The 140,367-nt window shown below is 40.1% G+C and overlaps 3 protein-coding genes across 3 annotated transcripts; 1 reads left to right on the top strand and 2 right to left on the bottom strand.

The window, feature by feature from the left end:
• Positions 1-23,757: 23,757 nt before the first annotated feature.
• LOC311608030 (OX-2 membrane glycoprotein-like) lies at positions 23,758-46,168 on the bottom strand (the record flags this gene model as incomplete). The annotated part of the gene is made up of 3 exons (XM_084800324.1): positions 46,068-46,168; positions 25,519-25,857; positions 23,758-24,062 (listed from the first exon to the last, which is right to left on the bottom strand). The coding sequence occupies exons 1-3, from the start codon at positions 46,129-46,131 to the stop codon at positions 23,758-23,760; spliced, it is 708 nt and encodes a 235-aa protein (XP_084656450.1). The 5' UTR covers positions 46,132-46,168.
• A 16,906-nt stretch (positions 46,169-63,074) lies between these two features.
• LOC311608029 (OX-2 membrane glycoprotein-like) lies at positions 63,075-65,992 on the bottom strand (the record flags this gene model as incomplete). The annotated part of the gene is made up of 3 exons (XM_084800323.1): positions 63,075-63,411; positions 64,066-64,404; positions 65,929-65,992. The coding sequence occupies 3 exons, from the start codon at positions 65,990-65,992 to the stop codon at positions 63,107-63,109; spliced, it is 708 nt and encodes a 235-aa protein (XP_084656449.1). The 3' UTR covers positions 63,075-63,106.
• Positions 65,993-73,687: 7,695 nt separating this feature from the next.
• On the top strand, positions 73,688-134,991 carry SLC9C1 (solute carrier family 9 member C1). Its single transcript, XM_084802369.1, has 28 exons — positions 73,688-74,153; positions 76,889-77,152; positions 78,088-78,188; positions 80,367-80,495; positions 81,366-81,531; positions 84,541-84,666; positions 89,494-89,655; positions 92,529-92,628; positions 93,850-93,993; positions 95,012-95,186; positions 95,976-96,057; positions 97,612-97,778; positions 99,823-99,948; positions 104,563-104,660; positions 108,185-108,304; positions 111,067-111,262; positions 112,728-112,913; positions 114,100-114,249; positions 115,511-115,562; positions 116,988-117,136; positions 120,176-120,301; positions 121,457-121,555; positions 122,074-122,247; positions 126,609-126,740; positions 126,861-127,046; positions 128,876-129,002; positions 132,877-132,935; positions 134,703-134,991. The coding sequence occupies exons 2-28, from the start codon at positions 76,999-77,001 to the stop codon at positions 134,745-134,747; spliced, it is 3,531 nt and encodes a 1,176-aa protein (XP_084658495.1). The 5' UTR covers positions 73,688-74,153; positions 76,889-76,998; the 3' UTR covers positions 134,748-134,991.
• The last annotated feature ends 5,376 nt before the right edge of the window (positions 134,992-140,367 follow it).

Here is a 140,367-nt window from a genome sequence, read left to right as displayed (position 1 = left end):
CCTGCGTTTTACTTAGACAGTGATGAGAACCAAGGGGTAGGTTCACTGAGTCACCAGATGCCCTGCAATTTAGGGTTGTCACTGAAGAGAACCTTACAGGCCATTTCCATGGCAACCGCAACCATGTTGCTGTGTTCAAACATGGTGACCGAGAGCAGCTCCGGGAGGAGACTCCTTAAGTGTCACGGAGGCATGGCAGCAGACAGGCAGAGAGATCACATCTTCAGCCACGAGTACAAAGATGAGAGAGCAACCCGGACAGGGAGCAAGACCGTAAACTCTCACAGCCTGCTCCCAGTAACCTACTCCCTCCGTCAAGGCCACGCTTCTGAGTCTCTAACATTCCCCCAAACATTACCACCAATGAGTGACTAAGTTTAAATAACTGGATTACGGCAGACTTTTCTAATCACCAAACTGAGACAAGCTTAGCTAGATATCTTATACATTCTAGACCCACTTCCCAGAGAATGGTGCTGCCCACAATGGGCTGTGCCATCCTATATAAATTAACACTCAAGATAATACCGCTCATAGGCCATGGGCCGATGGGATCCAGTCAACCCCCCAATTGCAGTTCTCCCTGGTATTCAGTTGACCGGTAAACTTAGCTAGGATATCCATTCTTATAGCAAAATTTAAAGTATACAGCACAGAATTGTTCACTGCCGTAGACACTGTAGAGATACTCATCTTGCAAAATAGAAGTGTGTCTTCTTTAGTCGTAAATACATCCTGGTTTCTCCCCCAAGCCTCTGGCTAACTCCATTCTAGTGGACCTCTTCCTGTAATGGTTATAATTAGTTTTAGTCACTCCCAAGCTACGTAGCACAGCGTGGTATGTGGTGAAGAGTGGGTAAGCATGTGCCAACACAAATGTTCTGGGAAGGCCTTACAGTGAAATTAAAGCACAGGAGAAAATTGTGGAAGGTTTTCAAATTTGGAAGCTGTACCCATTACTCTTCTTATCACTGGGACGTAGCACGTGGTAAAGTGACCTAAGGAAGGAAGGAAGGAAGAAAGGAAGGAAGGAAGGAAGGTGTTTTGAACTCACAGCTCCAGGGTGTAGCCCATCACAAGTGAAGACAGTATAGCATCAGGTCCATGGGCCTCTGGTCACATCTACAGCCAGGAAGCAGGTAGAGGCAAATGTTGGTGCTGAGCTCACTTTGTCCTTCCTCAGTGTGGGGTCTAGTCCGTGGAATGGCTCTTCCCTGTTCAAGGTGGGCCTTCTGCTCTCAGGTTACCTGATGCAGAAAACCACCTCTTAACTATCAGGGAGGTATAACAAACAAACAAACAAAACAAAAAACAAAAACAAAAAAAAAAAAGAAAGAAAGAAAGAAAAGAAATCTTCAGCTGTAATCTGTCATGTAGGCAGAATCCAGTACTGAACACTTAATCCATGTTTTACTCAAAGAACCATCGATCAGAGAAGGCAACCTAAAGATCTGTCCTTCATCTCACACCTTCTTTAGCGAGATGCTGTGGTGCTAGAGCCCGCTCCAGCACACAGGGTAAACCGAGGCAGGGAATACCAGCTGATGGCTGGTGGTTTTCTCTACACTTACCTCTTAATCTTTCAGGCTGGTAGCCATGCTATTTACACTTTAACTCTTAAAGTTCAGGGCTGGTGGCCTTGCTATTTACATTTTAACTCTTGAGGAAAAGAGAGGTACCTGGGAAGACTCAGGGGCCGAAGCTCTATCATTTGAATTAATTAGGCCTTCAGTTTCCCTTCCACCAAAACAGCTCTCTAGCTGAGAACCTTTGTTGTTATTAAGGACAGGAGGTCTTAATCAGTTAAGTTGGGTGGTGAGTGATAAGAGGTTGTTAAAAGAAAAGCTTCAGTTCTTTCTGACATGACGGCTTAGCAGTGAACAGCGTCTTGCTGGAATCTAGAGACCTAATTAAGAAGGCCAATAAAACACCCAGAATGCTTATCACTTCCTAAACTTTGAAGCCTGCAACAACATGCACATTTGGCAGACCAAGCAAGCAGATTTTTACAAAACACACACACATACACACACACACTCGTACACACAATCAATAGAGAAAACAAGGCAGCTCCCAAAGCCACCATTCATCCACATACACATAAACATACAGATATAAATATATGCACATATATACATACATACATATCGACAGTATATACATATGACAATTAGATATATAAACAGAAAGACAGATTTTTTTTGGATGAAGCAGATGGCCCCAACAGTGTTTAATTCTGTCTTGGGTTTTTATACTATCTAACACAAAGGTTCTCTATGTATGGAAAAAATTACTTCATTCAAAATAGATACAATAGTTACATTAAAAGAGAGTTTACAGTGGGACTATTGATTCTAGGTTCTTTCATTAGAACTGCATATAACTAGATACTTTTGTTTATTGTAAGTTTAAAGCAGTGGTTTTATCTATATTTTATCTATATGTTCATTATGAGTTCAGGCAGAAGTTTTATATCTATCTTATTTCAAATGTACATTATGTATCCAAAGTAAGAGTTTTTAATGTCAAGATTTTTCCAAGAAACAGGTGTCTGTCTTGTATAGCTAACCATTTATTCTTTGTTTCTATATTCATATGCCTTTCTTATCAAGGTGCACACCTGGGCTGTATCCTTGCACTAAACCTAGAATGAGTGTGTTTCCTTGTTTACTAATTTGTTTCATCTTGTTTTCCCCCTTGGTGTAAATCAAGTGCTTGACATATGGAGGTTCACAGAGGTCCTAGCAGTTTTTGCTATACTGCAGAAAGGTTTTACAATTACTTAAATCAGGTAAGAAGTGCTTTAAAATCATTATCAGGGACTATGAAATCACCAATTGGTTTAAATAACACTATGTCATGAAGGTACATCTTCACAATAATCTGCAGGAAATCTGCCCAACAGAGTGAAGCAATAGACAGTGAGGGTCTCTGCTACGCCAGATACAGGAGACAAGCACGGAAAGGCAGTTACAGGAACAATAAGCAGTCTTGAGGCAAAATCCTTGAGCTTTGCCTAAGCCAGGGTTGCACCCACTGGTCAGCCATGCAAAAATGAATGGGTGGTCTCCAGGAAGCTCATTGCTTGCTTCTGCCTACCCATGAAGTGGTTCCCAGCAGTGTGGGGAAGGGAAACAGACCATCAGTCATTTTAGACTTTCCCCTCTGGTCAGGTGGTCAGTCTTGTCATAGGAATTTACATTGTGGTACTTTTTACTTTACCGATCTCTCTTTCTAACAGGGTCAATTCTACTGCCCATCTTCATCACGTCTGTGCAGCAGGAGGAGGGTTCACAAACACCAGGACTGGTCGTGCGTTCCTCTTGCTTCCTGGGTTACAGGTTAACTCAGAAGAAACAAACCATTAGTACTGAGCACTATGGATTCCTACAGAATAAACTACAAAAGTATTTTTATAGTAGAGATTCTATGGTACCCCATCCATCTTACTGTGAGTCAGATGAACTGTGAGCTGGATGGAAGTTTTGAGACATCCTGGGCTACAAGAAACCATATAGCCAAACAGAAAGAAAGAAAGAAAGAAAGAAAGAAAGAAAGAAAGAAAGAAAGAAACGAAGAAATTTGGGTCTATAGAGATGGCTCAGGGGTTAGGAACACTGGCTGCTTTCCGTAGGACCTGAGTTCAATTCCTAGTGCACACGTGGATGCCCACAACCTTCTCCAACTACAGATCCAAGGGAATAACGGCCTTTTTCTGGCACACTTAGTTACCTGGAACTCATGTGCACAAAGACATATATGCAGGCAAAACACCTGTACATATACAAGAAGTGGAAAACAAAACATACCTGTATATTTTGCTATGTTTCAGTGGTTACTAAGGAGTGGGGTTATTCAATGGACAGTCTAACTTCACATTTGTTATAATAAGGCTGCAACAGAGTCATCCAGTGTCTACCAATAAAAGGTCAAGAATCCAGTGGTCATTCAGTCCCTGAAGCTGGATATCTCAGCTGGACGACATCAGTACACATTAGAACCCTGTATCTTCCCCTCCAGCACACATTTGAATTCCAAGCATGCACCACTATGCCTGGCACTTTCATGTGGGTTCTGGGTATAGAACTCACATCTTCATGCTGGAAGGTAAGCAGTTTACTTAGAAGGTCATTTTCCCAGTCAGAAATCACCTTTTTTTGATCAATGAGACAGACAGAGAGAGAGAGAGAGAGAGAGAGAGAGAGAGAGAGAGAGAGAGAGAGAGAGAGAGAGAGAGAGAGAGAGAGAAGAAGAAGAAGAAGAAGAAGAAGAAGAAGAAGAAGAAGAAGAAGAAGAAGAAGAAGAAGAAGAAGAAGAAATTTCTTAAACACAATAATATGCTTAAACAGCCAGCATTTATCAAATGGTAGGCTTAAATGTTATGTTTAAATTCAGGAATCCTGCATTAGTATTATTTGTGAGAGGTGACCCTGTGCATGGAGAACTACCAGAATCAATCAAAAGACTTTGAATCTTGTCTTAGTTAGGGTTTCTATTGCTGTGGTGAAACACCACGACTAAAAGCAAGATGGAGAAGAAAGCATTTATTTGGCTTACACTTCCACATCATGGTTTATCATGAAATGAAGCCAGGACAGGAATTCAAGCAGGGTCAGAGTCTGGAGAAAGGAGCTGGTGCTGATGGGTACTAGCTAGCTTTTTGTGGCTTGATCAGGCTGCTTTCTTACTGAATGCAGGACCACCTTCCACAAAGGCTTGGGCCTAGCTACATCCATTGGTAACTAAGAAAATACCCTACAGCCTGCTTACACCCCAATCTTATTGACGTATTTTCTCAAATGAGGTTCCCTCCTCAGCAGTGACTCTAGCTGTGTCAAGTTGGCCTAAAACCAACCAGCTCAACTGACCCCTTGCCAACTTAGCCCACAAACACATCACTACTACACCACAACCCTTCCCTTCTTATTCACTCCCAAATTCTCACTATAAAAGACACAAATAACATTAAAAGTCCCATAGACTTCTCAAATTCCAACACATTAAAATTCAGTCCCGTTAAGGAAATCGAAAGAGTCTTAAAAACTGAAGTTGGTTTCAAAATGCAGTCTCTCAATTGCGTGTACCTGTAAAATAAAACAACAAATGAAATAATTTCTTATTTCAAGAGGAAAGAAACAGGGCACAGTCACAATGTGAACTAAGCAAAACCAAATTCCAATAGTATAAATAATTCAATGTCCAGCTTCTACAATTCACTCGTGATCTTCTTGCGGCCTTGGGTCACTCTTCCCGCTCTGCCCTCTTCAGCACACAGGGCTTGTTGGCTAGGCCCCTGTTGGCTCCCCTTCCCTACAGTTGCTGTCCTCATGTTTCTTGCGTCTCCAAAACTCAAAGGTCTTCTGCTGCAATTGGGCTGCACTTTCACCAATCGCTTCTCCTAAGTTCTCTTCCAGGTGGCAGGCCTCAACTTCGCTGCATGACCTCTCCAATTCTGCCCCTTCAAAGGCCTCTCCTGGCCTCTCTCACTGTGCCAAGCCTCGGCTACTCTCCATGATCCCTTCATGCCCTCAAAACAGTGCCACCTGTGTGACTCGCTCTTACACTACCAAATTCAACTGGAAACACCAGTACAACCATGGCCATTTCTGGAATACAACCTCTGTGTGCTGACTCACAAAAAAAACTTTCTTCCCTTCCTTCTTTCCTCCCTCCCTTCCTTCCATCTTTCTTTCTTGGTTTTCCTTTTTTTAATTATTAATTAAACATTTTAAATTTTTTATGTTCACATTTACATTATTACACATATACACAATAAACTACCTAAAACAAGAAGAACCATGACACACTCAGGAATTATATAACTGTTACATTCTTAGTGTTTTTGGCCATTTGTATTTGACAGCCTTGAAGAAAACAATCTTTCTTGATTTTTCAAGACAGGGTTTCTCTGTGTAGCCTTCGCTGTCCTGGACTCTCTCTCTCTGTAGACCAGGCTGGCCTCTAACTCAGAGAGATCCTCCTGCCTCTGCCTCTCCAAGTGCTGGAATTACAGCACTTGCAGATTTTTCTTTTCTTCTTTTTTTTAATTCTTTTCAAAAATTGTAATTTATTCACTATACATCCTGATTTTTCTTAATCATCACTAATTTCTCAGCTGCAGCAAACCAGCATCAATCACCAGCAAAGAAAAGACTTCACTTTAGTAGTTCCAGTATCATGTTAATCCCTGATTCTTCAGCCCCAGCTAACCATAAACACAGAATCTTAATTCAAAATAACTAATGGCCCCGAGAGAGCTTTTTAAAATGATCTCTGAAACTTCTCAAGCCATGCCTCCATCTTCTGCATTGCCCTCAACATTCGTATCTTCACCAAGCACTGAATGAACGCTCAATGGCTTTTCTTGCACAAAGTTCCAAAGTCCTTCCACAATCCTACCAAAACAATGTGGTCACATTGTCACAGAAATACCCTAAAATCCTGGCATAGACTTGTCTTAGGGTTTCTGATTCTTCAATGAAACACTAAACAGAAAGCAAGTTTGGGAAGAAAGCATTTATTTGGCATATACTTTGATTACTGTTTATCATCAAAGGAAGTCAGGATAGGAACTCAACAAGGCACAAACTTGTAGGCAGGAGCTGAGGCCATGGAAGGATCCTTGTTCTCTATGGTGTGCCCAACTTTCTTTCTCTCTCTTTTTCTTTCTTCCTTTCCTTCCTTCCTTCTTTCCTTCCTTTCTTTTTTTTTTCTTTTTGTTATTTTTGAGGCAAGGTTTCTTTGTGTATCTTTGGCTGTCCTAGACTTACTTTGTAGACCAGGATGGCCTTGAACTTATAGAGATCTGCCTGCCTCTGCCTCCCTGAGTGCTGGGGTTTCAGGTGTATGCCACTGCACCCAGCTATTCAACCTGCTTTCTTATAGAACCCAAGAACACTGGCTTGATTTTTATGGTCAATGGATCTAAGTACACATATCTCGAGAAGGCATACAGAATGGCTAATGGGCATGGGGGTGGGGAGCTAACACGACTCATCATCAGGGAAATGCAAACAAAACCCACCAGAGGACAGCAGCTTACCCCAGAAGAATATTATTAAAACACCAAACCAAAGCGATGTCCTTGTGTGGAGAAATGAATCTTCACAATCCGTGGATGAAATGAAAATTGATATGGCCATTATGGAAAACTGTGTGAAGGGTTCTCAAAGAGTTAAAACAAAATGATTCTATGTTCAAGCTATCCCATTGCTGGATACATATCTAAAAGGAAAGGAAATCTGTATGCTGAAACTGTTGTGGAGACGCCTGGACATCCATGCGCTCTGTCGCACTGTTCACAACAGATGGGAAATAAAGCAACTATCTGTCTAGAATTGATGAGCAGCGCAAAACAATCTGGTACACACACTTGCATGAGTATTATTTGGCCATAAAAAAGGAAATTCTGCCATTTGCAACAATATGGGTGGAACTTGCGATTCATGGGTGTCAAGTTAAAAAAAATACAGGTACATGATGATCTGGTGCAGATAAGGAATAAAAAAGCTATGTCATAGAGTAGAATGGTAGTTATTAGAGGCTGGGCTACTAGAGGGTAGGGTGGATGAGGAGAGGTTGGTCAGGACTAAGTTATAGTTAGACAGAAATAAGACTTTTGTGCTACTGCCCAGTAGGGTGATTATAGATAATGACAATGTGCTGTATATTTTTAAAACTAGGCAGAAAAGATTTGAAAAGTTTTGATCCTAAGGAAAGGATAAGTGTCTGAGCAATCAGATATGTTTAACCGGCTATCGGAATATACATGGCATTCCATAGTTATTATACATAATTATTGTGTGTCAGTTAAACCTAAATTTAATTTCAAAAAATTTTATAGACATTAATGTAAATAAAACCTCACTTGAATTTACCGCTTCCTTGAATAGAATTATGTGTTGAAAAAAGAAAATACTTGCCTTCACTTATTTCTAAAATGATAATCGGTGCTAGTCAGTGCATGATCAAATTTTTAAAACTTCTTAAAGATGTAGTGACACACACACACAAAGCTCCACATACTACCAATTATATCTCTGTCTGACAACGTAGTCTCCCTACATTCTCAGTCTCTGATGGTGATGGTGTGCACACCAGTGTTGATGGCGGGTTAAGCATCTGGGTTGATGATGGTTCAGGGATGTTCTCTGACCTAGAGATACCATAACACTGTTACAGAAATAAGCGGGACAGTGACCAAACCTTCCACTCTTGGCAGCACATTGTAAGAGCGGGATGTCAGTTATTGTTCCCCCCACCCCCGCCCAAAGTTGTGAAAGCAATAATTTATGATCCTTCTCCATAGGGATCATATCCTCTGTGTTCCAAAACTTATCATTTGCTCCACAAATGCCAAGTTTATACATGTGGATACTTGACTAACATACTCCCTGGGGTATAAAATAGACACTTTAGAAATGACAGTTTTAAAATGGAATTCTTAATTCTCCCTGCAAATGTTGTTCTTCCTCTGTTCTTTCACATATTTGTCCAAGTTTTCTTTAATACTAAACACTTACCTTGAGTAAGACAAGGCCTTCCTTTCACTCTTTCTCTACACCTGTCACTCAGGAAATCTTTCCATCCTGAATATAGCTTTAATCCCTCCTATCTCTTGACTCTAGGTACCTGTCATCCTGACTAGTGCAGCGGTCTCTTCAAATGCTCCTTCCTTCTTGTCTTCTAAGGCATCTCTTCCATATCCCACTGAGAGAGCATTCTAGACTATAGACCAGATTCTTAAGTTTCTTTGCCTTATACATTTCCTTGGGTCAAGATGGTGCAGAACAAAACCCCCAAAGGCTTTTAAATGTAAAGAATATATAATGACAGCAAAACAAATCACACATTAACAATTATGTCTATAGTTTTTACTGTCACTGCCTAGTAGTTTATTTCTGTTTATCTTCCCATCATGCATTGCTGTCTACCAGGGGGCTGGATCAATGGGTGGCCATTTTATTATATTAATGCTATAAATTAAGATCTCTGCTTCACCTTATGCCTCAGTTGGACCTATTTCAGGCTTCCAGTATCTACCTCTCTGTCTCTGTCTCTCTGTCTGTCTCTCTGTCTCTCTATCTCTCTCCCTCTCTCTGTGTCTCTCCCATTTATTACTCTATTCTTTGTGCTTTCTTCTTCTCAATAAAGAATCTTCAACTTGGGCTGGAGAGATAGCTCAGCAGTTAGAGAATTTGTTGCTTTTTCAGAGGATCCTGGTTCAGTTCCCAGCACCCACATGGAGGTTTCCTAACTGTCTGTAACTCCGGTTTTAACACTCTCTTCCTGCTTCCACAGGCACCAGACATACATGTAACATACAGAAACAGACAGGAAAAACACATATACATAAGATAAAAATAAACAATTTTTCTTTCTTAAAATAAAAAGTACACTCAATTCACCATACATATTAAGTACTTGTCAACAGTCTACACTTATACCATCCTATTTCTGAAACTGTGCAGCATTTGGAAACACACTTTTCTTTACTGCTCTCCTCAGGATGAATTTTCCATAACACCTATAATTTTAAAAAAATAATACTCCCAACCATCTCAGTTGAAGCTAGTTTCTCTGTCACATCATGTATCACATAGAGCTTACCCTTTCTTTTTGAAATTAATATAGAGACTGGCCCCAAATGAAATGAATAACAAAATGATGAATAAAATTGCAATTGTCTTCCAATTTGAACAAGGATTCCTGGTACCTGAAAAACACAAACCAGAACATATTTCTCTGGCTATATTGCACTGCCATCTTGACGCCTTTAATTTGTAAAGCATTTTCTGACTTGCTAAGCTTAACTGACATTCAGATTTACTCTATAAGATGCTTTCTCGTTGCCATGGAATGAAAAGTAAGATTCTAGATAGCAGTTTCTTCTTCCTTGGATATAATTAGGAAAGTGCAAGCCTTTCAGCAAGGCATAATGGCTTTACCTTTGACTGCACATATACAGTTCTATCTAGTTTTACTATTTTTTAATAAAATACTCCATAGCCATTGTAGATAAGTGGGGGAGATTGAACATGGAAAATTTTAATCTGAAATATAAAGTTTTCTGAAGGCAATTTCTACAAAGCAGAAAACTACAAATGAAATTTCACCAGAAGCAGGAATCCACATCCCTAATATTTAATATAAATATAATCAAGGAAGAACATTATTCTGAATTGAGAAATTACTTTGTATTAACAACTGAGTTTTAATAAATAATTAAAATTAGTCATAATTATTCAGCCAATATATTTATAGAAGAAACATATGGCATTCAATTAATAAAATCAATTTTTATGAGTTGGAAATATTGACCAGAAAAAGGAGCTGGTCAACGTCAGTTTCAAGAAACAAACATAACACGAGTACTTACCTCTAATTTTTTGAGGCTTCTTAAAAAATAGCATTAAAATAATAACTTTTAAAGAAAAACAGCAAGATTATTGACATGGCCTTCAGTGCCAAGAGCTTGTGAGGACACAGACTTAGAAAATGTGTAACCTGAGCAGAAGAAAGAGCTCCTAAGGCAAAGGAGGAAGACAATTGGTGAAAGAGAAAATGATAGAAGACTTTCAGGTTATTATTTCCAGATACAGCTGAAAAGAAAAACTTCCTTAAAATAAGTAATTAAGAAAAGCCTTTGAAAGAACAAAGGCTATGTGATTTTAGCACATAGACAGCCAGGCCTGGGTAGAACAGGGGCTCAGGACTCCCCACCCTTCGCTGCTGAATTATCATCTCCTACTGATACATCTAGGGAAAGTGGTCAACCTTGCCTGCAGTTGTGTCTCCCTCCACTGGTGACCCTACAGCCTCCAGTGGACATGGCCACCTATGGCCTGCATTAAACTGATGGAATCACTAGGAAAGAAAAAGAACCCATCATGAACCTGGGAGAGTGAGTAGTGGGGAGAAGAGGCTTGGGAGTGAGATGACAAGAATGGGATGGAGATAAGAAAAGGGAAGAGGACAGAAAGGAATGAGACTGCATCATACACATGTACGAAATGGCCAAATACACAACTTAATTCATAGAATGAGCAATGCTCATTTTAAGTTGAAAAGGGAACATTTAAATTAAAAACTTGATTCTCAAAAGAAGAAAAAAAAATTCCATGGGAAAAAAAAAAGTTGAAGAAAATGTTTATGCAATCTCCAAGATAATATGAAGAAAAGAAGGAATCGTGGATATTAAAGCAATGTAAAAGCTTTGATGATCAGTAGCAATCCAGTTGAAGACTCTATTTCATACAAGCATTTGTTACTCCAAATAATTTGTTCATATATCAAAGTGGCATATTTCCTGATAGGATAGTAACTAAAATCTGGGCTATGGAACAAAAGAATTTAGAGCATTTCCCTACAGTGTAAAAGATCCACTGTTGTCTTAAATCCCCCACTTAAGCAAAGAAGGAGAAGACTATTTTTTCTTGACATTAGAGAATAGTGAAGGCTGTTTTGCTTTTGCTGAATTCTTGTTAGTCACTATATGAGGCACCATATTTTGCCAAAGATTAAGAAGTTTCAGAGGAGAAGAATATTAGGAGGTGATTACTGTAATATTTTGGAAGAGAATGTGGCTGCTTTTGCCCCTGTCCTAAAAATCTACCTGAGACTGATTTGACGAGCTTTGGATTAATGGATTGGCAGAAGATATTTCTGTCATGAAGTTATTCGTTATTGTAGAAAATTTATTAATTCAGTAGGTTTTTAAAAAAAAAACCTGTCTAGGTCAGAAATAATTGAGACAGAGAGTTATTGATTTATTTAACAAGCTTAAGCACAGTAACTGGGCAGCTAGCTTTCCAAGGTAGTCTGGCTACGTCCCAGCCACATGGCCTGAGTTACTTGCAAAAACTGATCCTGTCTGGGCTGCATCTTCTCCATCAGGTCATGTCCTTTCTCTCTCTTCTTCCTCTTTTGTCTAGCCTCATGGTCCCTACCTGAGACTCCAAGCCTGGGAAACAAAGCCTTGCCTACCTTGTCTGTCCAGTTACAGGCTGTCCAGCCTTTTTATTAATTTGGGGGGGGGGAGCAAAGTTTATACAATGGTGTTCATTGTTCATGAGGATGCACTTGTCTGTGTAGCCAGATCTAATAACAACCATAACAACCATATTTTTAATCTTTTTATCTATTGGAGCTGATCTTGCCCTTAAAGGCCTGATCACCTCTTTGCATTCAGTGTTAGCATTTTCAAAAGGCAAAGATTCGATTAGTGCCTTCCTATCTAGTAGATCTGATATCTTTCTATCTACAGCTGAAGTCAATCTTTGGGAATTGTCAGTGAATGCTTCCTTTGGGCCCTGAATAACTTGAGGGAATAGTTCAAGTATTTTTCCTGTTTCTTCAACCTTGTCCCAGTCATTTAAGGCTGCCATACAAGACATAATGCCAAGGCTTTCTTCAGCATATGGCACTTGCATCTGTACCTCAGCATACTGACCTTCAGTTGGCAGCTGATCTTGAGAAATACTGATACCTATGGGCCTATTTCTCTGTGCTGTTTCCCTAGCTTCTTCTCTCTACCATAAAAGTCGCTGTAACTGTGGACCAGGTTCTAATATCGCTCTTGTCATATATTTCTAATCTTCGGAGATTTTTCTATTTTGTATTCCCCTCCCCCAAAAAATTAAGATTTAGTTTATGAATGGTGAATGCATTCCAAAATTAGTGACACTTTCCTGAAATGTTCTCAAATCCAGCACATCCACAGGGTGCGCCTCACGTTCTTCAGAAGCTTGTGGATGCTCAGCGTCTGCTGGTGTTTGTTGTACACTAACCAGTTAAACCAAGGTGTGTTTCTAACAACCTCGGGTTGGCTTTTGTCATTTTCATCCTTAGCATTTTCTCATACCTTAATTTATTTTTCATTATTTATTTATTAATTTTTAAAATTCCTCTTCCAAGGCCTGTGTCCGTTTTTCATGCCTCTCTTGTGATTGTATCTCTGCCATCTTAGCATTTTTCATTCTGTCTTTTTAGTTTCATTTTTTTTACTTTCCCCTCTAAAGCATGACTTCATATTTCATTTTTCTCCCTCTGCTGTTTCTTGAAAACCTCCTTCTTCGGGAAGGCATAGAAAACAAATATGATTACTACAGCAGGAATGAACAATGCCAACATGATAATAATCCTAACCAGGAATGTGTCTGTTTCAATTCAGGCACTTCTCTTTTGTTCCTACCTTTGAGTCATTTAAAAGAACATAAAGTTAAAACGCTCTATTACTGTGCTTTTTATTTTTAATGTGTCTAATTTCTTTTAAATTATCTATTTAAAAATATTTATATGTATCTGTGATGTTTTATATTCAGTCACTTTTCCTCTTGACATTAAAACACAATTTTATTTTATTTTATTTCATTTTATTTTTTTGAATTTTTGTTTTTTTGGTTTTTTTTTAATTAATTTATTCTTGTTACATCTCAATGGTTATCCCATCCCTTGTATCCTCCCATTCTTCCCTCCCTCCCATTTTCTCCTTACTCCCCTCCCCTATGACTGTGCCTGAGGGGTACTTCCTCCCCTTTTATATGCTCATAGGGTATCAAGTCTCTTCTTGGTAGCCTGCTATCCTTCCTCTGAGTGCCACCAGGTCTCCCCCTCCAGGGGACATTGTCAAATATGGGGCACCAGAGTATGTGTGAAAGTCATACCTCACTCTCCACTCAACTGTGGAGAATGTCCTGTCCATTGGCTAGATCTGGGTAAGGATTTGAAGTTTACAGCCTGTAGTGTCCCTCAGTAGAAGAATGGATAAACAAACTGTGGTACATTTACACTATGGAATACTACTCAGCTATTAAAAACAAGGAATTCCTGAAATTTGTGGACAAATGGATTGAGCTAGAAATGATCATAATGAGTGAGTTAACCCAGAAGCAGAAAGAGTCAATCTGCATACTAGCTCAAGGGGCATGTCCCATGAAAGTCTTCACTTACCAGGAAACTGGGACAGAGGAGAGGACATCCTATTGGGACTCTAGGTGAGAGAAGCATGGGAGACTAGCAAAGTAGAAAGATCCAGAGGGTCCTAGAAACCTACCAGAAGAACATTATGATAGGCGGATTTGGGCCCAGGGGTCCTGCTCAAACTATGGCACCAGCCAAAACACAATTTTAAACCCTTTTTACCCGGTTAGAAGTTTTGCCAGGCTGGATTTCCTTGGTGTGTTCTCTGTCTCCCTCTGTTGTTAAACTCAGAACATTGCAACGGTTGATTCCCTTCTGTCTTTCAGCTCACTTGGAAGAGGTGTCTCCATCTATGCATGTGTGTGTGTGTGTGTGTGTGTGTGTGTGTGTGTGTGTGTGTGCACGTGCTCGCATGTGTGTGTGTGCATGTGTGTGTGTTTTAATTTAATTAATTAATTTATTTTTTGTTTATTTTATTTTTATTAATTAAACATTTTTATTTTTTACATATACATTTATGGAATGAACTACCTATAGCAAGAAAAACCATGACACAATCAGGAATTATATAAATGTTACATTCTTAGTGTTTTGGCTATTTGTATTTGGCAGCCTTGAAGAAAACATCTTTCCTATCTTGGTGCTTCTAAAATTCTGAATGTAAATTAATCTCCATCATATCTTGTCATTATCAGCTTAAAACATCTAATTAGATCTAAAAACATCTTAACCCCTAAACAACTAAGCTTCATTGTAAAACTAAGCTCCCTGGTCTTCAACTTCATCAGAGACTTGAGAAGGAAGAAACTTGATTATCTGAATATGCTGGGAGTGCAGGTTAGTAGCTTTTCAAATGAGAAGATAACAGAGACCGTTTTCTATCTAAACCATAGCCTAAAACTCTCTATAACGTTGGAGTATCATCTTCAGCCTTCTGGCCCAATATATCTCATAGACATATTTGTGAGGCAGGAACTATTGAGGACTTGCTTACCCTGTCTTGGCAGAGTTTGGCCGTTGACTCTGCCTGCATCCAAGCTTGCTCTTTTTTAGGTAGAATTCTGTCTGTGGTAGAAACCAGGACATTTTGCCCAGTGGCTAGTTTGCCACATTTGAAGCCATCTCCATAAGGAGGTTCTTTGATGCTCATCATCCTCTTTGAGGTAGGCTGGGTGTTGTCAGGAGTTAACCTGTCTCATTGTCAGTGAATCTTTAAAGTAATAAAAAACATCTTTAAATGCCATATTCTGCATATCTCTGAGGTTTTTGAAGACCTTATCTAACTATCCTACCTCATCTTTCTATAGAATCATATCTATCTATTGAACCTAAGGTGTATATTCTTTTGATAAAAGTAGACTAGTAATTGACATGACCAGATTTGATCAACTAACAATTAACTCATATAACTTATTTGTCCTAAACAGCCTCCAATAGCACTTTCAAAATATTGGAAGTAAACCTTGTATTATAATTGAGCTATATGGGTGCAATACTTCATATTGGAATAGAAATATATATATGTATATATATATGTATATGTGTATGTATATGTGTGTGTGTGTGTGCACGCAGACATATAGACATATATATAAAATGTGTGTGAAGAATAATCTTACATTTGAATTCTATACCACTGTATCTACACTTAAACTTATTTTGCATCTATATACAAAATTCTATACCAGTGAATTAAAAATAATCTTTTAAGTGACAATTTAGGTATTAAGTTGTTTGTAGCTGGAATTTGCCTGCAGAGTTTGACTAGGAGCTGAGTCTCTGTGAACACCTGCGCCCCCGCCTGGTGAACTACCGATTGTGCCCTTGGGAAGTTTTTTCCCAAGTGAGAAAGCTCACAAGATCTGGGAACAGACTCATTCTTAAAAGACCAAGCCTGATCCTAATAGCATGAGCTGGAGCCTCTCTGCTGGCTGGACTATGGACCACGTGTGTTTGCTAACACACCATGTATAGTTGCAGTATCCTTGCTGCTAATTTTCATGGGAACTGCATCTGGCTGCACACTTCCCTATTTCTCTGTTAGCCCTAGCAGGACTTCCTGGGAAGTCGTAACTGTGGCAGGGCTGGGGGTGGGGTGGTTGTGGGGAGCAGGCGGGGGCTATGTATGTTAGGGGATCCCGGGTTCTGCCCGGAGCCTGTTGTAGCCCGGGCCATCAGTGTTTTCCTTAGCCGAGCTGCTCTGAAAAGTTACTGTGTTCCTGCTAGCTCACCACCTGCAAACATCGCAATTTCAAAGGCACTGCCTTCCTTTCTAGGCCTGTTTTCTTAAAAAGACAGAGTTTTGAGGCTGTTCTGTTCCTGGGGAGTGCTATTCCTTTTATTTATGACAATAAAGCCAAACTTTAGTCTAGGAACGGCATTTCTACCACTTGTCAAGAGGAAGATAATGGATAGGAGCTCCACAAGAAGACCAACAGAGCCAACTAACCACGGCCCAGAGGGGCTTGTGGAGACTGAAGGAGCAACCAAGAACCATGCGTGGCGTCTTTAATCCCAGCACTCGGGAGGCAGAGGCAGGAGGATCGCTGTGAGTTCGAGGCCAATCTGGTCTACAAAGCAAGTCCAGGACAGCCAAGATAACATAGAGGAAATCCTGTCTCAAAAAGCCAAAGAAGAGGGAGGAGGAGGAGGAGGAGGAAGGAAGGAAGGAAGGAAGGAAGGAAGGAAGGAAGGAAGGAAGGAAGGAAGAAGAAGAAGAAGAAGAAGAAGAAGAAGAAGAAGAAGAAGAAGAAGAAGAAAGAGAAGAACCATGCTTGGACTGGACCTAGGCTCCCTCTACAATGTAGCAGATGGGCAGCTCAGGCTTTATGTGGGTCCCCTAGTAATGGGAGCAGGGGCTGTCTCTGACATAGACTCTGTTGCCTGCTTTTTGATCACTTCCCCCTGGCGGGATTGCCTTGCCAGGCCACAGGGGAAGAGGACATGTTCAGTCTTGATACAACTTGCTTGATGAGCTGGGATGCGTTAGGTGTGGGGGGGGGGGCGCTCTTCTTTTCCGAGGAATAAGGGAGTGGGTGAGGGAAGAGGTAGGGAAGGTGGGACTGGGAGGGAAGGGGAGAGGTAGCTAAGACAAGGCTGTATAAGTGAATAAATAATTAACAAAAAGAGGAAGAGATAGAAGATGGTTAATAATTAAGCCCCTCATTCCACAGAGTATCTAAGAGTCTGATGAAGAATGAAAGCAAGGGTCTTCTATTGCTGCAAATAGAGGCTCAAAGCACACTAATGGGGAATGTGGTAACAAAAATTTGTAGACAAGCCCATAGCTTGTTGGGTGGTGTGAAATTGTATAACAAAGGCTACTTTGATTCCAAGAGACCTAATTAATTTGGACCCAAGCTTTATTTTATGAATGTTAAGAAAATCTGAATAAATTATTGTTTAAGCTCTTTTTAAAAAATATCAAAGATTTACAAAATCATAACGAGTATAGAGGGTCTAGATCTAGTAAAAGGAAGCATCCAGGTGACAAGGTTGGCGATGAGAAACAGATTTCACCTAACACAAATATCAATTTAAAATTCAAAGTTAAAACGGAGCTGTTGAAAGCTGAGCAGAAATGTCAACATCAAGTTGAACAATAAAAACTGAAGGCAAATATTTGCCAGGGCAAAGAACTGTGGTGTCTCTCTCAGGCTTAGATCTCCATAGTTACACACCAGGAGAGAAGACCTAAGCAGAAAGAGCACTGGTTTCTCTAAGACTGGGGCATATTTTAAACTATTTCTATTCTTTTCATTTTTTCCCAGTGGTACAGATCAAACCCAGAGACTTGCCCATGACGAGCATGCACTGTACCTTATTCTTATGTATTTCTAGATGGTGTAAGGAAATGATGCCTACCATAAACACTTAGACACAGCAAAAGCAAATGTCCTTTGGAGGAAGATATTATAAGAACCATTATTCACTACAAAAGTTCCTATGTAGTTTCACTCATATGACACATACATATGAGACATATGATAGTTTCTTAGCTTGTTTAATGTGGGGAATGAGGATTTGATAGTTAGCTAAAGGTATGGAGTACCACACTGAGATACTCATCGGTCATACCTACTACTATGGAGAGTATAGTCAGTTTTGAAAGCAGAATAACAAGTATTAGCAGGATGCAGACAAAAAACAGACCTTCATGGCTGCTGGGAACTTAAAATAGTTTGTCCACTGGCATCTCTTGAAACCACTGAAGATTTAATTTACCAAATAACCCACAAATCCACTTATGGATATATTATTACCAGGACACTGGAAATATATGTGTATGTAAAACCTTGTGCACAAATACTCAAGAGGGATTTTCACAGCAGTCAAAAAATCCAAATGCCTGTCAACTGAAGCATAGATAAATGAAGTGTGGTATATATGGACTGTAGAATATTTTTTATTCATATAAAAATTGAAGTATTTATACATGTCACCACATGGTTGAACCTTAAAGACTCTGATACATGAAATAAATCACACACAAATAGCAGCATACACTAATATTGCATTTATACAATAGATAAATTCATCAGCATAAAAATCTAAGTTAATGGCTACCAGGAGCATTAGCAGGGCACTCATTTCCAGTTACTGAAGGTTTTGCTACTGCTAGATGAGGTTTGGTTTCTTCAGAGTAGTAGAAGTGTTTTCTAAATAGACATCAGTGATTTTGCAAAGTACATAGAAAATACCAACAAACTTTAAATCATATACTTTAATAGGGTAAGTTCTATTTAAATAAAAAAAAAGTTCCAAGGGGGAGAAAAAGACTGTGGAGGAATGCCTTGAGTGGATGTAGCAGTTGTCAATAAAGTGATGTTTAGCCAATCAGCTGGCCAGAAGGACAGGAAGTGGGTGGTGGAGCTTCCATGGGAGGTAGGAAGAGCCTGGAGAGGGTTGACAGTTGGAGTGAACAGTTGACAGAGGGAGTTGATGGAGAGAAGCTGGCCAAGGACCATTAGATTGTCAAGTGCTTGGGATATAGTAGGTTATGAAAACATAGGATTAGATTAGTTTAGTTTTAGTTTACTAGTACATTAGTAGAAGTTTAGATTCTGTCCAGTGTAGTGCTTGCAGCTTTGAATTATATTTCAGTCTCATTGTGTCAGTTATTGGCATCCTAGGCCATACAGATAACAATTAACTGCAACAAAGACGATGTGTCTTTTAGACTCACCAAGATAGGAAAATGTTTTCTTCAAGGTTGCCAAATACAAAAAGCCAAAACACTATGAAAGCAGCATGAATATAATTCCTGATTGTTCTGTGGTTCTTCTTGCTGTATGTAGTTTATTTTATATGTGTGTAATAATATAAATGTATACATAAAAAGGTAGTAAATTTTAAAAAAGAAAGAAAGAAAACTCATAAAGATATTCTATGATGGATTTACTGATGATTGTAATTTTAAAAGTGTATTAAAAAGTTATTGACTTCTATACTTCAGGTGAGTTTGTTGCACATTGTATAAGTGACATGGAAATAAAGCTGTTACCAAATTTGTATGCTCATTTATGTCTATAATAGTCATGGCAAGTTCTTGCGCACAACAGCCAGCATAAACCATGAAGTTAAGAGAGTGAAACACTACATCTGAAGACCCTTATAGGGAAGTAACAAAGACAGGTGCCCACAGAAAGGTAACTAGTAGAGTCTCTGATAAAAGTAAATGTAATGATTTTAATGTTAGATAGGTAATAAAATTCATTGTAGTGTTTCAGACATGGGGAAGACTATGAGAAGATTGGATATCGGTCATCTTTGAAGAGATAGGAGTCATTGTTCCTCCAAAGGTAATGAAAAATTGTTACCTTCAGATTGAAGATATTTAGAAAGGATGGATCAGTGGAACAGGACTGTCATTCAAACCACTTGAGAGGTTGGGGTAGGAAGACTGAAAGTTGAAATCTACTCTGGGCTACAGAGCGAGTAGAGAGAGTTTAAGGACAACCTGGACAACTCAATAAGATAAGAAAGAAAGAAGGAAAAAAAGAAAGAAAGAAAAGAAAAGAAAAAAGAAAGAAAGAAAGAGAAAGGGAGGGAGGGAGAAAGAGAGAGGAAGAGAGAGTCAAAGAGGGGGAGGGAGGGAGGGAAAGAAGGAGAGAGAGAGAGAGAGAGAGAGAGAGAGAGAGAGAGAGAGAGAGAGAGAGACAGATAGACAGACAGACAGACAGACAGACAGACAGACAGACAGACTCTGGGTCTATGTCCATCTCAGTTCTTGAGCATTCACAAGGCTTCTGGCTTCAGTGCTCACTCCTCTTTCCCTGAATAAAGAAGTTTAGCAAACCCTAAGATCCCAAGTGAAATGGATCTAAGTGAGACACTAGACCTCATAGTGCTGGAATTGGTGAAGGACACACAAAGGCAACTAAGACAGGGCAATGAAGGAGGGAGACAAATTAGAATAAGGTATAAACACACACACACACACACACACACACACACACACACACACACAGGAGTGCTCTAGTGAAGTCTAGTTCTCTGTATGGTAACTTAAAATTTAACATAAGAAAGAGGAAATTTAATCACCAATGCAACAATATCAAGATGGGCTCAAGGTCACCAAGGCTGTTGGCACTACGAAGTGGGTTTCAGAAGTTCTGATGGGACTCTGGACTTCTCCTTAGAACAAATAAAGTTATTTTCCAACTTTAAAAAAAAGGTGCAACCTTCAAGACATGCTTAGGTCATGGTGGAAGTCCCCTGTGAGTAGCTTGAGATTATTGTAATGGGAATGAGTTATTGCGATAGCATCACTGACACAGGGGATTTTCAACTTCCTCTTGTTCTCATGGTGCACCCCGTCACGCAAGGTCTTCCAATCAGTGACCAGCACTGTATTACACTACAGTTACATTACATCCAAGGCCTCCAGACTTGGGTTTCCTATCCTTTTTTCTAGAACTTATGTCAATTAAATTTGTGTTGTTTATGATAGTCTTAGTTACTGTTCCATTGCTGTGAAGAGATGGCACGGTCACAGCAACTCTTAGAGAAGAAGTCATTTAACTGTGGCTTTCTGACAGTTTCAGAGGCTTAGTCCATTATCATCATGGTCGGGAGTATGGTACCAGACAGGCAGACATGATACTGGATGGGTTAAGTGTTTACATCCAAGTCCAAAAGCAGCAGGAAGGGAAAGCACCTGAGCCTGGCTTGAGCTCTTGGAACCCCAAAGCTCATCCAGAATCACTCACGTCTCCCAGAGTTGGAATTACAGAGAGGATGTTAGCTAACATGTAGATGTTAAGAATTCAGTTCCTTCTTCAGGAAGAATAGCCAGTGCTCTTAATCACTGAGCCATCTTTCCAGCCCTCCAGTAAGTATTTCAAAAATACTGAGTGTTCCCAGTCTTCAGGTAAACACAAATTAAAACTACATCGAGACACTACCTCACCCCAGTCAGAGGACTGTAAAGAAAAAATTGACAACAGATATTCAGGAGGATGTGGGAGAAAGAGGAATGTTCACTCGCTGCTATTAGTGGGGGTAAATTAATAAAATACTATGAAAATTGGTTTGGAAGCTTGGCAAGAAATGAAAAAGACAGTTTTCAAATGATCCAGCTGTGCACTCTAGCGATATTCCCTAAAGACTCCAGGTTCTGCCACTGATGCTCATTGCTGCCGTATTCACAGACTAGATGCCATCAATAGGTAAATGAATAATAAAATTGTGGTACATACAATGTCATATTACTCAGTTGTAAATAAAAAGTAAAATCAAAGCATGAGCATTAACCAAGGTGAAAACAAACTCAGATTGACAAACCTATAAGTGGATTCTAGCCACACCCCATCTCTCACTGTGTGTGTGTGTGTGTGTGTGTGTGTGTGTGTGTGTGTGTGTGTATGTGTGTGTAGGTGTGTGTGTGTGGTGTATTTGTACAAGAATAAGTGTGGGTAAAGTCTAAAAAACTTGGAAAGGAGACTGAAGGAGAGTAACAGTAATGAGGGAGAATCAGCAGTGTGGACACAAAGACACATATTTATGGAAGAGGAAAATAACCTGAGAATGAGTAAGCTCTAAGGAGTTTGGGAGAAATGGGATGAAGGAAAGTGATAAAATGTCATTTTGTTAAGAAAAATGTCATTACACTATCTAGCACATTGTGTACTAACTTAAGAATAAAAATTTAAAGCTAAAAGCCAAACTTACGAAAAGAACAGTATCTACCTAAAATGAGTGAAAGTGCTAAGAAAGACACTCAAGTGTTCTGTTGCGGGCACCGCTAAGACAGGCCAATGTGTGATGGAGAGATAGGAAAGATGGAGACAAATTTCATACCCTGTAGAGACTAATGGAACTGGAGACTCAACAGCAGTAAGAAACAGGCAGATAAGGAGGAGCCTGCACAACCACCTGAGGCCACCAAGGGCCATATCTAGGTCTGTGACCCTCTTGAAGCTGGGTTCTTCCGGTGGTGACCCGAGTTACCACTGAAGGGCAAGTGGATGACTGTGGTCTGGGCTGCCACTGGAGAGACCATGTGGATTATCTGAGGGTCATGTTGGCACATGGGGACATGCTGATCTGAGTGGGATGCACTGCTTTTATAATAACTGTGGGCTGTGTTGATGTCCTGAGGTATCTGAGTTACCACCAAAGGCTCTGCAGATATCCCTTGTCTGGACTGCCACCTGGGGCACTGTGCTGAGCTGGCCCTGCCCCTTGCCTGCAGAAGGGAGAGTTGGCCCCACCCCTCTTTGGTAACCACTCAGGAGAGCTGGCTCAACCTTTCCCTGGGCAGCATCAAAATTGGTTGATTAATACAATTATTTCTTATAATGTATCTTTAAATTGAAAAATATCTGCTCTCTGTCTCTGTCTCTCTCTGTCTCTTTCTCACGTGTGTGTGTGTGTGTGTGTGTGTGTGTGTGTGAATATTGTACTATGTAATTCAGAGATCAGCAAGAAGTGTTGTCCAACTTGTGTCTCTCCCAGTAATCCTTGATTACTCTACAATGGCTGGCCAAGAAACATCAGATATTTCTTTATTTTTCCTGACCAGCATTCGGATTACAAGCACACACACCACATCTGGCTTTTCATATGGGTTCTGGGGTTCAAACTTGGGTTTCCATGCTTTCATAGTAAGCATTTTATAGACTAAAGTATTTTCCCAGCACCAAATGTCCCCTTGATTTCAATGTCACTTTTACTTACTTTCTTTATTTTCTTTTCTTTTTTTTTTTTGTTAACCCTAATTTATTTTTACTCTTCAAGTGACATTACTTTTAACTGGCTACATTTGGATAATAAAAGCCATGGATTTTTAAACCACTTAGTAATTTGGTTTCATTTTTATTTTTTTCCTTTTTTTTCCTTTATTAATTTATTCTTGTTACATCTCAATGGTTATCCCATCCCTTGTATCCTCCCATTCTTCCCTCCCTCCCATTTTCCCCTTATTCCCCTCCCCTATGACTGTTCCTGAGGGGGATTACCTCCCCCTGTATATGTTCATAGGGTATCAAGTCTCTTCTTGGTAACCTGCTGTCCTTCCTCTGAGTGCCACCAGGTCTCCCCCTCCAGGGGACATGGTCAAAGGGGAGGCACTAGAGTATGTGAGAAAGAAATATCCCACTCTCCACTCTACTGTGGAAAATGTTCTGTCCATTGGCTAGATCTGGGTAGGGGTTTAAGGTTTACCACCTGTATTGTCCTTGGCTGCTCCAGCACACAACAAGAAAATTTGCTCAACCATGTTCATAGCAGCCTTATTCATAATAGCCAGAACATGGAAACAGCCTAAGTGTCCATTAGTAGAAGAATGGATAAAGAAACTGTGGTACATATACACTATGGAATACTACTCAGCTATTACTTACTTTCTTGATTTACTGGCAGAGGAACTATCTTTTCTTCATATCTTAGAGGGTGAGTCATAGACACAACCAGGTTCCGGAGACTCAAGGATCTCACAGTTTTCAAGGAGACGTTGTAGATTTTAGTGACACTCACTGTGGCATTGAGGTTCTTAACAAAGTACTCTTCTGTGGGCACTATGACTTGTGAAGGGTAAACAGAGATTCCAGGGGCAGGCTTTCCCATAGCTGAGCACTGAAGGTTATGGAGCTCTTCAGAGCCAGGAACAGATTGGAGTTCAGTTACTAAGTCAGACACAGCTGAGGCAGAGAAGAAGACAAAATTAATATAAAAACAAGTCATATCACATTTTCTGCTTTAAAGGATGACATTTCTCCAATTTTTAGGGCACCTAAATGATGAAAACATATCCCTATAGGATACCTCACCACACATGTTATAAAGCTTCCAATACCTTTTCTTCATTCACAGACTGTTGTCTCAACTTCCATTAACTTTTAATTATATTATACAATGCCAGAAATCCACACTTAGAGTGACATAAGAAACTCAGGTGTTCTCACTATTCCTGTGACCTTTTGCTTATTTGAAGACTTAGAAGAATTAGAACACCAATTCTCTTAGTGTTCACCTATCCTTGTTCTTGTCAGCTGTCTCTCTTTATTCATATCTTCTCGCATTAATAACAACATTCTGACACTCTTCTTGTGTTTTCTCCTCTTAATGGAAGCCAGTGCTACATAATATAAAGAAATGATGAGAAGAGGGAAAAGAATCTGCCTGAACATACAATCTCCTTTGGCTTCTGTAGAGGAATTTTAATTCAGAGCATGGCTGCTCTGGCAAGAGTTCATATCCAAATACCTTCTAGGTCTATGTGATCCTGCTGGAATACACACACACACACACACACACACACACACACACACACACACACACACTCACACACACTTTCACACACACTTTAATTTTAGGAGACAGAAGCAAGCAAGCAAGCAGGTCTCTGAGTTCAAGGTCAGTTTTGTATAGCTCAAATTTCAGCTAAAGAAAAGCTTAGGTCCAGGAATGGTGCATTCAGAAGACAGAGGCATTCAGATCTCTGAGTTCTGTTGAGGCAGTTTGGTTGAGGCAGTGAGCTAAGAGACAGAGCAGTGGAGTTGATCTCATGGCAGTTCAGTTCATGACATTTAGAGGCAGTTTTACCAGGATGGTTACAGAGACAGGTTGCAGAGAGAGAGAATAAGCTAGACACATGTGAAGACAGAATGGGCCAGAGAATGAGAAGTTGCCAGAATATTAGAACATAGTGCCAAATTAGCATGAGTCAGAACAGAGCAATTCAGTCAGAAGCTGAGAGAAGCCAGTTAAATTATTCAATCTGGAGAGGAGTTGGACCTAGAACAGCTTAGCTGAACAAGCCAACCAGAATTAAGAAAGAACTAAGAAGTGTAAGATTATTTAACACAACATCTCAGAGGCTAAAAACATTGTAGGCCTAGATATGATTGTATGCAGGCTAGAAATTGCCAGGTCTAGGCCTAGGTTAGCAGATGAAGGCAGTAGGCCTCTGAGCTAACAATTACTTCAAGAAAACAAAAGACATTTTTACAAGCCTCCATTATTTTTCTCCTGTCTAACTAACTTGGACACATCACCACCAGCTTCTCATTGTCTAACTTTGTTTATCTGGACAATGTTCTTAAAAGCTATATGTCTACCCCCGTTTTGGGCCCCTATATAGATAATATTATATACTTAAAATGTTAAGGCAGGTTTGTCCTCCATGGCTGCCTTGTGGAAAAGTGTTAAACAGACATTTGTAGCAGGCTTCATCTTCAAATGTCAGGCTTTGGATGGTTATGAAGGCGGCACTGGGTTCCAGGATCTTGCAGTGTAGCCTGTTTACATATGGTGGGAGGATCTTTTCTCCATATTTATGGCTGTAAGTACCAATATTTTGAGGCAAAGGGCCTTGGATTTTCTGCCAGGTGATTTGCTCAACATTTGCCAGACTTGTCAAGTTGCAGAAGATGGTCACGTTTCCTCCCAGGACAGCTGTCTCATAATTGTTATGTTTTATCCTCTGTGATGACTCTGAAAATGAGGTCCAGTGTTAAGTGACATATATGTTCATATTTCTGTAGAGTAGTGTATTAAGACTTATCTCTCTGCCTTATGGTTACCGGCTTAGTTACTTCTCAATGACAAATGAGACATGTGTAATGACTCACTCCAGATTGAGGGAGCAAGACCAACCTATGATACATACATAGTTGAGACTATGTCTCACTAAAAAGGAAAAATGCTGGAGATCCTATGAGCATTATCAATTGTCTGGAACATTTAAGGGCCTGCATTGATCCTCAAAAGTGAGAGAAAGAAAAAGAGAGAGAGGCAGAGAGACAAAGAGATAGATAGATAGATAGATAGATAGATAGATAGATAGATAGATACAGAGACAGAGACAGAGAGACAGAGAGAGACACAGAAAGATAGAGAAAGAGACACAGAGAGAGACGGAAACAGAGACAGAAAAAACAGAGAACTAAAGCATCTTCTTTAGCATTGAATATCTGGTTTCTAAAGTGATTTATGGCACATATTACCTAATAAGGATATTAAGGATAAAAGTTATTATCCTTATTAAAGATATTAAGGATACATTACTAAGGATATATTAAGGATAAAAGTTAAAAACTATAAATTAACTAACATAAAGAAATATATACAAAGATTAATTTATAATCATATAGAGGATTTATATATGACCAAATTATGTCATATTTCTAATGTATATATGTACATATGTATCCTGAAGCAGCCATTATTCCTGGATTTTTTTTAATGTACATAAGGTACTCAACTTGTTCATCAAGGAAATATGGGTCAAACTGAGGACTACATATGCACCAAGTATCTAAAATGAAAGGCAAACCACGTCAAGTGTGATTGGGAACGTGCAGAAACAATACACCTCACACATCCACTGCTAAAGGGAGTGTGAGTTCTGCTGGGCATGCAGTGGAAACTGTTGTGGTTCTCTCATCACTGAGCACAACGTTCTCTACAAGCAATGAGACCACTCATAAACCTAATCAAAGGGCTAGAAGATTAGCTGAAGGCTTTGTGTGTAGCTCAATGGGCCACAGAACATGGAAGGCAACGGTGCTTAGAGCAATGTAGAATATAATGCCTGGATCAAGGGGTTTCAGAATAGAATTTTAGGAAGTGGCCAAGAGACTGTTTGTGTGCCATTTTGGCAAAAATATGGCTTATATCCCCCCCTTATCCTAAAAATTTCTACTTTCCCACAGATATATAATGAGAAGGAGCAAACTGATCAAGGAAAAGTACAAAAATGTACATCTTGAGGAGAAAAGGAGCACCATGAAGTTTAATGAAGCTAAGTTCAGTGCTCAAGAGGATAAAAAAATTTAAAGATAAAGCCTGATGCTAAGTGCTAAAGGGAGTGGTAATCTCTTTTATTTAAATCCTTTCTATAATTTAGAAGCTTAGCTATTATGGGTCATGCTCTGAGATTACCAATACCTCATTGTTTTATGGTTCTTCTTGCTATATGCAGTTTATTTTATTCACACGTAATAATATCAATGTATATGTTTAAAAAGAAACATAATAAAACGTCAAAAAAAAAAGCTTAAGCAATGAAGGAAACCATTGACAACAAAAATCTGGTGGAAATATGTTTGAAAAGGGAGACCAAGTTCCAATCTCAGCCAGCAGCATAACTTGGTAGATTCGGCTGCATGGTTCTGGCTTTAGAGTCAAGAATACAAGAAAGGGTTATGGAATCTCCCTCTGCAGCTGAAGAAAGGTGTTGATGTGCCACATGTGTACCAGCATTGTCCCGCCAAGAAAATTTCCAGCTCACCTATGGAACCAGCCCAAGAAAGGGAAGAGTGTTTCAGTCAACAAAGCTGAAATGAGTTGTAGATCTGAAGAGAGCTTTAACATTAGACATGGAGATGTAGAAATTAGAGTTTGCCTGGCAGGTCTAGTATTTTCTCAATATGCTCTTTTTCCTCCCTTTTGGAATGACACTGTATAACCTGTAGCATTTTATACTGGAAGTTTGTGATCTGTTTTTTATTTTTATTTTAGAGGGGGTTACAGTTAATAGATTGTCATGAATCTCAGAAGAAACTTGGAACTTTTAAACAGCGTTGAGACCATAATAGAATATGGAGACTTTTGAAGTTAGAATGAATACTTATTTGCAGAATTAAATGGCTACAAGCCAATGGGTCCAAGGAGTGAAATGTGGTGGTTTGCATAAGAATGCATCCCATAGTTTTGTATATTTGAATGCTTGGTCCTCAGGGACTGGCACTACACTGCGAGAGGGACTGGGAGGTATGGCCTTGTTGGAGTAGGTGCCATCTATGTTGGGGGAAATGTGGTACTGGTGGGGGACATTGGGTTTCAAATGCTCAAGCCACGCCCAGTGGCTTCACTCCTCTCCCTGCTGCCTGTAGATCCAGATGGAGAACTCTCATCGCCCATGTCTGTCTGCATGCCACCATGCTCCCACCATGAGAGTAACGGACTAAACCTCTGAAACTGTAAGCAAGCCACAGATTATTGCCTTATTTTATGAGTTGCTGTGGTCATGGTGTCTCTTCACAGCAATAGAACACTGAGCAGAAAGTGAAAGGAAAGAAGTCTGAATGCTGCTGTTGAATCCTATCCATTTCCCCCTAGTGTCTGCTTTATTTAAATATGAGGTTAAAACCTCAACTACACAACTTGGTCCATCCTACTCACACTATGTCATAAGGTTTTCATTCATTCCATTTTCATGATCAAATGATAAGTAACTTTGTATCAAATATTTTTCAAAATAGATGCAGGGAATCTAAATTGTACAAAAGCACCACGAGGATCTCAAATGCATGAGGCACGTTCATTGTTTGGAGAAAGCCTGTGCTCACCACTCAGCTCTGTGCTCATGCTTTACTGGGTCTCACCTGCAGGATGGTGGTCTTCTGGCAATCTAGGACTTTCCTCACTTCAGCGTTTTTTCTCTATAATAGAGCTAATGTTACCTGCCTCACAGTTTCGGAAGACATGAGAACAATGAGGTGATCAGACAGTTATGAGTTACCACAAACATTTTAGTATCCACAGTTAGCTTGGTTCTTGCCTTCAGAGAAGGACTAAACAATGCACATGAAAACCTAAGCTAGTAACAACAAGAAAAAGTAAGAACCAACCTGTCCATTAGGGGTTCTGCAACAGTTTCTGTGCTGCTTTATTTATTCTGTACTCACCATTTATTCCCAAGTTCTCTTCTCCACTATTGTCAGAGCCATTTCATGACAGAAGTCTTCCTCATTATGCATTTTATTTATTGGTTTGTTTGGCTTTCTTATTTGCTACTACAGATTGAACCCACGACCTTCCTCATACTAAGCAGACGTTTTAACATTAAATTTCAGGCACTCTTTTCAGTTTACTGTATTTTTTATTTCTGCTCCTGAATTCATTTTTGAGAGATTTATTTTCTTAAATTATATTTGTGACATGGGGTATGTGTCCTATATGTCCTTGAGTGCATATACCACCAGGAGATAGAAGAGGTTTTTGGAGCCCATGGAAGTTTATTTATAGGTGTTTGCAAGTTTCCTGGTGTAGGTGCTTGCGATAGAACTTGGGTCCTCCTATAGAATGCTAACTCTTGCCTATCTGAGCCTCCCAAGACTCCTCACTCAAATTCTTTTTATTTATTTATTTATTTATTTTTGTATTTTTTGTACTTTTTTATTAATTTATTCTTGTTACATCTCAATGGTTATCCCATCCCTTGTATTCTCCAATTCTTCCCTCCTTCCCATTTTCCCCTTACTCCCCTTCCCTATGACTGTGACTGAGGGGGACTTCCTCCCCTTGTATATGCTCATAGGGTATCAGGTCTCTTCTTGGTAGCCACTATCCTGGAGAGTGCCACCAGGTCTCCCCATGCAGGGGACACGGTCAAATATGAGGCACCAGAGTACGTGTGAAAGTCATACCCCACTCTCTACTCAACTGTGAAGAATGTCCTGTCCATTGGCTAGATCTGGGTAGGGGTTTGAAGTTTACGGCCTGTATTGTCTTCAGCTGGTGCCATAGTTTGAGCGGGACCCCTGGGACCAAATCTGCCTATCATAATGTTCTTCTTGTAGGTTTCTAGGACCCTCTGAATCCTTCTACTTTGCTATTCTCCCATGCTTCTCTCATCTAGATTCCCAAAAGGATGTCCTCCCCTCTGTCCCAGTTTCCTGGTAAGTGAAGATTTTCGTGGGACATGCCCCTTGGGCTAGTATGCAGATACAAGTGAGTATATACCATTTGAGTTTTTCTACTTCTGGGATAACTCACTCATTATGATTATTTCTAGCTCAATCCATTTGTCCACAAATTTCGGGAATTCCTTGTTTTTAAAAGCTGAGTAGTATTTCACAGTGTAAATGTACCACAGTTTCTTTATCCATTCTTCTACTGAGGGACACTTAGGCTGTTTCCATGTTCTGGCTATTATGAATAAGGCTGCTATGAACATGGTTGAGCAAATGTTCTTGTTGTGTGCTGGAGCATCTTCTGGGTATATTCCAAGGAGTGGAATAGCTGGGTCTTGAGGAAGCCCTGTTCCCAGTTTTCTGAGATATTGCCAGATGGATTTCCAAAGTGGTTGTACTAGTCTGCATTCCCACCAACAATGAAGGAGTGTTCCTCTCTCGCCACATCCTCGACAGCATGTGGTGTCGCTAGAAATTTTGATCTTAGCCATTCTGATGGGTGTAAGATGGAATCTCAGAGTTCTTTTGATTTGCATTTCCCTGATGACTAAGGACATTGAGCATTTCTTTAAGTGTTTCTCAGCCTTTTGATATTCCTCTGTGGAGAATTTTCTGTTTAGTTCCAAGCCACATTTTTCAATTGGGTTATTTGGTTTGGTGGTGTTTAATTTCTTGAGTTCTTTATATATTTTGGATATTAGATCTTTGTCAGATGTAGGGTTGGTGAAGATCTTTTCCCTGTCTGTAGGCTGTCGCTTTGTTCTGTTGACAGTGTCTCTTGCCTTACAGAAGCTTCTCAGCCTCAAGAGGTCCCATTTATTAATTATTGACCTTAAGGCCTGGGCTGTTGGTGTTCTGTTCAGGAAGTTGTCTCCTGTGCCAATATGTTCCAGGCTCTTCCCCACTTTTTCTTCTAAGTCAGTTAGTGTCTCTGGTTTTATGTTGAGGTCTTTAATCCACTTGGATTTAAGTTTTGTGCAAGGTGACATATATGGGTCCAGCTGCGTTTTTTTACACATAGACATCCAGTTAGACCAGCACCATTTGTTGAAGATGCTATCCTTTTTCCATTGAATGGATTTGGCTTCTTTGTCAAAAATCAAGTGACCATATGTGTGTGGATTCATATCTGGGACTTCGATTCAATTCCACTGTTCGACCAGCCTGTTTCTGTGCCAGTACCATGCTGTTTTAATTACTATTGCTTTATAGTACAGTTTGAGATCAAGTATGGAGATTCCTCTGGATGATCTTTTATTGTACAAGATTGTTTTAGCTATTCTCGGTTTTTTGTTTTTCCATATGAAGTTCAGAATTGAACTTTCAATGTCTTTAAAAAATTGTGTAGGTATTTTGATAGGGATTACATTGAATCTGTAGATTGCTTTTGGTAAGATGGCCATTTTTACTATGTTAATTCTCCCGATCCATGAGCAAGGAAGATCATTCCATCTTCTCATGTCATCTTCTATCTCTTTCTTCAGAGTTTTGAAATTTTTTTCAAACAAGTCCTTCACTTGCTTAGTTAGAGTAACTCCTAAATATTTTATATTGCTTGTGGCTAATGTGAAGGGTGTGGTTTTCCTTATTTCTTCCTCTGCCAGCTTGTCATTTGTGTATAAGATGGCTACAGACTTTTTTGAGTTAATTTTGTATCCAGCCAATTTGCTGAAGGTGTTTATCAGCTGTAGTAGTTCTCTGGTGGAATTTTGAGGGTCACTTATATAGACTATCATATCATCTGCAAATAGGGATAATTTGACTTCCTCCTTTCCCATTTGGGTACCCTTGATCTCCTTTTGTTGTCTTATTGCTCTGGCTAGAACTTCGAGTACTATATTAAAGAGATATGGAGAGAGTGGGCAGCCTTGCCTTGTTCCTGATTTTAGAGGAATTTCCTTGAGTATCTCACCATTTACTTTGATTTTGGCTATTGGCTTGCTGTATATAGCCTTTATTATGTTGAGGAAAGTGCCTTGTATTCCCGATCTATGTTCCCTTTGAACCATGGAGCACTCCTGCTGCAGTGGTGTGGGGACCTCAATGTTCCTGGTTCAGAATTCTGTGCAATCCCTGAATTGTTTACTGGAGCTTCTAAACACGGTCCACACTGCTCGCTGCCATCTTGGATCCCCCCTCACTCACATTCTTAAAGAACACTAGTCATTACCTTAACCTGAAGAAAACAAATGGAGTAAATGTTGTTAATTCAATCATTCAGAATGAGCAGAAAATATTAAGACAATGTTTGTTGAATTTTTAAATTAGATCACCTTATAATGATAGAAAAAAAATCTATAAGGAAAACTATTTGTAGACACATCCTGGTAGGAAAGAGTTTTAAAAGTTAGTAATCTTTTCTAAGATTCTCTGAATGTGAATAGAAAAAAAAAAAGGAATGAGACTCTACTCACAATCATATATGTTCAGGCCTTAAGCCTGGTTCACTACTACTTTAACATAAAGTACCTGTATATGAGAGGAACCATATCTTTATGCCAGTAACCATAATATCAAATATTGTAAATTGTACTTTAACTCAAAGTTCCTTTCACTTCCTATGTTCCCACTATTCTTCCTACATTTCTGTCTTATGTAAACAGAAGTAAATGTAATCACTCTGATAAACTATTGATGGGTTTTGAAATACGACATTGAACCAGGAAATAATGCTATTCTCTGAAGAGTGCAATTGGCATTGGCTCCTCTGCATTGGAACCAGTAGTCAGCCTGTATTTCAAGAACATAGATATTCACACTACTCCTCCTCCATAATCAAATCATCCAGTCAGCCAACCCACCGTGCAAACAACAACAAATACAATCAAACCAAACAACCCAAAATCTCCTGCTCCCAAGTCAGCCAATCATGAGCAAAGCAATTCACAGGGTAGAACTAAAAAGTGGGTGAAAAGGGAAGAGCAGGGTGCGTCTGGAAAGAGTTTGAGGATGGGTGAATATGATCAAAAACCTTTGTGCAAAATTCCAAAATAACCATTAAAAAGTTTTAGGTGAAGTAAAAAAACCCATAAAATTATGGGAAAAATATTAAAAATTCTTAGCCCTGAGGGAAGTAAAAATTAAAACAATATTGAGATCTCTTCCATCTCACCTTAGTTGGAATAATAAGTAAAAACACCTGCTGGCAATTATTTAGAGAAAGGAGTATCTTTAGATACTGTTGGTGGACTGTAAACTAGGACATAAATAGTAGAATTCACCGCAGAAAGGATGCTAAGCGATTGTCCCACAGGAATACTTGTACATTTATGTTTATCATAGCATCATTAACAAAACAAACTTATTGAATCAGTTTAGGTACTCATCAATGGATAAGGAAAATGTGGAATATATATATATATATAAAAGACAGTGTTATTCATTTGTAAAGATTGACATTAAATTTCATGATTTCTATATCTGTGTGTGTTATATGTATGTATGCATACATTATAAAATGGAGTTTTAAGGCAGTGTCATAAACCATTAAAAATAATGTCATAATACAAAGAAAAAATTTATTTAACACACAGAGATATAGATATAGATGTAAATATTGATGTCAGTATAGATATAGATAGGTATCACTATTCTCAGTGTTAATGATTATATAATCAAAATACTGATCAAGCTGGAAGAATACTGAAGATGTTCTACATTCTGTAAGTGCAAACTATTCAGACTTAAGACTCCATGGAAATTAAATAAGCACACCTCTCCTAACGCAGTAAATGTCACTTTTATATTCAATAAATGGTAATATTATGGGTAAAAAAAATTCATGATTTCCTTGTTTTTAAAAGCTGAGTAGAATTCTGTTGTATAAATGTATCACTATTCCTTTATCTATTCTTTGCTTGAGGGACATGTATATTGTTTCCAGATTCTGCCTATTACGAATAAAGCTGCTATAAAAATATTTGAACAAATGACCTTGTTGTATGGTGGAACATCTTTCAGGTATATGCCCACAAGTGGTATATCTGGGTCTTGAGGTAGAAGTATTCTCAATTTTTGACAGAGTGCCAGATTGATTTCCAAAGTGGTTGTACAGGTTTGCACTCCCATCACCAATTAAGGAGTGTTCCTCTTACTCCACATACTCGCCAGCATGTGCTGTCACTTGAGTTTTTAATCTTAGCCATCCTGACCAGTGTAGGATGGAATTTCAGAATCATTTTGATTTGCATTTCTCTGATGACTAGGGATGTTGAGCATTTAATTGTTTCCCTGCCATTCAATATTCCTTTGTTGAAAATTTTCTGTTTAGTTCTGTACTCCATTTTTTAATTGGATTATTTGGATTGGTGGTGTTTAATTTCTTGAGTTCTTTATATATTTTGGATATTAGCCCTTTGTCAGGGTTGGTGAAGATCTTTTCCCAGTCTGTAGGCTGTAATTTTGTTCTGTTGAAGGTGTCTTTTTCCTTACAGAATTTTTCAGTTTCATGAGGACCTATTTATTTATTTATTTATTTATTTATTTATTTATTTATTTATTTTTGGTTTTTCAAGACAAGGTTTCTCTGTCCAGGCTGTCCTGGACTAACTTTATAGATCAGGCTGGCCTTGAACTCACAGTGATACATCTGCCTCTGCCTCCCAAGTGGTAGGATCACAGATGTGCTCTACCACTGCCTGGTGAGGACCCATTTATTGTTGGTCTTAGAGCCTGAGCTGTTGGTGTTCTGTTCAGAAAGTTGTCTCCTATGCCAATGAGTTCAAGGTTCTTCCCCATTTTTTCTTCTAACAGATTTAGTGAGTCTGGTTTTATGTTGCGGTCTAATGGATGGAACTAGAAACTGCTTGATTCAATAATCAGAATGAGCTAATTGGTGATGAAGCTATAATATACAAATGCTGGTTTACTGGAAGTGGCACAGGAGGGGCAGGGGAAGGGAGAGTGTGCACTGGTGGAGGGGGAGGGAAGGAGAGAGGGCAGGGAGGTGGGGAAAGGGCAAGGGCAATGAAGAGCAAAAGGGCAAAAGAGGGCTAGTGAACCCAAAATGTCTGGCTTATGTAGTGAGTCTCTGGAAAAGAGGAGCCCTGGCCCTAGGCACGCCCTACAGCAGGACCTAACAGATATGACCATCTGAGTGAAGCAACCCAGATCCAGAAAGACATGCATGGGATATACTCACTTACAAGTGGATATTAGCCACATAATACAAGATAACTACACTACAATATACAGATCTAAAGAATCTAAATAACAAGGAAGACCCTAGGGAGAATGCTTAATTCTCATTCAGAACAGCAAACAGAATAGACACTGCAAGCAGTTGAAGAGAAGAGCCAAGACTGGAGCCTACCATAGAGATCCTGTGAAAGACTCCACCCACCAGGGAATCCAAGCAAATGCTGATACTCAAAGCCAAACTTTGGGGTGGAGCTCAGGAAGTATTATGGAAGAGTTGGGGGATAAAAGGACCTCAAGGAGAAAGGAGCACCACAAGAAGACCAATGGAGCCAGCAAATCTGGGCGGAGGAAGGGAGTGCTACGGAGACTGATTCACCAAGCAAGAACCATGTATGGTGAGGACCTAAACCCTCTGCTCAGATGGAGTAGATAAGTATCACAGTCTCGTATGGGTCCCCTAACATGGAGAGGAGGAGCTACTTATGACATGGACTCTGGAGCCTACTGGTGGATCACTTCTGCCTGGTGGAGTGGCCTTGCCAGGCCACAGTGGAAGAGGATACAGACAGTCCTTTCTCAGGATTAGGAGAGGGGGATGAAAGAGGGAGGGAGGGAGGGATCAGGAGATGACAAGGGAGGGGGCTACAACTGGGATGTAAAGTGAACAAATAAAAAAATAAAATAAAATAAATCATTATAGAAAAAGAGAATGACATTAAAAATAAAGGTTCCCTATGTGCTTCCCTTTTCTGGCCTGAACCATGGAGGACTGCTAGTACCAGGGACAACCAGATGAGACCTCCTATGCCCCAATCCCCTGTTTACTGGGTTCCCCTCCCCCAGCAAGGCCAGCAGTGGTGAGTTACCTCTGAGCTCCATTTCGTGGCCCACAGCTCTACCCGTATTCCCAGAGACCTATGGCTTTCAAGGACTACCAGGTGAAACCTCTCACCCAATTCCCTGCCAGATGCATCCCCCAGGCAAAGCCAGCATCTGTGTTTCCAGTTTGTCCGCTGTGCACTCCATTCCCTGGCCCACAGCTCTACTTACATCCACAGGGGTTCTGCTGCCACCCAGAACAGCCAGATGGGACAATTGCATCCCTATCCTCTGCCTACTGGTACACCTAAAGCACTTTCAAAAGCAGTAAACTTCACCTGCTCCCCTGTGCTCCATTTTCTGGCCCACAACTCTGCCTGCATTAATGGAGGCCTGCCAACACCAGGGACAAGCAGATGGCTAAAGGCAAGTATACAAACTCAATTAACAAGAGCCAGGGCCATATGATACCACCAGAAACCAACTGTCTGTTACAGCAAACCCTGTATATCCTGCACAGCTGAAGCACAGAAAGATGGCCTTAAGTCCAATGTTAGGAATATGATAGATGACTTTAAAGAGGAGATGAATAGACTCCTTAAAGAAATTCAGGAAAATACAATAAACAAGTGAAGGAAATAACGAACCATTCAAAACCTGTAAATATAAACTGAAGAAAGAAAACAGAAACTGAGGGAATCCTGTAAATGGAAAACCTAGGTAAGAGAACAGAAACCAGAGACACAAGCTTTGCAAAAGAATGAAAGAGATGAAAGAGAGAGACTCAGGCATAGAAGCTACAATAAAAATCAATACATCTGTCAAAGAAAACATTAAATCTAAAAAGGTCTAAACACAAAACATCCAAGAAATCTGAGACACCATGAAAAAGACAAAATGTAAGAAGAATAGGAATGTAAGAAGGAGAGGACTCCTAGCTCCAAGCCTGAGGAAATGTGTTTTAAAAAGTTATAGAGGAAAATTTTCCTAACCCAAAGAAAGAGATGCCTATAAATGTACAAGAAACCTACAGAACACCAAAAAGATTGAACCAAAAAAGAAAATCTTCCCACCACATAATATTCAAAACCCTAAGTGTACAGAATGAAGAAAATATTAAAAGACACAAAGGGAAAAGGCCAAATAACTTACAAAGGCAGACCTATTAGAATTACACCAGACTTCTCAACAGAGATGTTAAAGGCCAGATTAGCCTGGGCAGATGTTTTGGAGTTTCTAAGAGACCACAGATGCCAGTGCAGACTACTATAGTCAGCAAAACTTTAATTACCATAGGTTGAGAAAACAAGATATTCCATGACAAAACCAAATTTAAACAATTTTTGCACAAATCCAGCCCTACAGAGGATACTAGAAAGAAAACTCCAATACAAGTAGGTTAATTACACCCATGAAAAGATGGAAAATAAATAATTTCACACTACCAAAACCAGAAGAAGGGAAACATACACACGCACACACACACACACACACACACACACACAGAAGCACACACAACCAACATAAAAACAACAGGACTTAACAATCATTAGTCACTAATATTTGCCAACATCAGTGGACACAATTATGCAATAAAAAGACATAGGCTAACAGAATGGAAGAGGACAGGATGCATCAGTATTCTGCATATTGCATGATACTGTATGATATGATGCATATTGTATTCTGCAGCATACAAGAAACACAGCTCAGCAACAAAGACACTATCTCAGAGTAAAGGCCTGAGAAAAGATTTTCCAAGCAAATGGACTCAAGAAACAAGCTGGAATAGCCGTTCAAAGATCTAATACAATAGACTTTTCAACCAAAATTAATCAAAATGGGGAATAACACTTAATTTTTATCAAAGAAAAATCCGGTGAGATGACATCTCAATTCTAAATATCTATGTCCCAAATGCAAGGGCACACACATTCGTAAAAGAAACATTACTAAATTGTACATTGAACCACACACATTAATAATGGGAGACTTCAATACCCACTCTCACCAATGGACAGGTCATCCAGACAAAACTAACCAGAGAAATAATAAAACTAACAGAAGATATTAATCAAATTGTTCTAACAGATGTTTATAGAACATTTCACTCAAACACAAAAGAATATACTTTCTTCTTAGCACTTCATGGAACCTTCTCCAAAACTGAGCATACATTGGTCATAAAGCAAGTCTCAACAGATATAAGAAAATTGAAATTACCTTCTGTACCTTATCAAATCGCCATGGATTAATATTGGATTTCAACAACAATAGGAACAACAGAGAGCTTACAAAGTCACGGAAACTGAACAACCCTCTACTCCATGACCACTGGATCAAGGAAGAAATAAAGATAATAAAAAGTTTCTAGAACTCAATGAAAATGAAGGGGCAGCATAGCCAAACTTGTGGGACACAATGACAGCAGTGGTAAGAGGAAACTTCATAACACTCAGTGCATCATAAGTAACTTGGAGAGGTTCCATACTAGCAAATTAAAAACACATCTGAAAGATCCAGAGAAAAAGCAACAAACACATACAGTAGGAATAGACAGCAGGAAATAATTAACTCAGAGTTGAAATAAATAAATTAGAAACAAAAAGAATAATACAAAGAAGCAGTGAAATCAGGAACTGGTTCTTTGACAAAATCAATAAGATAGCCAAACACTTATCCAAACTAATTAAATGGCAGAGTGGCCATATACAAATTACCAAAATCAGAAATGAAAAGGGGGACATAACAACAGACACCATGGAAATACAAAGAATTGTTAGATCTTACTACAAGAAACTATATGGCACAAAATTGGAAATTTTAAATGAAAAGGACTATTTTCTTGATAGATACCACTTACCAAAGTTAAATCATGATCAGATAAACAGTTTATTTGTTTTTCATTTTTCATTTTTATTTTTAGGTAAACAGTTTAATAAACCTAAAACCCTTAAGGAAATAGCAAGCATTAAAATATCCCAACCCAAAATAATTTAAATAAATAATACATAAATAGCCCAGACCATTTTAGAGCAGAATTCTATCAGACCTTCAAAGAAGAGCTAATGTGTAAGCTCCTCAAACTATTCCATGAAATAGAAATAGAAGGATCATTGTTTAACTCATTCTGTGAAACCACAGTCACCCTGAATCCTAAACCACAAAAATACTCAAAAAATAAAGAGAATTTCAGAACAATTTTCCTGATGAACATCGGTGTCAAAATACTCAATAAAATACTCACAAACAGAATCCAAGAACACATAAAAATATCTTCCACCATGATCAAGAAGGTGTCATCTCAAGGATGCAGGGATGGTTCAATATACAAAAATACATTCAGTGTATTGCATAATATAAGCAAACAGAAATAAAAAGCCACATGATAATCTCATTACCTGCTGAAGACAGCTTTGACAAAATCCAATACCCATTTATGTTAAGTCTTGGAGTGATCAGGGATACAAGGCACATACCTAAACCCAATAGAGGTGAATAAACAGCAAGCTGATAGCCAACACCAAATTAAAATGAGAGAAACTTAAATCAGTTCCACTAAAATCAGGGACAAGACAAGGTGGTCGGCTCTCTGTGTCTATTCAATACACTACTTGAACATCTAGAGCAATAAGACAACTAAAGAGATCAAAGGGATACAAATTGCAATGGAAGAAGTCCAAATATAGCTATTGCCGATGGTATGATAGTATACATAGGTAACCCCCAACATTCTGCCAAAGAACTCTTACAGCTTATAAACACCTCCAGCAAAGTGACTGGACAGAAAATTAACTAAAAAGATCAGTAGCTTTCCTTTATATAAATGATAAACAGGCTAAAGAAAAAATTAGGGAAACATCATGTTTCACAATAGCCACAAATACTATAAAATACCTTGGTATAACTCCAACTAAGCATGTGAATGACCTGTATGACAAGATAACTTCAAGTCTTTGAAGAAAGAAATTGAAGAAGATATCAGAAAATGGAAAGGTCTCCAATGATCTTGGATCAATAAGATTAACAGAGTAAAAATATCCATCTTACCAAAAGCAATCAACTGATTCAATGTAATTCCCATCAAAATTCTTTTTATTAAATATTTTACATATATATTTATATTATTACACACATACACAACAAATTATCTACAGCAAAGAGAACCACAAAACAACCAGGAATTATATAAATATTACATTCATAGTGTTTTGGCTCTTTGTATTTGGCAGCCTTGAATAAACATCCTTCCTATCTTGGTGCATTTAAAATTCTGATTGTAAACCAATATCTATCTTACCTCATCATTATCAACTGAAACCATGTATTTAGACCCAAAAACATATTAACCCTTAAACAACTAAACTTAATTGTAAAACTAAACCATCAGGTCTTAAACCCCATAAGCGACTTGAGAAAGAATAAAATCAATTACCTGAGTATACAGGGAAACAGACCTTGAAAGAACAACTCTCAACTCCATGTGGAAAAAAAAACCCGAGGATAGCTAAAATAATCCTGTATGATAATAGAACTTCTAGAGACATCACCATCTCTGTTTTCAAGCTGTACTACAGAGCAATAAAAACCACACGGGGTGGGCATAAAAACAGCCACATTGACGAAAGGAATGGAATTGAAGACCCAGAAATAAACTCCCACACCTATGGACACTTGATTTTTGACAAAGAAGCCAAAACTGTACAGTGGAACAACAACAACAAAAATAAAACCTTAAACACACGTACTAGTCTAGCTGGATATTTGCATGTAGAAAAAAATGCAACTAGACCCATACCCATCACCCTGCACAAAACTGAAATCTTAGTGGAGCAAACCCCTCAACACAAAACCAGATACACTATATCCGATAGAACAGAAAGAGGGATCCAGCCTTTAACTCATTGACACAGGAGATAACTTCCTGAACAGAACACCAACAGTTCAGACACTAAGGTCAACGGTTAATAAATGGGACCTCATGATACAGAAAGCTTCTATAGTCCCAGGACATTGTCAGAAGGACAAAACCTCAGCCTACAGAATAAGAAAACATATTCACCAACCCTAAATACATCAGAGTGTTTATATCCCAAGTATATAAAAAAATTCAAGAAGTTAGATAGAAAACACAAACCACCCAATTAAAAATGGGGTACAGATCTAAACAGAGACTTCTAGACAGAGAAATCTTGAACGGCCAAAAAGCACTTAAATAAATGTTCAATGTCCTTAGTCATCGGGGTTATGCAAATCAAAAACACTCTGAGATTCTGCCTTACACCTGTCAGAATGGCTAATATCAAAAACTCCATTGTCAGCACATACTGGCAAGGATGTGGGTAAAGGGGAATAGTCGTTGGTTGCTAGTGATAGTGCAAATTTGTACAACCATTTTCAAAATCAATCTGGCACTTTCTCAGAAAATTGAGACTAGATCTCCCTCAAGGCTCAGCTATACACTCCTGGGAATGTACCCAGAAGATGATTTACCACACCACAAGGATACTTGCTCAGCAATGTTCATAGCTTTATTTGTAATGGCCAGAAACTGGAAACCACCTAGATGTCCCTCAACTGAAGAATGGACAAAGAAAATGTGGTGCATTTTCACAATGGAATATTATTCATCTATTAAAAATTAGAGCATCATGAAACTTACAGGCAAATGGATGTAACTAGAAAATATCACTCCAAGAGAGGTAACCCAGACCCAGAAAGATACGCACGGTATGTATTCACTTACAAGTGGATATTAGTCATAAAGTATAGAATAACCATGCTAAAATCCACAGACTCAAAGAAAATAAATAACAAGTAGGGCCCAAGGGAGGATGCTTGGATTTCGCTGAGAAGAGGAAATAAAATAGACATCAGGGGTGGCTGGAGATAGGAAAAAAGGTGGGGAGAAAAATGTAGGGATCGTGTGTGGTGAGGATGGCAGGAGAGGGAACCGGAACCAGTGGGTGGCATGTCTAGGAAAAGCTAGTTGTCGAGTACAATGGAAACTCCCAGGAATCTATGAAGTTGACCCTAGCTAGGAAGCCTCACACTAGGGGATCCAGACCATGAAACGGTTACCTCCTGTAACCAGGCAAGACTTTCAGTGCCAGGAAGGAGATACCAACTCCACCACAAAACCTCCGATCCACAATTTTCTGTCCTATAAGAGGTGCAGAGATTAAAGAGGAAGCAGACGGTATGGGAATAGCCAAACGATTTCTGACCCAACTTGAGTCCCACACCACAAGAGAGAACCCACCCTGGATACCATTAATAGTATTCTGCTGTGCTTGCATGCAGGAGGCTCGCATAACTGTTATCTGAGTGGCTTCACCAAGAAGGTGATGCAAACAGATGGAGAGACCCAGAGTTAACCATCTTGTAGAAGAAGGGGAAGAAGGATTGCAAGAACCAGATGCATAGCTTGGTCCTCATGTGTGACTTCTAACAGTATGAGCAGGGGCTCTCTGACTCTCCTGCTGCCTATGGATTCGTTTTCTCTAACTGGGCTACCTGTGTTTCCTCAATGGAAGAAAACTTTTGTTCTGCAGCTTCTTGTTTCTTTGTTCATTTCTTCCCATAGGCACCAAAATATCTTCAGAATATAAAGCACTCTCCTACATGCCAAAAAAAAAAAAAAAGGCCTAGAGTTTGGAATCATTACAAAATATCTCGCCAAATATTTTCTTGAAGGAGTGTAATGTTTGGTTGGAATCTCAACTAGCTACAAATTAGAATATATGTATTCATCCTATAGCTTCTGTTTCTCTAGAGAACACTGACTAATATGAACAAGAATACAAAAATATAATACTTGATTCCACATTCTACTGCTAAATAATTTAAATTGAATTACTGTTTATATATTTTTGAAAAATACAGTTTATTATTATGTTTTACATAAAGGAAACTTTAAAGTTTTACATCCCTTTCATATAAATAAAAAAGGACTCTGTTTTCACCAGCCAATCAAATCAGAACTCATAAAACTGGCTCCTCCCAGGACAGCCTTATCATAATTGTTAAGCTTTATCATCTGTGAAGAGTGAAATAAGGGCCAGTGTGGAGATATATATTTCCATATTACAGTGGGGTACTCAAATAGCACCTGTCTCTCTGCCTAGTGATTACCATTTTATTTGCCTCTTCTGAACAATAGAAAGTGACACATCCCAGACTGAGGAAGGAGGACTGTGCATTCAAGACCAACCTACAGTATATAGTGAGACTCTGTCTCAATTAAAAAGAGTATGGCTGGAGATTCTATGTACATTATTGGTGGTAGAATGCTTGCCTTGCACATTCGAGGCCCTGCATTAGAACCTCAAAATAGAAGGGGGCAGAGAACTACAGTATAGTCTTCAACATTGAGTATTTAGTTTCTAAAATACTTTCCAGCACATATTACCTAATAAATAGTTACTAGAGGCAAAAATAAAAATTATTAATTAACCAAGATAAGGTAAACCATATATATATATATATATATATATATATATATATATATATATATATATGAACACACACATATACATGTATAGACATATCTGACCAAATTTGTATCCTCATCCTAATGTATATGTGTACATATGTACTAATGTATGTATTATTACATACATGGATAATTTATACGCTTAAAGTGTTCAACATGGTTGTCAAGGAATACAGGAATAAATCTAGCACTACGTATTCCCAAGATGTCTAAATGAAAGGCAAACAATATCAAATGTCATTGAAAATGTGCAGAAACAATATACCTCACATATACACTGCTGAAGGGAGTGTGAACTGTTGGGCGTGCAGTGTAAACCCTGGTGGCTCTCTTATGACTGAGCATAAACATTCTCCACGAGCAGAGAGATGGCTCATAACAAACCTAATTGAAGGGCATTCATATTTTCTTCAAAACTATGAATAAAGATGTTCATAGGAGCATTATTTGTCATGATCAAAACTGAATTGCAAATTACGAATATACTTCATGACACACTGTGGTGGCCCGAGCCACGCTCATGGATAGAAGGGCAGACCATTTGGATTAAGTAATATATTTTTTAAGGAGACATGAATTTGATATGGGGAAGCTAGGGTGGATTTGAGAGGAGCAGGAGTAGCAGCATGGGGTTAAATCTGATCAAAATACATTATATGAAATTCTCAAATACTTAATAAAATATTCTAATAAAATAGTAGATTCTAGTATTACACAAAGAAATTCATAACACATTGATTTTTTAAATAAATTACATTTCCTCTAAAAATGTGATTCAACCTATCAATAAATTAAGGAAACCAGAAACAAATGAATAGATGCTAAGAGGCCATCACATTTTTTTAAGTCAACAATGGATACAATAAGCCCATAGTGCGAGAAAACAGGCTATGGAGAGTGAAAGGAAAGAAGTTTAAATACTGCTGTGGAATTCTATCCATTTCCCCTAGTGTCTGCTATGTTTAAATACGAAGGTTAAAAACCCAGTCACACGGCTTGGTGCACCCTACTCATACTATGCCATAAGGTTTTCACTCATTTCATTTTCATGGTCAAATTACAAGTAACATTGTATCAAATATTTCTCAAAATAAATGCAGGGAGTCTAAACTGTACAAAAGCACCATGAGCATCTCAGATGCATGAGGCATGTTAGTTGTTCAGAGAAAGCCTGTGCTCACCACTCAGCTCCGTGCTCATGCTTTACCTGGGCTCACCTGTAGCACGGTGGTCTTCTGGCAATCTAGGACTTTACTCACTTCAGCGTTTTTTTTTTTTCTCTCTTTCTCTCTATAATAGACCTAATGTTACCTGCTTCATGGTGTTGAACACAAAGTCATCTGACAGCTATAAGACACCACAAACATTTTAGTTTTTATAAGCAGCTTGGTCCTCACCTTCAGGAAAGGATTGAGCAATACACACGAACACCCAAACTAGCAACAAGAAAGGCTGGGCAGCCAAGCTGACCATCGCTGAGTCCACAGCAGCTCTGTATTGCTCTGCCCCACATCATCATTTGCTCCCAGGTTCTCTTCCCCTTTATAGCGTAGGCTATTTCATGACAGAATCCTTGATGCTAAGGATTGAACCCCAGATCTCCCCCATACTAAGAAGCAGCTTTATCCTTGAATCTCAGCCTCTCTTCGCATTTTATCATTTTGTTGTTGTTTGTTTCATTCTGTCCTGATTTTTTTCAGAAGCATATCTTAAGTTTTAAAATTATTCTGGTGACATGGGGTATGTGTCCTTGAGTGCATGGACCCCAAGAGGTTATAAGAGGCTTTTGGATCCCCTGGAGCTGGATTTACAGGTGCTTGTGAGCCTCCTGATATAGGCACTTCGGACAGAACTTGTGTCCTTCAGCAGAGTACAATGTGCCCCTAACTCTCACCAGCTGAGCCACCTCTCTAGATTCTCACCAGAATTCTTAAAGAACACTAATTATTGCCTTAACCTGAAGCAAATTGGTGGGTCAAACGCTGTTAACCCAACCATTCACTATGAGCAGAAAACAATAAGACATTGTTGAATTCTTACATAAGGTCAGCTCACAATGACAGAGAAATCCACAAGGCAAATTATTTATAGGCTTGTCCGTTTAATAAAAAACCATAGGGACCAAGAAGAGGCTCAAAACAAGCCAATCTCAACGTTAAAAGGTATGTATGTGGTTGACTGTGAACACAGGGCATAATTCAGAGAAAAGAGATGCTGTGAAGAGGGCCTTTGTGCCTACTTAGCTGGTCTGCTACTTTTATGGCTACATACAGCAGATAGAGAGGAGGACATTTAATTTGAGCAAGTTGTACATGCTTCAAAAGCTGTGTGCTTCCTTCATTCTCACCATTCTCTCATTTTCTTTAGTCACTGTTTCAAAATGCTCACATTAAGTGATTTGCTAGCTGTGTGGTTAGGTAGGTGTATGATGAACACACAGGACCTAGTGTACGTTCCTCTTTATCTGCTGGGGCAAAAGTAAATGTCCTGTGACCGAGGATTTGTTTACCACTCACATCCAGGTAAACATCTGTAAAAGAAAATACACTTACCTGATTCCCGTGTGCAGAGAACAAGCATGAAGAAATGGAGAATGCAACAAAGTGAAGAGTCCATCGGCTCTCCTGATGAAAAGTCTGACTAACAGCCACAGTATCTTATTTTCTAGATGGATTTCCAAATGAGACGGACATTCACAGCCCTCCTCCAAAAGCTTATTCATTAACCAGAGCTATCATAAATGTCATCTCTGTCAGGGGATCAGGGGAGGAAGGCCCAGGCCACTGGAGGTGTTGCTATCCCTGGGCTGGTGGTCTTGAGGACTATAAGAGAGCAGGCAAAACAAGCCACTGGAAGCAATCAATATGAAGCACCCCTCTTCCAAGGCCTCTGCATCAGCTCCTGTCTCCAGGGTTCTGCCCTGTGGGAGTTCCTGCCCTCCTTGCTTTTGGTGATGTACTGTTACCTGGAACTATGGGAAAAATAAACCCTTTCCTCCCCAGGATGCTTTTGGTCCTAGCAGTTCATCTTAGGTATAGTAACCCTAACTAAAATACCCTTCTCCTCCTTTTTTAAAAATTTATTTTCAACCATGGCATGATGCCAAACACCTTTAAGCTCAGTATCCAGGACGCAGAAATAATCAGCTCTTTGTGAGCTGGAGGCCAGCCTTGAAACACACATAAAGAACTTCAGTTACTCACAATGATACCTTTAATGAATTTCAGAGAAAGGAGGAAAGGGGGGAAGGGGGACAGGGAAGGAGTTAGAGTGAGAAAATTTAAAAAAAAAAGTGCAGATACACTGCCCATTTGTGCAATTTTCAGAACAAAAATGTTCAAAAATTATTCTAAATTACACTCCATTCCAATATTTTTCAATTTCCTATCCTCTAGTTATTTTTCATAACCTTATGTTCCAGAGGAGATGTTGGGGTTCTATGATGTGATTCCAAGGTTCTTTTTATTGGGGTCAGAGAATTGAACAAGACACAGAAAAGCAACAGTAAATGTGTAGATTTATGAAATTACTAGAAAGTAGAGAGTACACACCCAGAGGGGAAAGGAGCCAAGACTAGGTAGAGTGGGGAGCTGAAGGTCAGGCTGCGTCTTATCTTGAGTGGCAGATGGGTTATTAACTTAAGTGCACGTATGCTTCATCATGAAATGGGAAATAGGGGTTATATATCAGTACTGTAAACATATTACATGATTAAAAGAAAGGTCTCCAACAAAGACAAATATTTGTTCATATGGCTGGGACATATGTGGTCCATGGTCCTATTGCGATATGTTTTTATTGAAGCAGAATCTAATGGAATAGTTTCTTTGCTCACTTTCTTACTTAGGGTCTCATGGCTGTGTAGAGACACCATAACCAAGGCAAGTCTTATATGAAAACATTTAATTGGGGTTGACTTACAGGTTTAGAGGGTTAGTCCGTTATTATCATGCTGGGAAGCATGGAAGTGGCCAGGCAGACATGGTGGCGGAGAAGGAGCTGAGAGTTCTATATCTTGATCCACAGACAGCAAGGAGAGTGTCCCACTGGCTGTTGCCATGGCTTGAACATAAGCCTGCCTCTACAGTGGCACATTTCATCCACTAGACCTATGGCAACAAGGTTACACCTTGTAATAGTGCCATTCCCCATGGGCCAAACACTCAAACACATGAGTCTACGGGGGAGGGGTAAAGATTTATTTATTATGTATATACTGTTTCTCCTGACTGTACACCTGCATGCCAGAAGGCACCACATCTCATAAATGGTTGGTTGTAAGCCACCATGAGGTTGCTGGGAATTGAACTCAGGACCTCTGAAAGAACAGTCGGTGTTCTTAACCTCTGAGCCATCTCTCCAGCCCCAACATACTTATTTCAATGACCCAAATTCTAACACCTCCGCTCCTATGGGAAGTTTGTGTTCAGACACATTCTGGCAGGAAATATTTTTTTAAATTATCCTTGTCTGAGATCTCAAGAAAGTGTCCAGGAAAAGCATGGATGAGGACCAACTCAAAAGTCATGAATTTCAGGCCCTGAGCTTGGTTGTTGCTACTTTAACATAAGCCTTGAGTGGAACTGTGTCCTTATGCTAGTGCCCCTCATGTCAAATGCTGAAGCCCTTCATCCTGAGCTGGAAAGTTTCCAAAACTCCAGGATGAGGAAAGTCTTTCCCTTTCCATATCCTCAAATTTCTTCCTGTATTTCTATCTTATCTATACAGAATCAAATATAATCTTCCAGATATGCTGTTGATGGGGAACTAGAAGCCAGAAGATAATGCTATTCTCTCAGGAATGCAGTTGGCCTTGGCATCCCTGTACTGCGATCAATAGTCTGCCTGCATTTTATAAACATGTATATTCATAATACTTTCCAGTCACTAGTCATAATCAATAATAGATGAACTTACCAGCAACATAAACATCACCAACAGTAACCAAACCAAACCACAACCTCAAATTTCAACATCAACCAACCAACCAGGAACAACAACAACAGAACACAAAACACAGGGAAGACAGCGCTGGGGTTGGGAGAAGGTTGATGATGTGGTGAAAATGATCAAAAACACATTGTACAAGATTCCAAAAGAATGAATAAAGCATTTTAAAATATTAAATACAAATAAACCTTAAAAAACAAGACTAAACACTCACATCAAGGAAGTCAATATTAAAACTACATTGGTATTAAACCTCACACCAGTTGCAATGGGAAGAAATAACAAATGCTGGAAATTATGCAGGGAAAGGGGAATCCTTAGATACTGTGGATGGACTGGACATCTGCAGTGGAACTCAGTAATTCTAACTTGATGTCCCACAGAGATACTTGCAAATCCATGCTTATCATAACATAATTTAAAAAAACCAATCCATAGAACCAGCCTAGGTGCCTATCAAAAGATGAATGGATAAGAAAGTGTGGATTATATACAAAACAGAGTGTCATTAATTCATAGAGAATGACATTAAGAATAAATAAAGGAAGAACCACTTTGGTCAAAGATGAATGAAGCCAGTCATCAACATACAAGCAAAATAAGTGAGCCTCAGAAAGACAAATGTCAAGCTTTTTCTCATATGTGTAACTTAGGTTCTTTACACACATGCAAACCATGTGTATATATCTCCTTAGATGCCATAAGATCAGGAGCCTGTAATATTGAGGTGAGTGATAAAAGGCTGAGAGGAGAACAGGGAAAGTGAGAGAGGCAGCAGGCTACTGGAGGTGAATATGGCCAAATTACATGACAATTAAAATTAGCTAGGACATCAATTCACAGAGCAAAGTTTGTTCACTGCTGTAGACATTGTAGGTCTATTCAACTTTAAAGGCAGATGGTGTTATCTTTAGTCATAAATACATCCTGGTTTCACCCAGAAGCCTTTGGCCAACTCCATTCTAGTGGACCTCTTCCTGTAATGATCGTAATTAGTATTAGTCACTCCCAAGCTATGTAGCACAGCATGGTGTGCAGTTAAGAGTGGTTAAGTATGCTCCAACATTAGTATTCTGGGAAGGTCTTACAGTGAGATTAAAGCACAAGAGAAAATTGTGGAAGGCTTTTGAGTTTGGAAGCTGTACCCATTACTCTTCTCATCACTGTGACATGGTATATGATAAAGTGACAGAAGGAAGGAAGGTGTTATTTGAACTCACAGTTCTAGGGTATGGCCCATCACAGTGAAAACAATATAGCATCAGGACCATGGGCATCTGGTTACATCTACAGCCAGGAAGCAGACAGAGGCAAATGTTGGTGCTGAGCTCACTTTGTCCTTCCTCAGTGTGGGGTCTAGTCCGTGGAATGGTTCTTCCCTGTTCAAGGTGGGCCTTCTGCTCTCAGGTTACCTGATGCAGAAAACCACCTCTTAACTATAAGGGAGGTACAACTAATAAAAAAAAATCTTCATCTGTAATCAGGCCTACACTATCCACACATAGGTAAAATCCAGTGTTTAAGAACTTAATCCCTGTTTTATTTAGAGAACCTGCAATCAGAGAAGGCAATGGATTCACAACCTAAAGATCTGTCTTCCATCTCCTCTTATGCCAGATGGTGTGGGGAAGGGATACAGACAGCCAGGCATATGAAAGTTTAGACTTCCCCCTCTGCTCAGGTGGTCAGTCCTATCATAGGAATGTACATCCTGGTACTTGTTACTTTACCCATCTCTCTCTGTAACAGGCTCAGTTCTACTCTCTGTCTTCCTCATGTGTTCCTACAAAATAAACTACAAAATGCTTTTATAATAGAGACTCTACAGTCCCCCTATCAATCTCATCATGAGTCAGATGTACTGTGAGTTAGGTAGTCAGTTCTAGGACACCGTGAGCTATGAGAAGATATAGATATAGATATAGATATAGATATAGATATAGATATAGATATAGATATAGATATAGATATAGATATAGATAGATTAGATATAGATATATCCTGGGTATCAGGTTTTAAGTTCCACAGGAACTAGACTTGATTTCCAAAACATGCACACACCATGTGTGCGCACACACATGGATGCTCACAACCTTCTGTAACTCAATTTCTAAGTGGATAATGTCTTTGTCTGGAATCTGAGGAACCAGGCACTCATGGGACAGACACCCAGACAGCCCCCCCCCAAAAAAAAAGAAGGAAAGAAAGAAAAACCCACCCAAACATATAAAATAAAAATATAAGAAATGGAAAACACATATACACATATATTCTTTTATGTTTCAGTGGTTACTAAGGAGTGGGGCCAGCACTCAATGGGCAGTCTTACAACACATATGCTGTAATTAACCTGCGACAGAGCCATTTAGTGCCAGGAGCACTACTCAGCCAACAGTAACATTTGAAGAAGAAAACAACAACCAAAAAGAAAAAAAAACTTCCTCAAGCCATCTCTCCTCTTCCATTGTCAAGAGTGTGCTGAGATCCAATACCAGGTCCCAGCCTCTGCTTTCCACTGGAGGCAATGAGAGTTTATTTATGCACCTGCAGGTCCGGGAACAGGTTCTCTGTCTGCTCAAGCCTTGCCCATTGAGATACGGTCACTCACATTTCATCACCACTAGGTGGCACATGAAGCCCTGGATTTACAATAGATGGCACCACATCACTGGCCCTGGTAAAGCATGGCATTTCCAATTTTCTGCAAAAGCACCAGATTCATTTCCAAAGTGGTTGTACAAGTTTGCACTCTCACCAGCAATGCAGGAGTATTTCCATCTCTCCACATCCTCACCAGCATGTGCTGTCACTTGAACTTTTTGGTCTTAGCTATTCTGGTAGGTGCAGGATGGAAATTCAGAGTCTTTTCCTTGATAAGAAAGGACTTTAAGCATTTCTTTAGCTGTTTCATGGCCACTGGATGTTGAAAATTCTCCGTTTAGCTCTGTAGCCCATTTTTAAAATTGGATTATTTAGTTTGGTGGTATTTAACTTCCTGAGTTTATATATTATGGGTATTGGCCCTTTGTCATATGTAGGGTTGTGAAAGATCTTCTCCCAGTTTGTTGGCTGTCTTTTTGACATCCTGAAAGCATTCTTTGCCTTCCAGAAGCTTTTGAGTTTCATGATGTCCCATTTATTAATTGTTTATCTTAGCCCCTGAGCTATTGGTGTTCTGTTTATGAAGTTGTCTCGTGTACCAAGGAGTTCAAGGCTCTTCCCCACTTTTGGTCTAACAGATTTGGTGTGTTTGGTTTTATGTTGAGGTCTTTAATCCAATTGGACTTTAGTTTTATGCAGAACAAGAACATGTGCTTATCTATGTTCATAGCAGCTATATTAGTAGTAGCCAGAATCTGGGAACATCCCAGATGTCCCTCAATCAAAGAATGGATAAGGAAACTGTGACACATTTACACAATGAAATACTACTCAGCTATTAAAAACAAGGAACTCTTTAAATTTGCAAACAAATAGATGGAACTAAAAACTACCATCCTTTGTGAGGTAACCATGATCCAGAAAGACATACATGGTATATACTCATTTATAAGTGGACATTAGCCCAATATAGATGTCCTCTGAGAGTGCCTACTCAGTCAGGGATCCGAACAGATGCTGGGACTCACTGCTGGACTCTGGGCAGAGCCCTGAGGGTGGTATTGAAGAATGGGGGAATGGAAAGACCGAGAAGCTTCAGGAGCCCCACAAGGAGACCATCAAGGCCAGGCCAGTGGATCTCGACCCAGGGGAGCCTGCACAAACTGTTGCAGCAACCAAGGACAATGCATACAATAAACCTCTAGACCCCTTGTTCAGATCTAGCCAATGGACATCTCATCCTTCAGTTTGAGGGAGCATGGAATGCCTCTGGCATGAACTCTGGTGTCCCTTGCAGGTGAGGCCCAGAGGGGACACAGATGAAAGAGAAGCAGGCTATCCAGGTTAGGATATACCTGATGGGCTGTGGTCATATGGTGTCAGAGGTCTAGGGGAGAGGAGTAGGTTGGAAGAAAGAGGGAGGGTGGGAATGGGAAGATAAGTGTGGGGGATGATAATAAACAGGATGTAATCTGAATAAATTACAATCCATCTTTCAAACCATGGCATTTCCTTGGATGTTTTTCTCTGGTCCATATGCCAAGCAGCTCAAAAGCTGCTACCTTTGTGTGAGGCCTGAAACAGGAAAAGACTCTTCACCATGTCCAGTATGCTGTGCCTGGACCATATGTGCACATGGACCATATGATCCAGCAGCCTTGTTGATACTGGAGATGTAAGTGACTGATAAAGAAACTGTTTGGCTCCTTGGCTAACCCCTGTATTTGTTTTTTTTTTTTAATTAAAATTTTATTATAAAGAGCTTGCAAATAAAAGTCCAGGGCCCAGACATTTACACAAAAAGTATAGTAATGGTCATATGAACAAAATTCCACATCAGAAGTTAAATGGGGTTCATCTAACCCCTGTATTTGAATAACAGAAGAGAACACTGAGATTTTAGAAGGCTCTGCCATCATCTTCAGACAATTATTCTCATTTAAAAAGACAGTTCTTGGCTTGATACTTGACCTTTAGTGGAAACTGAATGTTTGACAATGGGACACCAAAATACTATGAGTCTTGGGCTGCCAGTCATGATCTTGTGTCATGACACATCAAGTAACACAAATGTCATGTACAGCAGCAATCTGTTATCTAATGGACATGGCATACATTCAATAGTGCCCAAGCAAGTCCTAAAGGCAAAAGCAAGGTACATGAAGAAGGTGCCCAAATGCCTAGATTCTGCTCCCATTACAACTCCATCTGCTGCCAAGCATGCACCTATACTCTCATGGGGTGCTCTCTTTGGCAGGTTGACTAAGAAAGTGATGACTAGGACCTGGTTTAGTCATGGTTCTGCACAATATGCATTCAATGCCCAGAATTTAACAGCCCCTTTTGGTCACAACCTTGGAAAAACTAGTGTAGGAAAATTTTCAGAGTCGGCAGAAATTCAGGCGGTACACATGGTCACAAATTTTGTTGAGAGGAGTAAATGGCCTGATGTGTGATTACTCACTGAAATAGGGGCTGTAACCAATGCATTGCTGATTGGTCAGGGATTGGAAAGAACATGACTGGGAAACTGGTGAGAAAGACATCTGGAAACAGATAGGTGGGTAGATCTCTACAAATGGACAGAGGGTGCTAAGATACTCGGGTCTCATGAGAATGTTCATCAAAAGGTGACTTCAGCAGACAAATTCAGTAATCAATCAGATAGGATGGTCTGTTCTGTGGACAGCCACCTTCTTTCCACAAGCACCCCTGTCACTGCCTAAAGGGTCACTGAACAAAGTTATCATGGTGGCAGAGATGAGGGCTATAAATAAGCTTGAGAACACAGACAGCCACTCACCAATGCTGACTTGGCTACAGCTTCTCATGAGTGCCAGGTCAGCCAACAGGAGTGACCAACACTGAGCCCGAGATTTGCACGATTCTTTGGAGTGACCAGCCAGTAACCTGTTGCCAGGTTGATGACATTGGAGCATTTCCTCCACAGAAAGGGTCATGCCTTGTCCCTACGGAAGTAAATACTTATCCTGGATATAGGTTTGGTTTCCTTGTGTATAATGTTTCTGCCAACACTACCATCCATATACTTAGAGAATGCCCTATCCACAGTCATGGTATTGCACATAGTATTGCCTCTAACCAAGAAACTCACATCACAACAAGAGAAGTGCTACCTGGGCCCGTGAACAAGGAATCCACTGGTTTACCATGCTGACAACCATCCTGAAGCAGCTATACTGATAAAAAATCATGGAGGCCCTCTGAAGGCACAGTTCCGTAGCAAATGGGTGGCAGCTACGTGGACTTCTGTGGAAGAGCTGTTCAGAAGGCAATATATGCTTTCAACCAGCATCCAATAAAATGTACAGTTTCTCCTGTGATTAGGACCCACAGGTGCATGAATCAAGGCATGGAAAAAGGAACAGTTCCATTCACTGTCACCTCTCATGATCCACTAGGAAAGTTTTTCCTTCCTGTTTCTGTGACCTTAGGTTCTGTTGGTTCAGAAGTTTTGGTTCCAGAGGGTGGAGTGCTCCTGCCAAGTGCCACAACAAACATTCCATTAAACTGGAACCTCATAAGTACTCTTAGCTACTTTGGCCTTCTGCTGCCCTTAAACTAGCAGGCTAAAAAGAAAAAAAAAAGATAACAATTTTAAGAGTGATTGATCCCAATTGCCATGGGTAAAGTATGTCTCAAGGGCATATTTTAGGGTGTCTCTTGGTGCCACCATGTCCTGGGACTAAAGGTGATGGGAAGCTGCAGCAGCCTAACGCAAGCAGGATGACATGGGGCACAGGCACAGGTATACGGTTATACGTCAGTCCTCCAGGAAAAGAGCCAAGACAATCTGAGGGTCGTGATGATGGCGAAGGAAATTAAAAACGAATCTAAGCCCTTCAAAAGAGCTGTGAGTAGAGGCTCTCACAAAGCAAAAAGAATCAAACAGACTCAGACAGCAGAAGACAGAGTCAGAAGCAAAATATTACACACATATATGTATATATTATATGTGTATATATGTGCATATCCATATGTACACATGTATATGTAAATGTGTATACATATATATTATATATGAGTGTGTTTAACTGCATGTCTGTCTATGTATCACGTAAATTCTTGTAGTGTATAGAAACCAGAAAAGGGCATTGGATCTCCTGGGACCTACACATGGTTGGGGGGCTCCATGTGGGTGCTGGGAATCAAACCTGAGTCTGCTGGAAGAGTACAAAGTGCTCTTAATTGCTGTGCCATCACTCCTGTGCCACAAAATTAATACTTTCAAATTTTCGAAGAATACTGAATTCAGTTTTGTGTGTTATGAAAGTTTTCATCTTAGTGTATTATTTTAAAGAATTTCTAAGTTAAAGGTATCATTTATACTGTTTACAGGTCACAAGTACACAATTTGATTTGTTGTAGAATAAAATATACTTATATGAACAGTTATTTCCCTGTTTTCTAATATCATTTTCTTTTCTTAGAATTTTAATGTATAACACAATTTTTAAATTTAAATATGGCTTGATCCTATTATTCCCTTCTTCCATTTTCTTCCAGATTTTCTCCCTATTCCTACACACCAAATTTTATATTTTTAAAGAAAGTACAAAATAAAAATCCCAATACAATGACTAAACTCCCCCAAACAAGAAAAAAAGAAAGAAAGAAAAGAAAACAGATTAAAAACCCCAACAGATTGTTATCAAATCAAACCATACCAAAAAAAATCTTTAAAGTCCATTAAAGTCTGGTCAGCTACTCTTGGACTTGAGGCCTGTACTAAAGTTGCTGATATACCTGCTTTCACTTGCTGTTGGAGAAAACTTCTTTTCCCTCTTCCAGCAGCTATAAATGACAGTGCAGTTGTTAACCTTTACCCTATTGTCTAGGTTTTCACTCATTCATTCTATCATTCATTCAATTTTTTAAACTGAAAAAATAAGACAAATTATCACCTTGGTAACCAAAGACAAACCAACAAAAGGAAACAAGGCCAAGAGAAGGCACAAGAAACAGAGACCAACAAATCTGTACCCTCAGGAATCTTGTGAATACACTAAACTGGAAATTATAATATTTGTGCAGAGGACGTGGGAAGGGATTTGATGGAGAATTGAGGCTGAGTGTTCCAAGATTTCTCAGTCTCTGCATAAGGACTATGAGCCTCTATATTTGCGCCCATCTTGCAGGAGAATGCTCCTTTGATGACGGCTGCACAAGACACTGGTCTATGAGAATACCAGAATATCATTAGGAGTCATTTTATCAATTCTACCCCTCCCACCTTTTTAAACTCCAATTCGTTTTGTTCTATCCTAGGACCCTGAGCTATCTAAACTTAGTTTCCTGGTCACCCAAGCAGTGACCAATGTGGGTTTCATCTCATGGAGTAAGCCTTAAGTCAATTCAGTTATTGGTTGGTTACTCACACTAGCTTTGTGCCAGCATTGCCATAGCATATCATGTAAGCAGTAGACCATTGCAAAAGGTTTGTGGCTAGGTTGGTATGTATATTTGTCTTTTGGTAGTGATCAGAATACCTTAAGGTATTAGCAGATAGGGTCTAAGGCTCCATAGTGGGGAATATCCTTGAATTCATTTGCACAGACAGTGGCCTGAACAGAACACAACAACCACAGGTGGTAAGCTCAACTATTTATAAATGAGACCTCACTAAACATTGAAGCTTCTTCACAACAAAGAACACTTTTATGTACACAAAATGACAGAACACAGAAGGGGAAAGGTTTTTGTTTTGTTTTGTTGTTTTTGTTTTTTGGGTTTTTTTTTTTTGTCTGACTACACTACCAGATAGAGGAGTAGCATCAAAAATATATAAGACTCTAGATATCAAAAAATAAATAACCCAATTAAAATGTTTATGTTCTCTATATAGAGAATGATTTTCTTTAATTTATACATTCACTTTACAAGTGGATTGTAGGCTACTCACTCCTATCCTTCCAGTCCCTCCCTTCTCCCCTCTTCTCCTGTACCCCTCCCCTTGTTGTCAGAAATGGGGAGCTCCCCACCAACCCACCACAGCACATCAAGTCTCAGGAGGCCAGGCAAGTCAGCCCCATTAGGGCAAAGTGATTGAAAGCATACAAGAAAGACCATGTCAGAGACAGAACCCACTCAATTTATTTGGGGACCCAAATGAAGATCAAACTATCCATTTGTTACATATGTGTAGGGGCCTAGGTCCAGCCCCTGCATGCACTTTGGTTGGTACTTCCATCACTTTAAGCCCCCATAGGTCTAGGTTAGTTGGCTCTGCTAATCTTCTTCTTGTATTCTTGTCCCCTCGGAGTCCTTTTATCCTTCCCCACCCAATATGCCCCCAACCCGCCCACCCCCCAAAACTGTTCTTCCACAGGACTCCATGAGCTCCACCTAAAGCTTGGTCGAGAGTCTCAGCTGCTGGATGGGGCCTCTCTGGGTGCAGGGAAGTATGGTTCCTGTCTGTAAACAGAGCAGAGTATCCTGATGGTGTCAGGGTTTGACTAACTCCCATGTCTCCCATGTCTCCTCCCCCTGTACATGCTCACAGGATATCAAGTCTCTTCTTGGTAGCCTGCTATCCTTCCTCTGGGTGCCACCAGGTCTCCCATGCAGGAGACGTGGTCAAATATCAGGCACCAGAGTTCCTGTGAAAGTCAGACCCCACTCTCCACTCAACAGTGGAGAATGTCCTGTCCATTGGCTAGATCTGGGTAGGGGTTTGAAGTTTACAGCCTATATTGTCCTTGGCTGGTGACATAGTTTGAGCAGGACCCCTGGGCCCAAACTTGCCTATCATAATGTTCTTCTTGTAGGTTTCTAGAACCCAGATAGTTCTGTGGTACCTATTGTTTTTGTCAAATCACATTATTTTATACCTTACCTTTTCTTTTGGAGACAAAAATAGAGAACAATATTGATGATACATGAAATGACAAACAAAATGATGAATATAATTGCTGTTGGCTTCCAAATTAAGCAATGACCTGAAAAACACAAACCAGAAATATTATTTCTTTGGCTACACTGCACTGCCGTCCTGGGGCCTTAATTTGTAAAGCTTTTCTTTGACTTTCTACAGCTTAATTGATAGTCAAATTTACTCTATAAGATGCTTTCTAATTGCTACTGAGCAAAAAGTAAGATTCTACATAGCAATTTCTTCTTCCTTGGATATAATTAGGAAAGTGCGTGTCTTTCAGCAAGGCATGGTGGCTTTACTTTTGACTGCACAGATACAGTTCTGTCTACTTTTTACTATTCATTTTCAATATGATACTACATAACCATTTTAGATAGGTGGAGTAGATTAAACATGGAGAATTTTACACTGGAATATAAATTCTTTTCTGTAGGCAATTTCAACAAAGCAGAAAACCACACACAGAAGTTCACCAGAATCAAGAATTCATGTCCCTAATATTTAACATATGACTAAGCAAGGCATAACTTTCTTCCAAACTGAGAAATTACTTATCATTGATGCCTGCATTTTAATAAATCATTAAAATTAACTATAATAACACAGGCAATAGATATACAAATTATATTTATTGTACTTAATTCATAGAATCAAGTTTTATGAGTTGGGACAATTGACCAGGAAAAGGAGCTCTCCAAGTTCAGTTTCAAGAAACAAACATAACACAAATACTAATTTCTAATGTTTCTTGAAAATCCTTAAAAACAGCTTCAATATAAAAATAGTTGAACGAAAAGCAGCAGAAGTATTGACCTGACCTTCAGTGCCAAGAGCTTGTAAGGAAGCAGACTTAGAAAACATGTAACATAAGCAGAAGAATAAGCCTCTAACGTGAAGGAGGAAGACAACTGGTGAAATAGAAAATGACAGAAGACTTTCAGGTTATTATTTCCAGATACAGCTGAAAAGAAAAAAACTTCCTTAAAGTAGTTAATGAAAGAGTCTTTGAAAGAACAAGCGTTTTAGCCCATTGGCAGATAGTCAAGCCTGGGTGGAACAGGAGTCACAATTTCCCACCACTCAATGCTGAACTACTGCCTGTTGACACATTCCTGGAAAGTGGGAAACCTTGCCATCAGTTGTGTCTCCATCCAGTGGTGACACCTAGTCTCCAGTGGATATTTCCAATGACGGCCCTGGTTAGAAGAAGTGGGTCATAGGGCAAACCCAAAAGTTAAAAGCCTAGGATAGTGAGTAGCTGGGAGACGAGGTGTGGGTGTGAAGTGATGAGTAGGAAGGACTTAAGAAAGAGAAGATGGTCTTCAACAGTGTCCGAGGTTGGCTGTCTTACACTGGGCTGAGTGCAGAGAGCCTTGTAGTTGAGTGGGAGGAAGGACAGAAGACCTGGAGGGAATAGAAGCTCCACAAGGAAATCAACACAGCCAACTAGCCTGGACACAGGGGGGTTGTGGAGACTGAAGTTTGAACCAAAGACCCTATATGGACAGGACCTAGGCCCCCTGCACATTGTACCCATTTGGCAGCTTTGTCTTCATGTGGGTCCCTTCCTAAGAGGATGAGGGGTTGTCTCGGACAGGACTCTCTTGCATGTTTTGATCATTTCCCCCATGTGGGGCTGCCTTGGAAGGCTACTGTGGAAGAGGATGCCCTCAGCCCTGACGTGACTTGATGTGCTGGGGTTGATAGCTGCTGGGGCTGTGCTCCCCATTTCTGAGGGTTAGGGTAGGGGAGATACAGGGAAGAGGGAGGGTGAGACCTGAAGGAGAGGAGGGAGGAGGCTATGGTTAGGATGTAAAATGAATAATCAATAAATTAACTTAAATTTTAAAAAGAAAGAAGAATAAGAATACATTATATATGTGTGTGAAATTGACAATGATGTAAGTTAACTAATAAAAATTAAAATGTTTTCATTTTAAATTGAAAACAGAAATTTATATTAAAAACTTGCTTCTCAAAAGAAAGGACATTCCATAAAAGAACTTAAAGAAATTGTTCATACAAACTCCCAGATAATCTGAAGAAAAGAAGCCGTGGATATCAGAATGAAGTAAAAATCTAACTTATCATGTAATAATGTACCTTTAATGAGAGGTTTATAAAACAAATCAATTGAAATAACATGAGAAAATTCTCAGTGAAATGAGAAGGCATTCAGAATTTACTGAGGGTTAGTGGTTTTTCTTGGTACCTGAGCTGATGTGACCAAATTATCGACAAGTTGCACATTTCTCACTAGCCCTCTGAGTTCATAGAATCCAAATGTCAATCATTATATCCTAATATTGGAATAAAGTAGAACAGGTCTCCTCAACCATGTTACATCATTGCAGCTTCTCACCTCCTATTCATTACAGACGTTTCATGAAAACTGTCAATAGACAGTAGTATGAACAAGATTGATAGCCCGAGGTTTTCTGCACACTGTGTCCCCAAGTGAGGGCCTAGAAAACTTGTTAGCCTGGACTGCTGCTCAACAGGAAAAGAAAAAATGCACAGAGCCTCCTATCCTTCTCTTTGACTTGCAATAAACTGCTTGTCTTGTCAATGTATACTTGGAAGGAAGAAACTATTTTACTTCATTGTTTTATGAAATTCATGTACTGTTATCTTTACCTCAAACACAATGCCACTAGTATTAGTTGGGTGGTCTATTTAATCTTCTAAGCCTTTTTCTCCCTTGGAGACTACTTTGGATCACTTACAGTAGATTCTGATAATGAAGCTCCTTATATGTCCAATGTTCATGCTTAACACTGAGTTTTGTCCCAGCACTCTTGTCCCCATAGCTTGGCATCTGAAGTTTAGCAAACACAAAGATCTCAAGCTCTTTGTATCCATATCTATCAGATTCTAAGAGAATGCCCAGGAAAAAGAGGTGGTGATGAAATCCTATAACACTTTTCACCTATTGACAATATTTGTGTTATAAAGGCCATGGCTTTAAGAAGGGCAATATTTCACTGGAATGGGTACCTGTTTTCTTTAGCATCTGAAGACTGACATATACACACTAATTTGAAACACATCCATAAATAAAGATCAAGGTATACAATGTAATAAGCTCTGGGCTATAAAGCTCAAATGAAAAGCTGGTGGTCTACAGACATCACAATGTTGATGAACGTCTGCACGCCTGAGTAGAAATCCAGTAATGCTTTATTTCATACAGGTATTTATAATTCCAGATAATCTGTTCGTCTATCAATGTGTAATGCTCATAGTGTGGTAATGATCAGATCTCTTTGCAATGCACCGACATTTTCTCTTGACATTAAATAATAGGCTGATTGGCTTGTTTCAGAACTCTCAGGGACTAAGGAGTGTACCTTGCCATAAATCAAAATAAAATGTTGGAAAGGAACTAACTAGAAAGAAAGCACAAATTTCTTTCCAATTTAGAAAGTGTATACTTTAGAATCTGAGAGAAGAACAGGTTAACACTTTGACTGTTGAAAAGTCAGAACAACCCTTTACTTTGTCAAAGTTTTGTGTGGTGATATCTTCAAATGTTATTTGGTTTTTATGCTATCTTTAATCTTATTAAGTATCCATAACTTAGTTAATAATTATTGAATATAATCAACATAATGATTCACTCAAGCATGTTAACAGATGCAGCATTGAAAACGGTGGGTGACCTCCACCGTTATTAATAACCATGAAGACAATGCCACTTATTGTGCTGAGAGTGTTGTTGGTTAGTCAAACAAGAAACAAACTGACAGAATAAGACTTGTGACACTGGAAACACATTAAAACTAGAGTGACAGCAATGGTTATGTTGGTAGAAACAAATTATCCTACTGATTGCGAGCTATGAAATGACTAAGGGAATTAATGTATTAATAATTATAATAAATTGAAAGAGAATAGTTGAGATATGACTTGTGGCTAGTCTTACTGTGCTTTGTTATGCCATATTGGACTGGTATTGCTGGAAAGCCTGCTCTTTTCTGAAGGTGAACAGAGTAAATCTAGGGGAAGGGTGAGGGACTGGAAGAAAGGGAGAACAGAGAAACTGTGGTTGGGATGTAATATGTCAGAGGGGAATACACACATGCGTACGTACATACATACATACATATTTAAAGAATAAAATAAATTTTACAAAATGAGGAAAATCCAGTGGCTGTCACTGAATTGATGAGAAGAATAAAACTACCTGATAGGAATTAAAAATTTATGGAAAGGTTAAAAAAAAAAGTCAGTATGTGAGAAAAAATAAAGGAAAGCCAAACAAACAAACAAACAAAACATACCCACGAATGACAAAATAACAACAAAACAAAAACAAACAAAATAGAAAAGCAAAAAATATCTGTAAATGAACCCTGTTGTAGCATGCAGGATTAAGGTGGAGACAGTTACCATTGTTTGTTTGTGGGGGTTTTTGGTTTGGTTTGGTTTTGCTTCGCTTTGTTTGGTTTTCTGAGACAAGATCTTGCGCTCTAGCTCCAGTTGTCCCTTGTTCTCGCTATGTAGACCAGGCTGGCCGCGAACTCACAGAGATTCGCGTGCCTCACCCCCCAAGTGATGGGATTAAAGATGTGTGCTACTGTGTCTGGCTTCATTGTTTGATTCTTTAATCATACATTATATTGTCTTATTCTAAAGAAATGGCTCACACACACACACACACACACACACACACACACACACACAAAAGCACAAACACACACGCTTTTCATGATAGATCTTTTAAAAGATACATCTCTCCTCTCTCTCATGTGTATATGTGTGCATATATAAGTACATGCTTGTGTGTATACATGTTTGTGAATGTGTGTGTGAATGCATGTGTATATAAATTTACATACCATGGAAGCCAGAAATTAACCAGAGGAGCTGTCCAACTGTGTTTTTTTTAAAGCACTGTTTTGTTTATCTTAGAGAGTTCCATTGGGGTCCAGGGTCACTCATTACTCTAGGCAGATTGTTCACTGAGCCCAGGGATTTGCCCGTCCTTGTCTGCTCAGCAATGCTATCACAAGCACACCCATCCACACCTAGACATTTGTGTGGATGCTGAGACTCAAACTTGCATTTCCCTGCTTCTGTGGCAAGCATTTTACACATAAGCCATATGTAGCATCAAGTGTCCCTTTGATTTCTCTGTCACTTTTACTTACTTTCTTGATTTACTGGCAGAGGAACTATCTTCTCTTCCCGTTTTAGAGGATGAGTCATGGACACAACCAGGTCCTGGAGACCCAAGGACTTCACAGTTTTCAAGGAGATGTTGTAGATTTTAGTGACAGTCACTGTGGCATTGAGGTTCTGAACAAAGTACTCTTCTGTGGGCACTATGACTTGTGAGGGGTAAACGGAGATGTTAGGGGCAGGCTTTCCCATAGCTGAGCACTGGAGGTTATGGAGATCTTCAGAGCCAGGAACTGATTGGAGTTCGGTTACTAAGTCAGATACAGCTGAGGCAGAGAAGGAGACAAATTTAATAGAAAAGCAAGTTATACCACATTCTCTGCCGTTAAAGGATGATATTTCTCCAATTTTCATATGACACCTAAATACTGAAAACATATCCGTATCAGGTACCTCGCAGCACATGTCATAAAACTTCCAATGTCTTTCCTCCATTCACTGAGTGCTGTCTCAACTTCCGTTAACTGTTAATTATATATACACATCCCAGCATTTCACATTTACAGTGACATAATAAGAAACCCTGGTGTTCCCACTAGTCCTGTGACATTTTTCTTATTCGTAGACTGGGAACATTAATTCCCCTAGTTTTCACCTTTCCCCAATCTTGTCTGCTCTCTCTTTCTTTGTCTCATATTTTCTCCTTGCTTTAATAACAACATTCTATCACTCTTCCTGGGCGTTCTCCACTTGATGGAAGCCAGTGCGGTATAACATAAAGAAATGATGTGAGGTGGGAGAAGGTCCTGCCTGAATGCACAATGTCCATTGGCCTCCATTCTTTCTCTCCTGTCTAAGTAATCTTGCCTCATCACCATTAGCTTCTCATTGTCTAACGTCCTTCCTCTGAATGACGTCCTTAAAGACTATAAATACATAATATCTATCCCCATTATGGGCCCCAACATAACATTATATACCTAAAATGGTAAGGCAGGTTTTTTCTCCATGACTGCCATGAGGAAAGCTGTTAAACAGACACTTGTAGCAGGCTTCATCTTCAAATGTCAAGTTTCGGATAGTTATGAAGGAGGCACTGGGTTGCAGGATCTTGCAGTGTAGCCTGTTTACATATGGTGGGAGGATCTTTTCTCCATATTTATGGCTGAAAGTACCAATATTTTGGGGTAAAGAGCCTTGGATTTTCTGCCAGGTGATTTGTTCAACATTTGCCAGACTTGTCAAGTTGCAGAAGATGGTCACGTTCCCTCCCAGGACAGCTGTCTCCTGGTTATTATGCTTTATCCTCTTCAATGACTCTGAAAATCAAACAGCTTTCCAAATGAGTGTAGTGAACCTAAGCTGTACAAAACAGAAGGAACATCTCAAACATGTGTGGCAGGTTTATTGTTGGGAGAGAATCATTGCTGTGCTTGTGTTTTACATGGGCTGATCTGTAGGATTCTGGTCTTCTAGTAATCTTACCTTACTGCAACTCAACATTTCATCTCCACAGCAGGTTTAACTGAGGTTACCTGCCCCACACTGTTGAATAAAATAAGAACATGAGGTCTTCTGACAGCTCAAATTTCACAAACATTTAAATTTCCATAAGCAGTTTGTTCCTTGTCTTCAGAGAAGGACTGAATAATACATATAAAAACCCAAACTAGTAAAAGGGGGAAAAGGTAACAACCAGTGTCCGCCAATGATTTCACAACAGTATCTGTACTGCTTTGCCCCTCAACATCATTTGCTCCCTGGTTTTTCTGTCTATAAGTTCAACTCTCTCTTGAGATAGAAATTCCTAATTGTGCATTTATTTATTTATTTATTTATTTATTTATTTATTTATTTATTTATTTTTCATACTTGTTGCTGGATTAAACCCAGGACCTACATCACACTAAGCAGAGGTTGTGTCTTTAAACCCCAGCCCCTCTTGAGTTTACTGTTGTTTTCATTTCCTCTCCTTGATTATTTTTTTTAAATATTCTAGGTTTTTAGTGATTGTTGTAGTGGGGGTATGTGTCCTTGAGTGCAGGTACCTACAGAGAATAGAAGAGGTCTTGGATCCCGGGGGCTGCATTGATGGGTGCTTATGAGACTCCTGATGGAGGTGCATAGAACAGACCAAACTAGGGTCCTCAAATAGAGTACTAGTTGCTCTTAACTCATAACTACTGAGCCACCTCTCTGGACTGCTCACTGCAATGCTTAAAGAGCATAGTTATTACCTCAACCGGAGGAAAGCTGATGGGTTAAATGCTGTAAATTCAGGCAGTCAGAATGAGCAGAAACTAATAAGCTGATATTCATTACATTCTTAAATTAGGTCAACTTGTAACGACAGACAAATCCATAAAGCAAATTATTTATAGGCTTGCCCAATAACAAAAATGTCTTAATGAGCAAGAAGAGCCTTCAAACAAGACATTCTCAACTTTAAACCATATGTACACTGCTTGACTGTGAGCACAGGCATAATTCAAAGAAACAGACAGATGTTGTAAAGAGATATTTTGCTTTATAGTTACATAAAACAGACATAGAGGAAAGTATCTGCTCCAGCAAGTTGTACATACCTCAGAAGCTGTCTGCCTGTCTTCATTCTTACCGTTCTCCTGTTTTATACAGCCATTCTTTCAAATATGTTCACCTTAAATGATTTGCTAGCTGTGTGATTATATATGTCTATGATTAACACACAGAACCAAGTGTACATCGCTCTGTACTACTTGGGTAAAAGTAGTACAAGAAGCAGTAGTAGTAGTAAGAGCAGCTTGGTACTTGTTTGCCATTGGCTTCCAGCTATACATTTGTAAAAGAACGTAAAGAGTTACCTGACTCCTGTGTGCAGAGAGGAAGCACGATGAGATGAAGAACGCAATGAAGTGAAAAGTCCATCGAATCTGGATGAAAGTTCTTTTCTTTGTTTGTTTTTCTTTTCTTTTCTTTTTTTACTAACAGTCACAATATCTTTCTTCCTAGCTGAACTTCCAAAGGAGCTGCAATTTCTTGGTTCTCTGTTTCCCTCCATAAAAAGATTATTCATTAACCACTCATATACTTTTTTTTTTACTTTATTACTTTACTCTTGTTACATCTCAATGGTTATCCCATCCCTTGTATCCTCCCATTCTTCCCTCCCTCCCATTTCCCCCTTATTCCCCTTCCCTATGACTGTTCCTGAGGGGAATTACTTCCCCCTGTATATGTTCATAGGGTATCAAGTCTCTTCTTGGTAACCTGCTGTCCTTCCTCTGAGTGCCACCAGGTCTCCCCCTCCAGGGGACATGGTCAAAGTTGAGGCACCAGAGTATGTGAGAAAGTAATATCCCACTCTCCACTCTACTGTGGAGAGTGTTCTGTCCATTGTCTAGATCTGGGTAGGGGTTTAAGGTTTACCGCCTGTATAGTCCTTGGCTGGTGCCTTAGTTTGAGAGGGACCCCTGTGCCCAAATCTGCCTATCATAATGTTCTACTTGTAGGCTTCAAGGACCCTCTGGATCCTTCTACTTTGCCATTCTCCCATGCCTCTCTCATCTAGAGTCCCACTAGAATGTCCTCTCCTCTGTCTCAGTTTCCTGGTAAGTGAAGGCTTTCGTGGGACATGCCCCTTGGGCTAATATGCAGATATAAGTGAGGATATACCATTTGAGTCTTTCTGCTTCTGGATTAACTCACTCGTTATGATCATTTCTAGCTCAATCCATTTGTCCACAAATTTCGGGAATTCCTTGTTTTTAATAGCTGAGTAGTATTCCATAGTGTATATGTACCACAGTTTCTTTATCCATTCTTCTACTGATGGGCACTTAGGCTGTTTCCAGGTTCTGGCTATTATGAATAAGGCTGCTATGAACATGGTTGAGCAAATTTTCTTGTTGTGTGCTGGAGCATCTTCTGGGTATATTCCAAGGAGTGGAATAGCTGGGTCTTGAGGAAGCCCTATTCCCATTTTTCTGAGATAACACCAGATAGATTTCCAAAGTGGTTGTACTAGTTTGCATTCCCACCAGCAATGAAGGAGTGTTCCTCTCTCCCCACATCCTCGCCAGCATGTGGTGTCGCTTGAATTTTTTATCTTAGCCATTCTGATGGGTGTAAGATGGAATCTCAGAGTTGTTTTGATTTGCATTTCCCTGATGATTAAGGAGGTTGAGCATTTCTTTAAGTGTTTCTCAGCCATTTGATATTCCTCTGTTGAGAATTCTCTGTTTAGTTCCAAGCCCCATTTCTCAATTGGGTTATTTGGTTTGGTGGTGTTTAATTTCTTGAGCTCTTTATATATTTTGGATATTAGACCTTTGTCAGATGTAGGGTTGGTGAAGATCTTTTCCCAGTTTGTAGGCTGTCGCTTTGTTCTCTTGACAGTGTCTCCTGCCTTACAGAAGCTTCTCAGCCTCATGAGGTCCCATTTATTAATTGTTGACATTTATGTCTGGGCTGTTGGTGTTCTGTTCAGGAAGTTGTCTCCTGTGCCAATATGTTCCAGGCTCTTCCCCACTTTTTCTTCTAAGTGAGTTAGTGTCTCTGGTTTTATGTTGAGGTCTTTAATCCACTTGGATTTGAGTTTTGTACAAGGTGACAAATATGGGTCCAGTTGCATTTTTTTTTACACAAAGACATTCAGTTAGACCAGCACCATTTGTTGAAGATGCTATCCCTTTTCCATCGAATGGAATTGGCTTCTTTGTCGAAAATCAAGTGACCATATGTGTGTGGATTCATATCTGGGACTTCAATTCGATTCCACTGATCAACCAGCCTGTTGCTGTTCCAGTACCATGCTGTTTTAATTACTATTGCTTTATAGTACAATTTGAGATCAGGTATAGAGACTCCTCCGGAGCACCTTTTATTGTACGAGATTGTTTTAGCTATTCTGGGTTTTTTGTTTTTCCATATGAAGTTCAGAATTGAACTTTCAATGTCTTTAAAAAATTGTGTAGGCATTTTGATAGGGATTGCATTGAATCTGTAGATTGCTTTTGGTAGGATGGCCATTTTTAGTATGTTAATTCTCCCGATCCATGAGCAAGGAAGATCATTCCATCTTCTCATGTCATCTTCAATCTCTTTCTTTAGAGTTTTGAAATTTTTTTCAAACAAGTCCTTCACTTGCTTAGTTAGAGTAACTCCTAAGTACTTTATATTGCTTGTGGCTAATGTGAAGGGTGTAGTTTTCCTAATTTCTTCCTCTGCAAGCTTGTCATTTGTGTATAGGAAGGCTACAGACTTTTTGGAGTTAATTTTGTATCCAGCCAATTTGCTGAAGGTGTTTATCAGCTGTAGGAGTTCTCTGGTGGAATTTTGAGGGTCACTTATGTAGACTATCATGTCATCTGCAAATAGGGATAATTTGACTTCTTCCTTTTCCATTTGAATACCCTTGATCTCCTTTTGTTGTCTTATTGCTCTGGCTAGAACTTCGAGTACTATATTAAAGAGATATGGAGAGAGTGGGCAGCCTTGCCTTGTTCCTGATTTTAGAGGAATTTCCTTGAGTATCTCACCATTTACTTTGATTTTGGCTATTGGTTTCCTATATATAGCCTTTATTATGTCGAGGAAAGTGCCTTGTATTCCCGATCTCTCTAAAACTTTAAACATGAATGGGTGTTGGATTTTATCAAATGCTTTCTCTGCGTCTAAAGAGATGATCATGTGGTTTTTTATTTTCAGTTTGTTAATGTGGTGGATTACATTGATGGATTTCCGTATATTAAACCATCCCTGCATGCCTGGAATGAAGCCTACTTGGTCATGATGAATGATGTCTTTGATGTGCTCTTGTATTCGTTTTGCAAGTATTTTATTTAGTATTTTTGCATCGATGTTCATCAGAGAAATTGGTCTGAAATTCTCTTTCTTTGTTGAGTCTTTGTTAGGTTTAGGTATCAATGAAACTATGGCCTCATAAAATGAATTTGGTAATGTTCCATCCCTTTCTATCTTTTGGAGTAGCTTGAAGAGTATCGGTATTAGCTCGCCCTTGAAGGTCTGGTAGAATTCTGCACTGAAACCATCTGGCCCTGGGCTCTCTTTGGTTGGGAGACTATCAACGATTACTTCAATTTCTGTAGGGGAAATGGGACTATTTAGCTTGTTTATCTGTTCTTCACTCAACTTTGGCAAGTGAAATTGATCAAGAAAATCGTCCATTTCCCTTAGATTTTCAAATTTTGTGGCATATATGCCTTCAAAGTAGGATCTTATGATTCTTTGTATTTCTTCAGTGTCTGTTGTTATGTCTCCCTTTTCATTTCTGATTTTGTTGATTTCAATACTGTCTCTCTGCCTTTTAGTTAGTTTGGCTAATGGTCTGTCTATCTTGTTGACTTTCTCAAAGAACCAGCTCTTGGTTTTGTTGATTTTTTGGACCGTTTTCTTAGTTTCTAATTTGTTAATTTCACCCCTGAGTTTGATTATTTCCAGATGTCTACTCCTTTTGGGTGTTTCTGCTTCTTTTTTTTCTAGGGCTTCCAGTTGTGTTGTTAAGGTGTTTATGTGCGATGCTTCCAATTTCTTTTTAAAGGCACTTAGTGCTATGAATTTTCCTCTTAGCACTGCTTTCAATGTATCCCACAAATTTGGGTATGCTGTTCCTTCATTTTCATTGAATTTCAGAAACTCCTTGATTTCTTTCTTTATTTCTTCCCTGATCCAGGTGTCATTTAGCAGAGAGTTGTTTAGTTTCCACATACGTGTAGGCTTTTTGTTATTTCTGTTGTTGTTGAATTGCAGCCTAAGCCCATGATGATCTGATAGGATACAAGGTATTATTTCAATCCTCTTGTATCTGTTGAGGCTTTCTTTGTGAACTACGATGTGATCAATTTTGGAGAAGGTTCCATGGGGTGCAGAGAAGAAGGTATATTCTTTCTTGTTTGGGTGAAAGGTTCTATAGATATTTGTTAGATCCATTTGACCCATGGCATTGGTTAATGATGTTATTTCTCGGCTTAGTTTCTGTTTCAATGACTTGTCCTTCAGAGAGAGTGGGGTGTTGAAGTCTCCCACAATTATTGTGTGGGGATCGATGTGTGGTCTAAGTCTTTTTAGCAGATCTTTTACAAATGTGGGTGCCCTTGTATTGGGGGCATAGATGTTCAGGATTGTGATGTCATCTTGATTGACTTTACCTTTGATGAGTATGAAGTGTCCATCCTCATCCCTTTTGATTAATCTTGGTTGAAAGTCTATTTTGTTCGATATTAAAATGGCTACGCCTGCTTGCTTCTTGTGACCATTTGCTTGGAATATTTTTTTCCAACCTTTTATCCTGAGGTAATGCCTATCATTATGGGTGAGATGTGTTTCTTGAATGCAGAAGAATGTTGGATCCTGTTTATGCACCCATTCAGTTAGTCTGTGTCTTTTTATTGGAGAAATGAGACCATTGATGTTGAGAGATATTAATGACCAGTTACTATTAAGAGTCTTAATTTTGATGTTGGTTCCAGTTGAGTGTTTGTGTAGTTGTGTTTTTGCCATGGTATAGTTATCTATTTCCTGAGTAGTTTTGGTTGTAGCTTGACCCTTTGGGATGGAGTTTTCCTTCTAGTACCTTCTGTAAAGCTGGATTTGTGGATAGGTACTGTTTGAATTTGGTTTTGTCATGGAATAGTTTGTTTTCTCCATCAATGTTTATTGATAGTTTTGCTGGGTAAAGTAGTCTGGCCTGGCATCTGTGGTCTCTTAGGGTTTGCAGGATCTCTGTCCAGGCCCTTCTGGCTTTGATGGTCTCTGCTGAGAAGTCGGGTGTGATTCTGATAGGTTTGCCATTAAATGTTATTTGGCCCTTTTCCCTTGCAGCTTTTAATATTTTTTCTTTGTTCTGTATGTTTTGTGTTTTGATTATTATGTGACGGGCAGTTTTTCTTTTCTGGTCAATTCTATTTGGTGTTCTGTATGCCTCTTGTATGTTTATAGGCATCTCTTTCTTTAGATTGGGGAATTTTTCTTCTATGATTTTGTTGAGAAGAGTTTCTGGGCCTTGGAGTCTGATATCTTCTCTTTCTTCAATGCCTATTATCCTCAGATTTCTTCTTTTCATGGTGTCCTTAATTTCTTGGATGTTTTGTGTCAGGAGTTTTCCAGATTTGGCATTTTCTTTAATGGTTGCTTCAAGATCTGTGATTGTATCTTCTAGACTTGAGATTCGTTCTTCCATCTCTTGGATTCTGTTAGAAAAGCTCAGCACTGTGTCATTCGCCTTCTTCTCTGAGGCCTCATGTTCTCGTTTTTCTTCTGTCTGTGTGTTTATCATTGAATCCATTTTCATCTTCATATCTTGAACAGATTTTTTAATTTCTTTCATCTGGTTGTTTACATTTTCCTGAAAATTTTCCAGTTCCACTCTATGTGCTTCTTTTATGTCTCGCACTTGCTTCGCTGCGTCTTCCTGCATCTGATTTCGAATTTTATTTGTTTCCTCCATTAACATCCTCATTACCCAGGATTTGAGGTCATTTTCTTGTGTTTCCGTTGTATTTGAGTTCTCTGGGTTGTTTTCTTTGGGATAGCTGGGAACTGGAGACGCCATGTTGTTCTGGGTTTTTTTGCGTATGCTTTTACGCTGTCCCTTAGACATCTTGCCGTCTCTGTTTTTGTTGGGTAACTTCCAGAGTTGGGTGGGGGGAGTCTGATGATAGATTCACTTGTTTTCTCACAATTTCCGTAGGCTGTAAGCCCTGATACTTCACTGGTGTGGATGTCAGGAGGTTAGCCCTGTCGTTTTGGGCTCTGACAGCCAGAGATCCTCAGCTCCCCTTTGCTGTGGGTCCTGCAATTGTTCTGGGTCTCTTAATGAGCGTTGGATCAGGCCAAGGTATCCACAGCCTTTTGGGTTCCCTGCCAAGTCCAGCCAGGGATACTGGGCCCGAACCACGCGTCGAGCTCAGCTAGTTTCTCAGGGCCTGAACCGTCTGCCAAAGCAGGCAAACTGCGACTGCGCTGAGCAAGCACCCAGGGTGGAATTGAGCTCTCCACCCAGCCTGCACCACAGCAGGAAAACTGCGACTGAGCTGAGCAAGCACCCAGGGTGGAATTGAGTTCTCCGCCCAGCCTGCACCACAGCAGGAAAACTGCGACTGAGTTGAGCAAGCACCTAGGGTGGAACTGAGCTCTCTGCCCAGCCTGCACCACAGCAGGAACACTGTGACTGCGCTGAGCAAGCACCCAGGGTGGAAGTGAGTGCCCGCCCAGTCTGTGTCACAGCAGGAAAACTGCGGGCCCGAGCTGAGCTGGAGCCTAGCCTGTGTCACAGCAGGGGAGCTGTGCCTCGGGCAAAATTGCTTGCTGAGCTGAGCCCGCTTCTCCACGGCACCGCCCACTGAGCAAACCCAGGACTCTGGGGCCCAACCGTTCGCTGAGTCCAGCCTGGGTCTCAAGGCACCATGCGACCCAAATCCCGTCCAGAGTCCCCTCTCCCGCAGCAACTCCCACCGTCCACCACACCAATCGCCTCCACTGGAAGGCTCCGAGCTGCAAACCTCAGCCACCGCCGCTAATGCCGCTGGAGCCGCTGGAGCCACTGGAGCCGCTGGAGCCGCCGGTGGCACCGCCGTCTCTGCCGCTGCTGCTCTGATACGAGAAAGTCCACGCTCCTCCTGTGTGCAGGGGCAAGCAGGTCCTCCGCACCCTGGTCCCTCCGAACCGCAGAGCACCTCTGCTGCCGTGGTGTGGGGACCCTGGTGTTCCTGGCTCAGAAATCTGCGCAATTCCCTGAATTGTTCACTGGAGCTTTCAAACACTGCTCACCGCCATCTTGGATCCTCCTCCACTCATCTACTTTTCTCTCTCTCTTTTTTAGTTACTTTTCCCACAAGGTCATGCTGCACATCTTTCAGTTCATTGACTCATTCTGAACACCTGTCTGAGTTCTATATAGCTTAATGGAGTCTTATTCATAAGGAGTGGCATTAAAATTAATAACTAACAAATGACATTGCTGGAAGATGGATGCAACCAGCCATCAACATGCAAGCAAAGTAAGCCAGCCTCAGAAAGACAAATGTCAAGTGTTCTACAAGCTCTGCACCTCTAGACTTATGAATACAAGCTAGAATGCAAACGTATAAAACTTGATTGCAAGTAAGGCTGGTAAATAATTTCAATGAACTAATCTTTATACATATTTCAAAAGATACATGAATATGTCACCTGAAACCACCTTCACGCTTGCTGCAGAGTGAATAAGAAGCTCGTTTCTGGTATGTCTAGATTACATTCTCTTATGTTCCCAGAACCAAGCTTCAAGCTCAGCAACCAAAATTCCTGCGTGCGTCCAAAGTATTTGCAATTGCACTCTATCCAGAAGACTTCCTCTTGCTTGAATTCAGAGAAAACACTGTCCATGGATTCATGGCCAGAAATTCACTATGCCACAGCTTAAATGTACATAATAATACAGTTTCTGGAGGTTTCTTTTCATGGCTCCTTATTGCTTTTTAAATAACCGCAGCTTTGTAGTTTTAAATGCCTTTAGTATATAAAAAAAAGATGCTATCTTTTATGAGCCAATCAAGTCGGAAGTTACAAGCCTACAGCCAATAGGCAGACAGTAGGGGCGGAGCTTGGAGCAAGTAACTGTCAGCAAGGTTGCAGTTGGTTTTGGACTGTTCCTGGAGTGAGAGGATGTTCCTGATGTCTACTTCTCACATTCTCTAGGACACATCCTGGCTCTAGATCGTGAGCCATCCTGTTGTTTCTCTTTCTGGAAGTTGGTCTTTCTCACTGATACATGGTCTCTGAACCTCTTTTCCTGGAGGATCAAAGGAAGCCACAGCTTTTAGCTTTCAAGTTGATTTCTGCCTGTCTCATTGCAACCAAAGACTCCCTAGTATCAACTGCCTCGTGGTGAATTTCTGCCTTGTGCCTCCTCCACTATAATTTTCATATCAGTTCTTTCAAAGCTACTTACGGCCACGTGGATAATGATTTCTCGTTGATGAGGTACCAAGACGTCATGCCCTAAAAGAAAGTGGGCTGTGAGGATGTGAATCAGGCCTGGTCATTATGAGTGTCCAGCAACACTGAGGAGTAGACCTCGCTGCTTAGGGTAAGTGAGTAGGAAGGCAGCTTAATGTCACTAAGTTCATTGAGCAGACACTGGATGACTGGGGGTTGGATCCACCCCCAGTCGTGAGGCATGAGCTCCACAGCTCTCTAATGGTAATGGCAAAAAAAGTCTTCAGGGACAAAGTAAGTGAATGTGACCTTCATGCTATAAGAAAGGGAATCTCTGAGCTTTGGCTCACTGGCTAGTAAGGGTAATCTACATGCCATTTTTGAAAGGACAGACATTAATATTTCCACTCACAACCAAAAACGAAGCATTTAATTGGTGAAATAATGTCTGAAAATATTTATGAAATTATTATTTTTTCAATAATGAGATTTAGATTCATAAAATTTATTAAAATGTATAAAGCCAATTTATTCTGAAGAAGTTTTAAATGCACTTTGAGTCTGGTTGGTCTCACTGCAACTTTTTTACACATATCTTTTTAAACATTAAATAATAGTAATATTAGTATTTATAAACTAATTTAAGATAAAGCTTTATCTTGGGAGACATCTGTTTAGTATATTTTAAGTCAAAGTTCCAAATTTGTTGCCTAAACATTTACCACACCATGAACACCACGTAAAAAAATTGTATTGAACTTAATCTCCAGTATCCCTGAATTTCAGAAATAATAATATTTTCAGTAATTATATAATTTTATGAAAGTAGTTTATTAGAATTGAATTTGTAGACACTAAGGTTTTAAAATGATTTTAGAAGTGAGAAAACAGTTTATGGGACCATGTGCTCCTATCTATAGTTAAGAACCAGACTCACGTCAGTTGTACCAGCTTCTACAGGCACGCAAGGAGAATCACCATGGAACCTGTTTGATTCCCAAGCCCCAGGATGCATGATGGACCAATTGCTTTCACTTCTGAGTGTAATGCCAGGATATATATTTTTTCAAGTGATTTGTATTGCTGTTGAGATGAAGGGTTTTTTTACTCAAGAGATATAGCTGAGTGCTTTTGCTCAGTTTCCAGATCAATTTCAAGCTCTCTCTCTCTGTCTCTCTGTCCCCCCCCCTTTCATATATTTGAGACAAGCTCTCATAAATCAGTCTTTGAGTTTGCTCTGTGACTAAGAATGATCTTGAACTTCCATCCCCTAAGTCCTGGGATTACAGGCATGTATCACCTTGGTTTGTTTCTGCTATGTTGAGGACTGAAGCCAAGGCTTTGTGCATACTAAGCAAGACTTGTAGCAACTCAGCCACATACTTAGCCTTATTATCTCAAGCTATTAATACGTTAAAAATACATTAAGAAAAGTATATATTCTTTAATGAAAATACATACACAACACACACACACACACACACACACACACACACACACACACACACACGTCACCAACTCTAGAATCTGGCCTGATCCTTATTTATAGTTAGGGCTCATCATTCTGGTAGCCTGACTGATGCGCTCTTAACTAGTGCAAGTTGTTCTATTATACACAAACAATCCCAAAGCACACCAAGATTATGGCCAGGTGTAGGGTCACATAACTTTTGCTCAGATCTAGGCGGGTAGAGGCAGGCAGGTATCTATGAATTTGGGATCAACTAGAGCTACACAGTGAGAGCCTGTCTCAAACATGAGTAAATAATTAATAAATTTAGTGATACAGATACAAGCTCCTCATGTGAGTCCTGTGAATCCATACGTCCCCACTCTCACTTAACAACAAGCTCTTTGCTGCTTTTTATAATCACCACAGTGTCATTTACTTAGCTTGTTCTCACCATTGATAAGATTTATTGAGATCGCCACTGACAGAACTGTCTCTTACTCACCCAATTTATAGGAAATCCTTATCCCATAGACCTTTTCAAAAATTACTCAAAGTGAAGATCTTATAGGAAGCTCTTTGTAGCATCATTTTAGGTGCGTCATGGTTCCACATGGTAAGTGATTATCCTAACTGCTACAAGTAGCAAAATCTGTTGACTAAAGATGTATTTCTGATTATAGATCTATTTGTCACAACACCTAACCAAAATCAGAACTTGGCTTTGAGAATGAAAACTGAGCAATCATTTCCCTTGGTCTGGGAGAGTCACAGTGATTGTTAAGTAGCTACATATTAAAGTCACCTGGGACATCTGCTCAGCATTCTGCACGTCGTTACAGCTTCCTAAGGGATTTCAGAAAATAATAAATGCTGTGTGGTTAGGAAATTAAGCAGAATTGAAAGCAAGTCAACAAGTTGGAGAAAACAGGCTTTCTAACTATAAAAGGAGGCTGGCCGACTTCTGTGTCAAGGGAGCTTGACCATGGAGTTTGGGCATGTGTGGTCCAGTTACTGCAAACATTGTAAATGTTTACCTGAGGTCAGCCTGGCATGAGGTATCTTTGCCTCACCCCACAAGATATAATTTCTTGAAGGAAGTTAAGGTATAATGTAAAACTATTTGACCTTGGGAGTGTCTCATTCCCAGAAATGACTAACCTACCCCAGCTTGTGGTCTCAATGGTGGGAGAAGGGTTCTGTGAAGAGGCCTCTTGGGTAGCTTCACAGGTGCAGGGAGGGCAATGACTGGGTAGCACTTGGGCCTGGGAAAGGGTACACTGCATCGCTGACTAGTTATGATCACCTGGGGTTCTGCATTTTAAGTCTCATTTCATTTGGAAGCACCACAGAAAGGAGGGGCATCCCGAGTGTTTATAGAGCATGAGTGAGGACTTGAGATAATTAGAGTGATATGTGATTTTCTTGTCTTTTAGAAAAGCCTTAGGAGGACACCAAGAAGGAAATTCCTATTCCCTTTGATCCCCTCTGAGTTTTGCAGAGAGGCAGGGTTAGAGGCAGACGGACTCTGCCGCGGACTTCCATCATGGTGATGGAAGAGAGTGCCGAGAATTTAACTGCAATCCAAACTGTCAAACTTACTAACGCATGGCTGAATCTTCTCAAAAGTGTGTTTCTGAGCACTCCTCGGGACCTTCCTGAAATCATCCTGATACTGTCCTTGATCTGTACTATTGGAGGTAAGCTAAGACATCCCCCTCCTCAGTCTAGTTTATGGATACATCTTGTAGGCAATATCATATAGAACTAAGGAACGTAACAGTAATAGGAAATTACAGCTTTGTACCTACATTTGTACATTTACTATAATATTTTCAACTGAAGGAATCAAACGATACACGGCCCCTGGGAGGAGATGTGTCGTCTGTGTCATTGGTGTCCTTCGCTTCTGTTAGGTTAAAACACGTACAGTGACTAGAAGGTCAGATTTAGCTCTCAATAACCAGTATAACTGAAGGAAATAGATGAATCAAAGGTCTGAATAGTAGGTTCCAGAAAGTCTATCTAAATGATAAAGCTATGAAAAAAGAAGAGGACCATAGAAACTGGAAATAGTGTTTTTCTTCACTTCCCTGGACCTGTTTACAGAGTATACTAAAAGAATTTTTAAAAGTAGTTGCCGTTCTACATTGTGGTGACAACTGTTCATAGAAACGGCAAATGGAGCACGCAAAGTTTCTAGTTAGTATGGGTTTTCTAGGGTATTTTTTTTCCTGTTGGGCAAATTATAGCTAGGTTCTCTTTGTTCCTAAGCCTGGAAGTTCCGTTAGAGCTAATTACACTTTTACTGCAGGGTGGCAAACTAAGTCAACACAGTTTATAGTTGGTGGTTATAAAACTATTGTGTAATCAACGGTTTCTAACAGAGACTTAACTAAAGTCTCTAAAAACATGCAATCCATCATGAAAGCCACAAGGGAGAAATCTGAAAAAAAAATTTAATGATTAATCTTTTCGTATCTTTAAGCATGAGGGAGGGTCTTGATCACTTGCAAACAGTAAATTAGTAGTAGATACAATTCTACTTTGTTTTGTATTTAGAAGTCATATAAGATATAACAGTAAAAATATGTACATATCATATTGCCTCTGAGTGACATGTATACTTTCACAGCATTTTTGAACATGCATCTGAAAGATTTCCCAATTCCTCTTCCTGTGATACTATTTTTAATTGGATGCTGTTTTGAAATTCTGAGCTTTGCATCTACCCGGGTATGTATAATAAATGAGTATCACCATTATATCTAATAATTGCATAAATTCAAAGAACATTGAATAAATTTTGGGTGAAAAAGACTCTGATCCCTTCACTCAAACAAGCAATGGGTGCTTGGAATGTAGAAAACTAACAAGACAGAAGGAACAGAGGCCACAGTCTGAAAGCACGTAGGTGGTCGGAAGTGAGTATGTGTACGGCTGCTCAGCATACAGCAGAAGTGAAAGCCTAGACAAGACCTCAGCCAGGAAGATGGGCACTTAGGGAAACTTGGAGCTGCCAGCATAGGACTCTGGGAGTAAAATGGTTCTGAAAGTGATCTAATAGTGTTGCCTCAGTTGAAAATGTTTTATAAGTTTCCTATAAGACATGCCAGTCTCTAAGTACATATAGGATAAGATAGAGCCAGAAGGATGAATTGGGCCTATTCCTTGAAATGGAGATGACAAAGACAAGCTACATTCAGATAAGGAAGTGACAACATTAGAAAGAGCTGAGATCCTAGAGATAGGAAAGCATACTTACTATAAGGAATGTAGACACATTGACTAGTGCTCTAAGCCAGGAACTTTTGTTAGAGGTTTTTCTTAAAAAGAGGCCTTAATATAAATGGCTTACATTATGCAGGCCCTACAATCTCTGTTCCTGCTCCTGAACTGTCATGGTAGCTCAAAAGCAGGTGTTCTCAACACATGAATGAAAGGGCACGTCTGTGTCTCACCCTTGATGTAGGAAATGAACAGTGAACCCAAGAGCTGTATTTAGCCAATGCCCACTTTAGCCAGTCATTTCCGTGGGTACGAGAACCGGTGTGAAGATGACAGACAGGTCATCTCTCTGTGCAAGAACCAAAACTGAATTGTTCACTTCTCTGATCATGATTTTGACTTAAGTACAATTTTAAGTACTTCCAAAAACTCCTCCAAGAGAAGAGGCCTTGTGTCAAGAACTGTGGCCCTGTCTAACACAGTACTCTAACTATTAGGTTAATTTATTCACCGTAGCCCTATCCCTCCTCACTTCTGAGTCCCAGCCTCACTCCCTCTCCTCCGCCCTCCTCTCCTATTCCTCAAAAAAAAAAGGGGGGGCGGGGAGCCCATCTTCCTATCTACCTCAGCTTACCAAGTCACACCAGGGCTGAGCTTGTTCCCCTGTGGCCTGGTGAGGCAGAGGGAAGTAATTGAAAAGCTGACAAGAGACTCCGTGTCTGATAGAGGCCCTGCTGCCCTCACTCCGTGACTCACATGAAGCCTGAGCTGCCCATCAGCTACATCTTTGTACGGGACCTAGGTCTACGCAAGGTCCTTGGTTGGTGCTTCAGTCTCAGCATGGCCCCTCTGGGCCCTGGTTAGTGGGGTCTGTTGGTCTTCTTGTGAAGCTCCTGTCACCTCCATGTTCTTTTCTCTTCCCCCCTTCCCCCACTTTTCCACAAGGCTTTCAACATCTAAGCCCAGTGTTTGGCTGTGAGTCTCACATCTGTTGCAATCCGCTGCTGGGTGGAGCCTCTCAGATGACAACTTTGATAGGCTCCTTCTGCGTGCATAGTAGAGCATCATTAATTGTGTCATGGGTGGTCTCTCTCCCATGGGGTGGGTCTTGGGTTGGGCCAGGCACTGGTTAGACCTTCCGTCAGGCAGAGCCACGGAGGCCAGGTGAAATGTGTGCAGGTGGCAGGCTGAGTGAATGCCCCTAATACAACCCGCCGCTGTCAGTGTGCATCAGGAGAGACACCACTAGTTCGCTCACTACTCACAAGAACTTTCTCATGTCTGTTCCAGCTCTCATCCTTTCAGAGACGAGGATCACATATGGCTCCGCCTAGCTTCTGGAACTTCATAGGGTCACTTATTCATCTATGGATTCTTATGTGTTAAAGCCCATTTACTTGAAATGCTTTCTCTTTTGTACCTGTCAATCCACTGTGTCAGTCAGCTTTCTCTATTGGCTCTTTGAAAAGGTCTCAGTGATGTAGATGAACTTTTCCTCTCCCAGATGTTGGCACCAGCCAACCAGGTGGAAAGCTCTGAACACTCAGCAGAGTAAAGACTTCAGGCCTCATGCGGCATGGTATCTTTCCAAAACTTTCTTCCTCTGCTGCTAGTGAAGAGCCCCTGGAATGTGTTCTCTGGTGACCATGGGGGAATCTATGTGAGTAATCAATTTTCTATTACTAGATCCAGGTATATGCAGAGACCATACAGTGGATGGATCCAGACATGTTTTTTGGTATATTTACACCCGTGATCATCTTCAATGTTGCGTTTGACATGGATCTGTATATGCTTCAGAAGTTACTATGGCAGGTAACAAGGCTGCTCCCATGTGACTTCCCATTCATGACCCGTGTTAATTATTTTCAGATTATACATTCTTCCCTAAATAGAAAATAAAGAAAAGAGCATAGGGTGTCAGAGTGGTAAATTCAGCTTTGTATCTAAGGGGGTCAGAACCATATATTGGCGACGTTCTTTCTAGCATACTCGAACTCAGGGTAAAACTGTGGAGAAAGAAAAAAACAATTCTGACAATTTTTACTGGCAGAACTTCATATGCAACTATCATTTTTAGCTCTGGGAATCTGTAAGAATGTGACTATGAAGTATGTTGTCTCAAGAAAGAAAGAACTGGATGAGAAACGTCCAGTTTTACAACCCTACCATCTAAAGCTACAGCTGTGGGGAACAGCAAAAGCACAGACTCGGGGAAGGAATTGTAAATCAACTCACAGTGGCTGCCATGGACCAGGGAAGCCAGGGCTCTATTAAGGAAAGACTTTGAGATAAAACCCACCTGAACACATACACGCAGCTGTGCACACACATCTTCCAATGCTACTAAAATAGTTTTATAAGTAGAAGGCTCCTGCCTAAACATCAGTAGAAGCAATACATTTTAACACATACCCAGGCACATGCAGGTTAGACAAATGACCAGAAGGCATGGGAGATGGAGGCACTAGCAACAGAACTCGGTACTGTGAACGTGGTATAGGTTAGCCCAGAAGAGCTCTGCTCAGCCACTTCCTGTATCTCTTTAGGTGGGAATTTGGGGATGTTGCTCTAGGAAATTGAGCTTGGTGGCCACACTGCTAGCCAGTTCTCTGTCAGGTCTTCTGGTTTTCAAAACAGAATGAAAAACCAATCTGATCTTTCTACCATTGAATGTCTTTGCAGATACTCGTAATTACAATTCCTGGATTTGTGATTAATTACATCTTAATACTTTGGTATCTGCAGTCTGTGAATAAATTATCTTTGAAGACTGTGCCCTGGCTTCTTTTTTCAGCTGTTCTTATAAGTTCAGATCCTATGCTGACTGCAGCCGCCATAAGAGACCTTGGTAAGTACCCCTTTCCTGTCTCTTTTCCCTTCCTATACTGAGGACATATTTTGTAGCTAACTGGTCTCGATGCTAATTTTCACCACATGCAGTGGTGTGGTAAGGGACTGGAAGAGATGAAGGACTGGCACACGTTCTGTAAGTGATGCTTAGGGGAGAAGGAAACGCCTAGGGGGAGGTCATCTTGCATCTAAAAAGAGCAGTTTCCCATTATGGAGTTGGGTCATTCAAGCAACTACCTTGCACTGACATTACTGTGTACACACTACAGTCCGTTTGGTGTTTTGCTCAATATTCATTATTCTTTGAAGACAGTCAATAGGATAGTGCCATTGAAAATGCCCTTCGTAGTCACTGTCACATTCACCAAAAGCCAGAAGAATAAAATACAATTAAATTACCCGACATAAAATTGTTTTGGTATATACTATTTTAGGATGGACAATTGTACATTTAGAAGTAAAATACTAAATTAAATTATTCAGAAAAGTAAAAATAATCCACAGTCTTGTACAGGAAAAAATAACCAGTTTTCCTCTTATTCACTTTTTAATAATGGACATTATTTGTAGTTTAGATAGAATATTAATATGGATTAATCTTCGGTACCCACACACATGTGCACACACTACTTTTTTCTATTTATTTTCAACTCTAGGGCCATGCAAATAGAACAGGGCAGCTCTTAGCAAGTAGAAATAGAATATGAGAGAAATGTCCAGTGTAAATATATGAAAAAAAGGAAAGCTTAGTCTTCAAGACAAGGAGATTCAGAAGGTAAAGAGAGAATGGATTTATTTTGCTGTATGAATGTTCTGCGCCAACTTTAATCTCTGAATCTTGTAACATAGTATTCCACTGAATTTTTATCTTTTTAAATTATGATAATCTATTGGTCGTATCCTGGAAGGCTGCTTCATAAATATAGGGCATCTTGCTGTTACTTTTGGAATTTTATTGTTCTTCTAAATTTGAGTCTTTCAGAACGTATTTGTAGAAAGTGTTTTTCTCTTAGTGGTATTTTCTTTTGCTTGGTCTCGAAAAGCAAGATTCTGCACCTGTGAGTACATGTGTGTCTGTGTGAAGCTGAGGCACAGGTGGGCACATGCCCATGGAGATCTGAGACAAACCTCAGAAATTATCATCCTGATCTCCTTTCACCTCATTTGAGATGGGGTCTCTCACTAACTGGAAGCTCACCCCCTTGGCTTTGCTGGTTTGTCAGGGAGCCAGGGAACTGGCTGTCTCTACCTTCCTGGTGCTAGGATGACAGGTGCATATGGCCAGTTTTGTCACATGGGTTCAGGTGATCTAGCTAAGGTCCTCATGCTTGCCCACCAGCAGTAAGCTGAGTGCACTGTGTCTCTGTCCTACAATATCCTAAAACTCAATAAATGTGTTCCTTTATGAGCTTCTTTGACTCATATACAATTGCATATGTGTATATATATACATAAAATATATAATATATAATTTAATATATGCTATATTATTTAAAAATTATGTATAACATAACATACAATGTATAATATAATATATAATATAATGATAGATAGTAGATGTATATAAATTATATATAATATATTAGCTATAAGTTATATATAATGTATTAGATACAAATAATATAATATAATATGATACAAATAATATAATATAATATAATATAATATAATATAATATAATATAATATATTAAAAAATTTGCCTAGGGAGTGCATGTCCACAGAAGGCATGAATATATTTGCGTTGTCTTATTTTTTCTTCCCTGTGTCCCAATTTGTTATTCATTTTCAGTCAATGTTTGCTAAACTAGTTGTATTTTATCAACTGGAATAATTACGCAATAGTAGGTTTTGCTTACTAATGAATGTCCCAGATATGGTGCCTTCAAGCAACAATTGTTTATTATTTCACATGGGTGTGACAGTTTTGAGAACATAAATCAAGCTTGATGGTCTTTTAAGAACATAAATCTAGCTTGATGGTCTTACCTAGTTTACCCGCTAATCTACAGTCAGCTGACAGTGAGCGTCTTGGCACCATGTGACACATTTTTCCTCACATATGCTTCCCACTTCCCTGCAGTAGCACAGTGAGGGGATCCTGCCATGATGGTTCTGGTGTCCAGGAGAAAGGAGGTCGAAGTCCCTGTGTCCGTCAATCTGGTAGCTACATAGACTGAATCCGTTGGTGTAGTGTGAAGAGTAATAGGCATGGCTACCAGGAGAGCAGGGAACTGGAGCATTAACACAATGGTGTTAGCCAAAGAGCACGGTGTCCAGGTCTTTCTTCTACCCACAAACTGACCATAGGTTTCCTATAAGGAATGATCCTGCGCACCAGCATTGACCTCCTATGGTTTTCAAATCCCACTAAATAGGCTCAGACATATAATCTAGTCAGTACAGGTATGTTTAATGGGAAAAAGGATGTAGAACTAGCAGGTAGATACTTAGGCTTAGAATCCCATGATAAGTGGAAGAAAATTAAGATGGAAATAGGCCATATCAGAATGTTCACTGTTCTTGGAATTTGAATGCTAAAGCCACTAAAAAGAATACATGAGAAAGTCAGTTTTTAATTATATGTAGACAGATACCTTGTTATTTTCATTCGATTCTGTAATATAAGATCTTGGCCTATAAATTTACTTTATTCTTCAGTCATCACTCATCTTAAATACATATGACTTATAAGACATTCACCTACATAGCCAAGTAATTAAATCATTTACATTAATTTATTTTGTGATATTGCTAATGCTTTGAGAGAAAGAACAAATTCTTAAGTTAATTTTATTACTTACATAAACATACTGGATTATAGTTAATTTAGTATTTGATTGTGATGGTAGAGACTTGGTGTTGGTAAATAAATTAACTTACTTGCTTTTTTTTTTTTAAAAAATGATAGTGGTTTAGTTGACACAAATGCATAGTGAAGAATGTCCTCTTCCATGCTCACACAATTCTATTCTTTAATATTGATGAGGTTTTCTATTCTTTGCTAGGTCTTTCTAGAAGCCTCACAAATTTAATTAATGGAGAGAGTTTATTGACCTCAGTTATATCTCTAATTATATATAATGGTGTTGTACACATCAGCTACAAGTCAAAACATGTGAATCATACCTTAGGTAAGGATACTTTTAACTTCTTAAAAGCTGAATTGTTTTCTTAAAATAGTCATGAATGTTGTAAATTATGCTTATGAAAGTATCAAGTGTTGACATGGTAACTTGATCTTCACCATTATTATGACTGAGCTGTGGGCTGAGGTGAAACTTCCCATGGGGCTATTCGTAAGAGCATCTTTCAACAGGCATGATCCAAATATCAATGTGGTGAGATTTGGTTGCTATTGCTGCTGTTATTTGGTTTTCTTCTGTGTACTTCCAACCCACAGGGGAAAAAAGAACAGCTTAGAAGGAAGCTAGTAGTTCCTCTAAAAAGGTGAGGCTGTTCCTTCTCCCTTAGCCTGACACAATCTCCTTAGAGTTCAGCAAAGGAGCAAAAGTGAGCTACTCATCCATCTACAGAGCTGGGAGCATACACATATATGCACATGTGTATATAAAATAAATAACAGATAAATATTATAATGGATTATTTTAATTATGCAGCTGTGAGATTATCAACCAAAAAAATCTAATGTTTTCCACACTCCCTAGCATCTTAGTGCTCATTTCTGGTCAAAATTTTTGCATCTTCCTCTGGAACATTGGTTTTAATGTGCAGTTACTGAATCAGTGGGTAGTGGCAGAAGGAGCTCCACAGGACTCTGTAGGCTTTGAGCTTTTTAAAAGCTACTTTATTTGGGGTTCTTTAATGCTTCTACCTTCATTATAGCCCACCTACCCTAGATGGTAAAGAAAGAAGGTTAACAGGGACAGGAGACATAGACCTATTTTAGACTCAGTTCCTTGCTGCAATTCCACTCTTCATAGTCAGGATTCCAGAAGAACTGCTCAACAGCAAACCAGAAATTCAGCAAAAGTGACCAAAACCACAGCAGCTGGATCCTGGAACTGCAAAACATTCTCCAGGAGCATCTCAGACGGCCAGGCGATGCAAAGTGATGCAAAAGTGACTGATCTTTGTTATTTGGACTATTTATACTTTTCCATAGTCCACACAGGATGTTTTGCAACTGGCAAAGATCATGCCTCCACATGAGGCAGTTCCCTTTCTAGCCCTCTCACAAGTCTGTTTCCAGTGGGCAAACATCACACACCCTCATACAAGTCTGCTTCGCTCCCACACTTGGGACCAAAACAAAAACATGTTTACATCTACTACAGGAATCCTTAAGGATTTCCGTGGTTAAAAATATTTTCCATGATAATACTAGAGGGTAGCTTTTGCAACGTGGTTGAGACAAGGTTTCTTTGTGTCTCCATGGCTGTCCTGGACTCATTTTGTAGACCAGGCTGGCCTTGAACTCACAGTCATCCGCCTGCCTCTGCCTCCTAAATGCTGGGATTAAAGGTGTATACCACCACACCTGTCTAGGTAGATGCTTTTTACTGTATTTTCACTTGGACATTATCCAGTGTCTGTTTACCTAGGCCATGGCAGCTTGGAAACTAATTAGTGAGCAAACATTCAAATATCTGAACCTCCTGGGGACCATTCCCACTCAAATCACCACATTCTACATTAGGATAATGCTGCAGAGGGTCTCAGAAACCAGGGAGTGGAACATTTTGAGTTATCAATATCTTGAGATCATTTTTCATTCCTTTATGCTCCACAAACCATCATCTCCTTCCTGATAATTTATTCATGTTATGTACATTGGTATTTTGCTTGCATCTATGTCTGTGTGAGGGTATCGGAGTTACAGACAGTTGTGAGCTGCCATGAGGGTGCTGAGAATTGAGGCCAGGTCTTCTAGAAGACCAGTCAGTGATTTTAACTATGAAGCCATTTCTCCAGGTCCCATCTTCTCCTTCTTTTCCAGTGGCAGGTGGTGCTGGACTCAGCTGCACACGGAGCCATTCACAGAATTCTGCCGTACTCTATCTCTTTGGAATATTCCTCTTTCTACTGGGCAGGTCTAAGATTCTTGCTTTCCTTTTAGCTGTGGCAATGAGGCCAGGTACGAAGGGCTCTAATCCACCTAGGCCATATTGCTGATGCCCTACCTACCAGCAATATTTGTAGTCAAGGATTCATAAAGGAACCTATTTTTCTTCATTTAGCCACACCAGAGCATCACGTCAGGATTCATTGCTCACATTTAGCCAGCACATGGGAGGTAGAGGCAGGAAGATCAGGCTTAGAAACCTTCACTACATATTGAGTTCAGTGCCAGCTGGGGTTATATGAAACTGTCTCAAAACAAATGAAGAAATGGGCAAGCAAAAAAAAAAAATCAACAATAAACAATAAAATAGTGGAAAAACTGTCTTTAGAACTTAAGAAATCAGAGAAACACAAAGAACTATATATAGAAATACATGATGAAGAACTGATTTTGGGAAAATATCACAAGTAAGACTGTCCAACAATAAAGAATGAATGAATTTGACAGGCCCACAAAATATGACTTGTCTTGGCAGAGAGCCAAAATGCCTTACAGAAACAATGTGTGCGGTTTGTGGTTGCAGAAGGTTGCAGTCCATCATAATGGGAAAACATAGTGGACTGATGTGATCTGCAGTGACAGGAGCTTGCTGCAAGCAATGAAGAAAGGGACGAGAGAACAGGACAGGAGCCGGAGTTACCTCAAGTGGCTTACTTCAGCCAATGAGACTCCGCCTCCAAAAGGCCTGCAGCACCCAGAACAGTGCCACAAATTATCTGAGCAAACTGTTTAAAATACGCCCACGTGGGACATTCGGTCTAAGTCATAACTGACTCAGAAGCATTTTTTTTAACCAATCCGAGCCATATTACATTAGACCTAGAATAATTGCTCCATGAGGCTAAGACTTCCTATATAATATTCCTTGACAATATTCCTTTATCTCCAAGATCTCACCATCTACCCAAATGTGGCCTCTAGTGTTAACATTAACGTAGATGTGTGTCACTGCATGCACACTGGTATGCATATCAATTACTGGTATGTAATTGTACTCTTTAACAAAAAATACACTAATCTCTCCTCTTACACTAACCCAGCCCACAACTTCCATAATCCTTCTCTCTACTTTTATGAGTTCAATTTTATTAGATTCTGAATGTGTGTATGTATAAATTTATGTAATAAGTATTATATAACATACATATATAATTGTGTGGTATTTTGATATTTGTCTTTCTGTGCCTGGCTTTTTTCACTAAGCGTAATAGCTTCCAAGTAAAACCATATTGGTGATGATGACAGGATTTTTTTCTTTTTAAAGGCTGGATATTATTCCTATATAGGTATATATCAAATGTTCTTTATCCACCCACCTACTGGTGGACATTAAGGTTTTCTCCATATCTTAGTAGTATATATTTCCAATTTTAAAAGATCAGAGATGGAGGCACAGCTCAGCGAGTAAAGGAACTTGATACACATCCTACTGATCTCAGTTTCATCCCTAAAAACCACAGAAGGGTGGGGAAGGAAAGAATTGACCTCACAAAGTTATCCTCTGACCTCCATATACATGCTACAGCATGTTTATATGCACATATACAGTGGTGAAGTTGAGGGTTATGGTGATGATGGCGATGGTGATGATGAAGTGACTTTAAAAAGCAGAGGAGTTTGTAGTAGTTTGAATGAGCATGGGCCCCATGGGTTTATATATTTGAATGCTTAGTCCCAGTCAGTGGGCAGGTTTGTTGTAGGAGGTGTGTCACTGGGAGTAGGCTTTGAGGTTTTAAACCCCATGCCAAGATCAATCTCTCTCTCTCTCTCTCTCTCTCTCTCTCTCTCTCTCTCTCTCTCTCTCTCTCTCTCTCTCTCTCTCTCTCTCCTCCCTGAGATGAGGCTGTAAGCTCTGAGCTACTGCTCCAGCCTGCCTGCCTGCCACCATACTCCCCTCCACGATGGCTATGAACTAGTTTCTGAAAGTGTAAGCTGTAAGCAGACCCCAATTAAATGATTTCTTTTATAAGTTGCCAAGGTCTCTTCACAGAAATAGAACAATGACTAAGACAGAGCTGAGCAAATATTTCTCTAAGGAAGACATACAGATGAACATTAGGCATATAAAAATAGCCATTAATGTCATCAATTTTTATGGAAATAACAAACCATACAGGCAATAAATCTTGTATGGAAGGTGTGATGGGAGAAAAGAGGAGAACATGATGTAATTTTAACCTCAAAAGTAAAAGAAATAATATAAATGATATTTATGAAAAATAAAGAAATACAGGGCTTGGGACTGGAGAGATGTCTCCATGGTTAAGAATACTGCCTGTTCTTCCAGAGGACCTAGGTTTTATCCCTAGTACTCACATGTTTTCTCACTACCATTTTTAACTCTAGTTTCAGGAGATCCAACACTCTCTTCTGACCTCCCGCTGCACCAGGATACACATGATGCATAGACTTATATGTAACTAAAACATATTTTGACTTAAAATAATAATTTCAAAACTTATTTCTTTTATTTTTGAGATTATATTATAATTATATCATTTCCTCTTTCTCCCTCCATACCCTCCATACAAGTAACATTACCCAGACTGTGCAAGTTATGCTTATCTACTTAGAAAAAAATTAAATAAAATACTTAACAAATGTCGGTAATCATGTGAAAACAAGGCACACCAGCGGTGGCTGGTGTAAATTAACCCAGCCATAGCAAAATGGTGTGAAGGGTTCTTAAGGAACTACAAAGAGGATGAACACATAGTCCAGTAAACTCAGTGTTTTGAAGGGGCATCTGTACTCTGGTGTTCATTACAACTGAGCTAATTTTAATAATGGCAAAAAGAAAAGTTGCTTAGAGCATCATTTAATATGAAACCAGGTGAGTCCTATTAACAGTTTTCATTTCTCTCTTTTCTTGTAGCCCGTCATATCATGACTACAGCCTGCTCGCATGTTATTGAAAGCTTCTTGTTTGGGATCCTAAGTACAAAGCTGATTCAGCTATGGATGTCTACCATTTTTGGTGATGATGTCAATCACATCACTCTCATCTTTTCAGTTCTATACCTCATCTTTTATATTTGTAAGTGGGAGGGTCTATGCTTTACATTAAATTAATAGAAGTGACAATTTTAAAAAAAACCCTCAGAAAACAGATAGCTATGAAATAGTTTGTGATTTTTCTCCCAAGCAGAATATTTTTATTCAAATAATACTATCAAAAACGTAAAAAATGTGAATACCTCTACACGGAGAACAATGTAGCCAGATATAGGAAGCAAATACTATTCTAAAACAAGAGGAATTTAACATAACCACAGTTGTAATCATAGTTCATTTTGTCTTTTCCAAAGAAATCATTATATAACCAATTGCACACAAAAATTAAGAGTATAAAAGCGAGTTAAATGCTTGTCTTGGTTTGATTTGGTTTGGTTTAGATCTGGCTTTTTGATACATGGTTTCTCTGTGAAGCCTTGGCTGTCCTTTGCACACTTTGTAGACAAGGCTGGCCTCAAACTGACAGAGATCCGCCTGCCTCTGCCTCTCTGAGTTCTCAGATTACAGGCATGCACCACTGTGCCTGGCATTACACGCTTGTCTTACATTATATAGAAAGAAACTTACTTACCAGACAGACTGTAAATCCTTTGCAGAGACTCTAAATCAGACTCTAAATCTAAATCATCTGTTCTCAATATTTCTAATGCTCCAACCCTTTAATACAGTTCCTCATGTTGTGGTGAGGCTCAAGTATAACTTTATTTCGCTGCTACTTAACTGTAATTTTGGTACTATTATGAATCATCATGTAAATACATAATGTGTAGGATGTCTGGTCTACAATCCCCCAAAAGGGTGTGACTCACAGGTTGAGAAACACTGCTCTAGACCCTCTGTATATGAAAATTCTGAAGATTTTAAATTGGCAAAAATTTATAAACTATCAAGGAAATTTATAAACTTAGGAATCCTGGGTCTACACAGAAAAATACAAATGCTACTGAAATCTACGGAATTTGAATAAGTTGCAACAGAGAAAAACTTCTGTCTAGAACTTCTAAAATAAGTAAGTGCTTTATGTGAATATTTATTAGACAAATATCAGAGCATTCAATAAGTCTATAGCAGTTAAAATGTAGCTTTTGAAACAACAACAACAAAAAATCCTACGTATATAAAATAGACAGAGTGGCCCAGAACTGAGCCAAATATGTATTGTGAGAAAATTAATTAAGAGTGGTAAATCCACAGTATTTCTTAACTTTAAAAATAAGTAGATTACTAGACTTCCTATGCTTTGCCTAATGTTGGGCTGTGAGTCTCAGCATCTGTTTCAAAGGGCTGCAGGGGAAAGCCTGTCAGAGGATAACGGATAGATTCCTGTCTGCAAGTATGCCAGAGTATTGTTAATCGTGTCAGAGGCTGGCTCACTCCTAAGGGTTGAGCCAGGCACTGACTGGACATTCCCTCAATCTCTGCTCTATTTTTATCCCTGCGCATCTTGCACATGTGGGATCAAAGGTGTTGTGAGTGGGGTGGAGCTCTCCTGCCTCCAATAGTTGTCCTGTTTCGTCAGAGAGTGGCCTCTTCAGCCTCCGTGACCCCTGCTTCCAGCTGTCTCAGCTAGTCACCCCCATATCCTCCCAAGATCCTACCCTGTTGTGGGTCTCCAGCTTGTCACAGAGGCTCAAGACAGACTGAGGCACCAACCAAGGGCCATGTACGGACTGGACCCAGGCCCCCTACACAGATGTAGCCGACGGGCAGCTAGGTCTTCGTGTAGGTCTCCTGGTGGGGAGAGTGAAGACTACCTCAGGCATGGACTGAGTTGCCTGCTTTTTTTATTACTTACCCCTGGTGGGACTGCCTCACCAGGCCACGGTGGAAGAAGATGTGGTCAGTCCTGGTGTGACTTGATATGCTGGGGGAAGGAGTCCCCTTTTCTGAGGAGTAAGGGAGGAGGGAGGGGGAAGAAGGAGGATGGAACTGAGAGAAAAAAAAAGGAGGGAGCCACAGTGTAAAGTGAATTAATTAATTAATTTAAAGCGTTCAGTGAATGTGTGTAGATGCTCGTGTCTGTGTCTTGGTTCTCATCCCTTGGTCTAAAGCTTACCAATTATTTCTTTATGAACAATTTTAATGTTCTGTCTAAAATAAATTACGTTTATTGCCCTTCTTCCTGTATTTTTCTTTGGGTTTTGGGTTTGAAGCAGGAGCTCACTGTGTAGATGTAGCTGACCTGGAACACGCTTTGCAGGGCAGGTTGGCTTTGGACTCACAGAGTTCCTCTTTCTCTGCCCCTGCCTCTGACTCCCAATTGCTGGGATTACATGTGGGCATCACCACACCTAGCTTCCCAAAAATTCTTTACAGTTAGACTTGCAGTCTTAGAAGTGGGATTATGAATCTTCTTGTGGTGTTGTACTACATAATTATCCATTTACAAGAATACTTTGACTTTTAAAAATACCCATTAACAGACTTGTATATTTCTCAGTTCTTCTATATGAAATGCACCAATAAAAAAGTATACAGGGGGAGATCTATATTGGGGCCTTTTTGTCCTCAGTTCCTTATTTCTACCGGAAATACAACTCTTGCATTTCCCAAATAAAAGGTGTATGAAGTGGTCCTTATAGAATTCACCAGGTCATTTTTTTTTGATTCACCCATCCAGAGTTCCTTTGAACAGAAGGTCTGTGGAGGATGCTCAGCTTTACTGTGATAGGAGAAGAGATTTTCAAACTGCCAATGATATGAAGTCAAGTTAATGCATGGATGTGTGCATCTCATATTTTACTACACAGTAGGGTGTAGATCTGTTGAAGGAAACTATGAGTATGTAGTGTTCTCTAGTGAAACTGAGCTGGGTAACTTCTCTATGAAGCCACGATATCCGATATTTTCACACCCAGTAGTTGATCCTTTTGTCGTTGTTCATTCTAAAACTAGGTGAGCTAGTTGGGATGTCTGGAATATTTACTCTGGCCATCATCGGACTTTTTCTAAATTCTACAAGTTTTAAACCAGGAGTTGAAGCATTTCTCCTCGAGTGAGTGGCTATTCCGTTTTCACTTTGTTTCAGTAAGCTAGAAGCTATGAAATTACAACTGTAGTTATAGCCAAATGGTTTGAGTAAGACACTGACATGTAAACCATCCCACTCATTTCTCTGTAATATCTATTGCTGCACAATTCTTGACAAAACAGGTCACCTAGTCTTGAGTTCCCCTTGGGTCTATTTCCCCCATGAATTCACATCACTTTTAGGGAAGATTTTGGCTGCCATATCTCTATGACTCTGGCCGGCATTACTCTACCACTATTCCTAGTGGTGCTGATAAGCAGAAACTCTGCTGACTTTCTGTTGCCAATCCTTCTCCCCTCCCCCCATGTACTGTCTACCATTCTACCTAAGCCACTCCCTCTCACAGACACATTAATAATTACTGTATAATCACAATGCCAGAAATCTATTCAAAATATAACGTGCACCAGGCTCTATTCTTAACTGTGGTAGCAATCTAAGAGCGGTGTGGTAAGCCCTACTGCTTACTTCAACAGCCCAATGGGGTCCACTCTACTGTTGAGAGAGACGGCAGCTCCAATTCCCATCTTCTTCTCTTTTCTTTTTCTTTTTTTTTTTCCCTTTATTCTCTCTGGTCTTCCCTTTCTCACAACCCTGCAACTCCTCTGCCAAATCCTTGACCCTGTCACCAGGGTCATCCATCTTATTAGAGACTCAGTTCTTCCTTTTCTAGACCATTGTAACAACTGTACAACCCTTTGACTCCATTACCAGGAACTGAGATGTTTTCATGGTAAACTTGTGGTTTTTGTTCCCTGACACTTCTGTACTAATTTCTACCATTTTCACCATGATCACTTAACATTTTAGTATCAAGAAGTAACTTTAGGACTTAAATTTTTACTATCAGTACTTGCAAGTTATGTGAACCATGGTGTCTGGATGTTCAGTTACTGTGTTGTTATGCTATGTGGCAATTAACTGCAACCTAAATATTTCTTTCAGACTCAGTGAAAAAAAGAATGTTACTAATTTACACAAATAAACTTATTTAAATTACTTTAGAATTACATATTTATTTGCATTAGCATTCTTTCCTTCACAGTTCTCTTTAATCCATATTGATTGTTCATAAATGCCTCATTTACTTTTATTTTATTGGTAATTGCATAATGTGTTATGTAGTTAAGCTTTATAATAAACATGTAAGTTAACTGTAACATTTCATTCCTCTCAAAAATGCAGATTCTGGAACTGTCTGTCCTTTATTGGTTTCCTTATGGTGTTCACTTTCATTGGACTGTTAATCCCTGCACAGACTTATTTATATATATCATTTTCTGATATATATTATTCATTAAACATCTACTTCACACTGATTGTTTTAAGGTAAGAATACCATGCAAATTTTGTTTGTAAAAAGTTTTTTTGAAGATTATTCTCTAAAATAACAAAATCATTTCATATGGCAGACGGAACACTTAGTTGTCTTAAACTTCTCAAGTGACCATTGGCAAAGTAACACCCGGGAGTTTTCTCAGAGTTTAAATGAATTTTAGAGCCATGCAAATGTTTTGCAAAATTTCCAAAAATAAAAAAAACTTCATAATCTACTAAGATTACTAAAATGCAGCTACTATTGTTATATGGAATATTTCATCTAGTATTTTTATCTTTGTACAAGGTTTCAGCAACTTTACCTAACAATAAAAATTGTATTTTGTAATTTTGCTCAATATTATGTTAACATTTCTTTGAATTCACGACCATAAATGGAAAGCACTCTTTAAGAAACTAGAATAAAACCCTCCTTGTAAATAGCCCCCCAATAATGTTGCAGTCCCCCTTTCCAGTCTTAAGAGACAGGAGAGCCTACATCAAAAGAAGATGAAATACACTGAGAAAATCGGCCATAACCAAAGTCTCACAGTTACCTGTCACTGGAATAGTTAACTTTCTACTTCTGTCTAGGATAATTAGCTTGTTGAGATCAACCCATTAGTTCTAAACATTTATCCCAAATTATCATAAAAAATGGTTTAGCAGTTGGGAATGACATGGAGAATGGAAAGGAACTGAGCAATGCGGACAAAGTGTGCAATGAAACTATGCAAAGAAAAAAAAAAGGAATGGCGCCTCCCCTCATTTTCTGTTTACCACTTCTTACTGTGGCCTTTACCTTACAGAATGTCTGTGGAAGCACTGTCCACTCATGATGTGAAGTTGTCTGACCACTCATCAGTGCAAGGAAGTAACCAGTCACTCTTTATGCGTGTGTGTCTCTCTAACACAGGTCTCCCTTGGAGCCATGACAACAGTGTATGAATGATGGCTCGTTGGAAATACAACACAATAAAACAGGCATTTATATCACAAAAATAACTTAAAAACTCATTCTGTCTTCCAGACTTTTGGTCTTTCTACTAATGAGCCCCTTCTTGTCTCGACTTGGTCACGGGTTCAGCTGGCGCTGGGCGTTCATCATGGTCTGGAGTGAGATGAAAGGGACACCGAACATAAACATGGCCCTCCTGTTTGCCTACTCGGACGATTCTCTTAGTACCGAGAGGGAAAAATCTCAAGTAAAGAAAGCTATGTTTTGTTGCTTTTTTTTTTTTTAATTTGGGTATTCAATGAAAGTGTTGTTCGGTGTTGATTTTGTAATGTGATCCTCATATGGCTTCCCTGGTGGAAGGAGTCTTGTTTTGTTTATTCTGAGAACGTTGTGAACTAATCTAGAGAGAGAGCCAAGAGACAGGACCCAAGCAAGGCTTTGAGCCAAGAGCCTGCAAGACTGGCAAGGAAAATCACATGACTTTCATCCGCCTACCAGCTCAGAGACCCCCAACCTCCTTCACAGGTCTAACAGGTTTCAGATGACGATGCAGTAAAAACTATAAGTCATTTTAAACAGCTGCTATTGCAAAACATGCATTTGGGTTTTTTAAAAATTTATTTATTATAGGATCGAGTCATTTCAGGAGATAATTGGCTAATAGTTGGCTCTATCTCCTTGTATCACTTTATAGGGCTACCCTTTAATACTGCTAGGAAGAAAAAAGCCATGTAAGTAGTGTTCCAACAATGTTTTAGAATGCATGTTTTATGGCATGTTAAGGCAAAATTATTTCATAAAGCTCTGTAGACCTCGAGGGAAGCCACAGTCCTGAAATGTTTTCTTTTCTTAAAGATGACTGAAGATGCATGTGTGCAGGAATATAGTGAGTCCTCAGGTCCCTTTTTTCTTTCCTGACATCTAATTTTTTTTAACTTACTACAATCATCTTTTGGCATCCTAGTCCAATTTATAATACAGAATATATTGCAACAAATTACCCTGATACTTATTTGATGTATTTTTTCAATTCTAGATATTATTTCATGGAGTTTCAGTATGCTTAATTACCCTGATTATCAATAGATTTATTTTGCCAACGGCAGTTACTAAACTAGGTAAGCCCTACTGTTTACTATGGTGAGAGAATAAAAAAATTATTCCAAATAGTCTAAGAAGCACTAACAAGAAAATATCCATCTAAATATAAGTCAGTGCTTTCTAATTGAAGAGGAAATTGAACCACTGTATAAAAATGTATAAATTATTCAGGCTAATAAACTTACTTTAAAAGATTTCTTTATCTTAACCTAGTATATTTAAACAGTAGTGTAAGCTCATTCAATTATCAATAAACTTTTTCATAAGAATGTTCTAGATACTGTACACAATTGTAAGAAGTATTACATTCTGGAGACAGGTAACGTCTCTGAGCTAGCAGAGTTTACATTGGAATAAGGGAAAAAACAAGCAGTAACAAGTCCAGTGAATTCATGAAATTCACAGATACACTAACATGAACAAACCATATAAAAAATAAAGTAGGGAAGAGGACAAGTGCTGCTTTCCCGAGGAAACTGGGGACTGTGTGTGTGTGTTCAAAGACAGAAAGGAGTAGAAGGATTTGAGCCTCAGACAACCAGGCAGGCAACTCATCTGACATGTGGTTTGCCCGTGTGTTTATGGAAGCTGAGTCCCAAGAACTCCACTGTGAATGCCTGAGAAATGAGGGAGCCAGTAGCATAAATTGTAACGCAAGCTCAAAAGAGAAAATCAGGTTGCGAACAGTAGTTTTTCCTCACCTATAAAAGTGGGAGGAAAGACTCACCCTGTATGTAAGTAAGTAAAAAAGTAAGTGAATAAAGAAAATAGAGTTATAAAATAAGATAAGCAGTAGATAAAGACTAGTGCATACAAAATGCTGAGTCATCTGCCCATAGCATATAGTAAGCATTCAATAAATATTCACTATTGCTCTTACAGTTGGATCTCAAAAGGAGTCTGCAAGTACAAAAACTTTGAAGTGCTAGCATTTTTACCATTAAAGAATTTATGTAGAGTCTTTAATGTTTAAACACACTAAGTGGTAGGGTTGAAAGATAGATCAATGGAAAAAGTGTGTGCTGCCTAAGTATGAAGGTGTGAATATGGATCTCTAGAACCCAGCCCCCCCCCAAAAAAAGCCAGACGTTACAGATGCACCTATAACGCTATCACAGGGATGCACAGACAGGCAGACCCCAGGAGCTCACCGACCAGACACTGTAGCCCAGACAGCAAGCTCCTGCTTCAGTGAGAGACCCTGCATCAAAAAATCAGAAGGAGTGACTGAAAAAAGCCCTATGAGCATATACACGGAGGAGGAGGCCCCCCTTAGTCACAGTCATAGGGGAGGGGAGTAAGGGGAAAATGGGAGGCAGGGAGGAATGGGAGGATACAAGGGATGGGATAACCATTGAGATGTAATATAAATAAATTAATAAAATATATTTTAAAAGAAGAAAAAGGCATCTCAACACGAACCTCTAGCCTCCACATACAACCACTCAGGACAAGTGTACTTGCACACACACACCACAAATGATTAATGTTTGTAGAGAACAAAAGGATAATTTAGAATTCATATCAAAATTATCTTTCTTTCGTTTGCAAAATGTGCTCTTTTCCCTAAGGTCTTCGTGATGTCACATCAACAAAGTATAAATCTGTTTATTATACATTCCAACACTTTCAAGAGCTAACCAAATCTACAGCCATGGCACTGAAATTTGACAAAGACCTTGCTAATGCTGACTGGAACATGGTTGAGAAGGCAATTGTACTTCAAAATCCATATGCGGTAGGCATACAATAGCTCCTTATTCCACTAGAATAAATGTGAATGCCATAAATATTGATCAAATCATAGGTATTAATTCAAATTTAGAATGTTAATAATTTTAATCCACGGAGAGGAATGTTGGTCACTCCTTATCTTCTGTAATAGTAAGGAGAACACCTTAACACTGTGGTTGTTGTGTGACAGAGTAGAAGTCACAACCCATCTGAGTACATAAGACATACATGTAAATTAAAAAGACAGAGTAGTAGTATTGGCACTGCCTCCAAAAATGTCCTCTTTTCCCAAGATTAGGAGTGAAAATGGGGGCTGGAAAGATGGCTCAGCTGTTAAAGGCTAGGCTCACAACCAAAAATAGGAGAGAGAATAGCCTTATGGTCACTTATTCATTCCTCATTCATTGAGGTGATTATGTTTGTTAATAACTATACAGTTTAGTGTATGTTTAGTTGCATTTTATATAGATGCAACTATATAGAGGCAAGGTCAGCATCAAAGGTTTATCTGTGAGTGAAATAGCCTTTTCTATATCTGAGATATACTTTAAAATGTCTCAGATCAGATTTAATCATTTTTAAACACTCAGGATATAAGCCTGGGCTACAAGAGAACCTGACACCAAAAAACAACAAAACAAAACAAAACAAAAACAAACAAACAAACAAACAAACAAACAAAAAACAGTAGTATTCACCATAGCCCCGAGTCATAGCTGCCATGAAGGAAGTGGTAAATATTCCTGGGTCTTCCCAAGGCTGTTCTTCTCTTCGCATGCCCTGGGCCATCTTGGTTTTCCTTGTGGTCTTCTCCACATCACATTATGTGAAGGAGGGCACATCTGAGGAGAGCAGATGTTTGGTCTCTGTGAAGTCGGATCCCAAATCCATTTCATATCCATAAGCTGTGCTTAAAGATATAACTAGGGACTCAGAACCCAGCTCTGCCCAGGAATCCAACTGAGATTTCTGCTTAGATAAAGAAAAGGTGTCTTCGGTTCCCCTGGTCTCAGATTAGGGCATTTTGCTGACCTGTCTGATTCAGGGCGATCTGGAACGCCATGGAGCTCCCCACTCCCACTCTGCAGAGTCCGACGCACATTGTGGCACCAGCCATTTTCCACTCCACTTCCCACCTGGTCACAAGGCGGTATCCAGGCCACTACTCTCATCACTTGATTAGTTTTAGAATTGGATGATCGAGTGTTGGCACTGTCGTCTTTACAGTGCAGTCCTAGGGTAATTACTATGCTATAGACAGGGCCTCAGCTTCACACTCTAGCTTTTGAATAATTGCTTTTGTGTTGAGTGGAGAACAGAACCTGGAGCCTTGCACTAGGCAAGCACTCTAAAACAAAGCTGCATCCCAAACTAACTCACACAGGCGGGCCATCTGTACACATCCTGTACCCCATGCAAGCCTGGAGAAGCAACCCTCTTGCCTTAGTCTCCCTCAGAAGATGGAATTATAGGCCTGCATTTGTGTCCCTTGATGTGTCTGTCATCTTGAGTGAATGATTTTTCTCTAAGGTTCAGTTTTCCTCACTGGCAAATTTTCCACATTTGCATGTCTTTAATAAAAGTCCTTTTTTTTTCTGCCATAAATGTTTCATTTAAGCCAGTAGTCATCACACTCTAAGGGCCTCAAATACAGTGATTGCTACCCATCGCTCCCAGTTCTGATACAGTGGGTGATGAGAGAACGCACATTTCCAACCGGCAATGCTGAGGCTGTCAGGGAACCACACAGAACCAGTAGCTCAAAGTGTGACTGTATGTGTGATAGCTTCTATAAATACATTATAATTCCACAGAGAGGGAAAAGTATAACTCCTTCCCCTACCACATGTCAATTTTTTTTTAATCTCCCATAGAACTGAGCAAATAGAACATTTGAGCAGGTAGGAGGAATTGGATGTTTTTATATATCTATCAGATTTTCTGTCATTAAAAAAAAGCTACTGTGAGATTGTAGATTGTTTTTTGCTCTAAACAATATATATATATATATATATATATATATAACTTCTTTTTGTTTGTTTTATTAGTTGAGCCAAGAAGAAACAACTGAGCATCAGAAGGTGAAATGTCCAGACTGCAATAAGGAAATAGATGAGACCCTCAACATTGAAGCCATGGAGCTGACCAACAGGCGTCTCCTGTCAGCACAGATAGTCAGTGCTCCTCTATGCCCCTTTAGAAATGCTGGGACCCCAACTGTACCGAACAGTTTTTCCCTTGCTCGATATGTTTGGTTACTTCCACCTACACAACTCAAAGAACACACGCTAGTACAAAGACTAGTACAAAGTACCAATGTTTGGGGGGAAATTCAGAGAGAGAGACAGAGAGAGACGGGGGGAGGGCGGCTAGAAAAAGGGAAGTGAAAGACAGAGTGAGGGAGTGAAGAAAAGGAAGGAAAATGGAAAGGAAGGAAGGAAAGAGAAGAGAAGGAAGGAAATCTCAAAAAAACTTTTAAAAGTGTTTATAGTTTTACAATTTCACAGATGCAGATGACAGCCTTCATCTGTGTTTAAAATAACTGGTTCCATGGTGCTACCGTCTCTGATTCCAATCCAATTATTTTTCAAAGATTTCCACCAAATATTTGAAATAAATACAGATAGAAGCGACTGTGCTTTCATCCAAATCTCAGTTAAAAATAGAGAAGCGCAGTGGTGCAGCCACATACAAGGTTCTGGGCAACCGCTTTTCACCTAGTTTCAGCTTTCTGCGCAGGTCAGGATCTTGAGCACACACTGTGACACAGCAACCCTGCTCATCCTCCTAGAAGGCAAGACAATCCATGCTTTTCAAAGGTTGCAGCCTTGCAGGATTCCAAGCCTTCTGCTCACTCATCCTGCTTGGGAAACGGGAAATCTGTAAGCTGAGAGTTTTCTCTCTTCCGCAGCAATCAGGGCAGACATGTTCTCTTAAGCTTCACTTCCTCAAGAACCTAAGTACTTTGAAGCACCAGAGCGAGTCCCATAGCGGATGAAGGACTTGGCTGCCAGGAGCTGATTCCCACCTGCAGACTTCACACTTGTCACACCAAATTAAGTGTTACCACCTGTAGGGCAAGACTGTCCTCGAACACTGTAATGTGAGCAGGAGGGAAAGGTTTTTGTCTTTGTTTTATTTCATTTTTTTAGCCAGCTATCCCATCTCTTTGAAATCTGCTGCTCCAGGAGCCCATGGTCCCTGAGGTAAATGGAGCATAGGCTGTCATCAGAGATCTTCCCTGGAGCTACCTCTGAGCAGCTTATAAAGTAGGGACAGGGATGTGCCCTGTCTTAACTATCAACCAGCAGAAAAGATGGATTAAATGGGGACAACAGGAAAGTGGGACAAGATAGAGAGCAGAGTAGAAAGGATTTGGAAATGGGACTGGTGCTCACCCAATACTAGATGGTTAGGCCAGCACCATGCTTGTCTTCTTTCAGCTGTGGTGACTGACTATTTCCTTTGATTGAGGAATCAGGAAAGGAGGTTGAAATTAGTCTCTAGTTCTGAAAGAGTGTGGGAGAATAGCAGAAACTGCATGCCGTCTATTACAGGGCTCAGGAAAGAGAAATCCCTTTTCCACTTTTTATGTGTAAGTCCCCAGATCGAAACATTTTAGTGCAATGGAAAAATCTTTAAAGTGGAGCTTGACTACCACATTGTGAAAACATCAGCCACTTATGCAAATGTAGAATCTAAATCTATCCGAATATGCCACACATGGTAGATGCTATCTTGAAATTGGGATGGCAGACTATGTTCAAACTGCTTCTTCAAATGCTCAGCTCAGCCTTCCCCATTACAGGAAGAGCGGCCATCCACTCCTCTCTTAAAGAAACAGCATCCTCAGACCATCTCCTGAAAGTCCATGCTGCAGCATCCACCTCAGTTTGCTTAATGTCTCCTTGGTGCACTTGCCCTGTTCACCCATATGCAGGCATGCTTTATTTTCTTCATTGCTCACTCATCTTTGCTATGCGGCTCAGCTTCTCCAAGTGTGCTTACCACACAATTTTTGTCATCAGTCTTCTGTCTCACAGCTACCACCACAATCTGTTTCCTGCCCTGTCCCTGTTGTCACACAACCTTCATGCATGTACACACCCACACACACACTCACACACTTTTCAAGAGTTCAAATACTGTATGCCATTTGATTTACTGATGTCTTTTATAGATTGTATAATTAAATTTTATTTTAAGAAAAAAATTATTAATAATTTTTCATGCTAATATATTGCTGTTTCTTTTTTCTCAGTCTTCCTATAATTTTATTCTTAGAGAAGAAAATAGCATATGAGACCCTATACCAAAAGTTGAGATCATAATTTCCAATCTTTAGTTTTATATTTTCCCTCATGATAATTTTTATTAGTTACTTTGTAAACAACTTCCTATAGGTATACCTTACTAAATACACAGTCTTCAAAACATTGATATTATATTTGCCACTGATATTTTCAACATTTCCAACCAAGAATATCTTTATATTTTACCTCCCAATGATTTAGTAGTTAAGTGTGCCCAAATTTTTTTTGACATTGCAAAATGATACCATCTACAGAATTCATACTTGAGTACCCTGCAATCAAGTTAATAAAATTACACACACACACAAACACACACACACACACACACACACACACACACACGCACACACCTCCTAATGTTCTAAGGAAGTCTACTAGTTTGTGGTAAATCACATTTATAGCCATCAGCAACAGCACATAGCTCAAGGCAGTGTTTGGAACAAGTTTGACATGACCTGGTAGCTCATGTTCCTAATGTACAAAACTCATTTGATCATTTCGTTTCTAAAGATTCTTCAGACTTAAAATAAAAGAGATGCATCCAGTTAGTGACATGTTCATATGAAAATGGAGTGAGACATGGTGATACATATTTATGAAATTAATTATAGCTTCTTTACCCACTTAAATGTTTGCAGACTTATTTTTATTTCATGGGAGTTCAGAATATTTTTGTGGCATGGCTTTACGTCACTTACATTTTTTATTGATTTCAAGAAAACACTGTATTCTCAAACTCCCAAAACAAATGCAAATGACTCTACTAAAAGTCTTGCTTTTGTTACTATTGTGTGTGACACAGACGTTGATCTGTCTACTCCTCAGTCTCCTCATGAGAGAGACAAGATGACTGCATGGAAGACAGTTCCTGTCATTTATCCCAATCTACACTTTTCTTTTTACAATCAGCAGCCCCTGTACTTTCTTGATTTCTTCCCACAAATGTCTGATTACTGCAGATACACCCCCTGATTTGTGATATTGTGCTTCTGTGCTGTGTTTTCTTCAAAAAGAAATCTCACGGGGTGGTAGCCAATCTCTCCCTTAGCCATCTTAGCACGTTGATTGCTGTGTGACCAATCTCCCTTCTGTACTCTCTAGTCTGAGGCTGACAGTAGGAGTGCCTGGCCTATCACAGTCTTCAAAGCTTTGTCACGGAGATCTCAGCCAGTTCTGGTTATTGGAAAGAGTATCTATCTTCTCAACTGTGGGACATTAGAAAAGGAGGTGTGGTGTAGGGACTGTGGCACATTGTAGTGGTGATGAGAAGCAAAGCTTCAGATTCAGATAAATCTGTGTCTCTAATATTATCTTGAAAAAGTTGCCTTTTGCATCTGTCAAAAGTAGATTGGACTAGACTTCTTACAAAGCAAAACATATGTTGGCTAATTAATTCAGCAAGAGCTGCTTTCTAAAATCAATTGTTTTCTATTATTTATTTGGTGAGAATGACCATTTAAATATTTAGATTTTTTTAAATCTCTAACCATTAATATTTTCTGTTCCATTAACATTTTCTAAGATTTAATGGTGTCCATATTATTTTAAACTTTCTCAGTTCTTTCCCCCCCACAAACTACTATTTTTAACTTTGAGAACAATACCTTAATTGTATACTTTATATGTACCTTAATGCTGTTTAAGGAAAAGACCGCTGCTGGGTTGAATCCCCATTGCCATGGACACATCTCTAATAGCGCTGAGGATTGAGTGCAGCCCCTGGGATGCTGGACAAGTCGCCCACCATGGAACTCCCTCCCCAGACCCAAGAGTAGCTTTTAAGCCCTCAACCTTCCAGTTAGTTGATTTCTCTTTCTAGGACCCTCCAAGAATAAAAGTGCTGTAATATTCGCCTATGGCTGTAAACAGAGTACCCACTGGAGACCCAGGAACCTTCCATTGCATTCTATGTCCCGGCTTAGAAATGTGTCTAAAACAGTGACTCCCAACCAGGACGGGCTCCCTTCTGTAGGGTACAGCACCCCAGTGGTGGCTCCCACAGCTTCAAACATAGTCCCCGGAGCTCGGGGAGTCACCAATAAACATAGTGAAAGGGCGTCTGTTTCGTCTAAAACAAAGGAGACGACAGAGTTGTCTTGTGAAATATTCGGGAACATGGAACTAAATCAAGATAAGCCAAGATCATTTTAATCCTTCAGGATTTCTAAACAACCTTATTAAATGAATTTCACCCATGGGACAGAGCTTTGCAACAACCTCAGAGGTATTTTCCAGAGAACTCTACCTTTTGGAGACCTGGTTGAAACCCAGCAGTTCCAGTTTCCAGTTGGTTTATTCTTCTATGCTGTGCTAGCACAGTGGCCCGGACTCTAGAAAGATTCTTTTTGCAAGTACTCTACGTCGTTTGGCGACTTTCGCTTCTTTTTCACGCATCATTTTTTTTTTCTATTAAGGAGGCAATGCATTATCACTGTGTCCACAGCAAGTAATAATTTTAATCTACACTTCTTTCAGGCAAGCTACCAACGGCAGTACAGGAATGAGATTCTATCCCAGACTGCAGTGCAAGTGTTGGTAGGAGCAGCCGGAAGCTTTGGAGAGAAGAAAGGAGAGTAAGTATGTTGTCAAGAGAGGCTTTCTACCCTAAGCCCCTCCGTGGGAGTGTCACAGTTGTGTGTTGTACCCCCACCCCCGTTCACCTGGTATCATTTGCACAAGCCATACGCTCCTCTCCATGTCCCAAACTTGAGTCCTTCGGGCTGCTGTATTTGGACAAACATTCCTTGAAGGAAATAATCTCTTTCTCCTTTCTGTTTCCCATATGCACAGCTCAACTGTAGCAAACTGTTTTTTCTTTTAGCCACTCTGAACACATGAATAGGGGTCAAGTATCTTTTAATCTCTGCAGGTGCATCTTCCCAAAGCACAAATGAACCCGACGTGTCCTCTGGTAGCAACTGGTGTATACTTGTGAGCTGGTATTGATTTCCTTGAATCCATCATCTAAGGAAAGCTGATGTGTTGGGGAGCACTCTCGGGTCACCCTCAGTAGGGAATGAAAGATCTATGACTGGAAATAGGAGAGCAGTTAGACAGTGTTTAACACTGTTGACACAGTTAGCACAGTGTCCACCCAAAGCTCAGACATACCTCCCAAATCTAGACCTTTCCTTAATGCTGAAGAAACTCAAATCCAGCTGAAATGACACCAAGGTCCAGAGCCTGCTTAGACCTATATTCCTGGCCCATCATCCCACAAACAAGCATGGCTTTGTGCCCTGAATCCTAAGTGTGATGTACCAATCCTGTGTCCACTCACATGCACTGGCCCACTCAGTAAAGAAGATGTGAGAAGAGAATCATGGTTTATCCAGAGCATCCAGCATACACAGCAGATGTCGATGTTCATTGTAGGTCAAGCACAGACTTCCCCCAGGAGCCAGTCTGTGCAAATCATTACAACACTTTATGTGTTAAGGTAGAAAGATAAAGCAGGTGTTTATTTGAGTTTTGGGTTTCTTAACATATATTTAAATATTTCCATGTACAATACAAGTGTCTCCATTTTTTTTCTCTAAATCTTTTAAAACGAGTTGGTGACCTCTGTAGAATTGAAGGAGCTGGGTAAAAATAACTTTTTAAAACAATGCAATGCCCTCTATAGAGAAGACAAATATACAGAGCACAGTGGAAGTTTTTAAATGACTGATTAATTGTCACTCTAAAAACCATTGTCATTGCATTGTCTGGGAGAGGCAATGTGAGAAAAGTAAAGCATTGGGGCTGGAGGAGGGTGGGGGAAGCCTTGATTTTTTTTAACCTTTAAATCAAGCACTAAGGCAAATCATGCCAAGAGGTCTGAGAGGGAATTGACAGAAGATGGAGTCAACAGTGGCCAAGAGGAAGGGGCATAAATGGACTGAGGGACAATGCAAGGGATTGTTAGGATCTGAAACAACTGCATTCCCACTTGTAGGATGCATATTTAGCATCAATATATTGCAGGCAATATTGAAATGGTAGCCCTGTGTCCCCACTGCCAGACCCTATTGACCACACTTGGTTTTGGGTACTTACTTCTTTGTTTGGCTACTACCTAGGAACTGACTTTGCCATTTCTTGATTGGAATCACCCAAGTAGCCCCACATATTGGAGTGTCCTGGAAAGGAAAACAAGTCTAAGTGTAGACGTTGCAGGGCCTTACAAAGGGTACCAGGACATTTCACTCTCTGTGTAACACCCTAAGAAACATTACTTTAAAGCACTTCTTTGAGTGCTCTGGTTATATTCATGATGCAGAGAAAGAAAGTAAAATGCAGAGAAATTAAGTAACTTGCTTGGAGTCAGTTGTCTAATAAATCACAGAGCTGGGATTCAAAGCCATATTGTTTCACTATGCCAGCAGAGAGACTGCACTCCTTCCCCAAGGCAGGTCTCAACAGTGAATGCGTTCACAGCAAAGGAGAGTCCAAGAGCCTGAATTACTTCCTAATTAGGGTTCTGGGATCGGATAATTTGGAGATATATAAGAAACTGTGGAATTGCCAGACCTTGTCTGAGATAATAATTCTTTCAACAGGGTTTCCTAATTCTCCAGAAGTGTATTCGTATGCCCCCTTTGTAGGCGGAGAGTGTGCTCTCACTCATATCTTCCTGACAGCAGTTACGGAAGTGGTTATTTGTGTATTTCATCACACAGGTCCACTGAATCCTTAAAGACTAGCCCTTCTTCACGGTTTACCCATAGCGCGTAACAAGCATAGTGTATCAGCTTCAGTAACTATTTATAATTTATAGGTCAATCAGGTTGTATAATCATCCAAGAATCTCCTTGGAATTACTTCATAATACTGAATTTTGGAGTATTAAATGGATTCATCATTTCCCATGATATCAGTATAGCTATAGCAAAAAAATTTACATAAATTTCAAAGTAAACCAAAATAATCAAGATGAAAGACAAAGCCAGCTTTTGCGCTTGGGTTTCCAGGACTCTTCCATTAAGACACACGACAAAGCAGAGCAGAGGGCCTAATGAGCTTTTTGGTAAAGATAATGAGAGTATGTGGTAAAGAGAAATTCTTTATAAAAATCAAGATGGCTGGCTAAGTAAGACCAAGTCAGCACTAAGAGATTTGAGCTACCTCAATGAAGAGAACTCTGTAAGCAGCTTCCAGTAAGTGCTGCCAAAACACACTTGAGTCCCCTGTGCACTGACCTCTCCAAGCTAACATGTTTACCTTTTTGTAGTCACTTAAACCCAGCTCCATGCCACAAAGGGAAACACGTGTGAGCTGGGTTAGATGCTTTATGTCCTGCTGAGCTATCCCAGCCTGACAAAGCTAATTCACCCCCATGAACTAGCATGTCAGTGAGATAGTTTCTTCATTGTCACAACAGACAATGGCATCTACAATGAAAAGCTAGATGCCCAGCAGTTGGAACATGGGTGACTGTTGAGACTGTAATTCCTAGTGATCTAAACTCTTTTTTTTTTTAAATAAACTGGCCTCACAACCTGACTCAGCAGATATGTACCTACAATTCATGACTTCTAGCTGTGCAATGAAATGTTCTGTTTAGTCATTCTTACATAAAATATTCCTCCCACATTCTGATGGTACTGCAATGGACTGATCTCAAAATATTCAACCACACTGTACTGGATGGTTTTGCTTATCAACTTAACACAAGCTAGAGTTCATCAGAGGGAAAGGGGAGCCCAAGTTGAGGAAATGCCCCCATGAGACTCAGCTGTGGGGCATTTTCTCAATTATTGATCAATGCGGGGAGGGCCCAGCCCATTGTGGGTGGTGCCATCCCTAGGCTGGTGGTCCTGGGTTCTATAAGAACATAGGCTGAGCAAGGCAGGGGAAGCAAGCTGGTAAGCAACACCTCTTCATGGCCTCTGCATCAGCTCCTGCCTCCAGGATCCAGGATCCTGCCATGTTTGAGTTCTTGTCCTGTCTTCTTTCAATAATGAGCAGCCATATGGAAGTGTAAACTGAATAAACCCTTTCCTCCCCAACTTGCTTTTTGGTTATGGTGTTTTGTTGCAGCAATAGAACGACACACATTTAATGATTCTCTCTCTCTCTCTCTCTCTCTCTCTCTCTCTCTCTCTCTCTCTCTCAGATATATGAGTCCTGAGAATATAAGGAATTATTCTGAAAGCAAAAAGCTCCTCTCCTTCCTCAGAAAACTACTTCTCAACTGGGTATATAATACTAAAAAAGATAAAGGAGTTCCATCAAAGTGAGTAATCCTGAAAGAGAAAATGTGATGCCAACTTTTGAAAATTAGTTTCTTTTACATTGTAATATAAAGAGTGTGTGGAATATTTTGAAGTAGTTTACAATTTCATTCCTTGCATCCATACAAAATTTACTCAAAAGAAGTTAAGATATGAGTGACATTTTACTTATATTTTGGAGCTTGGGGTGTTTGGTATTTTTGAGTGTTGTGTATGCAAGGCAAAGATTCTACTGCTGTGCTAAATCTTCAATTAACATTCTCCTTTTAATTAGCATGTTAATCATATCTAATAATGTTTTAATTGTGATTTATTCACATTGCATCTGGATTGTTTTATTGTGACATTTTCATACACATACATGTCCCTCCCAGTTGCACTCTTTTGTCACCCTCCAACTTTTCTTCCAAACTAGTAGTCTTCTACTCTTCTACTTTCTTGTCTCTGTGAGTGTACCTGTGTGTGTCCATGTGTATGTGTGTGCATGTGTATGTCCATTCATGCCTGTGTCTGTGCATGTGTGTATTAATGTATGTGTGTATATTAATGTGTGTGTGTGTGTGTGTGTGTGTGTGTGTGTGTGTGTGTGTGTGTGTCCCAAAATGAGTTTCCTTATGATTGTTGTCAAGGTAGGAACATGGAGGCAGAAAATGATTCTGAGGCCACGGAGGCATGCTGCTTACCAGCTTGCTAGCACAGCTTGTTCAGCCTGCTTTTTTATACATCGTATGACCACCTGCCCAGGAGTGGCACCACTCACAATGGACTGGGCTTTCCCACATCAGTCATCAATTATTGATCAAGAGAGTACCCTACAGACTTACCCATGGGCCAAATCTAGTGGGAATATTTTCTTAATGAACATCTCCTCTTCCCAAACGTCTCTAGTTGTGTCAAATTGTCAGACAACTAGCCAGCACAATTATTTGCTGGAGCCTCAGCGGGAATTTATTTACACTGACACCAGCTAGAGCTTGTTTACAGGAGCATTTGCACCTAACTTTTTTTTTAAGCAACAAAGTTTGAGAGAGATGGAGATTGATAGATCTGGATACCAGGACTGAGGTTTGTGATGGAGGGAAGACTTCAATTCGATCAGAGAAAGAACAGTTAGTCCTTTTAGGCCCATTATGCAAGAAGAGGGAGCAGCAAGGTGCTGTGCCCCAAAATGGCCCATGGTGTGTTAATGTCATCCAATGAGACTTAGAAATATTCCAGTTTCTTATAATTCTGTACAAAGCAGGTGTTTCTAAAGCTCCAATGGCTATTGCTGGATACGGGGCGTCTTGAAGAACCACAGGCCTAGATAATATGTTCTCCAATAGTTCTGTGTGCACCCCTTCTCCATCTGCGCTTTGTTATCTGGAAATGCCCGATTTAGAGAATGAGGAGGGGCAGCTTGGTTCTTGTGAGAAGAGAAAGGCGGGCGGGGGTTTGTGGCTGGAGTCTGAAATTTCATAGCAGCTAGTGCATCTGTGGTCTACTACCTACAGGTGGCTACAGCACCGAAGAAATGTTTCTCTCATTCTCACACACACACACACACACACACGAAAGATGTGACCCTGTACTCTAGACATTACAGCACGTCGTCAGTCCTAGTCTACTGCAGATAGGTCTAGATAAGGGCTCTTGTGCAATGACAGATGCCATGAGTTCAACAGTGCAATGGCTATGACAGGCCTGGAAGCCAATGCTCTTCACTAGTCTTCCCGCTGTCTTGGACTATTACAACTTTTTTTTTTTGCCCCTTCTTCTGTGATGTTCCCTGAGCCTCACAAGTGATGATATAGATACTCCCCCTCACTTTATTACTGGGCATTCAGTGGTCATTTATTGTCTGCACAAATGCAAAAGGGAAGCTTCTCTGAGCAAAGCTGACAGCAGCACTAGGCCATAGACATAAGCATGGCTCTTTAATAGGCTTGGGCAGGTGTATCACGTTCACAATCACACACACAATCACAGCCGACTGCCTCCCAAGCCACAGGCATTTGATCAGGCTTATAATACTACACATAAATTCCCTCATGTAGAGTGAGCAGCAAACCCAAACAGAAAGCAGCTGGTTGGCCCCATCATAGACTCATCATTGTTGCACTGGTGGGTTCATCTTCCTGGCCAGTCAGCATTGCTGCACTCAGTTTCCAGAGCTGAGCAAGACTAGTCATGATATCCTCCCCTCCCCCGCCGACCGCTGCCAGAATCTTCATGCCACCTTCTGAAACTGAGAGCTAGCTAGCATGAAAGAAGCTTCAAGCTCAGTTTCCACTTCACTGTTCTGTATCCTGTGGCTAGTTCATTTGGGTCAAACGATAGGGTCTTACCACTAGTCTTGGTAGGCAGCCAGCAGCAGTAGCTAGTGCCTGTATTTGTTCTGTTTGGTTTTTGTGTGGTTTTTGGGGCGGGGGTTGGTTTGGAGTGAGGGTGAAGGGGAACCCCAGGGACTTTCCTGAACAACGCCTTGTAGGAAGGTAGCCTGCCCTTGGCACTGAGATCTTAATTTAAAAATCTATGCCTTCTAAAAACAACTCTATCCTCCCACACAAGGTATGTCCATTGAAACTTTTTTTTAAATTAGCTTACCCACCATCAGATTTGTTTAAGGATATAGACACTTAGCTAGGAAGGCTACAGCCTAGAATTCAGCAGAGCTCTCTGGCTACAGTTACGTAAAACAGAACTAGTCAAAAAGAAAAAAAATTCATGTAATTCCTTCTTTTTTTTCAGATTAAAATGGAGTCTTCTCCTTTTATTTTTTCAGATACTTGTTTCTTTCTTCATGCCATAAAATAGTCTTTAAGGATGAATTTGAGTACACTGGATACCTTGCAATATTAATGAACATTTATCCATTGATAATCTGTTGGATACCCCGATTAAAAGATATCTATGAACAAGAAATAAAATCTGCTCACTACTATTTTCTTGCCTTTTATATTCTAGAATCTCTCCTTAAGGTAACGTAACATTTGTGCATATGAATGTATTGTAGGAGATAAGGAAATTTCCTGGCCCCACTTCAGCATTAGCTGGAGTATTCTAAGGGAAAGATTTGAAAATTCAATCTCTTCTCAAATCCCACAAACATAATTTTTAAAGGTAATGTTGAGAGCGACAATACAAAATAGAGATGCTTTATGCATTGACTCTGTATTTGCCAAAACAAAAATTTAAATGATGTAGGGTAAAGAGATGCAGAGTGAGTTTTAAACTGTATTGGTAATGACAATATTTTTTTCATACAATATTTTTTCATTTTATTCTTTACCTTCCCTGAACTCTTCCACAGATCCTGACCAGCTCCCTATCTACTCAATTTCATGTTCTCTCTCTCTCTCTCTCTCTCTCTCTCTCTCTCTCTCTCTCTCTCTCTCTCTCTCTCTCTCCCTCCCTCTCCCTCTCTCAAAAGAAAAGGTGAAAATCAAACAAACAAAAATTAATAACACAAAAAATACCAAAACAAACCCCACAGAGTCCGTTTTGTGTTCACTCTAAGGCAGGAATGTATGGTTTGAAAAAAAATAACAGACAAAAAGAATCTTTAAAATGTACATGTTTTGGCATGTGCTGTGTGTGATACCTTCTGTTCACTTTACAGTGTACTGAGTTAAAGCAATTGGTGCAATTGCCAAGGTAGTTTTGATAAAATATTTGTATTTGATTAAGTTTTCAAGATATTATAAATGACTTTTACTTTACATCATCACAGAACAAACTTGAGAAAATAAAAGACAGCCTTTCACCAAATTAATCTTTTAATCTTGAATTGATTTAATAAAATCTAGCCCATGTGAATTACATACACATAGAGACTTTGGGGTTCTTGTGGCACTGAGGGCTGTTTGAAATTACGGCATCCTGACACAGGATATTTTTGTATGACTTTGCCTTTCCTTCCAAGTTCTAGCCAGTGAACAACTCCAGTGACACTTGATAAATCTGTCTTTCCTCTACACCCATGCTGTATCATTAAGCCTACATGGTAGTCTTAACAGTTTTCCTTCTCTAAAGGATGCAGTCATGAGCATCCTCTGCTTGTTTGTGTGTGACAGTGGTATTCCTGGTGGTATTTATGACATACAGAGTCACAGGTAGATCAGGGAAAAGGCCTAACTAGTAATGTTTACGTTCTTGTTGCTGGTGCAGGGGTGGGGGTCCCTCATCTCTATGTAAGGGGCAGGCCACTGACAATTTGACAGTGCACACCCCAGTGACTATTTAGATAACATAAATTGGACTGTTTTTGCTGGCGGGGGCAGGAGGAGGTGCGGGGTGGACAGGAAAGGACTGGGAAGTGACTTGATAGGGGTGTAGGATGTGAAATCCCCCCTCCCCCCGCCAAAGAATCAATCAAAGCATTATGTTGGGAGGAAAAAGAAAAAGCAGAAATCATGACAATGCAATTTCTTTTTGTATCAACAGATGGCAGCAATGAGGAAAGAATTTTTTTCACACACCTGGCTCCTGTTTGAGCTTGGGATTACATTGATAGGCATCATAGATTTAATACTGATGGAAACAGACTCCATTACTAACAACTTTGACTTAAGGCAGACCGTGGTCTTCATGAACGTGGTTCGGCTCCTTCGTACACTGCGCATCTTGAAGGTGAAAAGCAAGTAAAGCTCCTGACTTGCGCTTCCTCTGCCAGGGAGTGTCAGCTTAAAATCACTGCAGCAGTGTCAGGAAAAATGTTTTTCTGGTGGGCTGGGGTTTAAGTCTGAGCTTTTAACCACTTTTAACAAATCAAGTTTTAAAATCTTATATTATGAATGCTGATAAATCAGTTTAGTTCAAGGAGCCACAGACACTCATCACAGCTTTCCCTTTTAAGACAGAGTGCTTGAAACCCCACCTTTATGTAACTGCTGCTGCATTCTCAGTCACACAGTTACCAAGGAGTTACAGCTGAAAATAATCCGAACTCATCACATGTAATATCAATAGGGACAAAGCTCACAGTATATATCCACACAAAACAAAAACAAAAATAATAAACAGTTCGTATTGTGTAAAGTCAGCATTATCAAAAATTACATGTCTACTAAATGTTGCCTTAACACATATGGTGGCAATTACATATTTCTTATATGATTACATAAATGACTGGAAAGCTGTTCTATAATACATCATATGAGGATGCATGGTTACATACACAGCACAGAATGTTTTTGTCTTTCTTATACATTCTTAGAAATGCTTTTGAAAATAAGACCTAAACCAACCAGGTCAACCATTAGTCTCTACTTTTGTAGTATTCTGCAGGACAGTAAATAATACTAGTACACAATTTAATCTAAGGATGGCAAGTCTGTGGTACTGCAAAGTCTATAGTTCATCCTTCCTAATGTGAAGTTTACAGAGTCTACTAAATAGCTAAGGAGCTGGTGATCTGCCCAAGAAGAGTTTGGAAATAGAGTCAGAAATTTCTGAATGCTTATATCAAATGGTAGAGCCTGTGAGTGTGAAGAGAAATTATATGTAATCTTTATTCCTATTCCTTTTGGAAGGGAAATGGCATAGGAATCTGTACATTCCCCTATCAAAGAGCAGGGTGGCTGTAAAATAGTAGCACGTTGGTTACTTTTATACCGCTTTGATAAAACGCCATGGCCAAGGTGGCTTGCAGAAGAAAGCATTTGAGTGGGCTGCATAGGGAAAAGAGTCTGTCACGGGAGGGAGCTACGGCAGCTGGAACAGAAGCTAACAAAGGAGGGAAAGCAACTGTCCAAAGTAGGCTACGCACCGGCAAGTGTTACACAGCCAACATCCGACAGTAGTTTCTCTATTTCAGCTCATAACGCCAAAGTTGCTGCAGATAATAGACAAAACGATGAGCCATCAGATATCCTTCCGGTATGCCATACTAAAAGGCTACGTCCAAGGGGAGATGGATGTGCTGAATATAATCGATCAGATTGCAAGTTCCAAGCAGGCTAAACAGGTGAGGGAACACCCAAACGTGAGAGAAACCTGTTTCCACTGCCCCATTGCCGACACACATCATGTCCTGAGTCTTTACACGTTGGTATAGTCTCTGGTTCCTGAGTTGCTGGTCCACTTCTATTACCATGTCACTTAAGTTCTTTAACCAGAAAGTCTGCACCATATTAGCACACTAGGAAGATCTTGGAAGGTGCCTTTGTTTCCATGCACCGTGCTCAACTCTCTCCCAGTTCAGGCTCCAGGTCAGTCAGGAAAATAGCGGGAAGTGAGGCGCAATGGCCACGGGCCTGCCCCAAGGCTCCTTCCATTTCTTTCCATTTTCTGGTTTTGAGCCAAATAAAAAGTAAAGAAAATAGATGCCAGTGGTCTAACAGACAGCTCTCATTATGCAGATGAGGGATAGGGCCAAGAGAGATTTGCTTGATGATGCCTACACGCCTGTGACTAGGAGGTGGCATAGACAGCTCTTAGACCTAGATTCTCGATTTTACTTTGTGTTCTTAATTTGAAGCAGATTAATGCTTGTACATACCTATAAGTTTGACCACTAGGTGGAATTCAGTATTTGTCTTCAATGCAGTTTGTAACACTTGAATGTCAAGCTTTATACGCCACAAGCATAGGAAAAATAATGTACACTAAACCCAGAGTAGAACACTAAAACAGTATTTCTCCTCCCTGCCACCTCCAATTGTAAGCCAGTTTCCCTAAGTTGATTTTGTTTTTGTTTTTGTTCTGCCATCTCTCATGACTAATACCTAGCAACGAGATTTGAGGGGGCAAAGGAGAAAGCCCAAAGGGCCTGGGTCTCTAACATATCAACATTTATTTTTTATGATTTCAATTCTCACTCTTTGTTTCAAATGTTCTATGCATTTGAACTTAAAAGCCACTCCTGCATCACCAACTTGAAAGCTCACTGCCTAAATTCTATTCTGACGCTTAAAACATTCTCCATCGTATGTAAGAATACCTATTTTTACTTTGTGTGCCTGAGTGTTTTGCATACATGTACGTCTGTGCACAGTGTAATGCCTGGTGCTCCTGGAGGCCGGAAGAGGGCACCGGATCCCTCTGAGAATTGAACCCAGGCCCTCTGCAAGAACAGCAAGTGCTCTTACCTGCTGAGCCATCTCACCACAATGTCCACCGTGCTTCTTAATAAAGTTATCAGATTAACTTAACAGTCAGTTACAAATGTGAAGCTCCTTTGTGATGGTTTGTTTTCCCAGTGAAGATAACGTCTTTTTGTTCTATAGATATTGTTAAGGCGGGTAATGAGGAATATGGAATATGCTATGAAAGAGCTCGGTAAGTACCTCTGCTCTAGTGTGCAACTTAACTATTATTTGTTATGACAACCTCAGAAAAGCAATGAATTTAAAACCAATAATCTGTGGGGAAGCATACTTCTTTTTCTTATAAACATTTATTTTTACTATATGCATATAAGTGTTTTGTGTGTGTGTGTGTATGTGTGTGTGTGTGTGTGTGTGTGTGTGTGTGCACCATATACATGCAGTTTCACAGGAGGGCAGAAGAGGTTTAGAATACCCTGGAACTGGAGTCAGATGGTTGTAATCCCCCTCATGGGTTCTTGGAGATGAACCTTGGTCTTCCTCAAGAGCTGCAAGTGTTCTTAATCCCTGAGCCATTTCTCCAACACCCAAATTTTAATTCTTAACAGTAAAATGGTAAATCTAAACAACCTTACATGGTGTGTTTCCTAGTGTATGTAATATTAAAATTTCACTAACATATAATAAATATATTAGTATAGTATTACCTCATCACAATTGCTCTCTGCCTGACACAATACAGGTTTCTAGTGTGTGTTTGGACAATTCAAAGCTTCTATTTCTGTAGCCTTATTAATTCCCTTTTCTTCCAAGCTAAATATAACTTGTGCCTTCTTGAGTGAGGCAAAGAATGTTGCCACAGAGATTCAGAATCTTGGGTAGAATCAGATAGAGTCCTGAGCATCTCTCTGAGGAGTGCAGAGGGCTCAATGACCACCTGGCAAGACCATCATTTCTGAGTCATGCCAAGCTGAACTTCTGATATAGGAAAAATCCATAGTGGAGAAATCACCCTGATAGTGTTGTGCTTGCATGTGAAAGCAGGGATTGCCAGGAAGTGGCAGGCCACAGAAGAACACCGAAAGCCTGAGAAATAAAGCATGAAAGAGCTGTGTGGACACAGAGCAGAGGAGTGGTCATGACCAAGGGAAAGCCCACATGTGTGGTGTGAGTGGGTGAGGTTTACACAGGCATGTAGGAATCCAGAGAAGAGAAGCAGAAAGGTACAGATGGTTGTATGTTCTAGATTTGCCAGTGGGGCATGAGAAAAATTACCCAGAAGGAGATGCTGTATGACTTAATCTGAAACCATTGCTGAACACATAGTGTATAGTCAAAACTCATGTTGTGAACTGAACAGGAAAGTGGATGCTTCCAGGGCCTGGGGATGGTGAGCCTGTGCAAGCATTAACTCAGGGTAGGGCTTTCCATCCTTTTCTCATGGGTTTTGCACAAGTGTGTGTGTTACCAGGAAAATGACAGAGTCCGGGCACTACTGATGAGGGATTGATGATAGCAGGCCTGCCAATGGGATACGTGCTTCTGTGACGAAAGTTGCACTTTGTGGACTTACGGGAGAATGGTTAGCTTCCTGTCCTCACAAAATACTTTAAGACAGTCTTCTTATTTTACCTGAAAATCTCACATTGTTCTTCAGGCTACTTAGAATATGATCATCCAGAAATTGCTGTCACTATGAAAACCAAGGAAGAGATTAATGTCATGCTCAATATGTCCAGAGAAATTGTCAAGACGTTCAGGTCCAAAGGAATTATACATAAGATGGAAGGAACTGAAATTAATAAGGTAAGAAAGCAGATTTTCGGAAGAAGCATGTAGTTTTAAGACTAAACCAACTGAAAAGAATGAGACCGGAGATAGTAAGGGTTTAAGCCCTTCTGTGCTCGGTGAGAGCAAAGCTTGGACGAACTGAGGCTGTCCTCATGGCAGTCACAAAGCTTTCAAAGAATGTACTCAAAGGAAAGGGAGCTCAAGTGCTTCACTATAAAAGTAAACAGAGAAAAAAATGACATAATGTAGGGCCAATTAAAAAAAAGCTATGTGTTTAGAAAAGAAAAGAGCACTCATACATAAAATAAATAAATTAAATCCTTTTTTTTAAAGGCAAATAGAAAACAAAACTCAAAATGACAAAAGTGAATCTCTTTGGGAGTTTCAGGAGAGACAGTGTAAGTAAAAAAGACTTTCAAGAAATTTACCTTAAATTTAGATTAAGCTCTCCTAAAAAGGGGGTGGGAGGGCAGAGATGAGTAGGACAGCTAAAACTAACACAATCAAACCACATGCTATTTTCAGAAAATGAGGAAAAATAGATACAACATTTTTTAATGTGCATCAAATTATTACATACTAAAAAAGTGACCTACGGTGTGAGAGGGAATATTTTCAATCTACACATTTAAGATATTGATACATAGAGAAATTTTCTAAAATGAATCAAACCTGATTTTTAAAGTAAGAATGGATCTGCAAAGGTATTCTTTTAAAGAGGCATCTAAATGGCCCAATAAGCCTACAGAAATTTGCCTAATATTGCTAGTACCCGGGGAAATGGAAATCAAAACAAAGGAGACAGCAAGTGGAAATGACATCACATTTCCAATAAGTAGGACAGCAGCACAAAATTCCCCAGGCAGCCAAAAACACCACATGGAGGTAAGCAAGCAGAGAAAATGGAATCCCTATGCACAGCCGGTGGGAACGTAAAGTGGCACGGCCTCTGTGGAAAACAACAGTGACGTTCTCACGGCACGTTAGTGTTGCCATTTTGACTAGCAGTTCCGGGCATACACTCAAAGGTCTAAGAGAGACCTCTGCATCTGTAGTCATAGAAACATGCATTATTCACAGTATCTGCCACAGGCAGAGACAGATGATTATACAATATGTGCCAAGGCATAGAACTAAATCTACTCAGTCTTAATAAAGAAAGAAATGCTGGCCATGGGTGGATAAACACGGAAGATCCTGTGCTGAGAAAAATGACTCAGTCACAGACACTGTACAGTTCACATAAATATTGCAAAATGAAGTTGTGGAGGCCAATAGTGGTGACATAACAACAAGACAAATGCTGTTCGTGTCACTACAGAGTGATTACAAATGGCTAAGAGAGTAAACTTACACTGTGTATATTTTAGCTAAGAAAAATTGGGAAACTAGATGCTAACTCTAGATGTTAAAACATGCTATAATAATGAAATAATGAGAAATTACAGTATAAATGGGGGAAATGGGTGAGTATAACATACTTGCATCCAGCAGCAAACCCAAATATGCACCGTAGTCTACTATCAAACTGATACTGAAAATCTGGAAGAAATGACTGATTACTCAACAAATAATTCAAAGTTTACATGAAAATAACTTTAAAATTGTAAAATCGCTATAATGTAATGTACATATCTATTATTCCTCTTGTGGAAAAACCTTGCTAAAGCACTCATTACAAAGCCTGTATCTGTTAATTAAAACATTACATAGATAATACCACATAAACTGTAAAACTTTACACACCAAATGTATTCAGTTACCTAGCAGACAAAGCATGCCATAGAAGAAAGCATTTGTAACCGAAGTCACCCACTAAGCAAAGGTAGAAAGAATTCCCAGGATGTGCCAGTGCTCTGTCACTTAGTAGCTTAGACCAGAAGAGAGACCAAATCTGAGTCCTCCACCTTCCTTCCTGCATCTTCCATCTGTCTGTGCTGTCTGTCCATAAGAAGGGACTTTGCTTTCTTATGTATCGACTGAACTGCACACAAAACACAGCATGAGAGACAGAGAGACAGAGAGGAGAGGGAGAGAGAGAGAGGGAGACGGAGAGGGAGAGGAAGAGGGAGAGGGAGAGGAGAGAGAGAGAGAGAGAGAGAGAGAGAGAGAGAGAGAGAGAGAGAGAGAGAGAGAGAGAGGGAGGGAGGGAGGGGGAGGGAGAGGGAGGAAGAGAGAGAGAGAGAGAGAGAGAGAGAGAGAGAGAGAGAGACAGAGAGAGAGAAAGAGAGAGAGAGACAGAGAGAGACAGAGAGAGAGATCTGGTTTGTGTCTCAGTCCCAATGATCTTAGTTCATGACCACTTGGCTCCACCGTCTCTAGGAGCAAAGCTTCATTCACTTCAACCTCGCTGTTGTATAACACCATGTCCTATGACTTTAGCACAGGTTTCTCTGCTGTTGGTTGACACTTGAATTGTATGAATCATGTTGCAAACACAGATAAATCCTAGAAACAATGTGGAACAACAAAATGCAGATGCAAATAGATGTCAACAAACAGTTTTGACTACATATTATTGGGGTTTTCGCTTCCAGAGGGATAAGAGTCTATCACGGCAGAGAAGCATGGCCGTCATCTGTGGGCACAGCAGTAGGAAGAAGCAGCAGAGAGGTCAAATCCTTAACCTCAGGCATAAAGCAGAGGAAGCAAATTGATTTGGGACAAGGCTAGAAACCCTCAAATCCCACCCCTAGTGACATACTTCCTCCAGCAGGACCACACCTCTTAAACCCTCCCCAAATAGTGTCACCAGCTGGGGATCAAGTGTTCAAACCCATGAGCTTGAAGAGGACAATCAAGTGTTCAAGTATCCGAGACTATCGAGCTCATTTCTCACTCAAAGCACCACAGTCCAGGCTAGGGAAGCATCACGTGGTGTGGCTTGGGTCTGCAGTGCCCTCCAGAGCAGAGAACTGACTCATGCAGTACAGTCAGAAGCTGCTCTTCTTCCTCTTCCTCCCCTCCTCTTCCTCCTTCCTCCCCTGTTTTCCTCCTCCCCATTCTGTGTACACGAGTTTGGCTCACCTTCTCCCTTAAATATTATGCTTCTAGTTAATCATGGCCAAGAAGATCGAGGTGCTTGATCTCCAGTCTGTTTCCCAGCCGTTCAGTGTGGATGAGTCCCCAAACTATATCCCATGGCTTCATAAAGATCCTGAGACCATGTGCTTTATTCAGGTAAAATTTCACCTCCCAATAATACCTCTAGTGCGCTGGCAAACAATCATTAAAACAGTAAGGATGTAACTGTGATCCTTGCTAGTTAAAATTCTGTAATTGCTCCCTTGCTATATATATAGGCTGCAATCAACACTTCTTTGAACACTACCCAAAGCCCTAGAACAAACTGCCTCCCGCCTACCTCTCCACCTTCAGCCTCTGTTTCCCACATGCCGTATGCCCTTTACTCTTCTATGTGGATTCTGTGTAACTTTCTGGAAATGTCCACTGCTCTGAGACCCTTTTTTCAATTTTTCCTTACTTATTGCACATCTGCAAACTACCAGAAGCAGTAAGAGATGTAGGCCCTTGGGCCAGTGTCTCACCAGAAGACCACTCTGTTGTTTTTAGAAACACATTACCATCCTTTCTAATATGTATGTATGCTGTACTATTAAGTATATTACATTGCAAGTCATTTTAAATCTTGGCCACCACTGTTTAGCTCATTCATTATTTTGTTTTGTTTTCTTTTTCTTTTTCTTTCTTTCCCCTTTGTTGTTATTGTTGTTTCTGAGAAAGAATATTGCTATGTATTCCAAGCTGGCTTCTGAGTGTCAATTATCCTTCCCCAGCTGCCCAAATGTCAGATTACAACCATGAGCCACCAAAGCCTGGCTCTGTTCATCTTTTGAATACCCACCCTATCATTCTGCATAATCTATAGCATATGTTCATTGAGGGCCCAGGGAATAAATAAATCAACAGGCTTAACTTGATGTAATGGTATTCTTTTCAGTGCTTGCTCAGTACCAAAAGATCAATTACACTTTTCCATAGCTACTCAGCATGGATTGTATGGATTGTTGTATACTTAGGTTTTTTTTTAGAATATCTCTGCATTTACCTGTAAAATTTCACCTAGACTAAACCTTTTCTGCCACTCCATTCTTATCTCTGGGTTATTTTCATTATCCATGCATGAGCATTGTATATGAAAATTATATTTGTGGCTCTCCACATCCCTCTGTGTGCTATTCATGCTTCCTAATTTCTCTCACAAGTTTGCAGCTGACGAAGTCTCTTAGAGCTTATTGACTATTTACTTTAAATGGATAAAAGTTCTATTAAAGTATAAATCAACATCCCAAATTACTTTTATTTTCTTTTTAGGAAAAAGCAAAAGTGGTAACATTCGACTGTGGAAATAACATATTTGAAGAAGGTGATGAGCCAGAGGGAATCTATGTAATCATTTCAGGCATGGTCAAGGTAAAGCAGAGGTGCTTAGGAATGTAAGTGTGAAGAGTCTAGTTATTATTTTTAAGAACAATTAAGCAAACTTAGGAGTTAACAACTTTCCATGCTAAGAACTGAAGAGACCCTTTCTTAGGAGAGCAATCAGCACTAAAATGATGCTTTCCAAGACCAGGCACAATGGCTAGCAACCGACCACCTCCCGCGCCACACCCATCAACAGATAAGAGGAAACTACACCAAGGACCACCTCTGAAGACGTAACTTTATCAGTCGTGACTCATCTTGTGTCTATATGAGCGGGAGATAGAGAATGGCCCTACCAAGAGAAGTTGGAAAGAGTCACCTGTTTCAGGACACTGTGTGTGAAAGCCACTGACAACTTACTAACCTCACTTCCAAGGGGAAAAACTTCCAAGTCGATTGCAGATACAGTGTAATTGTTAGACCTAAAGCAGGGGAATGGAAAAAGGTTTGGGTGACGTAAATTAACCGGCATATGCGTTTTTTCTCTCTCTCTGTTTTCTTAACAGCTTAAAAGGTCAAAGGCCCAGATGGAGATGGAAAGAGTACCTTCTGAGTCAGAGGTTAAAACACATCCACTGCTGTACACAGAATATTTGCTTAGCGGCGAAATAATAGGAGAGTTAAACTGCCTGACTAAAGAACGGATGCCATACTCTGCCATCTGCAAAACCGTCGTGGAGGTGCGAACACAGAGGCGCTGTTCTGCTCTTGTATCGCATTCAGCATCTGCTGTCAAACTCAGAGTGTTTTTAGTGCTTAGCATGCATCTAGGGGCCCGTGGCAATGTGTGTTTTTAAATGGAAAAGATAAAGGAACACACATTACTTATAAGTGCATAATACTTCACATAGTGCCCTAGTAAAATGGTTTCAAAAATTGAGCCTACTACAATGAGAGAAGGATTTAACCAGGAAACCTGGGACATATGAGCTGTTCCATAATGAAAATTGGGTAGGATATAGGAAGTATTAATGCCACATACTGACTGGCTAGAACTTCACTAAGATGTATACAGAGTTTAGGCTAATTCTTACTTGAGCAAAGACTGTGCGATGTTTTATTTGTAGTTCATCACAATGAAAATTGCTTTTATTAAATAAAAAGGACCATAAAAAGAAAGGGATATACCACAAATTATAAGATAGGGAAGCGCGGAAGTCAGCACTAGAACAGTAGGAAAGCTGATGAGAGGAGATAACTGCCCCCCACACACAAACACACATTCCAGAAATGACTGAGGACACAATCTTCAGTGTACCACCCCCCCAAAAAATAATGACTTTCACCTATGAAAGCACAGGGAAGATTTTTTTTTTAACCAGAAGCCCTTTAAACCTGTAGGTGAACCATTTTCTGGAAATGGTTTTCCAGGAATTACAAGAGACAAGTCAGAGGACCCCAGAGGTGATCATTTGCTCTTCCTGGAATGTGGAAGCTTCTGGAGGACAGATGGCCTGACCTTCTTAGCCAGTCGGTGGCATTAAAAGTGGGAATGCGAAGGAATGTTAGTAAAAAATGGACACAAGAGGTGTAACACACATGCGCACTTGCCATACGTTAAATAAACCAAGTATAAAGAGCTATACCGAGGACAGTTGGGGAAATTTTAATATGAATAAAATATCAATGCTTATATAGGCAGTTCTATGTGAAGACAACGGTGTTTTAAAAGTGTGAGTGGTTTTAGGAGTCTTCTAAGTCATTCTAAGAGTAAAAATGTTTAAAAGCATTCGCCATATATGTTATGGATAGATTAGGTAAGATTGGGAAGGGTGCCATAAAAGAAGGACTAGAATTTATGCACGGGCATGTGTTTCTTGAAGAAAAGATACGTTTATAAGTGGAAAAGAGGCTGCAAGTCCAAGGTGTGTGGCTGGGTAGCGTTGGTTATTTTACCTCTGGATTAAGCTCAAAGGGCTATATCTTTCTTTATATTCTGGCTTGGGTCAGGCAGAGCAGGGAGGGACAAGCATAGTGTTTGTGGGGTGTTTCAATTAAGTTGTATAAGGCGTGACATTTGAAAACGTTACAGAAAGGGTAGTTATCGGTCACAGGAGATGTAAATGTAATATGTGCCAAGAAGGAGCTCATAGCGGTATGTTCCCATGCACATGAAATCAGTATCATTTAGAGGCTGGCAATTCAGATGTGGATTTTATACAGCTACCTAGTCTCTCACAGAGCCTTGTAGGCCTCTTTAGATAGATTATTTTTAGGTAGGGCAATTATCTCTATTACATTTTTAAAAACCTCTTTAAGCAACAGCATAGTAAAATATGTAGAGCTAGTATTTGGAGTATCTAGAATGTGAGTAAAAACACTAGCAGGCATACCAAACCCACCACAACCAGGCACAAAACCTCACAAAATATATGGAATGATATTTTCCATTATGATAAGCAGACAGGTTCAAAACAAGTCTGAAAGCCCCAAGAAAACAAATTGAAAAGTTTGACCATGCACTAGTTAATTAACTGTCTGTCAATGTGGCACAGTCTAGAAGCTCCTGGGAAGACAGTCATAATTAGAAACGACCTATATCCGGTTGGCACGTGAGTGCATCTGTAAGGGATTGTACTGACTTCCAGTTGATGAACGACCTTGCCCACTCTGGGTGGCCCTATTCCCTAGACAGGGGGCTATAAACAGTCAAAGAGAAGAGAACTAGATAAGAGCAAGCAAGCAAGATGAATTTATTCTTTCTCTGCTTTCGACCATGAACATGATGTGACCAGTTGCTTAAGCTCCTGCCAAAATTATCCAAAATGATGGACTGTTACTTGGAATAGGAAGCCAAGTAAACCCTTTTTGTCCAGACTAGTTTTCTTTTTCAGAGTGTTTTATCCAGCAACAGAACAGAAAGTTAGGACATCCCTTAAATGGACCCTGAGTCCCTGTCTCACACGTTCTCCAGTCACTGTGCAGCAAGTAAAAGCCCTTACAGAAGATAGTGAGCCTGATGAGTTGTGCAATTTTATTCAATAAAATGGCTAAAATCATAGGCCAGCCAAAGTTCCAAAGCAAGATGAAGACCCTGTGAAGAAGGAGAGGGAGGAGGAGGAGGAGGAGGAGGAAGAGGAAGAGGAAGAGGAAGAAGAAGAAGAAGAAGAAGAAGAAGAAGAAGAAGAAGAAGAAGAAGAAGAAGAAGAAGAAGAAGAAATGCTGCCAAACATCAAGGACCTTTAAAGATCAATTGTCAGAAAGGAGATACTATTTTAAACTACTAGTATCCAGCTGAAGGACAAGAAATATTAGACCATGGAAGTAAAGACCAAACATAAAGTAGCCTACTGCAGCTCTGCCCCATCAACGCTGAGAGGGGGCCCTTGCCTCTCTAGATCTACTAAGCCAATGCTGACAGGTGTGGAGGCAGTTTTAAACTTTATGTACTGTAGTGGATATAAACATGTTTTTTGTTTTGATCCCAAGTGTGGGATGTGAAACAGGCTTGTGTAATGGTATGTGGTATACTTACTTTCATATTATTCTATTTTGGAACATAGACTTAACACTTTCAATTAGTTAGCCCAAGCAAACTATAAATGCCAGCCAGCACTGACTCTCAGTGATCAGACAATAAATGGCTCCTTGCAACAAATCTCAATGATTCAGGGGAATAGAGAGGAATCTGTAATCTATAGAATGTATCATCAGTAATCATGAATTTTTAAAAGTTTTTTTTTGAGATTATAATTTTACACATACAAAGAAACATTAAACAGTGATGGTGTGATGAAAATAGGGGGGAATGGTACACTGAGTAAAAAGTAACACTCTTATTGCCCAGAAGATGCCCTGGGCAGATGGGGCACTAAAGCAATGGGTACAAGTAGACTCAATGAACTCGAGGAAAACATGTAATTAAGGAGAAGCTGCTCTTAAACATAGAGGGGATTGGAAATATCAGCACAATATTAACATGAAAATGGTCAAATGGAAAGTTTAGGATTAAGTAGAGCAGATTGAAATACCAGGGGAAAAAAGGTGGGGTGGGGTGGGGGACAGAAATGATAGGAATTAAAACAACCTAAGTGTTCAGCACCTGATATACGGTTTGGACGAGCATATGGTCTGTGGACTGCTGCTCATCCTCGGAAAGGGATGATGGGCTAGAGAGTTGGAGCAGTGGTGCAGGCACTTGCCACCAAGCCTGATGACCTGAGTCCTATCCCTGAAACCCACTCAATGGAAAGAAAGACTCTACTGCAGGCAGCCCCTGATTTTCGTAGGCGTGCCATGGCACATGAATAAATTAATTCATTTCCCACATAAATGTCATTAACTAATGTAATTAAAACATTTTAATGAATAAGATTCTATTTTTGCAGCAAGGATGATCTTGAAAATGTGTGAATGTTACAAAGTAGGAACAGAGAGAAAAATAGGGCATGGTTTTTAGCTCCATGTGGACTGTCAAGCAACAGGCTTGTCTCAGAGAGCACAGAGGGGTTGTTACTAGAAGTGTATGATAAAGGCAAGAGAAGGAGAGAAGGCAGTGGTCCAGGGTACATTTCCATTCACTGGAAGAATATATTTTAGTGTTCTATTGCAGGACATGGTGAACACAGAAATAACAATATATATGTCAAAATATGTTAAAGGAATAGATTCGTAATGTCCTCAACACAAAACCTCATAAATTGATAATGTGTGGGATACGTTAATTAGCTTGATTTGTTTCTCATTAGCATACCTAGCTGTTATTTGCCGATAAAAAGAATAAAAATAAATATGTAAGATAGCAACCGGTATTTAGCTTGGTATAATTTCATGATGATCAATCACCAGACTACATCCAGAAATACATACAGCCATACACACAGTTAAAAAAAAAACTAAAAAGTTCTTTTTGGGTCATGAAGTTTCTGAAATTGTGTCTATGGCAAGATTACAAGTATAAGACAATACAGGCATTTTATGAGATTTCTGGACTGTTACATGCATCTTAATTCTTAGCTCAAATGTCACTGTATGGAGCTGACAGATATTTCTTCAGCCCTGGATATGAACAATTTATTCACTTTCTATCTTCCTTTTTCAGACATATTTTATTCCCATCAGCCACTTGTATGAAGGTTTTGAAAAAAAATGCCCTAACTTGAAACATAAAATGTGGCACAAAATCGGACTCGGCATTACTGCCCAAAAGATTCGGGAACATTTATCTTTCGAGGTAAGAGGGGGTCCTTCTGAATTCTTTCTACCTACTCGTCCCCAAGCTGACCTGCACAGAGATAGTGGTGGAAACTGACGGTGAGCTAATAACAGGCATGAAATTATGCTTCTCCTTAAGGACTGGAACTACAAGATGCAGTTGAAACTCTGCAACGTCTTCATAAGGGACATACCCAGGAACACGAAAACCGACATCTACGATGAGACCGTAACCCACGTGGTCCTCATCCATGGATCTGCGGAAGACTGTCAGTTGCGAAAAATTTATAAGGCACCTTTCCTAATTCCCGTGACTTGCCACCAGGTACGGAAATAGGCCTTACACCAAACAAAGCAGTAACATAAGAAAACTTGGTATAACCATCAGGCCTTCTGGTTTCCCGTCTCCTCCTTCCCTCCCCACCCCACCCCATATTGCATACTTATCCACACCACGTGTAGTCACATGCCCAGTGTTTATTGATTGCTTTCACGCTCAGTGGCCTAGACACAAGCTATTTCCACCCAATGCCAATGCCAATGAAACACACTGTGGTCTAGAGTTGAGACCACAGTCACATATTAGTACAGTTGTACCTGGAAAAGGGGACCCTCTAATTGATTCACACATTTCAGAAGGACTGTATCGACAGAATTCTAGAAGGCCATGACAAACCTCACTAAAGTGGGAGACGTTTTCCTCCAACTCAGCAAATGAAACTTTAAAAAAATGAGCCCTTTCCTATTTAAACTGTGTTGAGCTCAAAAGGACTCTTTGCTCCATAATCCTTGGTTTCCTAGCAACCACGGCCTGCCTGTCTCCATAGTTTCACTTTCTGCCCTTGGCTCTTCACAGCAGTTTCGGTGCATCACCATCTTAGCTTCTTATGGTTTCTCACTCGATCTCTGTAACCATCCAGTGGCCTCTTTGCCGAGGCCACCACCATTGCTAGAACTAGAGGTCCCTGGGTCCTGTCTACTCTTGTCTCAGCTAGTTCTGTTGGCTGTATCTGAAATAACACCACAAGTAGGAGAAAGCCTTTGGACATACTGTTCCAATGCTAAAGCAGAATACACAGGAGAGAGGCCTCCCCCACGGATGTTAGGAGACTGGGAGATAGCTTGTTTACATAGAAACGGGGTAGGGCACTCTTTTACTATACTAATCCCAGTTCTGTGTGTGCATGGCTTCCAGTTCTACCAATAACAGCCCTTCCACATGCACCAAGCATGTCTCTTTTATGACCCATTACAAGCTTTGCACTACCCCAGTCAGAATCTTTGTCCAGAGTCACTAGGGAGGGCTCTCTCTCTCTCTCTCTGAGAATGACTACAGGATAAGCATGGTCCCCACAAGTGGACAGAGGCTTGTTTTACCTGGAGTGGGATGTGGTAAAACTGATGCTAGTTGCCTGCAGCGGTGGTCAATTGGAGCATCAGGGCCAGGTCTCCGGAAGCAGCAGGAGCTGAGGCTTGAGCAGCAGCAGTGGCTGCAGTGGTCCATGAAGCCAGAGTAGAGTTTTCTCTGACTGATGACAGACGGGAGAAGATGTAGGTCTGGCAGCACTAAACTAAAGACGATAGGACATAAGGTAGAGCCTGTCAGCTGCCAATGAAATGTCAAATGGCCCTACCAGCTGATATCAGCTCAAAAAGGGGAAAGATACTGAATGATGCTTACAGTAAACTCTATTGTGGAATGATCGTCCTCAACAGTACTTAACCTGGTTTAATCCCTATCCAAACATCCTTAAGAAGGACTTTGAGCAATGCTACCTTTTAAAGATGTATTATCAATAGTGCCCCGCCTATTGTTAATCATATAAAAGGCAAACCCTGGAAATCTCTGAGTTTTATCAAAGGAAATTTTGTCTCGAGCGTTCTGTTAGAAAATGAAGCAGCCTATTTGGTGTGGCTTGGTCTTCAATTGGTAAAAAGAAAGCAAACTGTCCTAGTATGGTCACCATAAACTCTATGTGAAATAATAGGCCCAAATGTGTCAAGGAAGAGTGTCTGTGTAGAACAAGGCATTGTGGCTAATATTGGTCATGCCAGTGGGCAGAAGGCTGAGGAGAGAGAATGCTGGCTTGCCAGAGCAACACGTAATTGCATAACCTTCATTCAGAAATCAACATATATTCTGTCATCTTTCAGATACAAGGCACCGAAGACTTCACAAAAGTAATGATTATTCAAACTTCAGTTGCTATGAGAAAATTCAGATGGAACGTAAAAAAGTACATTCCACCTCGCAGAATTTCTATGAAACCAGATTTTAAAAGTGAGTTAGATGTCTTGGGCATAACTTTGAGAACTTACTTTCCTTTCATACAATATCAATAGCTTGCATTCTGCCTAGAGTATTGAGGACCTCTTTAGCTGCCATATTTGACATGTTAAATTTCCCGTGACTGTGATGAAAACCTCAGACAAACAACTTATAGGAAGAGAACTTCATTTTGCTTCAGGGTTCAGAGGCTTCTCTTTTGCCTCCTCTATGGCTCTGGGCTTGGAAGGGGGTACGAGGGTGGAGGTGGGTGTAACATCATTAAAACAGAAGCCTGGGGTCGAGTGGACTTTTTTCTTACCTCATGGCATCTAGGAGGCAAAGATAAACCAAAAACAGTCAGGAAAATGTATTCCACACACCAAGACCTACTGTGGCACCCCCGCACCCCCACACCCCTGGGCAAAGGAAAGAAACTACAAACAGGCAACTTCACATCTCTCCCAAAAACCCCTCCCCACTTCCCTTTACAGCCCAGCCTTTTATTCTCATGGCCCAGTAGTTTACAGCAACTCAAAAAAAAAATGTCAGTCACAGTATATACGACACAGAGAAGCCAAAATTGTATATGAAGTTCTCTGCTTCATTCTGTTCTCAGCTTGGACTCTAAGACAAGGTTTGGACAAGCTGGGACAATTGACTACTCCTGGTAAATGACGCTCTGGGGTCTTGGACTTGAATGCCTGCAACCCTACAGACCTTGCCATCTCTGGAGATGTCCTCACAGACACACCAGAAAGTGTACTTTATTAACCCCACCCTATGCAGGTGTCCTTTATCTAATCAAGTTACCCTTTGATGGAAACCAAAATCGGTCATCCCAATATTTAATATCAGAGCTACACTTAGAAATATTTATGGTTCATCTATAAGTATAACCCTGCATAATCATCAAAATAATATAAAAAATGAACAACAGAATCGTTAGCCTTTCATTCAAAAGAAGATGTTAAGTATATCAATAACAGACAAAATATGGGTTACATTCTAAATAGCAGACATATGAATCTCTGGATTATATAGTGTTAGTAGAAAGCTTATTCTTTAAACAAATTTCACATGATAAAAACAACAGCACAGCAAAATGGATTATTTGGGATCTACAATTGCTCATCAGTTGGATAAGATAGGAGATTTACAAATGCATTGTCAACATGAACTATGTAACAAATGTGCTTTCTAAAAGATACACCACTAGTAATTCACTGACAAGAATTTCAAAATGTATTTAAGATAAATGATAAATTGTGTTCTAAATTTAGAAATTTACATAAAGTATTTTTGGAATTCTGACTATTTGCATCAATATTACTAATAGGGAAATCATGATAAGGGCTGGAAAGATGGCTCAGTGTTCTTCCCTTTAGAAGTTTCCTCCTGAGTTCAATTCCAGCAACCACATGGTTGGTGGCTTACAACCAGCTATACTGGGATCTGATGCCCCCCCTTGTGGCATGCAGGTGCACATACAGATAGAGCACTCAAATAAATAAAATCTTTAAAAAAAAAATAAAACTGAAGCCGGGCATGGTGACGCACGCCTTTAATCCCTGCACTCGGGAGGCAGAGGCAGGCGGATCTCTGAGTTCGAGGCCAGCCTGGTCTACATAGTGAGTCTAGGACAGCCAAGGATACACAGAGAAACCCTGTCTCGAAAAACCAAAATAAAAACAAAAAACAAAAAAACAAAAAAAAAAAATAGAACTCATTGTAATGCAATAAAGGATGCGTGTTGTGTCAAAGGACAACTCACAAAAGAAATATACATTGAACAGGAAATTTTAAGTCAGGCGTGGTGGCACATGACTATAACCTCAGCACATAGGTGGCTAAGAGTTTGAATCTATCCTGGACTCCATAGTGAAACCTGTGAGGAGAGAGAAGGGGGAGAGGAAGAGGGAAGAAAAAAACAAAGGCTGTTCAATGCTGCAAACATTTAAAGAAAATAAGTGTTTAGTCCACTTCATTAGTGGGTGTTTTCATTATTTTTCTAATTGCTGTGACCAAATACTTAACAAGAAGTAACATATTAAAGGAACACGAGTTTTATTTTGCCTCCCAGTTTGGATATGATCATCAAGGCAGGGAAGAGGTGGCAGAGGGAGTGAGGCATTTGGTCACTGTGCATCAACAGTTAGGAAGCAGAGAGAGATGAATGCGGTGCTCAGCATGATGTCTGCTTTTCCTTTCTCAGCACAGGGGTTGATGCTATCATACTCAGAGCAGCTCCTCCTCAGTTAAACTTTTCAAGAAACTTTCTTAAAGACACACTTTCTTAGGTGATTTTACATCCAAGTTGACAGTAAGGATTAGTCATCATAGTAAGATTTAAAATATATATATAAACTCATTCATGAAAAGAGAGAGCAGTAAATATATCTTCTTGTTTTGTTGGTGCTGGCATAAATTAATAAAATTACAGAGATTTAAAAATAATAAACTCTATAATCTTTGATTAAATCATGTAATTTCTAAACATTTTGCAAAGATATTAAAAATAATAAAAAGATAATTGGGCATCACTACAAAGATAGAAAATTAGAGTCAGTGAAACTGTATAGTGAATTACTATTTAATTAACAGTTTAATCAATGAGATTGAACATTATATAATCATTAAAATAAAATTTTTTCATGTTACAATGTGAAAAAGACCTGTGGTATATAAGTAAAAGTACCAATGCTATGTTGTTAATTTTAAGTGAATTTTATCTTTATTATGTTATAATGATGCACACTTACGTTTTTTGGTTTTTTAAATATATATTTATATTGTTACACATATATAAAATTAACTACATATAGCAAGAAGAACCACAGAACAATCAGGAATTATATTAATGTTACATTCATAGTGTTTTGGCTACTTGCATTTGGCAACCTTGAAACATCTTTCCTATCTTGGAGCATCTAAAATTCTGAACGAAAATCAGTATCTATTATATCTCATCTCTGTCAACTTAAAACACCTATCCAGACCTAAAAACATCTTAACCCCTAAACAACTAAGCTTAATAATATATTTTAGTTAAGCATATGTGTGTGTGCCTGCACGTGTGTGTGTGTGCATGTGTGTGCAGGTGCCCAAGGCAGTCAAGGTGTAAGACCTCACTGAAGCTGGCCATTGTGAACTGCACAGCAGTCTCTATTTATTGGGCATTCCCCATACTCTTCAATCTGCCTGAGACCTCAAACCTACTCCACATCTCTCCATTTCTCTCTCCCTTCTCTCTCTCTCTCTCTCTCTCTCTCTCTCTCTCTCTCTCTCTCTCTCTCTCTCTCTCTCTGTCTCTGTGTCTCTGTGTGTATCTCACTCTGTCTGTCTCTCTTTGTCTATATCCATCTTTCTCTGTGTGCGTGTATCTGTCTCTTTCTCTATCTCTGTCTCTGTCTCTGTCTCTGTCCCTCCCTCCTTCCCTTCCTCCCTCCCCTACCAGTCATAAGTGATTATTTCAAATCCACTGAACCCTGTGTTCCATAGCAGAATATATCCTGTCTTGTTCCACTAACCTTGTTTCTGTTTTCATGGTTGTCTACCCTTCCTGCCAACTAAAAATTCTAAGAAAAGAGTGGCTGCTGTTTTCTTTCATGACGCTCCAAATACACATTAATGTAGAAGTGTTAAAGAATATTAAAATAGCAGGTGGTGTTTTTCTCCCACCTTTTCAATCCCCTTGTGCATTTGTTGCATAGCTTTACAATTAAAGCTTGTTAGACACACTTTAAAAAGTGGCCTTTTCCCCCACTATTGTCAGATCAGAGATCCTGAGTGTCTACAAATTAAACGTGATCTAGTTTGATAGCTAACCTACTTAAAAGTGTGACTAACTAACACCACGGGTGAAGTGACACTCTCTTTTTCTTCGTAGGAGAATCACTTGAAACACTGGAAGAAAGCTCTGAAGATGAGGAAGATGTTAAGGAAGAGGTAAAGTGACAGCAGTTTTTTTCGAGCTTTATTAATTTAAAAGAGGTCGCAGTTTATGGAAGCTACTAATGCATTTCTCTTATCCTGAAGGACCTGACCTACTATTCATTTTATAGATTTGGATATGAAAAGTTTCTCTCTGCCCAGCATATAATGGCATTGTTAACAACTTTCATATAAATATTATACAAATGACTCACAAATTCAAGAGATTTCAGGGTAACGTCTTGAAGCACTCCAGCATGCAAGGATCAGCAGGCACGGCCTTGGCTGCGGGCTGAGCCCCTCTCCCTATCCCTCTGTCATATGTTGAATTTGGCCAAATCCAAAGGCTGCCACAACTGCTGCAACTACCTCTGCAAAGCATCTAGAACTTTCCAATCTCAAAGCAGTCTGCCCCTATAGTCACAGTTCTTGATGAACACAGTGCAGACTGCTAAACATTCCAGTCTCTTCCTGCCTAGACTAAACTAAATTTCTCAGAAAGCTCCAGGCTAGCCTCCCTAGGCCTAGAAAAAAAAATCTTTTATTTAAAAAGAGAGAGAAGGTAAGGAAGACAGTTAAGGTAAAATATAAGGTAAGTTCTAGAGCGCCCTGATTAACTACATGACCAGCTAGCCAAACTTACAAGACACACCTTCGTGACATTATTTGTGAGATGGAAAAGGAGGCAGGGAAGCTAGTGTTGTTGTCCCTGATCTGAAAGAATGCTGCTTGTCCATCGATTTTAGAAATAGCATACTTGCCATTCTAGTACGTGCGATGTTGAGGCAGGGAGACGACTGAATGACATACGTTCGTTCATTCGTTAGTTTGTTTTCAAGCAGCACTGTTGAAAGGTGCGGGTTCAATAAAAAGCATGAAACACTAGCCAGTGGAGTGTGTAGAAAAACCCATCAAGTTGTGTTGTTCAATAGATGTTTTTATTGCCATTGTCAGATGTTGGCGGCTTGGGGTCTCCTTTCTTGTCCCCCTCCCACCACTGTCATTCCCAGGACATGGTTTTTCTTTACAAGACTAGATGACTGCTCAATGCTTAGTCACAACATCAAGATGCCCCTGTTCCAATCTCCAAGATGAAATGTGCACAGTGACCACTGCAGGAATCCCAGGCCTGGCTCTTCTGCTCTGAATCGGGACCCGTACCAGCCCTCCTCTGTCTAGCAAAGCCTTACACTCTAGTTTCCCTTCTATTGCTGTGATTGCTCTGACAAACAGCAGCTTGGGGGTGAGGGGGGGAGGAATCTATTTCAGCTTATAATTTTACATTATAAAAAAACACAAAATGATAAAAAAGGGGGTTGGGGATTTAGCTCAGTGGTAAAGCACTTGCCTAGCAAATGCAAGGCCCTGGGTTCAGCCCTCGGCTAAGGAAAACAAAAAAGAGAAAATAATTTTACATTAAAATCCATCTTTGGGGAGAAGTAAAGGTGGGAACTTTATACCATATGCACACTTAGGAGCAGGAGGAAATCACTACGGACACATCCACCTTCTTCCTTGCTTGTCTGTGCTTAGCTCAGTTTCCCTATCCTGTATAGATCAGGTCCCTCTGCCTATGGGATGGAACCACGCCCTAGGCTGAGTCCTTTTCATCAAGTATCTTAACTGAGGCAGTGCCACACAGACACGCCCACCAGCCACCGCAATGTAGACAGTCCCTCCCCGAGACCCTCTTCTCAGACGATTCTAGGCTACATCAAGTTGAGAAAGCTAGCCATTATCCCTTGTTCAAATTTGACTTCTGTTTCCCTATCGATTTCTCAGGCTCAAGAAAATGATGACTTGGTCGAAGACACTAATAACCTCTAAGAAGTCTGCTTGAAGAAACCCGAAAAGCTTCCATTAGCTGCCTAAGCTTCTCAAAATGACCCTGAAAACATTTCTGGAGACGGAGACAAGCCAAACTTGATGCTTCCTTTGTATGATAGTATGAATTAAAGCACTTCCCAGTAGCCCAACAACTCTCCAAATGATGGTATTTCCTCATTTAGAGTGGGGAAAAATAACTCTAAAATAAGACTGTAAGACTTTCTAGACCCCTGGTGTCCTCTCTCTAGTTGACAACTTCACTGGCTCCCAATTCGTCTCTTTACTTCTCAGTCGGGTGGTCACTGAGCTTTCATAGCAAAGAGCAGAGGAAGAGCGAACTCATTCTTGCTTGCTGCGTTATGCTCGCCCAGCTTTCTTCACTCTTAGTTCAGTGCCCAGCCCATGAGATGATGCCAACCACAGTCAGTCCGGACATTTCCACCTCCATTAACAACCAAGACAGTGCACCTCAGACATGCCCACCACACGGGTTGATCTAGGCAGCCCCTCAACGGACAGCCCTTTCTTTCCGCGGTAATTCTAGGTTTTGTCATAGGAACGTTTACAACGAACCAGCACTGGGTGTACGGTATATTTCACTCTGTTAGTCAGGAGCTCGATCGTTTTAATAACCACTTAAGGTAGATATATGTATCCACCCTTTATGAGGGACTAAAGTAAAAACAGCAATTCTGAGTAATTTGCAGAAAACCTCACAGCTTCCAAGAGAAAGAACGGAGAGTTGAAAATAAACTGCTACACTGTGCATTCCACCATGAACACCCACAGAGTTAATAAAAAGTTAAAATGCCCATCTTCAGCATCAAGTGTAGGGAATTCTGAATGTTATGCCAACAGCTCATGATGGGGACCTAAGAGCCAAGTGTGAAGATTCCTGTCACAGATGGGACTTTGAGATCAAGACAATGAGGACTGATCCTTTTGGCAACCTCAACCAGCTCTTCTTAGCGTTAATGACTAAGCAGCTATTGCAGTATTGTTTTCAGAAGCCCCAACAGTGTGGCCTGCCTCCGTGTTCTTAGCTGAGAAGAAAAAGAAAGTATTAAAGTAGAGAGTAAAGTACAAACTTGTATGCATACCCGTGCACATGTACACTACCACGTGCGCGCGCACACACACACAGCCACAGTTCCGGACTGTCGCTTCTGGCTGGAAGCATGGAGTGGACTGTAAAGACGTCCCTATGTAAGACAGCAGTTTGGGAAATGATCTTGTCACGGATGTCTGGCTCTCTGTCGCACCTGGAGCTCTACAGACCTAAAAAGAATCTGTGGGGCCATCGGCCTAAGGAGCGTATGGGGAACTCTTCTTTCCCTACTCACCTACAAAACGGAGGAAATGGGTAGTAAGATAACCATGGGTATCTCACCTGAAAAAAATACTAGAGTCTGTGACTCTCAGAAAGCCAGGAAACAATCGTCACTCGGGTCTTGTTACCTTACCAGAATATAGCAGAATAGTTTTTACATTGTGAGTGTTATAAACAGATAAATGCAGACATCTCAGCTCCCAAATCTTCTCATTTCACCCTCACTTATTATAAATATCTAGGTTTGTTTCCACTTCAGTGCGTGCAGTTTCTCAGAGGTCTTAAGTACTGGAGTAAACGCTGACAGGAATAAAAAGAGATTGGCTCAGAAAAATCATTTTGGAATCCTAACACCTTCGTCTGAACAGTGGGAGCAGTTTACTTAGCTCAAAGTCTGGACTACACTGACAGGCGTATGTTGTAAATGCCACTCACCCCCGCCCCCTCCCCACTTCCCCCGCCCTACCCCCAGCGCCCCTCCAACCACCCCGCCCCCCCCCGTGCCCACACCCCCGCCTCACCGTCCCCTCCACCTCCCCACCCCCGCCCCAAACACACACATTCCTCTTGCAAAAACCAACACATCTTCTTGCCTGGTATTTGACACTTCCACGGCTCAATATCTCCATCTACTGGTCGGAGTAAAACTGAAGCTTGAAAACTGATTTGCAATCTCCACGGACTCCAGTCTTGAACAGCCAATTTAAACGTTTGGAAATGGTTAGGAGGTGTGGCCTTGTTACAGGGGGTGTGGCCATGTAGGTGGGTTTTGAGCTTTCAAAATCCCTTGTTGGCAAAATCCTTCTTCTCTGTATCTGTGGTCTACAGATCAAGACATAAAGTTCTCAGCTACTGCTTCGCTGCCATGTCTGCTTGCTTCTCACCATGATGAATCCCCTGCCACTGTAAGCAAGCCCACTAACACTCTCTTCTGTAAGGGTGGCTTTGTTCACGGTACCTCCCACAGCTATAGGATGGTAACTAAGACAGCTCCCATTCTTCTGTTTGCTTTAGATAATACTTCTGTATTAATCAAAATCAAATAACATATTTTCCTTCTGCTTTGCTCACTCTTGATCCCAAGGTGCTCAGCACACAGTAGGTTTTTCAACGTATATTTGTTGGAGGCATAAACAAGCGCGTAACCAAATAAAGAATAACCATCCACACAAGATTAATGAAAAACGAAAACAAAAACAAAACAAGGAAGAGTAAAAACATGATTGCAGTCTTGAAATTCATTTTAAGCTCTTTCTGTATTGTAACCTAATTTCTATACAGTTATTCCGCCCTTGGCGCCATCCTGTAAACAGTGACGAAGTCACAGGCACACAGCCACTGCAGTCAAGACAAAGAACCAAATCCCTTTCTAATGCCAATCAGTGCCACCCACACATGCATGGAGTGCTTTCTGCTCACATGGGTCTTGCCTTGTCCTGAAAGCCGAAAGGTCCCTACAGAGCTGGTTTCTTTCACAGGTAACGCATTTGCAATTCTCCTAGTTGTTATATACCTCAGGGGCCTGTTCTTTTCGTTGCCAGGCAACATGCCACTGTGTGGGCATGACACTTTTTCACCCACTCACCTCCTTCTTAAGCTGTTTTTGATTTGGAAGGAAGGAGATTTTATATAAAACTTTATATCCATATAATCCAGGTTCTTAGAGGTTATATTTTCAACCTAGAAAATTCCTAAACATGGGATTACTGGCTGGTGTGGGAGGCCCGTTTTACCTGTATACAAGAGTGCTTTATTGGTTTGCACACGGAATATTATTTTACACCACCTGTGAGACTTTCAGTTCTTCCACATCCGTTTTCTATAGTGAGTATTATCATGTTTTTGCTTTCAACACTAGGCATTCTAATAAGTTGGAGAAGATATAGTGCTATGGTTTTTGTTTTACATTTCCCTAATGGCTAGCATGTTCCCTACCATTTTAAACATTCATTTGCCATTCAAATAGGATCTTAGGGAATAAGTCTGTTCAGATATGTTTTTCTATTTTGTTACTGGACTTTTTGTGTGTGTGTGAGTAAATTTTTTAGGATTATAATATATTATTTTCTCCCCCTATTTCTTCCCTCTAAGCCCTCCCATATTCCCTTCCTTTCTCTCGTCCAAGTTTATGGGCTCCCTTTTCATTAATTATTGCTGAAAACAGTTATATTACATAACATATAAGTATATATTCCAAACTACACAAGCGCAACCTGCTCAGTCTGTATAATGCTACTTACTGTCTGCATCTTTCCTGGACTGACCATTTGGTACTGGATAGCAAATTGATGTTCTCTTCTCTGAGAAAAGCTATTTCTTCCTCTCTCAGCATTCCTTACTTGCCTGAAATTCTTTGTATATGGTTAAGGCTTTGTGGGCTTCCCTGTCCATGCTAGCACTTCCAGTGCTGTCCTTGTTCAGCTCCTGTGTAGGAAGTCAGGTGGGTGACTTTATAGATGCGGCATGTGACAGTCCTCGGAGACACAACCTCACAGCAAACTCTCTGGTTCTCTGGCTTTGAAGATCTTCCCATCCCCTTTTAAGTAATGACCCATGAGCCTTAGGGACATGAGTGGTGCTGTACATGTGTCCCTTGGAACTGGCCTCTCATGACTCTGAATCGTGCTTGCCTGTGGTTTCCTGTTGCAAAGAGAAGTTTCCTTGATGAAGGGTGAGAACTACACTTATCTAGGGGTAGGAGGAGAGATGTTTGGACTGCAGCTAAGGACTGTGCTGGTTTAGTGACGTGGCAGTTATAGGTTCTCTTCCAAGATCCGTGACTGACTTCTTTGAGGGGAATTGGCTAGGTTTCCAATACCAGGAATGATTTCCATCTTGTTGAGTGGATCTTAAGTCTAATTAGAGAGCTGTTGTTTGCCACCAAGGTACGTGTGCCACTGCAACACGCTTACGTTATTGTGCCGTACTAGTCCCATTGTGATTCATAGGCATCGCATCATATCTAGGTAGGACTGCTGATTGCCTCCCTCCTTCGGAAGTTTGCATGGTGCCTTCTGTACCATAAAAGCTTGTCTTAGGCGCGGGTCCACACCGCAGGCGAGGGTCGGCTGGGTTTGAAAGGTGAGGTCCTCAATGCATTTCAAGGAGGACAATTGTGTACCAGAGCTACACGGAAATGTTCACCCCCAAGAGTGGCTTGATTGGGAGGAAATACTTAGCGCAATGTATTAGAAATACCCAAGCCGAGATCACCCAAGATGGCGTCGATTGTACACTGTGTCTGATCCGCAGAACAGCGGTGACTGTACAGCCACCAAAGGAGCATTCCGAGAGCTCCAAAACACAGTGCTGGTGTTTCCCAGAAAGAAGGAAATCCTCTCATGTGGATCACCCATGCCCTTCCACCGCAGGACCATGGGACCATGGCCTGCTGCCTGCCATGGCCACGTGCAGTGCAGGCTAAGGAGATGACATCTGAGGAGGGGGTGCTGTTCGAGTTGAGCCCAAGCAAGGACTGCACAGTCCACACCACAGGCCTCATAGACCTCCTCTCATGGTCCTGGGCCATGCTCAGTGCTGAGAGATGGATGATGCTGAGGTGGATACTAGGGACAGCTTGGGGGCCCATGGTGGATGCAGCACTCGATGGAACTAGAGACTCAGGGGGCGCCAATCAACAGAGCCACAAGTTCCCTGCGACAAGAAGCTGAGCTCAGCCAACATCAATGGTTTCTGTGAGCTACTCAGCAAAGACTTTGAGGGGGCCTCCATTATGCCACCTGCTTGATGGCCCACAAAATCTAGTACCCACAGGAGTAGGAGGCCATCCAGGCCTTGACAACCAGCAACAATCTGGTGAATTGAACGGGATCAGGAGAGCTGGCACTGAGGACATGGAAGCAGGAGAGCTGGCCCTAAGGACACAAGAACAGGAGAGCTGGCCCTGAGGATACGGGAGCAGGTGAGCCAGCTCTGGGGACATGGGAGCCTGAGAGCTGGCCCTGCCCTGAGGACACAGAAGTGGGAGAACTGGCCCCACCCGGAGGACATGGGAGCAGGAGAGCAAGCCCTGCCCTGCCCTGAGGACAAGGGGAGCAGTCCCTGATCCAGAGCTCTGAATGGACCTTACCCTAACATCTACCCCATGTACAACCTGCTAGAACACATGAAGGGGCCAGACCTGCAGATTCAAAGATTAAGACTGTCCTCCTTGACACGCAGCAACAACGGGATATCAGACAGCAGTCCCAGTGAGGATCCGGTAACGATAGTGTTGGCCTCAAGCCAGACCCATGACTCGTAGCAATGAACATTTGAAAGTAAACATAT

This window comes from Acomys minous, assembly GCF_964271855.1.
Source record: "Acomys minous genome assembly, chromosome: 11".
In the NCBI taxonomy this organism is placed as follows: Eukaryota; Metazoa; Chordata; class Mammalia; order Rodentia; family Muridae; genus Acomys; species Acomys minous.
This window is presented reverse-complemented; position numbering and strand designations above follow the sequence as displayed.

Bases quoted from the DNA above. Each gene is read 5' to 3' on its own strand.
- SLC9C1 (XM_084802369.1), top strand. From the start codon at position 76,999: ATGGTGATGGAAGAGAGTGCCGAGAATTTAACTGCAATCCAAACTGTC. The intron at 80,496-81,365 runs GTAACAAGGCTG...ATGTCTTTGCAG, and splicing joins TTCAGAAGTTACTATGGCAG to ATACTCGTAATTACAATTCC. The intron at 117,137-120,175 runs GTAAGAAAGCAG...TTATGCTTCTAG, and splicing joins AAGGAACTGAAATTAATAAG to TTAATCATGGCCAAGAAGAT.